Raw genomic sequence first — 125,267 nt, 5'->3', positions numbered from 1 at the left:
CTGTAAGTAACACGTGGGGGGCTGGCTAAAGAAAGTGCTTTCCAATAGCCTGGTGCTTTAAGGAAGGGAAGGATGTTCCTAGCTTTCTGAGTTACAGTTCTAAGGATCAAGGAGAAAAAATACTAGTGAGTGAGTACTGACCCGGTGAGGAAAGGAGAAAACTGTCCCACTGGCTTCCCCTTGATGAGCTTCAGCTCAGAGGCAAGAAGCTAACTAAGCCCTTCTTCAATTCCCCTGAACTTGGTGGAGCCTGTCCCAGGCCACCCTGTGTCAGTGTGTTAACTAGTCCTGGTGGTGTGAAATGGCCTGTCCCAGGCTGCTAGTGACACTAACACACAGAACTGTTTTAGCGTAACTAACTTACGTGACTGAAGTTATTAAAACAGCTGTAGGATAAATACAACTTGTGACTCTAGTAAGACTTGCATCTTCCTGCTGATTGATGGCTGTTAAGAACAATCATTAGTACACGACGCAGCAACATTGAAGAAATCACAAAATAAGACTCCGCAGAAGAGCGAGTGGTGAGCCTTAGCAGTACCCAAAACTGTCCTTGATCTTTCATTTCTTAGGATTCTGTTTGAAAATAATCAGTGTCCTAGGTAAGCTTGTATAACATCTGTTCATGTTTTACTTCAAATACTTAAAACATTGCTGTGCTCTTACTTCTAATTATTTTGGAAGACCCTGAGGGTATGCAGCGCTGCCCTTGGTGCTTTAATTAAACACATCATGCTGTATGTGTGCTGTATTGCTTCTTGCCTACTTTAACAGAGTCTATTCTCATCCCATATGAGATCCTCTTGCCTTGTAGAACAATTACAGGAGCTATGAGGTGTTAGTAGCCCACTCTTCTTTCCTCTCTACCAGACTACAGAAGACAACATTTTCTTGGCAGTCATTAATTCTACCTAAAAGGCCGGCTTACAAGTGTCTTAAAGTCAGCATCTGGAAAAACTAAGCACACAGACATCTTACAAATACCACAAACTTGAACCATGGGGCCAAATTCAGCCTTCATGGAATTATTATGCGATATCTGTGTTTTCCCTACATCGCTTGAGTAAATTCCCTTATATGGAGATGTCTTCAGAGATGCACACGATGCCAAAATGCTCAGAGAATTACATAGGTCCAGACCTAAAATACTGCAGTAGAAAAAAGAAAAGAAATATAAACCCAGACTTTTCTTGAAAGGGGGTGGTGGTGGAAATCCCTGATTTAGGAAGGGGTTTTAAGCATCAGTTCTGGAAGCTGTAAGACTGGGAGTCCTAGTCTTATTTTGGGAAAGACTCCCGTTTGTGTTTAATTTTTAAGGACATAAGTGTTGCTCACATTCATGATATAATAAATTGCTGAAGTGGAAGACTTATCTACATGTTTGTATTTGTAGAGATTAATCTTTATTTAAAATAAAACTATTTTCAGAATATTAAAATATCTCAATGCTTGCTTCTTAATCCGCCACTTTTTAATTGATTCTAACATGTCTTCTGTCTTCTCTCCTCTTATGAAAACAGAGGGGGGTTTTGTTATCTGGTGGTGATACCCTTTGATAAACAAACTTAAGGCAGACTTTTGTGCTTTTTAAAAATTTTTATTTGAGATTCTTGACCTTCCCTTAAAATGTGATATTTGCATTCTTATCAGTGTGGCCATAGCTAGAGGATAGTGCCAAAGTATGTTCCTGGATAGAGCTAATATAAAAGACTAAAAACATAACTTTTAAGCAATCTGACTAGCGTCAGGGGTCCTGTGTCATCGTGTCCCCCTCCGCTGTCCCCCTGACGAGCTTGCTGCTAATGTTGGTTTTTAACTTGCTAAAACCAGTACACAAGCAGAAAGCAACAAAGGACTTCAGATTGCTTGCTGTGCAATCAAAATGCCTGACATATTTCACAATTTTCTTCCTCAAGCATCATAACAGCAAGTAAGTTTGTTGGCTTGCAGCAGGTATGTCAGGGAGTCACTTCTCCTCCCTGTTTGGTAGGCTTCACTGCTCCCTCAGGAGGACCTAAACCACTTGCAGACAGTCTGTGTCACCAGCATGCACGTATTCAAGTGTTTGATTCCATTTGTCAACAAGCTAAATATTAACAGCCATCAGTTTTATTTCACAGTGATGTTTACCTACAAGAACAATATAGCAAAACACACCAAGCAAAACACATGCCTGCAGGGACAGTGTGCATTACCAGAACTGCTCCTTGTGACAGAGATGAGACTTGTGTGTTCTGCTTCATCAATCATAACTCAGTTTTCATATCTCTACTTAAGGCAGACTTTGGTTGGCAAATAACTTGGTGCTGTATCTTCATGCTCCTGTTAAGGAGAACACTATACCCCTTAAAAATGGTGGCTTTTTCCTCCTTAATTATTTTGTTTCTGATGTCTCTTCTTAAAACTTCCCATCAGTTGCACTGTTGGTCCTGAAGCTCACGGGGCCGGTTCCTTGGCAGCCCTGGACGTCAGACGGCCGAGGCCTGGACCAGCATACACCTGAATTTGTCCTGTCAGCGGCAGGGAGCAGAGGACACGTGTACGCACACCTACTGCCGACAGACAAGCTGTATTTAACTGTAATACTGCAGTGACAGAGAGGAATATCAAGTGTCCCTGGCGCTATGCGGTGATGTCGGTGTCAGCCTGGGCCAGTGCTGCTGTGGGTGCCCAAGCAGCACTCAGAGCGCAGTGAGAAGGGGCTGCTGGCCAAACACCCTAATTAGCTGTTTGATGTTTGATTAGCTAATTGATGTTAAGTACATGTCCCATTCTCCTTAAACTCTGAGCAGACGCAAAACCGAATGATGTAACCAGTTAATTCCAAGGCAGAATGACTTTGAAGCCTGAAACTTTCCTTATTTTCTGTTAAGCTTCGTGAGTCAGTTTTCCGCTCTATTTTGGAGGGGATGGCCCTACTGGGGAATTAGAGATATTTTGCGCTTCCATAATTCTTGGATTTTATCTACCATTTTAACTTTGTATATTTACATATAAATACACCTTTTCACATATATATTTTGGAGAGGCAATTTCTGGCTCTCCAGGATGTGGACAGAGGCAATTACATTTACCATTTGGCTGATGCCTCCTCAGCATGATCTGAGATTGGTTTGAACACTTTATCTCCCTCCATGAATCCCAAAACTTGATTTTTATGCCACTTGAGCATATTCCTCATGCTTCTGTTTGAGCGCAACTCTTAACAGGGTCTGGACAAATTCACATATTTCAAGGAATGGTGTCTTCAACTCATTTTTCTCTACATCCTCCATTGTGTTCCTCAGTACCAACTTCAGAAGATAATTGATTTGAAATACTATGTGGTAACTTTTAATGGAAGTTCATGTTGCATTATTCAAACTTATTTATTCGGGTACCCTACGCAAAATATTTAAAATGTCTTGGCCTATGAGTAGGTGAGTTTTCTGGTGGTTAAAATCTCCACAAACATTTACTGAAACAAGACTATGCTTGAGGGATGGCGATGTTTTAAAAGGCTGGTTAATTATCCAGTAATACTCTTGTTTTAATAGTCAAAACCTGAATATAGAAAAAAAGCAACAGAAACCTCCTTGCTGCCTAATTCCGTGACTTCTTCCAATTTTGATTATCTAGGCAGTATTTGCTACAGGAGACTAATTTCTCATCAGAAATATTTCCCACCTCTGACACAGTATTCTTACAAGCTTGAGAAAATGTGTTGTTTTCTGCCTTTTTGTTAACTTTAGTTCATCATCCTTTTTTGAACCTCCAGGGTCAAGCTTTACTTAGAAGTTAAGGTATTCATAATTTCAAGAGCAAAACAATACACAGCAAGTGACATTTCGAGTGCTTTACAGGGTTATTTGGGCCTGAAACGGTGCAAAGGAGAAAAGGCTGCTGAGTGCGGCACATGATGAGTGAGTGGCTGAGCCACGGTGGCGTTTAGCCAGAGGCGGGCGGCCGCGGCTGGAGACTCCGTTAGCACAGCAGTGAGGATCCCGAATCTGTTTGGATAAGAGAGGTTTCAAATAATCTGTGTCACTGTTAATGCACTTCAGCCCATGTCAGAGGATGTGATTCAGACTCGGGGGGAGAGAAGGGACTCAGGAATAGCTGACGCTCAGATAACTGAAACTGCACCAGAATACAGAATCCTGAGGTTTATAGCCACTTTATCCCAGATCATTAATCTTGTCCATTTTATGCTTGTATTGCATCCCACAAAACTTCAGAATTTCCAAAAGATGTTGAGTGTGGGGTTTGGTTTTGGTGGTTTTTTTTTGCTTTTTGTGTGTGTGTGTGTGTGCGCGCGCGCGCTGTAGAAAAGGTTCCCTCCCCCCCTTCTTTTTTCTCCAAAACTGAAACAAAGATTTAATATCTAAAGTAGTTATTTGCTTAGTCTTAATGCAAGCATTACCTATTGTTTAAAACTCAGTGATATTAAAATGATGTATTTTGTGTGTGCTGGGTGTGCTTACTCAGTAGTAAATGAGGTACTGGGGACAGTACTGTTCTGTACCTGCAGTTCTCACAGGTATTTTGTCTGTTGACCGATCTCCTAAAGGGGGCTGTGTGCCATGGAGCAAGGGCTGCGTGCAAGTAGAATCTCCTGGTAATATTTGCGTGTAAACACGAAAGAAGACTCTAGTTATGGAAGTTAAAAACTGCAAGTAAACAGAGAACTTTATTTTGTATCTGCATTGTATAATAAACTTTCTTCAGAGGAGAAGCTTGGCAAATGAGAATGATATTCTAGAAATATTAATTACATTGCAGTCAGCACAGTTTAGCATTACAGACCAGTAGTAAATTCAGTCTTCACAGTATAAACCCTTAATTGCATTGTCTCATATATTCTGAAACTTCCATAAACGTGAAAGAACTGAGGGGGAAGGGGACACAGCAGCAGCAATACTTACTTTCTTCTCAGAACTACCTTTTCAATCTTTCCTAAAGCAGTACTTTACACAGAAGCAGGTATCTCTGTATTTCCTCAGCCTTCCTATTCTATCTTCATTCTTGTTATTCAATGAGAAAGTTAGAAGAGGATTTTCAGGATTTATCTCTAGTCTGGAGTTAGGTTAAAAATATGCTTAGAATTGTAACTGTGCTCTGAGATTGCTACCTTTGCTTGTCAGTGGCCAACTTCTGTCTGTATGTGACAGAAGAGCAGAGATCCCTATAGCAATAATTTTTGAGGGTGTTTATTTTGTATCTAACTACACTGCAACATCTGACTTAGTGTACCCTTTGGCAGCCATATTATTTTTTAAGGAACTATTCCAAATATTAATGTAGAGCTGTTAAGATGTCACTTAAGTGCTTCTTTACAAATTCTGCAGCATTACTTTTAATATTCTGCTTTTCAGCGTGGATATAAAAAGAACATTAACTGCGATTCCCAGCTGTCGTGCTTGCTTTTCTACAAATGGTTGCCTGCAAAAACAGGCCCTGCTTAGTGCTGCTGAATAATAATTTCAGGGTTTCATCTTGGCACTGAATGTTGGGGAGATATCCTTTAAGCCACTGAATTGGAGGTTAGGACATTCATTTCACTGTCAGCTGACATCCCAAGCTGGATCATAAATGAAAAGCAGCAGAGTTCAATTGCACTGTATAACAATAAAGCAGGAAACACTAATTGCCAAGCTACTGGCAGCCGAAAGTAGAATTTACAGTAATGCTAACGGAGCAGATCTGACTGTTGATATAACAGTACAAATATCCACTCTTTCTCAAACCAAATAGCAGGGGTTTGATTTTAAGAACTTACTGTGCACCAATGCCTAGAAGAGGCAGCATTTTGCGCAGCTTTACTGCTTGGTTTAAAATACTTCTTAAATCTCAATAGCAAAAAAAAAAAAAATACTGTAAGTTTGTAATATGGACCCTTTTAAAAATTATCTGCTGCATAGTGCAAGGACTTAATCTATGAATATGCTTTCTCTCTCTTTCTGAAATTCAGGCTGAATCTCTTTGAGCACCTGTCTAAACCCAGTACTGTCTGGACGGTCATCTCATTGCAAAGTCACAAATACCTGAAAAAAGCCCTCCAAACTCTGCATGAAACATTCTGTGTGGAACAGTGACAACAATCTGGTAATACTGGACTAGTGTCTGTGCTATCATTAATGAAGCATTGATTCACAATAGACTCGTCTACTATGCCCAATATTTTAACTGATAGAGTGCTATAACTTGTTTGAAACATGAAACATTCCTTGCAGAGACCCTCTCACTTTCCCCATCTTTGTCTGTTAACTACTGCTATCGCCCCTAGTCTCTCTATGGTCAGAGAATAACAAACACGTCAAATATCTTGTTTAGCTTTGCTCCTCAGGTATGAGCAAAGATAACAAAAAGTGTGTGTAAACCTGATGTTATCAGTAAACAAATGCATCTTTTTATAGATACATGCATGGTTAAAGACTATCGCTGGCACAGCTAAATGTGAAATAGCTTATTTCTGTTGCATGCATATTTCTGTCTGACCCATTAACTGGATTATAAGAAATGTTACATTTTTGGGAGGCAAGGAGGTAAAAAAGATGCAAGAAATACCAAAGGTGAAATTTTACACGGTACAGAACAGTCACCTGAGTTTCAACAAGTATGTCAACACAGACTGATCTTGTATCATAAGTCACTTTCTGTTCCTTCTCCATCACCACCGCAGCATGAAACAGCAGATGAAAAACGCTGTCCAGAGCTCTTACAGTGAAAGCTACTGGTTTGCCTACATTCTCATGCAAAATCCTGTTTGTTATGAAGCTGCTTTCTGCAAGGTGACCTTTGCCTCAAAGTACTTCCTATTGATTCCAACAGTGCTGATCATGAGACCGTCATCATGTTACAGGGAAGTACAGTGGATTAAAAACAAGTTAAATCCAAGTTTCAGAAAGATCTAGTTTCAAAGTGTGCTGCCAGCAACAGAAGGGCTTGATGCTCACTTCCCTAGGTCCTCACCCTCCTCCTGGGACACCCAGGGGTTTATTGGTTACCTGGTCTCAGCACGGGCCAGCAGAAGAGCAGGAATATCTGAGTATGACTGAGAGCCAGGGAACTGGTCCCAGTACCCCACACGCACCTCACCGCCACCAGCAGCCGCAGTTCCCCACCTCCCGTCACTGTCAGATCTAGTACAAGAACACAACTCTGTTTGCTTTAGATGGACATGTCCTTGAAAGCTCACCTCTTCTGTTGTAGAATTTCTGAACTGTGTTTTTCTGTCCCGTAATACAGACACCACCCTCTCAGTGCATTACTCCACTGACAATTAAATAAGCTTCAGTTAAATGACCTCTGTGTGTTCATCACATGTAACCTGTCCTTCATTCACATAGCATTACTAGTGAACGGAAGGCTCTTTTTTATGAAATGATAATTAAAAGCTAATGTCCTAGGGAATGGTTGTCTTAAATGCTGCATTCAACAACCAGCTCATAATTACTTTCACGAACTAATTTCCTGAGGTCAGTCTGAAAATGTAGATTAAGGGTTGTACAATCTATTCCTAGTGCTGGTAAGTCTGTGATACATTCCCCAGTGATCAAAGCTCTTATGTACACCGTGGTTGTTGATGTCCCTTGCTTGACTGGAAGAGAAGGCTCTACTGTGTCCAGACTAATAGTGAACATACTACAGGGAGAATATGAACATGATCTGCTCTGATCTATACAAGGTTGAGGGGGTATCACAGTCTGTTATAGAAAATGTTTATTAAAATAATTTTATTGCTTTTCCCCGCTCTACTATCTTAAAGTAGCCAATGTTAGATAAAAATGTAAATTTCTGATTTGCACAGTAAGTTTTAAATCAAAGAAAAAAATAACTTTTTAAAGCTTCAGCATCTAAGACATGCATGACCTAGCAGTAGCCCATGTCAGGCTTTTACCAAACATGCCACCTGTGTTCTTCCCCAGTGCCTCCAGCCGGGAGAGCAGCCGTTCCTTTAAAGAAGAAATAAAAGCAGTGTGAGATGAGCAGCTTGTGTTCTGCTGCGCTGCTCTGCCTCCAAAGCCCACCACGCTGACTTGGTTTCAGGAGCGATGAGCAGAGGGGAAGGCAACACAAACACGAATTTAAGGGAAATACAAGTACTGTGTGCACAATGTGTTTGAGTACCTGTGAAGACATCTAGCAAGGATCTGTTAAAACCCTTCATGTCCATCACGAAGCCTTAGCAGACGCAGGCCTTAGAGAGAAATGGTGACAGCAAGCCTTTTGCACTGCTTGCCTAGGACTGAACTGTGGGGCAAAAATGTGTTTAATTGGATTGTGCCACTTGGCACTGAACCAAGCAAAGGCTTTTGGGCAAGTGCCGCTGCCTACCTGTCTCTGAGCTACCCTTCCACACACACAGCCGCGTTTTCTCCCGTTCCACGAACACAGGCTGCTCCTTGGGTGCGATTTGTGATAGCACATTAGCTAAGGCAGGCTGATCAGCTTGTTTTGGGGGTAAGAAATGGATGGAAAAGATGTTCTTACAGTGTCTGTTAATGCTCTGTGGCCCCTTGCACAGATATTAGAGGATCATTTTGCTTTGCGAACATGATTTGCATTTCTCTAAAATGGCGCATGTACTACTTTGTATACAGCAATCTTTTGTTTCACAGCATTAAGTGTTATCTCTTATGACAGGGCATTCTTGCATGAAAAACAGGTGTCTGAAGAATTGTGTGACTGCAACTTCTGAAGTTACTTTTGAAACTTTGAGTACTGTCCCCAGAAATCCTTAACGGCTTGCAAAAATGTTACAGAACAGCTTAACTTTATTGCAATGGTCACTGCAGAGTTGTAAGAAATTTGGCTGAAAGTAGATCTGTCTGTTTAGCTTTCAGATCAGTCTGTTTAGCTGTCCTCTGGCATAACTTGGAAATAATGTTCTAAGCTGGTTTTGTCAAGAGTCAGCCTTCGTCTCATATTGTTATTTTATTACAGTCCAACTGGTGGTACTCTTTTATCTTCCCTTCCTTTTCTAGAATAAAATTAACCCATTTTTTAATGTACATGCAATATAAACTCTCCATTAGAAGACAAGCAGGTCGAAAGATAAGCATCTCTGAATACCTAATATTTGTCAATTAATGCATATCTGGATAAATGAATCTGATAACTAAACTAATTTAGAATTTGACTTCCAGGCTAGGACTTGGGGAAGGAATTTTTGGATGCCTTCTGTTCTCCTTTGAATTTTTACCAATTCTGCTGATGATATTTCCATAAAGTCATACTTGTTTTCTTTAGGAATATCTTTCTTCCCTATTTTACTTTAAATCTGTAAGATACTATGTTTTCCTCTTTCGGAAATAGAGAAAAAAGAGGTAATACATTTCACTCCAAACGTCCCTCATATAAATAACATAAATGTGTTTGCCTCAATGTTAATATTTAAGGGAAAGAATCTAAACACTAGGAATCCAGTCAGCGACCTTTAAGTCTTTGGACAGACCCTGGGAGCGCTGTTTTCTGTTCCATGCTGGGAGCAGGAAGAATGCAGTTTTCCCCTAGAACAATGGCAGTTTGGTTGTACCCACCTACTATAAACAAAAGATAAGAGCTACTCAATAACAAAAATGCTAGTTTACTTCAGCTCCACTGTGCTTTTGGAGAGAACTAGCAGTTACTTGAGATAATCTTTTCAAGGAAAAGTCAATCCAGTCGATAACAAGACTTCCTTTAACAGAATTCAAGCCAGGAACTCTTCTATGTGTTCTATCCCCTATGGTTGTCATGCAGTGTTTTGCTGAAGGCTTTGGTGAGAGTTAGGCTATGATCTTTCCACTTCTGAGATCTCCTGAGTAGCTCTAGCTGCTTCAACTTTACAGACTTCTGAGTCATTTCTAACCCAAGTCTTCACTTACTAAGACTTAATTATAAACTGATGAAAAATGTAAGTGGCCTTAACTCAACTTGGCACTTGAGCCAACAACCAGCAAGGAAATAAGCAACAAATACAAGGAAATGGGTACCATCCCACTCTCTCATTGCCAATTATTCAGTTTAAAAACTATTTTATATCTGTTATTTTAATCTATGTTTACCAGGTTGACCAATAAGTGTAAAGAACATGCTGCTGAGGGAACACAGGCAGAGATTCTCTCAGTGTTGCTCCCAAAAAGGCTGGCAGTGAAGTAAAGCAGAAAAAGTCTTCCCAAGCCCTTGAAAATGAGATTCCTCCACATCAGCTGGCCTGCACCAGTTCAGTTTTTCAGAGCAGCCTCTTGTAAAGAAATCTACCATTACCATCAGAGCATTTACACGGGAGGTTACAAGTCTGAACAGGCAAATTATTTCATTTAGCAGTAGTCACTGCCATGCAGGTGACAGGTGGAAGAAAATTCCTGGAACTCCCCAGCATTCAAGGGCAGACTCATAACGTTTATGAACCCATAGTTTGAAAGCAGACCAAAAACCAAAATCCCGCCCTGGGCTTGGCTCTAGTGAAGGAACAGAGATGCCGCACCGAGGTGTAAATCTAGAGAAGGATGCGGATGGGCCACGTTCTGCTTTTGTCTAAACAGAAGCAGCGCGTGAACCCGGCGCTGCCTGAGCCTTGGCTGCGTTTGGGGAGGAGGCAGAGGAGTCTGCCTGGCTGCCAGGCAGCGGCTGCACAGGCGCGGGATGTGGCGCATGAATGGGAGCATTCATTGCCTTCCTCTTCTCATGCTTCGCTAAGCCTGGGGGCGTTGATCCTGCACTGCTGTCCCTTACCCGGGACACAGGAAGAAGCTGCCTTAGTCCTCACTTCCCTCTGCTCCAGTTCCCTGAAAAAACAGAAGGCAAGATTCACAGCAAGATTCAGCGCAGAGAGCACTAATCTAAAACAAACTGCCATTAGCCATAATAAAGTCCAGTGTATCTCCAATTTACCAAACTATCTGCAACTGTGCAGAAAGTCCTGATAAGACAATCCGAACTCCAGTTTACGGAAAAAAAGCCCTTGCGCACATCAGATTTACTTCAGCCAGGTCATTTTCAAGGACCTGACTACGTACTGCAGAGAGAGTCCTTCCCACATAGTCTTACCCTATTAACTGCTCTAATGTCAGACATAATCTAGGTTAAAAACCACAAAAACTCTCTGTTCTGAACTTATATGTGACCACATCAAGGGACTCTACTTACACTAAGGATTACTAAGCCTGTTGAACAGGTTATAACGTCTGGCTTCCCCACAGGCCCTCACAGTGCCATGACAGTAATTTTCTGCGTAATGTTTTCTGATGATTTCTAAAGATTTTCTGCATAAAGCAGACTATTCCTCTAGACTCTTGTTTCCTAACAGCGGGAATCACCATTTCTGTTCAGCTAAATTCCACCCCCTCATTCCCTACCACAATAATTGCTGCAACGTTTTGACAGGCGAGGTCGAGGACAAGGCTTCGGAGCGAGTCTCCTCCTGCGGCAGCGCGAGGAGCTGCTGTTGGCACCACCGAGCCCGGCTCTGCAGAGTGCTGCTGCTTCTCTCTGAGCTTTCTTCTTTGTATATGTTCCTGTAGCCAGACACACAGCTCTGTGTGTGTACAGATGACAGAAGTGTTTATGTTGCTTTAGAGGTGGAACAGCGTGTAGAATTACGTTTTGCCAGATGAATGTGAAATGCTAAAGCAGACTCTCACACACTTAGCTTCAACAAAATACCTTTTAAAAGTTGTTCCACTGTACAGAATACCATTTTCCATGATAAAATCTTCAGTGTATATTGTACTGCTGAAAGCAAGGTGCTTAAAATGAGAAAACAGCATATACTGAAAGTCAAATTCACTGTATCAGGAAAAGAGAGAGGAATTCTGTTCCTTCCCCTACTAGTGATAGTAAACCTTTTTTTTTTTTCTTTTCTTTTTTATATTTTAGGGCCTGAACCAGTTCAATTTTCCCAAGTGACAGTTTGTTCTCCATGATGAAAACCTGCTAAGGATTTTTGCACATAAGCTTTGAAGGAAGTAGTTCTTAAATCTGTAAGTACTGTGCCTGTAGCGTGACACTTGTCACCTTTTTATTTATCTTAAGAAGTGAGCAACAATTTTCAAAAGGTGCACTACAGATTATAAGGACAGCTTTGACAAGCCCAGAGGAAAAATGATACTGGTTAAATGCTTTGGGGGTTTTGGAAGACTGTAGAGTACAAACTGTCATGAAGCCAACTTAATATAACAGCTTCCTTTATACTATAAGGATTCACAAGGGACCTCACTGCTAGCATACAGGAAATAAAGTCTGTTGTGCTAGAACAAGACTTTGTTTCTTACAATTTAGAAAACTACACAAAGTTTCCTTACAGGAAATGTTACATTCATTCAAATTCCCATATTTATTTGTAGACAAAAATTGCCATTCACATAGCAGGAAAGCTAGATCAAAACAGAGACAGCATAGACTTAAGGCCATTATGGGGTATTGGTGAACAGATTTACATTATGGCAATAAACATCACTACACAAAAATGTACTTAAATATAGAGCTATCTTTATTATTGTCTCCTTTTCCAGTGCCAGCCTAATTTCTTGACAGGAAACCTTGAAAAGAAATTGCTACATGAACGCACTTCTTCAGTGAGGAGCTTGCAGAGTTCATTTTAGGTAAAGCTTGTCTTCTGTTGTTACACGATTCGACCAAGATATACTGACTTTGGATATTTTTCCTTTAGACCAGGCCACTGAACGATGAAATAATCTGAAAAGTAGTAAAGAATCTTTCCAGACAGGGATAAGGTTTCCACGCGGCAGATGCTCTCTACATACACAATGATTGCTCTCTTTATTCCTAGAAGCCCAAGAAGAAGAGCAGATATACAGACAGGAACACATGTTCCTGGTCCATTGCACAGTATCTAAAAGAGATGAAACATTTTACAAAAGTAAAACATGAGTTTTTTTATACGGTAAATAATTTAAAGTGTATATATTCACATAACATTACGATTACAAAAAAATTACTTCCAAAGCTATTTTAAAAAACAGAAGAGGCAGCTGAATATGGAGAAAAAGGAGGAGGAATGCAGCAAACAAAATACATAATTTCAAAGTAGCTGCCAAAAAAGATCATCTTTCTTTACATGTCAAGGAGGAGGAGAAGAGCTCTGAGATGGCAGTTAATTTCTACGAAGGATGCAGAATTCCTTGACTCATGGGTAACTAAAACAGCTTCCAACCTCAGTGACAGCTTTGTGTTGTATTGATCATGAGATTCGTGCACAGATTAAGGCATAATCTGGTGAAAGAAGTTTAATTAGGATTACTAAACCTGGGATACAGTTATAAACCTCTTGTATAAACCTCTTGAGCTCTGGCTTAAGCCAGCAAAACACTTAAGAGTTCAGCAAAAATGTGCTGATGAATTAGAACCTTCATCAGAATTCACCAGCTGACATGCATGACTGTTTTTTTCTTATTTTTTTTTTCTTTTTTTCTTTTAATAAACACTAGTACACAGAAACAAGCATACAAAAAGAAGGTGCTTTGGTAAATACATGTCATGTCCTTGTAGCAGTGGATCTTAAATTCACTTACAAACGAAAACAGTAAAATAAAGTGGTCTTTCAATTTTAGACATTGGTAAACTGAAAAAGAGATTGCTTAAAAGGTTAAAACCAGGGTATATTAGACACTGCGTGGGTATCAAAATGGATTTCAGGCAAGGAATTTCTTACTAAATTTAACTACTACCATGTAATCAGCACTTTTCTGCACAGCTGGGGTTTACATGGAAATAAAGAGTTCTTTTATAAAATTATGGCCGTATATCCTATAAACTCACTTTTTTTTTTTTTTTCCCCAATTTCACCAGCTTGTGAAAGATACTGCATTGGTGGTGGAAAAAAGAATACCAGAGTTTCTGTTTCAGGGGTGTAGCAATCATTCCTGAACGCTTCCCTCCCTGCTTTGTGGCAAGATCCCACCAATAAACTGGCTCAGAGCACTTTGCCTCAGCTAAGATCAGCAGCAGCTTTGGCGCTGCTGAGTTCCAGACTCTCTCCCCTCTCCTTTCCTTTGCCTTTAAGATGGCCCCAAAAATCTAGCTCGGGGATGTGGTGACCATAATGCAGTGTTTTCTTATGAGAATCAAGAGAAAGTAACACTGTATGCAAAATTATTCTGATCTTATTGGAACTATTTATTTAATCAAGACTTGCTGACATTTTCTGAAAGTCCTTTACAAGCAACATGCTGTATACTGGTTTAATGTCGAGATTTTAGGATATCAACAGCCACAAGTACTTGGAGAAGAAAACTGCAGCAGTGTAATTCTTTTGTATTAGCAAATAAATAGCTAAGAAGCAAGGAAGCTGAACACATCAACTTGGCATACTCGATTTTTGAAATTAGAGTAATATACTACGGTTTAAAACCACCTGCTGAACCTGATTTCAGGTAAATCCATGCTGGGACTTTAAAACCTACTCTACAATCTGCTGAGAATGAAGATATGCTTTTTATACATCTGGCTTGGCAAGCAAGGAGACAAACCAACCACACACGTTGCCTTGTAGCATTTCAAAGCAACTTTTCCACACCTGTGAACTAAACCATGCATTTTGCCCTATTTCTTGACAAGTTTGATTAATTTGCAATGATGTTGATTGTGCTACTGCTACATGGCAACAGATGCACCAACTGCAGAGGGCACCGAGGTTTTATACAGGCATTGAGAAGCAGCATTTGAACTGAATGGGTTTTATGTTTGCTTTTTGATATCTAGATTAAGGCATGTTCAGGTATGTCTATTTGTAATAACATTTGTTACTGTAGTGTAAGCATAGGCATAAGAAACAAGTGTTCCAGAGTCTAATACTTAAAAATACCAATTGCAAATATGATTTTGATCTGGTAGACATCCTAACATTCTCCTCAGCCCAGAAGCTGAGACTTGTATAACAGGTTTTATAAAAATGCTGAATTATTACAATAATGGTCTTTACCAAGCCACCATGCCATACACTTCATCCTACTTCCCCCCCCTTATTAAACGTGGCTAGTAGCCCACTCTTTTTGGTATTTGGTATTCTTGTGTCTAGATGCACACACAAAGGTAAATGCTAAAATGAAGTCCAAACTAATTGTAGGTACAAAAGTTCATGTAAAGAAATAATACTAAATGGATCTATTTGTGAATCCATACATAGCTCAAAAGGCCACACTGACTTGCTGTTATTACTTTACTGAGGTGCAAAAGAGAAAAGCAAAAATCAAAATTAAAATAAGAAAAAAATACCCTTACAATACCCAGGTTTTGATGATATGCTCAATTTATAGCTTCTATTGACTGTTTATAATTTGTAAGCTCCTTCTCAGATGCCCTTTGATTCATGGAAAAGTACTTCCATGTCGGAAAAAAGATGACGAAAATTATGGACTAGGCATCTCTAAAAATACACGACCTGATCATAACTCCTACATCTTCTGTTCCTTCCCCTTCCACACATACCCATTCAAACCAGACAAAGCACATGTGGCTCTACAGGATCTCTGTATGCAAAATGCCCCTAAAATACTCTGACTGTAGATGTTTCTATTTTGAAATGCTCAGGTTTAGCAACTGTCTCAGGAAAGAGACTCTGGTATAAACCCGCTGAAGCCAACAGACAAATAGATGCCTATCGGAATTTGGGGTCATGATCTGTAAGTCACAACTATTAATCAACCTTTCTGATCATTAAAAATTAACCTTGGGTTAACTTTCAGTGCGTGTCTAGAGACATGTCGTACCCAGAACTGGTGCAGTTGTTCACATGTTGGAGTGGCAATTCCCCTCCAAAAATCTGGTCTGACCAGTCCTGCTTACTCCCTCTCACACCATGAGCAGGAAGGGAGACCAGTGGTCCTGCTGCTTGGAATCCAACATCATACACTCATCAAGGGATACAGGGGAAACTTCTGACAAAACTAATATGCACATTCTAAAGAAGAGGAACCGTTGTGGAATCTATAAGCTTGAAATGCTGCTGTTCAGCTCCTGCCAGTATATGAACTTGTTGATGGTGGAAAGGAAGTGAATCATCTAAACCCTTCCCTAAACATGTGAAAGAAGATGAGCTGTCCTACTAGTGAATTTCAAAACACTGGCCAGAAGTAAATTCTGGAGAATGATTGATGTCTTCTACCTTGAAAAGATCAAGGCTTTTGTTTCTCCCCTCCAGCAGAATATAAATATCTCTCAGGGAATCCAGTGCAATCACTAGTAAGCTGTGGAGAAGCAGGCATCTATTGGGCAAGAAAGGACCAGGGCCTCTACAAGGTCAACTGGCTATTCAGGGTTAAGTGTTTCCCAATATCTATTTACTTTAGCTACAAGGCTGCCTGTGAAATATTTGTGCTGCATAAGATATGTCTCTGAAGATCTCTAGTTTATTTGGTTCAGCCTTCCTCGGTGGGGCAGCAGAAAGGGGGAAAGAAGCGGTCAAAGACCATTTTTGTGTCGCCCTTGTGAACTCTTGAGCTGCAACTGCCCAAGGACTTTCTCAGTCACTGGACTATCCAACTTTGCTGCCAACAAGCTGTCAGGGGTCGTTCCAGAAGCTGGTGCTTCAGGTCTCTTTACACCATTTACATTCACGTCTAATGCAAACAAATGTCCAGTTAAGTGTTAAATTGCCTCACTGGCTGCCTGGCTTCACAGCTAGGCCTTATAAACCAAATCCAAAATACTAAAATCCTTTACCAATTAAATGTAACCAGACTTTTAAACAGTACAAGAAACTAATCAATCTGTATATTAACGGAGGTGCAAAAGTAAATTATCAGAATACAACATTTATACTTAGCAACTCTCTCTATAAATCCAATTTCACATTAGTCACTTTCATATAAAATGGAATAGTTCTTGACTTTCTGTTTCATGTATTTTCTATGGCTGCTGGAAGAAAACAAGCTAAGCCAGCAGTCTGGCACACTGGGAACACTGGCACATGGCATCACAGCTGATAAAAGCTGCTTTGGAGTGGTGAATGCAGCACTGTAGCAGAATGACATTTACCAGCTAAAACACTGAAAACACAGTTCAGAGCTTCACTGGGATTAAATGTCAGGCCACTGGTTAAAACAGAAATGAGTAAAGCAGAAAACTCGCAGTTTTCCATATAAATATGTAAACATACATTTGCTGTACATCTTTAATGAGCACAGGTATTTGAGTACTTCTTATGCTCCCAAACTACAACAAAGAGAGGACAATGTAAATCCCTCTAAACTTAGTAGAAAGTGGAAAACTAAGGTGAGATTTGCTTTGCATAAGAAACTGTCAACACCAGCTGTTCTCCTTAACAACTTCCACAGAGATTGGCCTTTGCCACCTGGACAAGAGCAGAAAACCACCTGGGTTCCTGGGGCTGGGCAGGTTTGTGGTGTGGGGGTGTTGGCTGCTGCTGTGGGGTGAAGAGCATGTGTGGATGGCCAACTGTGCTGCTCACCAGCTGCCCCCCAAGAGTGTGTTTAGGACATTGCCGTGATCTCCTCAGTCCTGGTCCCTTCCCCACAATGCTGAACAACTGGAAGTAAGAATAAGGGAACGAATGATGGTGATAGAGAACTACTAGAAGAGGCAAAGGTTAGTAGAGTGATACAAAACTAACCTAAGCTGGGTTTAATTGCATGACCTTTGTTTATCTGTGGGAGTAAGCAGTCATACTTTTAACAATGTAGGGGAAAAAAATAGGTATTTTCTGCTTCTCCAGAACAAGTGTGGGCCTAAAAGCAGTAATTAAAAAAATAATTCTGTTTGTGTTTTTGCTGGACTGCTAAAACTTGGCTTTTGTTGAAAAATACTTCATTTCAATGGCTATTTAACATGTACAAACAAAAAATAATTGTTCAGTGTATTAAGATATGAAAACCCAGAAAATATCTTTGTGGTGTGTCAGAAAATAGCTGTTCCTGATATTTTAAGGAAGACAAGGGAAAGAGGCCAAAAAAAAAAAAAGTAAGCATGGAAGAGAGGAAGTGGAAAACCAGTTTGAATTACAGTTGAAAAGAAGTGAGCACAGAAGAAAAGGGGGTTTTATAACATGATTATACTACCATACTCTCAGAGAAAAGATTTAGGAAAAAAAAACTTGTCTGCTTGCAAATAAGGCTTTATTTAAAACCAAACCCAAATTCCTTAATTCCTCTATCAAGAAAAAGGAGGAATATAAACCAATCTCAATCACCTTTGACAAGAAACTTGGACCATCTACTGATCTGACAAAACTCCTCAGCCAAAAATATTTTCAGCAGAAAGCTCCTCCGTTTGGACCAAGTTTGACAAGTTTTCACCTTGCCAGGTGAAGTGAATTCTGGCTTGGGAATGAGTTTCCAAAGGTCAGCAAGGAAATACATGGGTTAGAGAAAGCAGTTAGAGGGACTGTAATCTGGGCATTGTATATTTTTATTTCTATCGCATGTTTTCAGTTGATGACAGACACCCAGATGTTGTGTTGTTGGTAGATAGACTTACATAACAACAACAACAGCAAAAAAGCACCATAGCAAGTTACAATACATGGAAACCTTACAAAAATCACCTTTTATGAAATTCTAGAAACAACAGCAGACAAAAATAATAAACCTTTCACAAAGGTACCAGAAGTAACAATAAACACAATCCAATGACACAGAAATACAGAAAACTAACAGGGGCAGAAGACTCTGTCCTGACACAAAGAAAGCCTCCCTCATGAAACCACAAATCTGACCATAGAATAACCCAGACGATCTTTCAGAAACAAGGGAAATGGAGCAGAGAATGAATTCAGTGCCAGGGAAACTGAACAGTCACATTTAGTGAAAGCTGAGTAGAAGTCCTTGGACACTGAAAGGAAAAGTAAAAGAAAAACCACAACAACACGCTCATTTTAATGTCAGGGCTAGTTCTAGAGTCTTGCACTCATCAGGCAGGAGTTAGGGGCTTCACATTGCAGTATTTTATTGCCTTGTATGATTTCAGGGTGTAATAACAAATAGATTTGGTGTTGTGTTTTTTGTTTTGCTGAGGTTGTTTGCTTCTGTGGCCCAAGAAGAAAGAATCTGCAACGAATTCATTTGTATACTGCTATATAAATCACAGCATTTAATGAGCTCATCAGCACTTGCCTGTTTTTAGTATTATCTTACTGCTATGAAAACTTCACACCAGTGCCCTGCAAGGTGACCATTTTTCTCCTTCACCTACAGAAGCACTGAGCGCTGCCTGCAGGGGCAGCTGTAACCTGGAGTCTGGGTCTCAGCTGTTCCCACTTGCTGCCCTGGGACCCAGCTCAGGTCCCTGCCCAGCGTCTCCTCAACAGCCCCTGCACTTGTGGGACCAGATCTGTGGAGATGCTCTAATTGTAAAATTAAACTAAAGCACTGGTGAACCAGTATCACCCATTTTAATTGTAAATACATTTATCTTATGAGATCATGGCCAAGGTGCAAGCCTGGAGAGTCAAGAAACCAGGGTTGTACCCACAGCTCTGTTGTGGACTCAACATGGGATTTGGTGTACAGTGTTTTCTTTCTCTCATACCAGTATTTTTTACTTTATCAACAGGAACACAAAAATTTACTCCTCACAGAGGATGCATTTAGATTCCTGTATATCCTTCTCAGTGAAGATCTCCAGGTAAGAAGAGTATTGTTTTTTATTAGCATGCATTCTGATTCAGTAGCATACTCAGAGAATAAGATAAAATGTATGTGCTATTTTCTTTTGAATATAACTACTTTTAAATATATTCACACATAAAAGGTCATATCCATTATGAACCAACTTCTGCTCGTAGCTTTGATCACAATTTAAGCCTGGATGGCAAACAGAAAAATTGTTACTGCTTTCACAAATGAGTAACTCTCAAAGGTTTCAAGAGAAACTTTGTCTCCATGGAGGTAATGCAGTTATGATAGAAACAAGATCCCTTCTAGGGAATATAAATCTATTTGCTAATAAGAAAAACAAGAGAAATCTGAGAATTTAGAAGATAAATACTTAAGTGTGTGGAAGGGAGTGTCCTTGTTAAAGCTTTTGCTAGTCTAGCTCTTTAACATGTCTGAAAATCCAGGTTTTCAACCTCAAGGAAAACTAGCTTAGAATTTTTAATATTTTTTTAAGGTTGAAAAAAAAGCTTATTACTGCTATTGGCAGAGAGAAAGAAGAATTTCAGGTTCTGTTTAAACAATATAAAGGTCATTACCTAGTGGTTTATTCATTTTGAATTGTGAAGATCTTATCCTTATTTTATTCACTTTTCTCCGCAACTTGAAAATAAAACCAGCTAAAACTTCATACCCTGATTTTTGTTTGAACTTACCTGCGGCATGCAGGCTAGGACAAAAAATCTAGATGCATAGTCTGATGTAAATTGGGTAATTAAAGTAGAATCGAATTATACAGGGGTATACTTTAATTTTCTACTGTCTAAATCACTTGAATCATCCGGGCGCAAATGTAGTTATAGTGTTCAATAGCAACAGCTTGTGCTCAGGCTGGTCAGTGCCTATAGCTTGTGGCATTGCCCGCAAAACACTTTTAGTTCACTTCTGTGCATCCTGTTGGTTTGGTTCTTGTTATTTTTATACAATACACACAGTAGGTGAGGTGCTCTTCAAAACGAGCAGACACATGTGTGGTCCTACAGGCAGATTACCTACTAGGAGAAAGAAGATCAGTGAATGCCAGAATGGGATGAGGGAAGTGGAAGAGCAAGGACTTAAATTAGCACACTGTGCAGTTGTGTTTCTAGTGTGCACTACTTTTTTTTTTTCCTGAGTATTTTCAGCATAGAATGAAATATATTGGGAAGGATCACCAACTCATTTGTTTCCCCAGCTCTCACTTTATAGAAGGTTGGGGAGAGGGAGACAAAAATCCTGCCTAGTGGATTTTTCTATGGGAGAAAAGGAGAGGTTCCACAACAGCACCAGGAACTTGATTTAACAACAGGATTTAGTTGGAACAGCACAAGGCATTGTCACTTCTGCCTTCTAAGCACTTAGTGGCCTGACCCAGAGTTAGCAGCTGAGTGCCCTCAGGGGCAAGAGACAGCGGAAGGGGGCCAGCAGATGTGATTTGGATCAGCATCCCCACGCAAAGTAGCGAGAGAAGCTCTAGTTTCTGGATCTCAGCAGACCTCAGGAGTTGGGCTCTGCATGTGGCTATTTGACACTGTAAAGATGCAAATAGCTCGGGTCTGTTTCTGGGTATGCCTAGGGGCTCAGCTCATGAAAAGGAAGATGACTGGGTCATTAAGAGCCTCAGAAGTTAGGCAACAACTTAGTGAGGAAGGTTTGAGAATCTAGATTTTGATGTATAAAGAAACATGCAAGTTTGACTTGTTTTTTGATGAAGCTAACCTTAGGCACCCTTCTTAACTGCCCCTATATTTCAGGTGAAATGTGGCAGGTCTGTCACTGGGATTAAAAGGTCTTTGGAGCGGTAGTTTCTATCTGTGTGCATGATGCTTCTGCAGGCATGTGGAAGCAGAATGGGACATGTGAGCTTGGCATCCTCCCCACTCTAGCTGCCAAATGTAAAATGAGAAACATAGAACCAATTACTTGAAAATAATAATAAATGACAGGTGAGAAAGTGGTACTAATACTCAAGTCTGTTGGAATGTTAGTGTTGGTCATAAAAAAATTAACACCCAGACTAGTGGGACCAACCCAACATCATGATCTCCACCAGCAATTTGGGTCAAGAGATAGTGGCACCAGTGAGTCTTGTGAGAAACTGTCAGAGATGGATAGAAGATTGGTTAGAAAAGAACAATACTACCGCTGCAGATGCAGGCTGGAGAATAAACTCCCTGCCTATATTACCATGGAGTGGGTCTGTGGTTTATTGCTGCTGCTAAGTTAGTAGGAAGCAGAGGAAATTTGACTCCATGTGGGTGAAAAAGTTGGCCATGAAACAATTTAGTTAAAAGCTTTTGCCAAGTAAATGAAATGGTGGGTAACGAACTACATTTGTAGCTACAAACACTAGGTACTAGTTGTCTTTCAGCAAGCTGTTATCGTTTTAAGGGTCACCTTGTTTGAGCCTGAGCCTGAGCCTGACTAAAGTCTCTTGGTCAGAGTACCATGAGAAATACCATCTAACCTTTTAAAGTCTATTTAAAAACAAGGGCTTATCTCCTGATATCAAAAGTATTGTTTGTTATAGTAGCCTGCTTCTACTCAAAAGGAAATAAGAAATTGCAAATCTCAGCGTCTTTCATTAGTCAAGCATTAATTTAAATAGAACAAGAAAGCAGTATTTTAGGTAAGCTAAAACGGGTATTCTGTATATATAAACATACTTGAGGCTACTGCCTAATCACTGCAATTGGTATAGCAAGAATCTGCATCAAATACCTGCCTGAAATGTCTTTACAATGCAAAACCTAGAGGTATTACAATCCGTATCTGTGTACCAGTGGCCTGGTTCAGCAGTCAGATTTAGTGACACTGTCTACTTGAAACCATGCTTTATAGTGTATATGGAAGTGTGATCAGGGTGTTCATTAGGTTCATAGTGAACCTGATAGCTGAGGAGCTAAGACTGATCCATCTTTAGCCTAAACTCTGTTTAAATCTAAGATCTCAGTTCATGTTTATTGCTGTTTTTATCCTCCCCCTGAAATGCAGTGTCTATAGGCATGTCTAACAGGCAGTCACAGAAAGAAAAGAGCTACAACCTGGCAGTAAACTAACTGATCTGAATAGCTTTAGACATTTATCTGTGCTCAGCAAAGGGTAATTCTCCATTGTGGCTGCAGGGCAGCTGTACACAGCACACAAGGTAGAGGAGGGGTGAATAAGTTTTGTCTTCATTAACACTGTTAGACACATTTGGATGGCTTAACTTGCTTTCTTTTTAGACTATACAATTTGTATCGCTGACAGTCTTAATCTGCTGTTCGTACTCTTGTCTGTTTTGATCCCAGAAGAACAACAGTAGATCAGACATACTGTAAAATCAGTCTGGTCCAAAAGAATTATAAATAGTGGGGAAAGATTCAGTGTACAAAAGAACGCACCAGAGAGACTTAATACTGTATTATACAAAGTTCACTTGTTACGAAGTAAATAGAGGAAAAATGCCACCACCCAGATTTTGTAGTTTTCCACAAAGTTCTAATCAGAACCGTGACATAAGGGACAATAACTCATTATTCATCATAGTAATTTATTAAAGTGCTGTGAACTGAAGACATTTTGAGCAGGGCACAAAGAACGGAAAATCTTAGATAAATGAAATAATGATCTCCTTTCATACAGCTTACTGTGTGAAAACTTCTGTAACAACTCCAGAAGCTCATTGTAGCGAATTTACCCAGTCAGGGGACCAGGTCTGTGTGATGGGATGTGCAGCCATTAAAGAACTGGTAGACTGCTAGAAGCAAAATCAGCTGTGTAGCTTTTGGACTTCTAGAAATAAGTTTAAAAAGGAAACACCCATTCAGCTGACAACTGGTGGGAGGGAGATGGGAGAGCTTGTTGTACTTGCTGTGCAAATGTAAACTTCTTACTACACACTTCCCATGGGTAGGAGGCCCTAATGTGGAAGGACGGCCTTCTTTGCCTGATTTAACCCAGGCTTTTCCAAACAGCAGTGATCCGAAAAGATCTGTTTGTCTCCGGCTCACTGAGGCAGTATAGGAACTGCTGAGAAGTGGCCCCAGAAAAGCAAAAAAAGTCTGGCCCTAAGGGTTCAGGATGCACAATCCACTAATGAACGGAGCTTTTCTCACAGTGTTTCTGTGCAATTCTAGGTGAAATTTTATTAAAGGAAAGTAAATCACTGACCCAATTACATAGTGCATCTATGGCTGAAAACAAGGACTGGATGCAATTTATGTACAACTTTCTGCTGTGTGGTGGACACATGTTCTTAGTTTTCAGTTTGAATTTCAGGTATGCCAGAATAACCAGAATAACAACAATCCAGCCAAAGGGCTGGATCACCTGGAGACCTCATGTCAGGGTTGGCGAATCAGTCCAGAGACCACAAGGACAATAGTTCTGTAAGCAGCAAGAGAACCAACGACTGGTTTCCTCTGAACTTACTGACTCAAGCATATTACAGGAAGGCTGTAACATCAGTTTATTCCTTTTTGGACATCAAATAATCTGTGTAAGATCCTGTAATTTTTTCTGTCTTTGGGAAAAATCTCTGTGTAGCTTGTCTGGTTTTCTGTAACTGTCCAAGTAGGATTTGCATCTTTCCCAAGATGGTAGATCTTCTAACATCTTATTCTGGTCTTTGATTTCTTCTCAGTCATTCTCTCAATGAGGGCAATAAAAGTCCTCCTTCTCTGACCTGTTGCCTGTTTTCATGGTAGGAATTGGCAGCCTTTGAGTCTATGACTGCCTATTAAATCTGGCTCCAGCTGATGAATGGTTTTAAAAGCTTTTCTGAGGAAAGGAAGGTGTAGGCTGAGTGTGCTGGCACAAGCCTTGCTTTCCTGGAATTTTAGGCCTCTACATAGGAAGCCTATCTAAGGTTGACATGTTGTAAAATCTGTCCAGCCTGCAAAACACTCTGATACCTACAGTTCTGTAATTCTTGGCTATAGGAACAGAAGCCGATCATCACTTTTGACATCTTAATTTTGTTACTTGGTTTAATACCTCTAAAGGGACTTAACTGTGCAGAGCACAGATGTTCATAAGTCAGAAATGGGCCTCTTGGAGATGATCTCAAACTGAACAACTAAGCTAACTTTTACATTTCTTAGACTCTCTGGAGGCCCATTTCAAGTGTGGGTCAAGTCCTGCAAGACAGCAAAGATCTCTTGGAAGCTGTTCAGTTCTTTCTAAACTCAGTATCTTTAAGAAGGGTTAGATGGAACTGCTTTCTCATGCAAAGTAAACTAAGAAGCTTTGCCAGAAGATCAGTGTCAGATACAAAGGAGACACAGTGCTCATGTAAATAAGCACATATGAAGTAACTCCTGTGCAGCCAGGGTTGCTCTTTCCCCTTTACAGCTATTTTGGCTCCACAGATAGGCTAGTTATGCCAGCCTAAGCCTATCTGCTCCAAATCTTGCCTTTGTGAGCCTAATGGTTCAGGCTCCCTTTGCAGTACTTCTCTTGCCCTGCGTTCCTTGGAAAGTGCAAAATTTCTGCTTTTCTCTAGCTTTTGGGTGTCTGGAGAAGATTTCAGTCATTCCTTCAAAGGCACACACATTTCTGACAAGCCTAAAAGGAAGTGTAAGGATTTGGGACTCACTCAAATGTACAGATGATTTAGAAGCAACTCAAAGTTGTCTCTCCCTCCTGCAGTTAAACAAAAACAGTTGCCTAGACTGAAAATGTACAGTACCATGAGCTCTACTGTTTAAAAATATGAAGCTCTCAGCATGATGTAATACAGTGCTTGTTTCTAAATTCGGGTGTTGATTGTCATGCCAAAAGTTATAGATGAGTCCTGTAAATTTGTCCCGCCCTTTCTAGTTCTTTAAACTACTAAGCATTGCAATTTACCACAAATATTTTCTTCTAAAGGCAATTAAATATTACCAGTTATTCCACATACCACATAGAATCTTTTCACCGGCAATGTGAGGCATTTTAATCCCCACATCACTCTTGTTTGATAAATGCTTTGAAATATTTACAGCTCTCTGACTTCTTATATTTTACAGAATTCTTAAACTAAGATGTGTGTAGAAGTAGTAGCATGCAAGCAGCTTTCAAGCGGTGTACGATTTGGCACAAGGCCGGAGATGCTCCTGCCAGCAGCAATACCAGCTGCTGTGGTGGTTGATGATGGTACCTGGCAAAATAGTATTTGGGAACACCCTCCCCTCCAGCCCTTTTCTAATCATGGATAAGGACTCTTTAGATAGCATTTTGAGGCAGTTGCTCCCTTAAATGCTACAAAGGGCTTAAAGGCCTTGCTAAAATGTATTCTTAATTTTACAAGGACAAATGTTTTTCAAAAGCATTAGGCTTTCTACAGCTTATCACAGCATATCAACTCCAACACCGTTTCTAATAATTCTACATGTAAATCCCACTGTCACTTTAAATGCCTCTTGTAAACAGAGAAACCATGGAATTAGATTAGTAACTTCCTGCTCTTCTGTGATGTCCTGTTGACGCTTTGGGTAATAAGCTACACAGTGAGATTTTTCCAGTCAATTTCTTTTGCAATAGTAAGTTTAAAAAAGTATATATATTAAATAAAACCAGTGATGTAGCAAAGTGATTCCTAAATATTTGTTACTCACCTCTGCTGTAAGATGTCCACTTCAAGTAAACATCTCTCTACTATTTCCCCTGCAAATAAAGTCACTGTATGCCATCTTCTACTCCCTCCTAGTACTAGTTTTCAGAATGGGCTTAAAAAAAACCCCAAACTAACTACAAAAAGCTGCTTCTGTTGTTCTACACACTAAACTGTTCTGAAAACTCCAGCAAGCAAGTAGCATTTGATCTGATAGGAACTGACCAGTACTGTTGAAGCCAATGAGATCAAATTATTCACAGCAGCTTCTCTAAACATTCAAACCACCACAAATATTTACAAGCCTCTTTAGAATTAGCTGTAGAGTTCACAGTGAGAGCTAAAAAAAGGCTGCTTACATCTGCAGTGGGTGTATATATGCTGCTACTAAATTATGAAAAATATCTTGTAACTGTAGAAGTTTTTACAGGTTTCATTAAAATATTTAAAAACACATAAAATATTAATTTGAAATTCTGCTAAAATAATACTAAAAAAAAACCCCCAACTCTCAGGTCTGGATAACTGATTCCTTAAGGTGCCAGTAGCTCTAGCTAAAAGCCAGCTTGAACCAAAATTTCTTTTAAAGAATTGGGAGTCCAGTGTACTATTTTTTGAGTCTAGCATTAACACAAAATTTTATTGATCTAATTATTTTATTTCTCTAATATGACAACCCTGAATACTTCTGGCTTGATTAAGTGTGTGAATTTTTAAATAAATGTTGTAATTAGCATGAGAGTGCAGTTTTGTGAAAAGCTTGAAAAAGGTACTGAAGTACAAGGAGTTGCCACTTCAGCAGTGATATTTTTTTGTCATCAGGTAATTAACGTCAGTCAACCAAATACTAAATAAATATGCATGTAGCTGAAAAGTCCATGTAAGCACAAGAACTGAATCTTTATATATTTCTGCTGGTCTGAACCTGCCCATTCCAGACTGGTCATACCATTTCAGGAGCAAGACCAGCCCAAAGGATAACCAGGTTTTCAGGCACAGTTTGTGCTGTTGCAATCCTGAAGAGATATTATCAAGAACGAGCAACCTCGTTTGTGCCAGCATGAACTAGGGAGTGACACTCTCTGATGTTACCTTAAAACTCTGAGAGGGAAAACTGGTATTTGCTACGCTAATTCACCAGTAGTACAACCTGTTCTCTCTTTCTTGGTGTATTGCTGCTGTATGTCTTTCAGCTCTAATTTTACATTCAAAAGTGCTTTTCCTGTGAACTGTAAATCTAAGCATACGTATGAGATACAGTCTGCAATTTCTTGATATTCCAAATGCTTTTATTGTGCAGATTAGCAAGTTCTTAGTAATTCAGAGTTTACCTACCAAATCTGGTTTCAGTTTGTAGGTCAAAGGAAGGGAGTAAAGCATAGAGTACAGGGTTGTTACCACTGAGGAGCTCCAAGATTGTCTAACCTCGCGGCTTCTGGGAATCCGATCAAGGGTGAACTGGAAGAGAGCACGATAAACTGAGTTGTTATTTTTCCAAGACTGCTGTTGCTCTTTCTATAGATCTGTCTGTGCCAAGTTTTTTTTAAATCTAGTTTGGAAATGTTTGGGTATGAAACCTTCTCTTAGATGCCTTATCCAGTGTTGCGCTTAGCGCTCCTGGCAAAAAGGTGAAATGAAATACTAGAACTATCTATTTTTTAATCTCTTCTAATATTACTTTAAAACATTCCTGAGCTCATAAACAATTGAGCTAGAACAGCTTCACCAGCAGTATGTTAACGCAGTGCCCCATCTCGTGGTCAGTGAGAGACAAGTCTAGGGCTGATCAGACACAATCCAAGCAGCGACTCTCTTCTGCCTCTTGCCTGTTTAAATTCTTTGTGGATTTTCACCGCAGAAAACATAACAACTTCTCAGTCAAAGTCCAGTGAGTACTATTAAAAAATGTAACAGCACATATCACTGCCCTTTAAATGAGTACTTAATGATTATTCAAAAGATATGGAAGATGAATATTCAAAATATTTGCATAATGAAACAGGAAAGAACATCATATCATTAAATAAAAAATAAGTTTAAGAACTAATTTTCTTTCTTCTTTTCCTAGGAAAAAGTAGAGATTTACTGTGTGTAAAAGGTATCAAATTAATAAAACTCAGATGTTTTCTGCTTGTCTTGGAACACTAAAAACAGTTAACAGTATTTAGGCTTCCTGCATTCTTCGCAGATGGTTTTTACCTTGATGCAGAGGAATTGCACCTAAGAACTATTGCTGCAGCAGAAGGCAATCCCAATGCCAATAAATCTTTTGACTGCTGAAATGAAAACCAAAGATAGTAGCTGCAGTGCACTGTTCATTGATGTTGACATGTTGTTTAGATCTGGACAATGGTCACTGTCTTGCTTCATATGGGACACCAGATCACTGTTACTCTGACATAAATCATATTGGGAGTGAGAGACTCTAAATATTATTATAAATACTGAAAACTGCCCAGTTACTCCAAATATAGCATTGCTAATTGTCATAGCTTAGCCTTGGTGCTTTGCAACCAGAAAAGATTATGTTGCCGATAGCTGTACAGTAAATACCAACTACAAATCGGTCTTGAATAGCAATAACTGGGGCTTTAATGTATAAGGCGGAAAGAATTTAAAACAAAACAAAACAGCCTGCGTGTAAATGCAGAATATCAAGTTAATTTTCTTGACTGAAATGATCCTGTTTCTCTGTGATAAGGTTCTTCAATTGTGGTGATGCTGGCAGGTGTTAACAGATGTTATGAACTGGTTGTTTTGTTTTATTTGCAGGTGTTGAAACTCTGATTGCATCAGTCTGATAACAGAATATGGAAAAGTAAGCATGCCCCCTGCTTCCCATTTAACAGGATTCTTGTTATCACTACCTCTCTCTTTCTTGAAGCTTTGGAAAAAAATCAGGTAGTAAAAAGAGATTCTGTAAGTGGAGTTTAGACCTGGAAGAGAACGGGTGATAAAAAGAAATTCCGTAACTGGAGCTCAGACCCTTGTGTAGTATTTGGTCCTGCAAGAAATATGTGTATGATAAGGTAGTTTTAGGCAGATTGGGTTTCAGTGGAAGTATTCAGGATGTTCCCTTCACTGGAAGAACAGTGTTAAACAACACTTGCCAAAAAAAGTATGTGATTTTTCTCCATCACAAAAAAGCTGGTTTCAGCGAAACTTGTCAGGGACCCCAATCAGTATCAAAGTGGAAACAAACTTACAGAATTCAAGCAAAGATCAAACTGATTTCTTTCTATGCTCTTAAAAAAACATGCTTGAAACTTTGCACATCATTCTTTATGTGATGTGTTAGGACTTTAGCCCATGTATCAATCGATCCTTAAATATTAAGCTGAGAAAGAAAACCAGATTTGTTTGTTTGTTTAAAAGTCACTGCCAGGTGCTTCTGCTATCCCAGCCTCTCATCTGATGTAGTACTGTCAGTGTTCCAGACAAAGGCACCTATTGCATCTTTTGCTGGAAAACTGCCTAGTATGTCTGATACTACAAACAATTTGGTCTCCTATCTTCTATGGTGTCATATTTTTGCATTTATTTTTCCTTACATCTTTGATGGAGTCTTTTTTGTTACTTGAAGACAAATGTTCCAAACTGGCAATTCTATAATAGTTGACTGGGTATTGCAATTTCAAAATGAGTGATGTAGTCCTTTACCTGGTCAATATTGTTTTCCAAGTATGCAAGGAAAAGTCGATGGAAAATTGCCACTGCTGTGAATTATTATAATATGCTCAACTGAATATACTGCAATGCTGGCAAAGAAACTGGGTTTACGTAGTTACTTTTCCTGCTGAGGAACAAGATTTCCTAGCATGGTGTCTCTCATGAGACATAAAGTGGAAAAGAACATGTGGTCAGATGAGCATTATATAAATGTTAACTAATCTGATTGTTCATCTCGGACATGACAAATGGGCACATAAGAGCTGGTGAGGAAGTCATATTCTTCAGTCAACAAATCTACGCTGTGTTTCTGCTGCTCGAGTGGGTCAGCAGGAGCTGCAGCAGGTTCTCCATGCTGAGCGCAGAAGGTTCCCAGAGCAACAGCTCTTGGGGCATCCACGTATTACAGAACAGTTGTGGTTACCAGCTGGGGGCAACAGAGAACAAAGAGGAAACTGGTAGCAGGACCAGAGGCTTTTCATAGGAGGCATTTTGGATGTTTGGTTTTTTTTCAGGAGACATTTAGTGGGTAGATGTGCAGCATTTTGCTTCTCATGAGCAAGATGCTCATTCTGGCTTCCTTTTCTTCTCCCTGAATACTTGTAGCTTTTAGAACTGGGCTACACCACAGATCAAAAAGAGAAATTGATTATATTTGTGGGTTTTTTACATTGGAATCTGTTAAATGTGTACACTGATTTTTCTGTTATGTTAGTATTGTAATCTGTCTCCTGTCCAATCCTTAGTTCTGGAAAAATTTACTTTTCACTTTCATTTATTCAAAGCTGCAAGAAGCTACTAACACATGATTTATAAATGCTTGATGATCTCCAGCATCCCCAGTGCCAAACACACACTAGTTGAAAGCACACTCTGAAAGTTTGCAAATATGTCATAGGCGTGTGACCTTTACTTTCCAAAATGTATCTTCCATTTTCACTCTAAATATTTCTGTTCAGTGGAAAAAGAATGGCCAAAGGAAAATAAGCATGTGTTATCCAGACACCAAACTCAGATGCAGCCAAAAATGTTCCTCTGGCTTTCGATGTTGAAGGAAAATATAGCTACATGATCTGTTAGTAGTTGGAGAGGGTACAAAAGCGAAGCTGTTTAGCAAAACAAGGTGAACTAATGGAAAATGCATAATCCTTTAATACTCAAAATGTGTATTTTTAAGAAATTAAATAATTTAGGGTTGGACAATTTTCAGGTAAGTGTGTATGACTGTGTACATGACTACCATACAAGATTTCTCTGAACAGGAAATACCTTCAGACACTTTACTAAACTTTCAGAATTGGTGCACAATGAGAGAAGTCACTGACATGCTCAATTTTAAACTAAATCATCTCCACTTGATTGAGCAGCTTGTGGTAAACAAGGAACCTTTGTCTTCCAAGGTGAAAGTGGGGTAAACAAACTTAAAAATATCATTCCTGAGTGAGCCTGTTGCTGACCTGAGCAGCAGCTGCTTTACATTAGAAGGGGTTATTCTGAAAATCATTGGTACTGAGTCCTACAATCTTTTGTCCCAGTAGCGCAGCTGAAGACAACAGAAATATCAGAAGTGCACCATATTAAATCAATACCATGTAAATAACTGCATGCTGTACTGCTTGCTCAGAAAAGCCTATTTTTTTGCAGTCCGAACATTCATTTCCATTGCACTGATTCAAATTTCTAAATAAAAATATACTGTCTGCTAATTTCACTGGACATGAGATCACACTTCAAGTACCCTGAGTCACACTGCTGTCTGTTAATCATATAGCAAACTAGGTCAAAGTAAGCAAAAATTTGATTAAAAATATCAACAAGATTTTCTTCCATGATTTTAGGAGTTCAGCATTTGCTCAGGTCATCAACCAGAAAACTATCTGACGTTAAGAGGTACTGCATACTTTTAAAACGTGTAACTAATGCTCGATTTTAAAATCAAACCAAAACACAGTCTAGAAACACACAAAAATAATACAATTTCAATTAAGGTTTTCTTAGAGAAAACATTTTAATAACTTTTTTCAAAAATATACATGTCACTGAGGGAAATACCAGACTGAAAATATAATTATAAAATCCCTACCATATTTCTGCTCCAGTATTTTTATATCTACAAATAACACTTCTACGGTTAGCTGGTATACATAATTAAGAGAGATTTATTTTGTGCATACTTCTGTTGAGCAAGAAGCTCAGGCTGCTTTCACTATAATTATGTTTTCTCATTGCTTCAAATGGATTAATGTGTTAACAAGAGGTAAAGGCCATTTTAAGAGAAAGTAAGGAAGGTGGTAGTGAAAACTAGTATCAAGAATGGCATTTGCTTGTTTTTGGTATATCTGCTTCACATTTTCAGTGTCTTTCTAGTACAGCATTAATCAATAGTTTTTATCTAGTTCACTTTTAAAAATGTAAAAACCAGTATGTACAAAATGCCACCTTCAGCTGAACTTCAGTGCAAGTGATTTTCAATACCTAGAAAATCCAAAGCACTTACTGATCTTAAAAACATCTTTTTAAAGAATCACTTCCAAATTGCCTTGAATTAGAGTGTTAAGATGACTTTATCTTACAAGAGCACATTTAACAAGTTACCTGGGAATTGGAGAATGTTTCAGCCCTTTTTTGTTCAAAAGAACGTATTTTAGCTTCACTCATTTCATCTGAGTCTGCAAGAATATAATGCCTAGGAGAGTATGACTCTGACAAACAGCTTAGTAATCTCAGGATTTCTGTTGTGTGCCCACCTGTAAAAACAAAATAAACTGCAGTTGGTTACATGAAACATGTTGTAACTTACAATTTCTTCAGCTGAATCAGTCACTTTTGCTTTTAAAACTTACTAGCACTACTATTATTAGTGACACTCTTCTGAGAGTAGAGGATTCAATTAAAGGATTGTTAAGACTGTTTAAGTATTAAGTAATGACATGAAGACAATTCAGCTCCCACTGAGGCTATATTGCTGGAAGCTTTTCAGTTAAATGGGACTGAACCAGAATCACACAGAAGTACGACATTTGTGTTCAACGTCCTGTACACGATGCAAACACAACTGAGCAAAGGGTTATATGGTAGTGCATACTCCAAAGCTGCCCCGGGGTGCGATGCAGCTGGGAGCTGTGCCGTGGCACCGCGCTCTGACCCTGCCCTGCACTCTGTCCTGTGCCAGCCCAGTTCGTGATATGGGCATCGAGCTGGCACCAATTCCACTCCACAGCTAAGCCAGCGTAAAGGCCAGGTGCTTATGGAATCAACAGCGCAGCTCCAGCCAAGCATGTTAACTGCTGCCCTTGAATGGGTGTTGCAACCTCTTAAGTGCAAGGTCACCTTGTTCCAGGAGCTAATCTGGCACTGAACTGGAGAGTAGGGGAGGGTGTACTTTTTGTGGTTTTGGGTAGCAGGGTTAATATTTTTTTGTCAGTTGAGTTTCCTGAACCAGAGTTACAGGAATACCTGTAACAGTGGATGAAGAGAGAGGGAAGATAGTATGTGTGGGTAGAGCCGGCTCACCTTTTACCTGTTGGGCTAGATCAGCTTAACATCAAACTCTACCTGTAAGTATGTGCATAAATGTTTCCTGGATGTGTTACTTTTCACTCTGCTGGAAGCAGCAAACCAAACCAGTAAAGCAAAAGTATTTCTGCTACGCCCTGCAGCGCAGGGCCATTATCCTCGTAAGAGACCTTTGCTCCACAAGTCAGACGCTCTTGGCTGGCGAACACCTGCCGAGCAGCGGGTGCTGTGCTGCTGCACCAGGCATGAGAATTTGACGCCTTTCCGCAGAATTTCATGCGGTATTTTTCAAACATTTTTGGAAGGATTGCCTCATGAGCAATCTTGTTGAATCTTTCACAAATTTTAATGCAATCATCTGAGTATTCACAGAAGAGCAGGATATTCCTACTTCCAAGAAGCCTCAAAGAATAAGCTTGAACATCACATCAATCCTAACTGACTTAGGAATTATTTCACTCGGAATGCTTCTGTATAGTGATGGTATTTTTTAGTATGTACAAACTAGATTCCATAGGACTGAAAGAAAACAAGCATATTTCCAGTCCTACTGGAAGTAAAGATGACCTGAAAAATTGTAAAACCACCAGTCAAACTCAGATTGCTGAAAGACCTGGGATTATTACTCAATTAGTCAGTGTGCAAAAACCACAGGGGTACTGAGGTGATGAAATCAAAGTTTTGCCTGGATTTGGCAACTACAAATTTTCAAGTTAGCCTCATTTTGGGGGGAAATGAATTGCCCTGCAACTTCAGCGAGGTCACAAGGAGTAGCAGATGTGTGTGTGTCCCCTTTGCGTGTGGTGACACACGTGGACAACAGAGCTGCCTCTGACAGACCCACATGAGACCCTGGGGAGTAAACAAAAGAGATGTGGTTTGGGTACAATTCTTACAAAATGCCACGTTTGTGGGGGTTGTACCGATCTTTGGAAAACCTTGCCCTGAATCGCCATCCACCATTTTCTGTCAGAAGACGAAACAGCTGCACAGGTCTGTCCTGCATCAGTTTTAGTCAATACATTCATTAATGAAACCCATGTGCCGCCTGAAGGTTCAAAAACCGAACTGTCAAACATACATACAGATGAGAAATAAAGATGAACCTTAACAATTATTCAAATTAAAACTAAAACACCCCAAGACAGGTGGCGGCCTCGAGGGCGCCCGACCCGCACGGGTGGTGCCCGGACGCAGCGGTGTCGGACTCCCGGGCAGCGGCTCCCGACGCACGGCCGCGGGCGGGCGGGCCGCCCCTCACCCGCTGCTGCGGAACCGCCAGCGCGACTACAACTCCCGGCATGCACCAGAACACGCTGGCGAGCGCCGCCTGCGCCCTCGCTCCGCGCTGCATGCCGGGACCCGTAGTTCCTGGAGCCCTGCGCTGACGCTCTGCGGAGCCATCCGCTCCCGCTGGCGGCAACCCATACTCACCGGAGCCGGCCACCACCAGGAGCCTGAGGGGAGGTGTCCGCAGGCCGCGGGGCCTCCTCGCCAGCAGCGCCAATGGGACGAGCAGCAAGAGGAGGAGGAGGAGGGCGAGAGGTAGTAGGGGCTCCATGGCGCGGCCGGGGCCGTCCCGCCGCTCTGCGCGGAAGCACCTTCCGGCGTACGGCAGCCGGTGGGGCTCAAGTCTTCCCGCGTCTCCGGCCGCTGCTGTAACGCCGCTGCACAAGGGCTGTGGTGGCGCCGGGATAGCGGCCCGCGGTGCAGCAGGCTGGAGTGGGCCAGCCCGGTGGGACAGGCAGCGGCCGCTGAGGGGCCGGCGGCGGCCCGGGACTGGGCTGGGGGATGCTGTCACCTGGTCTCGCCGCCCGAACGGGGCTGAGCGGTTGCCCTCGGGCGTGTGGTGCGTGTTCGTGGTAATAAAGTGTGAGACGCTTCCCGAGTGTGGCAATGGCAGGTCTGTGCTGCGGGGCGTGTGTGACGAGAGCTGCCCCTTGTCCGCGGGAACAGCAGAAACCGGCTGCACCGCCTCAGCTGCTGCCCGGCGAGCCCGGGGATTCCGGAGCGTTCCCGTGGGGAGCGGGGCCAGGAGGGGAACGGGCCGGTGCGGACAGTGGTGCTGCGGGGCCTGGCCCCGTGTCCCTGTGCTGCACGGGCTGGAGCGAGATCTGACCGCTCTGAAACCGAGAGACACACTGGAGCAGTCCTGGGGCTCCCCGGGTGCGTACAGATTCCTGCAGGAACCCGCAAGCTCACGCAGGCATGAGCGCTAGCCAGGTATGCTTGTGTACATGGAATTATTATTTTACATAGCCGACAATAATGCATAAAATGAAGCATATTAATAAGTTTGCGGCCTCTCAGAACTCTTGTTTTCATTCGTTTTAATACTTTAGGTTTTTATTTCAGCGAGAAGTGTGGAGCACCAGATCAGCACTCTTTTCACCTCTGTCAGCATCTGGTCTTTGTTGGGGAGATTGTGATGATTCAGCCACGGGACTAATCTCAGATGAGATGTGTGTTTGCTGGAAAGAGAATGATACCACATTTTATGATCAGGAAAGAGTACCTTTTGTTTGTTGTTGTCCTTAAATTATGTGCCGGGGGCAAGGCCTATGAGTCTTGGCCTATGAGTCAGGATCAATGAATTCTAGAACTTTTTGGAGTGACTTGTCAAGCATATGAAACACAACAGCAGTGCACTTATACCTCAAGTGCACAAACACAATAGATGTAACACATTGTGGTTCTGTGTCTGTCTGCCGTGGTTTCTCTGGCTGTTCTTCTTCCTTTTGCTTATTCTGAACAAGTTGGACTTTTTGTATCCCTGCCAGCCTTGGAAGCTGAATGTTTCTTTCTCATTTTTAACAAAAACTTGTGCCAGGCATGGATTAAAGTGATTATTGCATAATTTACAAGTAAAAGATATACTTTTTAGCTACCCTTTGCGATCTTAGGATCTGAAGTAAAATGAATCTTGTTGATTTGTGTCTCAGTTCTAAAGATTATGTTTTGGGTTTCTTTGCATCAGTGCAACATGTAATTTTGCAGTTGTTTTAAGAAGAGACTATTAAAAAGAATTACCATGGTAAGGTCTTCCACCCAAATGAGTAACCTCACAAAAAAAAATCCTCACTGCTTAATCATTGTTGACATTCGGAAACAACAAGGTTTACATTCATAGTTCTGTTGACGATGCATGAATTTCAAAAATTCATTCTTCTTTCAACTTAATTAGCTACCTAAACCTAATAATTAGGGACAATAGAGATGAAAATCTCTAAATTACAGAAGAAAGAGGAAGAACGCACCATGGTCCTTTTTCAAAAAATAAACTATGTTAAAACAAGACAGTAAGTTCTATAGGCTATTTAAATACTAATTTTGTCTTTGGTGATCTTTCTCCCATTTCACCTTCTTCAGTGAAAATAATACCATTGATGTAGAATGTATCCCAGATTGCCACAGGGGGTGTAGCTAGCAATCTGTTTATTTTAAGGAATTTTTCTCAAGGCTTTTTTATACCATTCCTTTGCCTTTTTTTTGTTTTTTTTTTTTTTGTTTTTTTTTTTAACCCACTGTAAGAAGTGGTAAAGAACCACTTTTTTATTGGGGATTTTATTCAGAGAAACAATCCTGGAGTCAGTAGCTGAGAGTGATGTAAAAAACTTCAATGTATTTTCTGCTTTTCATGCTATTTCTTCAGTATGTACATACTTCCCCTTCTTGTACCCAATTCTTCTGTAAGGCTATTTGGTGAAATTAATGAGAAACTGACCTAAAGCCAGCAAAGTTGGAAGGGTAGGGATTTTTTTTTTTGCTAGGCAGGTTGTTTGAAAACAAGAGGAAAAAATAAGAGCGATGCATACAGAGAAATACCTGTTCTTTGGACTAGGAAGCTGAGGATCTGACAGTTCTTTGGAAGCAAAGCAAAGATTCTGCCTTTCAAGGAGTCTAAAAAGCTAAACAGTGAGTTTCCCTCAAAGTCCTATAACAAATGCTTTCTTACTCATCAGGAATTCTGCTTGAATAAGAAATATAGCTTTCTAGTAGTTTCCACGGCACATTGCAAGGCTTGAGGGAAGAGTCGGAGTTTGGTGAGGCTGTTAAAATAACTATTTAAAGGCTGAAACAACAGCTTGCAACCTAGTTGCTATAAAGTTTCGCAGATTTTTTTCCCTTTGTGAAAATTGAGTAGAGCCCGTGAAGATCCCATTTGCAGTATAACACTGCTGATTATGTCTTTTCTCGGTAGGACATGGGCGTATTTGTGGTTTTTCATCAGGTAACTCCCTGTTCTGGACCAGGGTGACTTCAGTCCAAGAACTGCAAGAGTCATGGAACAAGCAGGTTGCTGTCATTCAGCTGCCTTGCATGCTTGGTGATTGATTCCCATCTGCCGAGTGCCTTGAGAATATTCTGAGCACTAGACATGCATGTGAAAGTTAATATGAAAAATCAGTAACTCTCCCAAAGTATAGTGCATCGTGGTCACATTAGCTAAATAAGACAAAGCAGGTGAAGTATAGGACTTCTGCTGGGAAGGCAATGGCTAGTGCTGTTCTCCAGTTTATAAAATTAATAATACTGCCAAGTAAATGTGTAATGTGTTTGAGGAAGAAGCAGTGTACTTGCCCTGAAAAGTCACTTACCAGAAAGTGATGCAGATGCTGTAATTACAAAGGCTGCCTCTGGTACCTCTGCTACTGATGCAGAAAGTCGGCTTTGAATTTCTGTACTGAAGGAAAATAATCCATACTCATTCTAAATAATTAACCACTGTTGTCCAAAAGAAAACTCTGAAACTCTTGAATAGGAAAAAATGGGTTTGTAAGATGGTATAGTACTTTTTCCATTTATTGCTTGTGAGACAATGTTCCAAAGAAAAGCCTGCTGCTATCCTTTCTATGTACGAATAGTCTCTGTGAAAGCTTACTAGTAAATCTGGTGCATGTCTCCTTTGAAAGTTACACTGGTGAGGACTAAATTGCATTGAGGAAAGCTTGCTGTCTTTGTAGTTTCGGTTTATTTTGACTCCAATAGGAAAGGCTGCAATTGGAATATAAACAAAAGTTTTGTTTTGTTTTTTTTTCCCTGTAGTAAAATGTAGGCAGCTTGGGCTGTCAGATGATCATTTGCTTCCTGACATTCCACTTTTAAGTGACCTAACTTTAACTGTTAGAGGGTCTTTCCATGGAGCTGCCATACACCTTATATTCATGACTTCTTAACTGGCATTTCAAAATTTGTTTTTTTCTTCTAATTATTAATTCTAAATGTAGACTGATGAATGGGAGTGATTGTACTGTTGTTTTCTTAACAGAGGTCATTTTGCCTTGGTTTGGTGTAGAGTGCAGCTCCACAAACAGTTGCATCAGCACAACTGGGGTAAACTAGCAAATTAGTAGGAGGCACTCAGTGAGGGAGAGGGCAGGAACCTCTTAGGCTTTGCTACTGTAAAAGTCATAATGTGGAACCATTTATGTTAAACCTCAGTCATGTATTGAATGTAACTAAGTACTCTTCTTCTTTTCTGCAAGATAATTTCATAAGAGGTATGATCTGAAAAACAAGACATACTGTATAACTAAACTTGGTTTTCTGCAGAAAACAAATAGTTATTTTTATGTGCTTCCAGTGGTCTTAGAAACATCAAGTGCAGTGATACTACGTTATTTGATTAGAGAAAACCTGAAGACTTCTGACTGGGTTTCTAATGGTTCTTCCTTAAGGTTAGAAATACAAGCTGCCTCTGGAAGACTCTAGAACAGTAACATCATCATAAATGTAAAAAGTTCTGCTGTTGGGAAAGAATGGGATTTTTTAATTAAATCAGTGCACTAGACCATTTGGGACACGATGAAGCAGGCAGCTGATAAATGTGTAAGCTACTGGCTGATCTCACTTGATGGCAGAATTAGGATGTTATCAGAGCCAGTCTGTGGCAAAATTTGTCCCTTTTAGCAGTAGTTACTTTCAATTACTTTGGACTAAGTGCAGTTTTACTTTCTTGCGAGTCATTACAATTATAGGAATGCAATCTTAGAAGTCCTGATTTGTATCTGTAATCAATACATCTGTAATATTTATGTTAACATATTACAGTTAGTGCAGTGCTTCCTGCTATAGCGGTGCTTCTTGTATATATTTAAGATAGCTTGTTTGTTTAGATACAAAGATACAAGATTTGCAAACACTTAAATGCTGCTTGTCCTAAACAGCCAAAAAGCTGGAACCAAATCCCTAAATAATGAGATTCATTATCTGTCAAAATGGGATTATTTCTCCAATTCACGTTTTCCATTCGTTGCGCTTGAGTTTCCAGCGGCGTGCTGTGGTGTCCCACTCTGCCATCACTCACAGAGCAAAGCGGGTGTGAGTTTACACCAACTCAGTAACTAAGGTATCCTTCCCTCCCACTACTTCAAGGTTTCGCTCTTTTTGGCAGTGGCGAGTTCTTTGTGTGTTGTTTTTGGAAGTGGGGGAGGAGGGAGTAGGTTGTTTTTAGAAATTTGTCTAAATACCACATAGGAACTTAGAATCAAAGTAGTAATTTGTGGGGAGAATGTTTTTGTGCAGCAGGCATGAGCCACGCTGCCAGGAGCTGTTTCTCTGACCCACTGCGCGGGACGGTGGCTGGAGAGCCGGAGCCTGTAGCTTTGGTGACACAAGGTCTGGCAGCCATCTGGGCACATTACGAGTGTGACTTTATGAAGCAAGAATGTTTGTAGTAGACAGCACCAAAATGGCATGTTGCACCTTGCTCTAATTACTGGGTAGCTTGTTTAGGGAGCAGTTGCTGTAACATAATGTAAACTAATATTCTTTTGTCTATTAAAAGAGCCAGAAGAAAGAGACTGTTGTTTCACATCCTAAAAGTACAGAGTCCTGGAGGTCACTGGGTGCCTTGGGCCACAACCTGTAAAAATAAGGCCTTTTTTAAAAACACTTCTAAAAATAGATTTGAAGTCTGGTATTACCTTCCTGGAAATATATCTCCAAATCTGTTTATAATGTAAAATGAAATTTGCAGGGTGCTTGGCAGTTAGCATGTGGGGTGCTCTGTGTATTCACTGCTGCTTTAGACTGGGGTTTTCCTGAGCTTTCTGTGGGTCTGTAAGGAGGATGAGGAGCAATGTACATTTGTTTAGCCTTTCCTGCATTCCTGCTGTCAGAAAACTGGCCACTGGTTGTGCAGGGAGAGAGCCTGGTCTCATCTGTCAGCTTGTGTCAGAGCAGACCTCTCCCTCTCCCCAGCTGAAAACAGGTAGCCGGGGGTTGCTGCCATTGCAGGTCTTCTTGATTTCAGTCCCCAGCCCTCAGCATTCTTAGAGGGACCCTCACCCTCCCACGCTCTCTCCATCCTCTCCTGATGAGCATACAAAATGCATCAGAACTGATACCCTCCACTGTATAGACAGGTTCCTGAGCTTAAAGGATGGTTTTCTGAGCTGTTTAGGTTTCTAAAGGTCTAGCATTGAATTAATGACATGCTGGAGTTGGAAAGAACTGGCCATATTTAAAAATATGATGTGTTCTGGTTTTGCTCTACATGGTCTTTCCTTTTCCTCCTGTCTTTATGCAGTTGTATTTAAAAATATGTCATTTATTGACTGTTGTTTTGGGGATGCTGCCAGGTATCGCTGTAGGTTTGGGGATTTGTCCAAATCCTATTAAAGTCAATTGAATGTAATGGCTCTAGTAGCTCTTAATGGAGATACATTGAATTCTTTGTAGAGTTTGCAAGGGCTGGCCAAGTTATCTCAGCATTTTAATTTCTGTACATTTGTGTATAATTCTTGCAAGACAAAATATTAAAATTTTGAAATCTGAAATTCCTTCTATTGCTTCTGTTTAGTTAAAAATATGTAAGATGTCAAGCACAGTAAACTATGTTAACAAAAAGCTGTCACAGAAGTCCAGCTATAGCAAATATAACTCACCTTCTGCACTACATTTTAACAGTTTTTAACTATGTGATAACATAAAACTGTTTCATCATCAACAGGTAATGTGTAACACTGTTTCTTCTATGCTTGACAGTACAAGAACAGAATGCCCTTGCCTATATTACAGATTAAATGGATGTTAGGAAATTATATGCCATTTGCATTAGTAATTGTGAATTTAATGCGTCGTTAAAGTGTCAAAAGAGTTGGTTGGTTCCTGTTGTGGATTAAACACTGATAACAAGACAATTGCTTAGAGTTAAGTTATTATATTAATTATTTAGCTGACTGATAGTTAATGTATTAGTGAAAAAAAAAAAAGCTATGCATATGGAAACACTCGTGAGTTTCCATGGTGGCTTCTGATTTACTAATGCTGACCAAAGAAAAAGAAATAATAGAAATAATTTCCGAATAGGGAATCTTATGAGGGATTTAATATTCTTTTTAGAACACTTTGAAGACAAACTATGTTGTCTTTTTAAATGTACATTTGTGTTTGAAGACTGGTACAATTGTAAATACAAGCAATTCAGAAGTAGATAATAGTCAAGCCAAGAGCTTGCATAAGCCTCAATGTTATTAAAAAAATCTAATTGAGAAACTGTTTGTAAGGTAAACTGCAACTACCTTTATACACACAAAGGAAAAAAGGCTGTTCAAAGTGAAATAGGAGTTACTGCCTTGGACTTGTTACCTTCACCTTTTGTTGTGTATTTTTGTGGTTAAGAATCAGATCACGAGAAACCTTGATTCTTGTAACTTCCACAGTGGTGATGGGGCAGATGAAGTATCATGTTCTCCTCCAAATTATTTTTTTTATTGTTACAACATGCAGGAATTCCTTGAGACAGGCACTATGCAAAAGTCAGGCAAAAAGGACTACCTCCGTTTCAAGGAGATTTAATGAAATATGTTGGTTTTTTTAAGCAAGATTAATTAGATAGGGCACAGAGCATGACCTGCTCCAGCATGTGGCTTCATGTGGTTTTTCCCTAAGATAACCTGATGTCTAAGAGTTTGTTCAGTGCCCAGGTGGCCTGTATACATGTGCATCAAATTTGCTGGATTCTGAACATCACGGGCTTGCTGCACGATGTGTCTGGCACCTCCGGTGGGTCAGAGATGTCGGTGCAATGCTCAGTGTATGCACATGGCATACGGTGTGTCCAGAACACACACATGGCACTGGACTGGAACGTCTTGCTCTGCCTATGGGCAGATGCTGCTGCCCAAGACACCTGGGATCTGAAAGTTCCCACTTTCAGTGTGGAGATGCCTGTTTCCCCTGGGACATAATTTCCACACAGAAAAAGAGGACATCGCAGAGGAACGCCGGGGTGTAATACTCATTATTCAGCAAATCAAATGAACAGGTGCTGAAATGTTGGCTCTTTAAGCAGTCCCAGGCGAATTATTACAGCAAACTGTGTATGTGTACAACAAAATAAGAGTAAATGTGCAGCACTGGAACAAAATCCCAACAAACCAAGATGAGGTAATTAGTGTATATTACAATGCAATTTTCCTGCAACTTATTCAGTTACACAATGTATTCGGTGCAATTCACGAAGAGACTTTTCAAAGCTGTTTATAATGTTTGCATGATACATTTTTATGGTGAAACCCTTCCACCTTAGCATTTTTTCATATCTGTCACATGTAGAATTAGGATTGTTTTTGTAATTTTCTTTATTTTTAATGATCTTTGGGTTTTAGATTTTTTTTTTTCTAATATTTGTAGATACTTGAGTACGTCAATCAGACTGAGTGTTGCTCATCAGCACAAAACGTATATGGTGTTGAGTAATGTCATTGGAACGGGAAACCTAAAAAAATTCCTCACTTGAGCTGAAAGGCAAACTTTAATTCTGTGGTTTAGCAGTGATGTATTTAAATGTACTGTTTCTTCTCTTTTTGTATCTTTCTTACCAGGACTGCTGTCTTAGATCCTAGGTTTGGAAGTTACAGTACAGAGCATCATCTCCTTCATATGACTAGAATTGCACAGAGGCACAGAAATCTGCCTGTATGAAATAACATACAGATCAAGGCTTCAGAAAGGGGGAAAATTGCTAGGCCTGCTGATATCAATGGAAACTAGGAATTAAACTCTAAATAAGAAGCTAGAATAGTGTCAATACATAATTTGCAAATAACTATAATATTAACAAGTAGTCCTGCTAGAAGCAGGGTCCTTGCTAGAAGACATTACTAACAATAAAATAAAAATGAATAGTATATTGTGGAGCTCCTAAACTGACAAAATTAGGACATAAAGTCTGTTTCCTTTTGAAATGATATATTACACCATGTTAATATCTATCCCAAAATATTAAGTTAAAAAAACATAATACTTAAGAGATATCAATTTAAAGATCGTGTTGTTATCTGAAAAATGCATGATTATTACAAGCATTATTGAGTATTCTATTGAGAACTGCTTGAAAAACAATTCTTTTTTTGTCTTATTCAAGTTTTTTTAAAATGAATTTCAACTGCGTTTAGACATACATAACGTGAGTGTGCACCAGGTTTCATTGTTTCCTTCTGCTGCCAAGTAATTTTCCTTTCTTGTTTCCTCAAGGCTTTCACTGATCAACAGAGGATGGAAAAAGCACTAAAAATGATAGACAAATTTTTGCAAAATCTTAAAAATTGACAGACACTCAGAGGAAACTATATTGTCTGAAGAAACTACTTAACCTTTTCAGGTGAATATATCTGCCATTAAATTATCTTAATAAACCATTCTTTGCACACTGTGGTGCGTGCCGCAAGAGACATAGTTAAATGCCGTGCAGCTGCTACAGCATGCGCCAAAGTTTAGACAGATCTAAGCGAGGCTTAGAGCTATCTTTAGCATACAGATGAGTGATACTATCCCAAGCATGTGCTCTGCCTTTTTACCTGATGTGCTGCTCCTGAAAATCTGATGCTTTCATGTGAAACAAAATACCTAGTATCAATAAGCACTGTTTTCTTCTCTACTTGAATTATGCTGATTTTAATTAACAGTCTGAATATTTTAAAAAGCATTGCTGTCTGCCCCTTCACATGTTGAATTGTTGGGAAATTATTTGTTTGTTTTTAGCACCGCTTGGCACCAATTTCATGCTTTTCAATTGTATGCCATTACAAAGTACATCTTCTTTCATTTTCTGCTATTCTGAGATCATCAAATTCTAGTCACTACCCCACTCTACAGTGCTCTTGTTGCTAAGAGCCTCGACTCGCACAAGGCAAAAGGAAATATGTGCATGTGAAGAAAAGAATCTGGTATTATTTCAGGCTTCTTCCTGCTGTTTCTGGTGTGCTCCAGCTTGGAGATTAGGGAACAGAGAAGTCACGTTAATCTCGGAGCTCTCTGGTTTAAGCCTTTGGGAATGGAACGCTTTCTAGAGCCTGAGTTTGCTGATCCTGAAGATGCACCCAGGTGCAGCTTGTCTGCTAAAGAGCCAAGGACACATTTAACAAAGCTGCAGTACTGCCTCCATTATAGTCCTTTGTGTGGCCACACTGGAGGACAGAAAATGCATGGAGGAATGAGATGTGGACAATGAAGGAAACCAGGGGAAAATGACTGTGGGGAGAAAGAAAATAAAGTGACAGGAAAGGAAAAGGTGATAAGAAAATAGAGGATAACATGGCTGGGGTGGGGAGAGGAAAGAGGAGACGGAATGACCTGGAAACCAGAAAACGGGATGGCATTCCTGTGAGTTCTGGGGATCATATTCAGCATGTCTGTCTTAATGCGGTTTGATGTTTTGTCATAATGCTGACATAGTGTGTCGGTGTAGTGGTTTGTAATGCAGCATAACTCACAGTGTGCTGTTTTACAGGTCCTCAGTAACTTCTGGATGGCCACAATCAGGACAATAATACCAATAAAGAGGGTAATGCGGCAAGTGAGGTGTAACTAGATGAAAGAGACAGTGTGTGATGAGAGAGAAATGGAGAAGACAAGACAGAAAAACTGAAAGAAAACTGAAGAAGGGAGGCCGAGATACAGGAGGAGGTTAGTGACCAGGCAGCTTTCCAGAAACAAGCCTTTGCTCCATTGCTGAGTATCACGTACTACTGGCAGAAATGCTTTTTTGCATGGGGGGTGAGGTGCTCGGAAAGCTAAACTAACCTATCTAAGATGAAAAAGGGAGGGTGTGTTTAAAGGAAGTAAAATAAAGTGCGGGGAAATGTAGGTATCGTTTAGTACACTGCTACCTAAAAATGTGCCAGGATATGTTAGTGACCTATGCTGGAAAGGTAAGACTCACTTTCTGTAATGCTCAGTAAGTACAACACAATATGCATCAATGCACAAAACGTGTCTGCTGTTTGGAAAATGAAGATAACACACAGATTCAGTCTGTTTTTTCTACGCAATTTTTTTTTGCGGAGGGAGGATTTTTATAAATGGAATATTTTTTCTTTCTTTTTTTCGATTGACCATTTTTCCTGCTATTTTTCAGCTTTTTTTAAGCTAGAAATGAATCCAGACCCTTTCTTTTCAGTGTCCTCTTTTCAGTCTTGGGCTTTCTGAATTGAACAGTGCACTATTAGCTGCATACAGTTACTGCAATTGGACTCCATGGGTGGCCCGAGCAATTTTCAGACAATGGAGCTGGTTCTTTTCTCACTCACACCAGTGTAACTCGTTGGTTTCAGTGGAGTTACTCTTGATTCACAGTGTTGTGAAAGGAGAATTGTGCTTGTTCTTTCATATGGTCTTTCATCTCTGTGATGTTTTTGCTTACATGTATAATTGATTTTCTGGGAATATCTCCTTCTTCAGACAGGTAAACCTAGGAACTTCCAAAGATGGAAAGAAATCTAAGCATTTTTTAGGTCACTGAGTTCAATTCACTGCTGCTAGAACACTATGTTATATAATTTCTTTCATAAACCAATCAGGCTTTAGACATTCATTAAGACTATTCTTATTACAATTGGTAAATTCAGAGAGAAAGATTAGTTATGTCCTGTGTAAGTTCAAAACCACAACTGAAATAATTTTCAAGTGCTCCAGAAGTGTTTTCCTTTTTCACATATGCCTCACTTTTCAATACAGCAACCATGATAAAGGCTTTGTTCTTGGCAGAGGCAGTCTCTGTTCTGAGAAAGCACAGTTCTGAAATTACAGGCGTACTTAGGAAAGGGTATCATGTAGTTTTCTATTCATGGTCACATCACTCTCATGGATTTTAGTGGGAGCTACAAGCAGTCGTCCGACAACAGATTTTTACCATACCTGAAGTGTCACGCTGGAAGTCAGTTACAAAAGGAGAAGGGTACAGAGCAGATGTGTATAACTTGGCTGAGGATGGACTTACTGGAAATGCTCAAAGTAATTGTGTGGTAACTTCATGCAACACTTTGTAGGAGTGGTAGAGTACTCTGTTTTTTTGGGGGGAATTGCTTTGCACATGCAATACAGGCTTAGTGTATTTGCTCTGAGGATCTTTTTGGGATTGGTGGACATGGGGCATCCAAGGCTGCTGCATATATGCAGTAACATCCAATCTGGTGAGATTATTAGATACCAACAGTCTCAGTTATACTGGCTGTTCTCAAAATCTTTTGGAGAACATTTATGGTTGGAAAAGAGGACAGGCAACCAATCTAAGGCAACCTGGACTTATGGTAGCTGTATCTAACCATGTCTACAGGTCTCCCTTCTACTACAATGCCTTCATACCCCCATAGCCAGTTCTCTTTTATCTGCAAATTCTCTTTATCAAAAAGCTGAGGGAGATCCTGCTGTATGCTCACATGGAGAGCAGTTGCCAGCCAGGAATCCTCAGTGCATCACTATTCTCAGCTTTCCAGTCAGCAGCGCTCAACCCAGCACATGTTGTTGGGGTGTTGAAAGATGGTATTGCCTCTGGTCAGGATGTGCTGCATGCTGATTGTGGGCCAAGGTGAGAGCAGTGAGGCAGGTCAAACTAGTTTTTTCACCCACGCAGCACCCTGGGCCGAGGGAATTGTTTGGTAGGCTGTGCTACATAGGCCTGATACAGGAGGTCTGGGGAGAGTCTGGTTTGACTTCTAGACCCTTCCTAACCTGTAAGTGCATAATGGTGATGGGTTATTTTGAGGCTTAGAGCTCTATTAGGTGGTCTCTGGCAGAGCTCTCCAGTTTAAGACATTACCACTCTCTACTCTCTGCTTTATCTTGCTGCTAGGTATTGCCACACTCGTGTGGTGGAGACTCCAGGTCACAGGTTGATGTATTAAAAAACTACCTACTCTCATTGTTGTGCTCTAGTAGACTGATCATGACCTCAGGCAGCTGGGAGAAATAACATCATAAAACAAGGCAGCTAAATCTGCCACAGCTTGTTGTTCAGAGCCTTTGGTTCTTAACCATGCCTGGAAAGTCCTTGTCTGTGCCTGCAGGCCCTAGGCCAGCCACTCCTGCCTTCACGGCCACTGCAGGTCATCTGTCACCCCAGAAGTCCACTGCTTGTTCATATGGAAGACTGTTGCTATAGCTGTTACAACTTAAGAGGGCAAGGAGAATGTATAAAGGAACTGCAAAGTCAGTGATATTGGATTAAGCAAAAGGTGAGAGCTGTTCACTGGAAGGTCAATTACCGAAGAAAAAAATTCTCTTATAACTTTTCTAGTTTATGTCATCTTGAAAGTGGTTTATGATCCCACCGTGCAGTTCTTAGGTTTTAGTGGATGTTCTGTTTCACTAAAAAACTGTAGACATAATAGAAAATAGGTTGAAAGCTTCCTTATATTAGAAATAAAATATGAGAGTAAAAGATGAGTTTTTTATACCAATTTCGCTAAGCAGTTGTGTTGGTATGATATTGCTGTCTTCATTTGTCCATCTGTTTCTGGAATGGAAGGAGACTGGAAGCAGGAATGGAATCTCCTCTGTCGCTTAGCTGAGAATGCCTTCTGGAATTTTGTTAACAAGGTTCAGTTTAAAAGCTGATCAACCATAAGACACGAGTCCATAGGAAGTCAAACTTCTGTAGTTCCAATGTTTACACAAACACTTATCTGCCAGTTCATTTATGTTCAGCAATGGTTTAAGCTGAGATGGCTTGAAAGAGCTGCAGATGCTGGCATTGTGCCCACCCACCTCCCACAGGTTACCATTTCCACAGCGAGGATGGGGCAGCGCCTCATTAATCAGTGCCCAAGTTTCTGTGTTTCACAGATCGACGTACTGAGGCAAGCCAGCAGCAGTTTCTGTTCATGCTTAAGCCACAGCATTCCTGCCGTGCGAGGCATCTTGCAAGAGGGATTAGCGTACATAGTTGGGGTAGATGATTTCTTTGACAGATGCAGCTTAATCTAGTGTGAGATATGTGAATACCTTCAATATTATGTTGTTGGAGAGAGGAGAATTTTAAAATTTCTGATCTGAAAGATCAGGAATCCTTAATGGGAACAGAGAGTTGAGGTGGTTTAGGATGTGTAAAATAGAAGCATGCCAAGAGGAAAGAGTCCTGCTTTCTAGTTGGCAAACAGACACCATCATAATACTCAATTTTGTCAACATATTTTTGCTTCTCTTTGATTTTTAAATACAACAGTTCAAAAATGTAAAATGGAAAAGTAATTTGACAAACCCCACAGCATTTATTTTCAAAAAATTGCAAGTATCAGCATTACCTGCTGTCTGTATGGTGGCTGTATTACTGATGACCCTGTGTGGTATGGTGCCATCAGGGAGTGCGTAAATGGATTCCTAGCGTGCCAACAGTCACATCAGCATTTTCCCGTTATGTATTTCAGACAATGGGGGCTACATAAATAAAAGGCAAAGTGACCAAAATGCTGTCAGAAGGTGTGATGCTAGAGCTAACAGGAATTTTTCCTCCCCCAACACATAAGCTGTTCTCAGACACGTGCATTTAGCAGGATTTGGGGACCCACGGGCCATCGCGGCACACACGCACCGGCTTTGGCAGCTCGCAGGCTCCGCGGCCCGGGGCAGCAGCTGCGGTGCCGGGGCGGCCGGCGGGACGTTTCCCGGCCGCGGACTCGCTCCCGCCGCGCTGTCCGCATAGCCGGGCGCTGCGTTGCGCTGTGACAGCGCAGCGTTTCGAACCGCGCTAACCGTGAGTTTAAGGGCCGTCCCGGGTTATTTACTCAGTGTAGCCAACGCCGCTCCTGCGCGACTGTTTGGCCAGCAGCGCGGCACCCACAGCCAGCCCGCCGGCTCCCAGCCCGTGCCTGCCCGGCCGAGGAGCTGCTGTGGGCTGGGGGCGGTGGCTGGTAGCGTGGGGCGGGCGGGGCCGTGCAGGCCGCCCTCCCCTCCCAGGCGGCGAGTCGAGCTCGGCGGCAGGTGGCGGCGGCGGCTCGGCCCCTTTAAGGCTACGCCTGCCGTAACCCGATCGCTGCAGTCGGAGCCCCCGCCGCCACCAGCGGAGCATCCTGCGCCTGGGAAGGGCTGTCCCGTCCCCGTTGCTGCGAGGAAGCATGGCGGAGGCGCGGCGTCGGTAGCCCCGCACCCAGGTGCGGAGGGCAGGGAGGGAGGCGGCCGCGGACCCGGCGGGGTGTGGAGGTGCCGGCGCTGGCTGGGCGGGGGCGGTGCAGCCGCTTTCCCCCACCCCGTGGGGCTGCGCGGAGGGGCTCTCTCCTTCCCTCCCTCCGCCAGCGACGGGCCGTCCCCTGCGCGGCACCGCCCCCGGGCGCCCCGGGGGCCGCGGCGCTCGCCGCTCCGACAGCGCCAAGTACGCCGGTTAGCTGCCTTCTCCCGCAGCGGCAGCGGGTGGCCCTTGTCCGAGCCAGCGCGGCGAGCGTGTGCGGCGGCTGCTAGCCCGCTTGCTTGCCCGCTTGCTTGCCTGCTTGCTTGCCTGCTTGCTTGCCTGCTTGCTTGCCTGCTTGCCAGCCTGCCTGCCAGCCAGCCGTCCGGGGCTGCCGCCGCGGACGGGCACGGTGGAGCGGCGGGCGCCTCGGCCGACGGGGAGCGCTAGGTAATGCCCGTGGCGGGGGGAGCGCCCGGCAGCTGCTCGTCAGCGCTGCGCTGCTTCGGGAGCTTGCCTGTTGGGGTCCCTGCGCGCCCCTCCGCTCGGTGCCGCCTCCGAATGCGGGGGTTTTTCCCCTCCCCGTTGCTTTCGGACTGCAAACTTCCTGCAGCTTTGAGGGCATCGATGGTGTAGGTAAAGGATATAGAAGCGCACGGCTCTCCCTGTTTAACCTGTCATTATAAAAAGCGTGCCTAATCTGCCAGTTGTTTTGGAGTTTTAAGAGCAGACAGCAAAGTGGAGTTCGGGGTATCAGTAGCCTTACCTAGAAAGGGAATGGCTTAAGCTGTGACTAGCTTCAATTTTGTTGTGTGTTTCCTTAATGCTGCTTACTGAGCTAAGTAGGATACATCTAATCAGAGCAATAGAAACTACTATTCAGAACGAACATTACAACAAAACTCAAGCACTGCAGATGTTTTATTCTTAGGCTTGTTATAAAATGAGCAAACAGTCAGTAGTCCCACCCTGCTCTTTGCAAATCAATGTGGCAAGTTTTACAGTTGGATTTGGCTTTCAGTTTTGAACAGCTCAGAAAAGCACAGGGCTGAGTAGGATGTCCTGGTATCACTAGCAGCTTTAAGGTGTAATCTTGTTTGGAAATTGATCCCATTTATCTTGAAATCCAGCCTTGAAGAAAGTAGGAGCTGTGGGCTTCATGCATTTCTCTCTACCTCCTTACTATGTCTTCTGGCTGTACAGTTGTATTTCTTGTTTTTATTATGTGAAAAATTGATGTGGAAACAGTAAAATGAGGAGAACATAAATGCTAGATGCCATTGATTCTGCTCTTTTATCTTCTTTCAGTTACGTGTGGACTTGTTTCTATCGGATATTCATAATGCTTTCATATTGGAGGTGAATGAATGTTGAGTCTTAATATTGTTGGGTTTTTTTCTTCTAAATTTCAAGTAGAAACAGAATTGCAAGAAAACCACAGCATATTAATAGCAGATGGAAAGAGTGTGTTTTCAGCTCTTATCTAGTATGATTGAAAAGCTATGTTATTAGATTTTTTTCAGAATTACTGGGGCAATTTGGTACTGTGCTGGCCATATGTAATGAATACCTTGCTGGAAGTTGTTAGTTTACTGTGTTTGATACTTAGTTACTTAAAGACCACATTGAAAAACTGCAGGAGTAAATGTCTGGTCATTTGTAATTACTGTCTTACTGAATGGTTAAGACAGTAATTTTGGATAATTCAGGAAATTCACTGCTATAAAACTAATAGTGAAGAACCAACCTGGATATAATACTTTTTTCCCAAATTGCAAAGTAGTTACACTATACCTCCCTCCCCACCCAGCCTGCCACTAACTCAAAAAACGTATCAGCTGACTGAATGGTAATCAATGACTATGCAGTTTGGGGGATAAAGTGTCTGCTCATATATAATCCATGAAGTTCTGTATCTAGATCAGACTTTGCTGGACAGCTATAAGAAGATACTGGGGCAGAAAAAACATAGTGTAGTTGAAGCTGCCTTTGACTTAGTAACTGGCCATTACCTTAAGGGCAAAGAAATTGTATGTAATCAGAAGCTAATTATGTTTCTTTTAAGTGATAAGCTTTGGTTCAACAACTTGAGTGATTTTTTTTTTTTTTTGAATAAAAAAAGATTGGGAAACAACAGCTAATTTTCATATTAAACAGGATATAGTCGAAAACAACTTGGAGATACGAGAAAATGTTTATAGTTGAACTGTTCTTCTATCTCACATGAGCCAGTGTGTTTACATCTGGCCCTTGATTTGAATTCAAATACAGCAGCCTTAATTTGCTTAAGTAAAACATTAAATTATTTCTGGACTTAGTACTTAATGTACTTAAACAGCATCTTGATAAGCACATTTGAGATCACTTTCTGAAATCAGTCTTGCAGAGCCCTTATGAATATCTGTGAGACCAACCACAGAGGCTGAGTGGCTGATTTCTTCTCTGCTGCCATCATAACTCTCTTGCTCGCTGGAATCACAGTTCTGTACTTGCTGCTAAAACTGTGGAGACGTAGAGGTACATAATACTTCTGAAAGTTGGATCGCGCACTTTCCACACAACTGATTTTCCTTAAAACAAGTTCCCTGTACCAGCTCCTTAGAAGTGAGATTAGCTCTTCTGATTCATTTCTTGCAAGGACTGGTTGGGAGGTTTTTTGTTTAATTCCATAATTTCCTGTGCTATGGACACCTGTCACACACCGAAACATTACTTACCTCATAAAATCTTCTGGTGCTAAGGAAACAAAACAAAGCATGGATTTCTTTTGTCCAAGAGATTATGTCGGTGTCTTTGAAACTCAGAGGTACTACTTACAGTCATTGCAGGTGAATAAAATTGGTAGCATCATGAGAATTGCTAAGTTTTAGTCAAAAGGATGAAGTAGGTATGATTGATGGTCAATGATTTTGCTAATTTTTCTGAAGAGAATTGTCTTCAACATGCATTTTGACTTCCTTCATGCACTTTAGGAATTAAATCAACTGATTTTTTTCCTTGTGTCACCGAAGAGAGGACTTGCTTTCTACAAATGAGATGATGTAATAGCAAGGTTTTGGCCCCAGGAGCAGGATCTGGGATGGGCACCATACAGCACTCAGCAGTGGGTTTAAACTCTAAGGTTTAAAATTTAGTTACTTGTTTTATTCCTTCAAATGGAAACATTTTAGAATATAGGCCTTAACACCCATTGTCTCTAGTACTTCAAACTGTGTAAAAAGTGCATAAAATTTGATTAATATTTTGTTTCTTGGCCAGTAGAAGCAAATGGAGAAGTATGTGGAGAATAGTGTAAAAAGTACTTGAGAGAATACTGAATACTCACGATAGTATTTGAAATGGAAAGTTTTAATAGATTAGCATTAAAAAGTATGCAAGACTACTATGCTGCTGAACTAGAACAGGTCATCAGATAAAAAACTGGAATGAACCAGACTTTTTTGCAATGCACTGCAATGTGTGCACATCAAAATTTTAGTTTGGAGTAAAAACGCACTTATGAACTGAATCTCCTGACCACCATCACTTCCTGCCCTTGGCTTTGTGTTGCGTAGCTGTCCCAGAGCGTGCGAGCTGGATTCTTTTGGGGTTAAACTAAGCAGGAAGATCGGCCTGAAGAACACATCAAAAACCACCTAACAGTGTGGAGTCCCTCGGACAGCATTAAAGCTGGTCTGAAGTAAACACTTGAAATCCATTTGATATGGATGCAAGTTGCACTCTGCAAATCTGCTCTTATTTATTCTGCTTCTACATCTGTAGCTTTTACTGTGGGTACTAGTCAGAGAAAGTTTTCAATTTGGGGGGGCGGGAAGGAAGTTTGAAATTGTTGAACCTTCTGCTTCTTAATCTTTGAAGGCAAAAGTATTTTTTTTTCCTGATCTGTATGTAATACAGATTGGTTGAAGTTCTAAGTTTAAATGCAAAACATGGTTTAATGTTCTCACTATTTACACCACCAGGTGAGAATATTGTGCTTAATTTTTTGAAAAGTTTTTACTGGTGGACTTTTCTTTCTGTGTTTTTTGTTCATTTGTTTTCCTTCTCTGGAGTTCAAGTTGCTTTCTGTCTGCAATGCAGATACAATTTCAAAAATCTAAAGCACAATCCCTCATTCTGTAGTGCATGTGAACTAAAGATGGATATAAATGTATTATGTAATTGTACTGTGTTTTGTTGACCATTAGGTTGTTGTAGTAACATCAAATTATACTAGCCCCTAAGTTTTCATTTTATTTATAGGTATTTTCTTCACTAAAACTAAAATAAGTAACAGAAGTTACTTAAATGGCTATTAAAATATTTAAATATTTTAGATGAAGCTATATATTTTTTTCCTTTTCTGTTCAGCTTATTACAAATTGACTTTTTATGAGTTTGTAGCCTTTGCCAGTATTGGAGTATAAAGCACTTCACAACACTGTCATTCTGTCTTGCAAAGTACTGGTGACTCAGGAGAAATGACTGAAGCATTTAGAGACTGACGTTTATGTTTGAAATCATTTAGTTATTTATTTAGGCCATATGAAATAGCTAAACATCAAGCATCTGAAAAGTGCATTAGCTCTGATGATAGGAAGCTTTTCAGTGTGCTCTGAAATTGTGCAAAGTTTAGACTTCTACGTGAAGAAGAAAAAAGCTCCAATATGCCGTCTTGTACGCTATCACCACGAGAAGCCCGCAGCTGTGAATTAAGTGCAGGCTGAGAACTGCTGGGTCTGTCAAGTGTGCAAACATAAAGCTGCAGTGAGGCTATTGCTTCCTGAGGCTGACCTGGAAAACTCTCTGCTATGCCTATCTGATTTTATTGTTGCTTTTAAAAATCCTGTCAGCAGCAGTCAGTCTGGTGAGAATGAGATGAGTTTTAACTTTGGAGCTTCTTGGGGCAGGAGTGGAGGCTTCAGAGCTGGTGGTGGCACTGCTCAGTGAGCGTCCCTGCCCTTTCTCTGTAAATAAAATATATGCGACTTTAGGCAATGAAAATGTATCATATGCAAATGTTAATTAAAAAAATAATCAGAAAACAACAGCAACAAAACACACACACTAAATCCACCAAAATGCAACTTTTACATATAACAGTTTTGGGATACTTTTATACTATTAAGGCTTACATGAACAGGGGGAAACTTCCAGTGAATAATATATCTGTTGGTGAGTTAACCATCAAAACCACTTTCTGTAGCTACTTAAAGTAGTTAAATGGAGAATGGACTGAAATTTCATTCTGCTTTTCTTCACAGGCTGAAGAACAATGGCTACCTTCAGCAACCTGACTATTGGCATTGCTCTTGCCAGTTTTACTGTATTTCAGCTCCTGTTCCATGTTTTGAGCTCTTGGGTGTCAACACGAGTAACACCTGGTTTTAACAATCTCAGTCAAAAAAGGAAGATCGAATGGAATTCAAGGTAGAGTTTTCAAAACAACCTGCAGATAATGACCTATCTGACATTGGCAACATCTGGAGCACCTGTGTGTATATATAAAACTGCAGAAAACGTTATTAGTTAAACATCTGTGAAGACTAGAGGGATGGCTCTAGGCACTTGAAAGATTGAGTGTAAAATGCTCAGGCCCCTTCTCGAGCACACAGCGTTACAAACACTTGTACACTGAATGCTTTGTTAGACAGTGATGCCCAAGTGAAAGTCAGGAAAAAAAAAAAACAGTGACTGGTGAGAGGTAATAAGCTGAAGTGGATTTATATTAAATGGTTTCTCTATGATGCTTCTAGTAAAGAGAAGAGGTACAAAATTCACTTCCACCAAACATACATGAAAATCAAAAGTATTGTAATTTATTCCATGAGCTAAATGCTTGTGTATCTCTGGTCATGCTTTTGGGTGCAAAGCAAGTTGCTCTCTGTTCTCGCGATACTACTGCACGTATATACGTTGTGATTTTCCAAGAAATTTGATAAATCTTTGGTGTAGTATTGGAGTGAGGCAGGATTAGAAAGGTTACATCTGTGTGTTGATGGGGAAGGAGACTACAAGAAGAGGAAGGAAAGCTATGACAGACACAGGGTACATATTCAGGAAGGAGTTGTGGAAACTCAGTCTAAAATCCATCCTCACTCCCTTTGTGTTTCTGCAGCTCCGCCACTGGGACGGATCCACCTGCATTGCACTTGTCTCCTCAGACAGAGCGCTGTTAGAAACTTGTTCTACCCTGAGAATCTTTCCTGGGCGCTTTCCTCTCTTTTAAGCCATAAAGGAAGTATAGGGTAGTAATTGCAAATGGGATGACCACTGAGGTTTTATTTGCAATATACTACTTCAAAAGGGTATAATGTAGTACACGAGCTTCTCTGGTTGAGATTAATTTATACAGTATAACTGCATGCTTGAGTAGCCTATTACAACTTTAAAATATTTTTCAGATGTTTCTTGAACTTGAAGCTCAAAAATGTGTACTGTATGGCTGTCATGGCATTCAAAATGCATTAGTCGTATCACTGTTCCTCCTCAGTGCCGTTTAAAGGCAATATCGGGTGGATGCTTTTAAAGTTGTTTCCATTGTTCTAGGCAGCATTAGCAACTCAAATAGTCTTGCCATTCGGTTTGGCAAACGTCCACATACAGTGTTCTTAAAGGCACCATCTTAATTTCAGTGCCACCTTTAAATAATTACCTATCTGCTGGAACAACTTTGTAGGATGCCAGTTCATGATATCAGTGCATCTTAGGTTTACCTCTGTGTTACAATCGATAATAGAGGCAGTCAGGGAAAGTAGACCAAACTGTTACCATGCTGGAGCTGAACTTTTGTCTTTAAGCCACATCAAGTGACCCTTGGATTGCATAACAGGCTTTCTGAGAACTTATCCCATGCCTGCTAAGTTGTAGTACTTTGCATAATAACACATGAATTGTTTCACACATTGGATGTGTGCTGAAAATATGCTGCTCTGTAATCTCTTGGCTACTTTCTAGTAAGTTGTTTAACTCTCGATACAGCTCCACAGGCTCTGTCCTTTTTACTTCTTTCCACGTGTTTCCTTGGGGTTGATAGCAGGATGTAGATGTTGGCTCACAGGTGAGTCATGGTCCAGTGCTACATCCAACTCTGGAGTTATAAGGCGTGAAACACAAAGCGTGTTCATCAGCAGCTTGTTGATGTTATACCTGAGGAGGGCATGAAGTGTCGGACAGGCTAACCGTGCTTGCGTTTCTACAAAGGATTGACTCCGCTAATCAAACACAGTGTTTTGTCAAACTGCCTCATCACTCTAATGTTTCACCAGAATGTAGAGACACCCCAATATATTATATATTCAGAGAATGTAGATTGACGTATATGTACTCTGCAGGCAACTGTGCAGGTAGAAAAAGTTACTATCTCCCAGTAAAATGTGTTGTGTTAACTTAAATGATTTAAAAGTAGATGGTTGTTATTTTGCCCTATATTGAATAGTGTTGGGAGTGCTCACACAAATGGTTCTGTTGGCAGTCCTGAAGGAAACTGGCACAGAGGATGGTTGTGCATTTTTATCAGCTCAGCTGGGTCTGGAATTGGGCATCTGCCTGAAATGAGCTGCAGCATTGAAAAATATATTGTTACAGTTTGGAGAGTTTTGTAACCAGGCATTTGAGCTGCAGCTCTGGACTACGTTTTTCATACTGTCAATTTGTTAATTCTGACCTTCCAAGAATTAGGAGGCAATAAACTAATTGCTTCTGGAATCTTAAGTACGCAGACTCAAATTGAGTTAAAAACTATACTTCGACGCAGATGTAGTTTAACTCTAATTTGTTGTGCATAAATTCCTGTCACCTCTTTTATAATATGTTTGTACTGCTGTTAAGCAGTTGTGAAAATATATATGTATTCAATAATAAAGGGACAAGTATGCAATTTAGTGCAACTTTTCTTTGCAGTTTAATGAGGAGTTAAAAGATGCAAGCTTTGACAGTAATTTCAAGGATGTGTGCAGAGCCTCATAGCTTGACCTAGATTCCCTGTTAAAATGAAGTGCTGCACTATTTCCCTTCTTCTGTCCTCTCTCCTATGGAGAAACTTCAAAGTCCAGAGTTAGGGAGGAGGAAATCTGCTTTTTTTGTTTTTCCTTTTTTCTCTCTTTTTTTTTTTCCTTTTCCTCTTTCCCCCTTCAAGTGCTGTGCTCGTGTACAGCTTGTATTCTAAGGACTAAGGTCTGGATAAACAGCTACTCCTGGGACAAACTGCAACTGTAAACTAATGAGCTGTATTTTAGGACAAATTTTACTTCTTTGTGTTATCCTCTCCTAAAGTTTGAAAATCCCAGGTATTTTTCAACATTAGTATTATATACCAGACTTTGTTTAAAAAGGAAAGCAAAGTTCCTAGCTCTCTTTTAATTCTGTGTTGCCAGAGTAGATATTTTAATTAAGCTATTAATTATAATTAATTAATCATTAATTAAAATTCTGATAACTAAATTTTATTCTTTTGTTTAAAAACAAGGCAAAAAAACCCACCAACCTGTGCTATAATGGTTAGTAAATGTTCTCATCAGTCTTCCTACATTTGACTTTTCATATTATGTTAATCTCCATTCCTTTTTTTTTTGAACACTATTGAAAAAACTGCTGGAAATATCATGGTGACACTCTTTAAACAAATTGTAAATGAAAAGTTAGAGAATCTTCTAATTCCAATAGACAATAATAAAAACTCTGGCAAGAGGCTGGGGATTATAACCTACGCTTTCTTTGCAGTGGCTTCCACAGGAAATAAGGTGTTTTGTTAAAATCTTGCATGGTAGAGTTTAGACTCCTGAGAGTGACTAATGCACATTTAAAATATTAATACTTTCCAAATACATGCATTCAACACGTATAAAGACAAGACTAATAACAAACAGCATCCGTACATTTGTGTGCATATCATTAATGCTGTGAGTGCAAAGGTGTTTCCAATCACACAGCATCTAAGTTAGAGTTCTCATCTTTCAAACCTGTATCCCTGATTCATTAGAGCTATTTTGGCACCTAGTATTTTTTCTTCCTAGTCCCACTTGGGAAGTGGAAAAGCAGAGAGTAGCTATACAGAATGAGATGCAGATTATAGTGGTGTTAAACCCATGGCTAGAGGAACAAGGTTACATGTTTTGGACCTGTGCCCATTGCATTGTTCTACCTTCCAAGAATACATGTGGACTCAAAAGGGCAGGACTGACCCTGACTGTGCTGGCAGAAACCCTGCGGGGCCTCTGTCAATAGGTAATTCTCTTTAAGGGCTTGTTAGCATTCAGAGTTTATCTACAGTGTGCATGCAGCCTGTATGCTTGAGACTGGTGTCTTGGGCAAAAAAAGTGTAGGGTACCCAAGTATGGGCAAGGCAACTCTGATTGCTGTGACTTTATACAGGACAAGAGGAGCATAAAGTAAAGCAAAGCTGCAAGCTGGTAGTTCATATGAACCTGTGGCTTTTATACCTCAGATACTTGGCTACAACCTTTTGTTATGAAAATTTTCTCTTTGAAAACCAGAATCTACATGAAATGTGCTAGAAATTCTTTCTGAAAAAGTCATTGATAGGATTCTTCATTTAATACCCCTCTTTTCAAAACCTGAACTTGGCAGATATATTGTGGGTCATCTATTAATTTGGTGCCTGAAAGAACGGAGAAACCTCTTGCTGCAGGACTCCTGGGCCAATCTGAATATGAAATGTATACAGATTTTCCAGCAAATGGGACAATACAGTAAATATTTGTTAGAGAACTGGATGTCATGTTGTCTTTGAGGATTCGTTAGTATATAGGACAACTGGGGGAAAACATAGATCTCAATTACTTTAAGACCCTATTTAACATCCCCACCACCCTGCCCCAAATCTAATAAACAGATTCCTTCTTTTTGACTGTTTTTTCCCATCTGTCATTGTATAAGTGGTTGGATGTAGCATAAAGAAGAGATTATTGTCTTCCACAGAGGTATCTGGGTGCAGTTGAAAATGGCTTTGGAAACATCCTGCCTTAAGCACAGTATATGAAGTTGTGAATGGCATTACCTCCTTGTGACTGTGATCTCTTTTTCAGGACAGTGTCCACATTCCATGCCTTGGTGGTTGGTGGATTTTGCCTGTATATTTTGTTGTATGATGATGCTGTTAATGCTGACCACCTCTGGTAAGGCATGTTACGTATATTTTATATTTACACAATAAAACCACATAATTGAGAAGGAAGAAAAATAATCATGCAGTGTATTAGTTACTGGAATAATTTCCCTTAAAATATGCAGTTGTGATATGTTCATTTTAATGTATGTACTATTTGATAATTCCAAATTATTTTGTCAGTATTAATGTCATAGTACATTGTGTCTCTGTGAAGTGGAATAGATAAAATATAAGCAATTGATTTGAAATAGCATATTAATTTACTAAGGCATAGAACCAAGAATGTAACTGAAAGTCTGTGTGACTGAAACTATGCTCTTTACTGTAATAATTTTAATGTGAAATTGAAATGCTGTTACAGGTCTGGAAAGTATGTGTGTGAGAAAAAGCTGGAAAAACCTATTATGTGTATAAAATATAGATGTCTAAATTGATAAATTAAGATGTTTATATTTCTACCTCCCGTAAAGGTTCTATCAATCTTTGTTTTAAAAAAAGTATGAAAATCTCAAGTACTGTCTTCCATGTAATAAATGGACTTCTAATATTTTCTCTAGCTAACAAAATATTCTGTATTAGTCTTGTGTTTTCTTTATTTCTAGTTACATTGTTTCACACTTTTTTGAGGGAGCAGGAACAAGATGGCTTTGTTTCAGTTGAATTAATTACAGATCGCTACTGGTGTTTTGAATTGTCACTCATCATCCTCTGGAACCCTTTCCCTGTAGAAAGAAGCGCACATATTTTTCCTGAAGACTAAATATTTTAAGTTTCATTTCGTGTTTCTGTCATAGACTGTTTTTAGCCTTGTCAAAGGACCACACTGAGTCAGATTAAACTCACATAAATTTAACATCTGATGCTTGTTCTGCTCTTTTGATATCGTAAATTAATGACAGTGATGTGTGAACTAGACTGGATTGGGTGCTTGAAGTGCTCTGCCACTGACTTATGTGGCTTTAATGAATGTGACACTAATTCATAACACAAATTTAGGTATCAATGGCCTCTTCTGTATATAGTGATATATGATTAAATAGTTGGCTGTTTTGGATTTTTTTTCATTGCATTCTGGTATCTTTAAAGAGTCCAAGTATCTTAAATGAATAGCTTATGAGATCTGTTAACCATGTTGAAAAGCAGCATGTTGTTACAACTCTCAGTGTGTGTTGTGGTAAGCTGTATCAGATAGAAGCTTTTATCCTGCTTTGAATAGACCTTGTTCTAAACAGTACAAAAGAAGTCTTGAATGGCAGGAATAAAAACCTCTTGGTGATAAGTAAATTGTGTTTTCACATTTACCAAATTTTCCTGGTATAATTCCAGAAAAAAAAAAATAAATTAAGCAGAAGTCAAATGACTTTTTGTTCTTAAGTTTGAGAAAAGTTATTTTAGATATTTCTGAATACTATATTGAAAACTTAATCTAGCTTATGGAGCCTTAGCATCCTAGATGATGTAAAAACATTGAATCTTAAAAGAATTCCCCCTTTGGGGGAATTTTTTTCTGCATTTTCTATTCTTGCTTCTAAATAGTTTCTTCTTTTTAGATATCTTCCCAATGATTGCTGTCAGTGGTTTTACATTTGGTTCTACATTTGGTAGAGCAAAGAAAACTTTATATTTAAAAATCAACTGGGAGTATATCTAATCTGTGTGCTTTAAATCAAATCTTCAGGTTCTTTTGATGGCGGTATTGCTGTAAATTGTTTCTTGGTCAAAATTATCTTAATGGTTTTTCAGGAATTTGTCAATTAGACGTGCACAGAACACTCTAGATGTGGAAATCAGTGTTTTTAGTTACTAAACCAGTAATTTTAAAATGTGTGAAGTATCATTTCACGCATCTAAAACAGTTTCAATGATTAGAATTCATGTTCATGCAAGTGACTAAGTGCAAAGGAAAACCAAACATAATATTGCCTATGGCTTTACAAGTACTTGTATGCAGCCTGCAAGTAAAATACAACCAGTGAAGCCAGGATTGTTGGGTAGTTTCCTTAGAATTTGCAGCTGTACATTTTCTTCTAAGGCTGACCTTTTACATTACAATGTTCAGGCTAGCATTAGTCTGTGCATTCCCCCACTGTCATATTGGTTTGCAGTACACAGTAACTAAAGCCTTAGCTGACCATGTAGAGCTTTAACCATTTTTTCCAGACTTTTTTGTGACTGTACATTAAATCTTAAGTTGCTTATTATTTTTACATTGCTTCGTAGCTGTATCCACATAGTCTTGGTTTTAGTTGAATAAGGCTGAATAGTTAAAAAATGCCAGATGGACTGTTGCAAGGCCTGGAAATCTCATGTCCTTTTGAAATGCAGGCATCAGCTATGGGACTTGGTCACTGATGAGGGATGCAGGAGCCGTTCTGCAGGAGCCTTGTATGAAAGATACAAGAAACATTCATGAATCTAGTTTCAGTAGTTTGTAAGTGAATGTAAAGAAGATGTAAACAGTTGAATTAAGTTGTAACTTTGCAGAAGAGCAGAGTTTTTCATATGACTGTCCACAGTCATTACACTTTTTGAAGTCTGACATTTGATTAGCATTTTGTGTGACTCTGTATCTGCAAAGAAGTTTGATGAAAGTCAGTCATGTCAACTTTTGTTTGTTATATCTGCCTGTGCATGCTCATGTGTAATTCATTCGCCACACACATCTCCTTAGCAATCAGAACCAAAGGAACCGATTTTGTATACTCAGTCCTTTGCATCTTCTCTGGAGAAGAATGTGAAGGTTCTCGAGTGCAGGCTCAATCTTGGTGATCATGTGCTGGAGTATGTTGGAAACACTTACAGGTGTGGTTATGATGTTGCTGCAGCTGGGAGCTCAAAGGAAAGGGCTGCTCAAGTGGTGAGAACACATCTGTCTGTGTGCTGTGTCTACCTGTGACTTTCAGAAGAACTACACCTAAAGAAGCACTCAGCCCACAACATACATAGCTGAGGAAGCCAGGTTTTGAAGCCATGGAAAAGTTTTGCTGCTTCAAGTTGTAGTAAAGAGAGCCCTTGTTGCTGATCTTAAGAGATGGAGTGAGCTCTAGGCTCTCCTAGTGATGTTTTTCCTCACCTAATGGCAGAATTCTGTTTTTGTGAGTCCTTCTATTTTCCTGTAAGCTACCCTCTCACTCAGGGAAGCAGTTAGGTTTAGATGCTAAGAAAGCCTTAAAAATTAGTGAACAGATTGTAATAATACAGGAAATCTTTTCTGCTGTTTTGTTCAAATAGGATTAAAAAAGAACAGCTAAGTAATAGCATTTTACTGCTTTCTAGCTCAGTTAGACTTTGTATTGGAGGTGGCTGTAAGCACAGTTGCATTCCTTTTTTCTCAAGAGGTTTACAACAAAGATTACTTTCACAGCTCGTCTTGAGCCATCCACATTTTATAAATCTGTAGACCTATTGCTTGCAGCTCAGTTCATACTTACACAAAACATACCTACATTAGATGCACAACTTAGTTTAAAAAAAAAAAAAAAGTAATGATCTTTATGCTGAGGAAAAGAGATTTCCTTACCAAACTTTTCGAAGTAGAAATGCACAGAGGACAGTGGAGGAAAGAACTTGCTGTAATGTGGATGCTTCCCTTTTTTGTGCTGTATTCACAAGTTTGAGTTTGTTGAACATGCTAGAGGAGCTGAAGTGGTGTCTGCTACTAAGAGCTTTGCCTGCTGAACATTTGACACCGAAAGGGAAGGGACAGAAGGCATGAAACAACTCTGAAAGCATTTCTCCTCAAACGCTCCTTGGCTTCAAAGAACAGGCAAATAATTTCTTTGTCTCCTTCTACTCCATTTATCCCCAGAAGCATCCATCCTCTTACGAACAGGAAAAACTCTTCTGTTTCCAGAGGAGGCAGCTCAGGGTACTTAGTGGGTTTCAGTTCTAGTCTCTAGCAAAGCTCTTGGAGCAGCCTCGACCCCAAGGCAGGGGCTGATCCCGATCAGGGTAGTTAGTAATGTCCTATATATGGTTAGACAAAGAATCAGGATCTTAAGCAATCTCGTAACGCCTTACTCATAGGCCAAGAATAAGGTGACCATATGGACATTATGTGTTTGATAACTGTATGTCCTTTGCAAATTACCTTGTTATAAAGGCTATAACTGTGTCTTTTTGGTGTGTTTACAGGGGTGACCCTTCAATTGTGAAACTGAATATTGCTATTACCACAGGCTACCTCATTTCTGGTAATTATGCAACGTGTATATAACACAACCTGTATATTTACATCGAGTTGCTATGCCTATGTATTTATACAATGCTTGGAGATGTGATATGTACATACAATACAGTTTCTACTGTGGCTTTTAAAATTGCTAATGGAGTTGTGGGTTGTGGTGAAATCAGAGGATCTTGCCAGTGGATATGAAAGATGGAATGATACCTCCCCAAGCACTGGGGAAATGCCTCTCTGTGGCTTTGTGATGGTTTGATACACAACCACCAACTCCAGCTCAGTTTCTCCTTCAGCTGGTTGAGAAGGTGCTAAAGCAGTACCATTCGCTCCCTTCAGGGTGTCTATAACCCATAGCTCTTTTATATGTTTCTTCTTGTGACCTAAGAATCTTGGCAGAGGAATTTTAGTAAACCTCAATACAAACTGAGGGAAATGACGACTTAGGATCCTGCCCATCCACCTTTTAGTGTCACTTTAAGACAAAAATTAGTGATGTATAAAACATGGAAATTTTTAAGTGTTTTCTTGGTATGGCATTTACCACTGCATATGTTTTTTGTTCTTAATTATTTATTAACTGAAGTTGGCATGGGAAACTTGCTATTATAGAAAAATGTTTTTGGAGCTTTTTTTTATGGTGTGTGGGGATAATACTGATTTATCAAAGCAAAAACTTGTTGTGACTTGGACTATTTTCAGGGAAAACTTCTCATGTTAGGATGATCAGAGACTGGGCTGTGGACCTGACTGTCTCTCAAAGTAGATTTCTCACCCCAGTGGAACTGACAATCTGGTGATGAGCACACTCAGTTAAACTGTGGGTTAGTTTAAGTATCTGTTTTTTTCCATAAGAACTTCAGCACCCATGTTGAAATGCATTAGTATCTTTTTTTGGATAATTATGCATTAGACTTTCATTATGAATTAATGAATGCCGTTGAACAGGGACGTGAACCTGGGCACTTGTTCTCTCTCATATCCTTATATAGTTAATGTTTAATTAATAGGAAGTGGAGTGGCTCTGTCAGGTGAGATAAGAGTCCTGCCTGAGGACAGCTAATGTAAAAGAGATCAAGGCACTGGAGACACAAAAGGCACAGGGGTACAAATCTTTGATTTGTAACTTTGTAACTGCTGGAATTAATATTCCAGTCCAAAGCACTCATTTGGAGAAAGTAGGGGCAGAAGTTGATTGTTCCAGTACAGAAAAGTATGTCTTCTGAAATCTCAGACCATCACAGGAGAAGAAGGAACTTTTCTGTCAGAGCTTTCCTTATAACTTTATCTCAGGTCCACTATGTTGTTTTGTAGTAATTGGAAAATTTTGATTAAATGAAGCAAACATGCTTCTCATTCCAAGTGCTGCTTGCAAAATATTTTTGGTAAATGGTTCCCTGTTTGCTAATATAACTACTTTTTGATTCAAAAGTTCCCCAGAATAGCAGAATAGATCCCTTCATTTATTGCATGTATTTGTATATTGGCTATGCCCACTGTAGCCCCTCCTCCTTTTTTTTGGTCACTTGTTTGAAATGTTTGGGTTCATAAACATGAAGTCTTGCTATGAGATTCAGAATCCACTTTTTCCTTCCAAAATATTTCAGCTAAAGGTATTGTCTCTGTACTTTCATTGATGTGGAAAGTGATAATTCACGGCAACTGTTGGAAGAATACAGTTGCTTGACGCTTCGACTAAAGTAAAGTCTTTAGCATAAAGATGCTCTCTTCAGAGGTAATTAATTCAGAGTGTTTCTACTGATGCCAAATATTGGCATTTATACCTCTAAAACTTAGAGAAACACTATTCTGAGGTCAATGGTAGTATAATAAATTGTTCTTTATCGTTATTTCTTTTCTCTCGTAGATTTGTTGCTTATTATTTACTACTGGAAGGCAATTGGTGACAAATTTTTTGTAATACATCACTTGGCAGCTCTGTATGCTTACTATTTTGTACTGGTGAGTGCTGTATTTTTCAGTAACATAAGAAGTAGATGGTATTAAAGACAATGCTTTTATAGATCTTACTTGCTTAATGCTTAAAAAAATTCTTCATTCGTTGGTGTATTAGCTTTGTGAAAGACATAATCGTCATTACTTTCTCAGTAGTTTTATCAGCCATTTGTGGTAAGTGCACACTTTTTCAATGTTACAGTCCTTCAACAAAGATGTGTAACTTATTTAACTGCTGGAATTAAAACCCTTCTCAGCCTTTGCTGTAGAGAGGCTTTGACAGAGAGGCTTTTCACGTGGTTATAGAAAAGTGTTTCAAATAAAACCACATCTGAATTTAGTTGGAAAATTGGAAGGAAATGGTTTCAAGTGGTTATATTCTGCTTGTGATCCGATTTGCAAGGCCTGTGATCCTTGATTTTGGTCAATGTACTACAGTCAGCTGGGTATATGTTGTTTTTTTCCCGGGGTGTGTTTCTTTCTTTTTCCTTTTCGTGTTGGATTTTGCTTTTGTTTTTTAATCTGTTGCGGCACAAACTGATCCTCTGAGACTTCTTGTTTAGGGTTACTTTGGTGGGGAAACAATGGATGATTAACTGTAAATATCTATAAATGTCTGTGGCATACATACATTGAAGGGAAAGGGAGAAGAGAAGGATACTGTTCTAGAATAAAGAATTAGTTGCTCACTGCTGCTGCTGGAATTTCTCAAAGATGCCCATGTGACTTGGTAGAAATCCCACTGACCTCCAGAATAATGCTCCTGAATTTCTTCTAAAAACCTCATTCAGTAAATAAAGAAATATTTTAAAATACAATTTACTTCATTTACCACACTTCTTTCCCTGCCTACTGTGTGAATCCCAGGCTTATGATGTTAAAAGTGTTGAGATGCCAGATTACTGTCAGATTTCTTGCATAATGGTTTAAAGGGAATGGAGTACACTGACAAATACTCTGTTTCAGGTTGAAGATAATCAGATCTACTAATATTATCACAGATTAAAGTGAATTAGAGTTGAATATTAGAGGAGTGAAAATAGTGCTACCAAGGCTAATTCCTGATGCAGAAATTTCATTAGTTGTTTCTGGAGTAAATGGAAAGAGTAGTGTTAGTGTAAACTTCTTTTAAATCCGTTATTATTTGGATGTGGCTCTGCCTGTGGATGTCTCTGTGTTACTCTCATTCTCTTATCTTCAGAGAAAGCTACTCATAAGTATCTCATTTCAAAACTTCCTCTTGGAGATAGGAGAGGATTTAGTTAAGGACACAGATTTTCCATTTGGCATAGCGTGAACTGACATGAAATGCCTGAAGTTTTGGGTGTTGGCGCATGTGGTGGGTCACAGAGGCACCATGACACATACTCCATAGGTTGTTCAGGACACCCACTGACAGTATTTAAAAAAAAAAATCTTCTGTGCTTTGTCACTGGGAGGAAAGCGCTTGGTTACAACATGTGCGGATGTCACTGTATGCGCAGGTATCAGACACGAGTGCGGAGGTGACGTGCTGCTCCTGCACTGTCCTGGGGGGACAGGAGGAAGGGCTTGATGTGCCCTTTCTGCTGCCAAATAAGAGCTGTGAATTCGTCTTCACTTTGGCAAATCATGTTCCTAAAACAATGCAGGGACATTTTTCTTTAGCTTACAGTGTTTCTTTTTGGGCTTGTTTAAACATTGAGAAATCCAAAATATTTACAGTTTTCTTAGACAGTAATAGTGTAATTGTAATTATAACTTATGACTACTTGTGCCAGTCTTCTCTAGCTAGCTTTCCATTGCAAATTAACTGTAAGTCTTTCAAAAATTTACTTAAAGTAAGAACTTACTGACTCAAGATACCTGAAGGACAATTGCAGCTTTTGTAGTAAACCTCATTTTAAAATTTTAAGGATGTTGGCCACAGCTGGCAAACTCTTGTCAGTTTTAATAAAGAAGTTGAGACATTGTATCATTCTATGTATATTTGAAGACTTTAATCAAGTTTTTATGTCTACATTGTTGATTTTGTGTGTGTCTGTTTTGTTTCGCTAACCAGAGCAAAGGTCTGTTGGCTTATTTTGGAAACTTCCGTCTGCTTGCAGAGTTCTCCACTCCTTTTGTCAATCAGCGGTAAGTAGTTAGGGAATTTTTTGATAACTCTTTTAAATTTTAATCTCTATTATTATTATTTCTGTTACTTCAGAAGTTGTTTTTGTTGTTGAATGCCTACTGGTAGGGGAAGGCAGTCGGTGCCGTGTCCCCGTGCCCTGGGGAGGGCGGCCTCTGTCCCTCCTCCTCTGCCACCATGGCCCAGCTGGAGACAGGGATGTGCCTCAGGAACAGTTCACCTGGAGAGAGGGGCTGTGGTGCAGGGCAGTGCTGCACTCCTCTCCTCTTCCTACACGGTTTTGCAATGGATCGGATCTTTCACTGTATCAGATGCGTATTCCTCACCCGTACTTTTTGGGGTGTATTTCTGCTTTACTGATCCTACGTGTGTGGCATCTGTTTTCTTTTCCAAGTGTCTGGTAGAGGAAGGATAAAATTTGTGAGGCAAATAGGGACTGTAATCCTGTGAACAGGGTATCTTGACTATTACCGATTCCTGCATTGTGACTGCAAACTCTAAAATATTTTATGAGACTGTAGCATTCCTCAGATCTCCAAGAATAAAAAAAGATTGTGCTGAGATCTCTTCTGAACATTAACTTGGTAAATTCAACTTACAGGAGGGCAAGGTGGGATAATGGAACTCTCCAGAGGTTGCTTTCAGTTGCCCAGGTAGAGCTGAGTAGAAGTTCATAGTCTAATATAGTTGGTGCTCCACGTGCCCAGAGAAACTGAGGAGCAATTTAACACTTCTTTAAATTTATTTTAGTAATACAGGGAAGAGGAGAGGAAAAAAAAAAGAAAAAAAGGTTGTATTATATTCTAGGTTTCTGTGTTGAAATTCATGTCCTAGTGAATGGCTGTTCTCCCAGCTGACTTCTGCCAAAACAGGATTTCACCCTATGTTTGGGAGGTACCTGTACTGATGCTTACCTTGCAGACTGTGGCATTGGGAAGTGTTGTGATACATCTGGCTATTAAAAGTAATATAAGTTATACTTTTAAAATGCCTATGGGGAGATCATGTGTCTTTGAATACCGAAATTTACTGCTTTCTCAGAAAAACGGAAATCACTGTAGGAGATAATAAAGGCCCTTGCACTATGGGATGTCATCTCATTAGTCCATGAATGTTTTGTTTTCATTAAATTTGAAGAGAACCAGACCCTTAAGACAGTAAGTAGTGGATAATGATAGTGACTTATGTTATGTTTCTTGTTTACATTCTTAGGATTACCAAAATGGCTATTATTATTAAAATATAAAATGTTATTCTAATCTTAGAACTGTAGTAGTTTCTTTGTATTTCCTGTCTGCGTCGTTAGGGATGTCTAATTGGAGGTTGTCTCCATGCTGAGCATTTTGTTAGTATCAGAATTTATGTAATTAATTGTGAATGGTGGTAGGTAAAATTGTAATTATTGACTTTTTTTTTGAGTTTGCTGGGAGAGAGGAGGTGTTAAGCAGATGTCCAGTTACCCATGTTGGCACATCAGAGCATATTTTAAAACCTTTTTTCATATTACTTTTGGAATCTGCATCAACAAAAGTACAGGCTCTGATTGTTATTCTGACTGAATACATCGGGTCTCTCTTTTCATGGTCTGGTAAGTGTTGCTGTGGTGAGGTATCCTGCTTCCGGGCTGGACCGCCACCTCCAGTGCCTGGATTTTAATTGTCTCAGTTGCACTCTTAACGAATTCCTGGAGTATTTCTGTTAGAGCCGGATGTCTGGAAAATCTTTTTAGTATATCTGTAATTACCTAGATTGTCATCTGTAGGTAATTAAACTAAAAATTACTTTAAAAAAACAGTTTTAGAACTGTTATTTTGTTAAATAGTTTTATCCTCATATGTTCTTGAAAAATAAACTGGTTATTCTTCTTCCCTTCTCCATCCCCCATCATAAATACAGTGACTTAAGTAACTTTCCTCTGGTCCTGTCTTTAACCTGCCATTGTTGCATAATTTTTTCCTTGCATTTATTCTGGTTTGCATGTGAATGGTAAAGTATTAGAAGAGTGTGTTGTTCCTTTTTCTAGGAGTTCAACCTGCAGGTTCTGTGTGCTGGGTGAAAGATAAGTTATGGCTGTCTACTAAGGAATTAATATCCAACACTTTTCATTTTTTTTAAAGACCAGTTAGGACTCAGTAGTAGTAGTGAGAGAGGGGAGTTTTAGATTTAACTTTTCCAATGCATAATGTACCTACCTGTGACACTATCCAGTGTTGTTAGCTATATCTCATTCTGAAGTTCTGGTTTCAGGCTGAACAGAAGCAGTCAGAAAATCCCAACTCTGAGACACTGGAAATTGGAGCTCTATCTAGATTATCACACCCAAATACAATGCTAGAATTACTTTCAGGGAAACAGACAGAATTTTAGCTGCCTGTTGGTGCAAAATATAGGAACAAGTAATAAGTTTGCATTTATCATTTTAGAAGAGAATTTGTATTGCATTGTATTGCACAACAGTCACTGAAATTCACACTGGTTGTCAACTGCTTTACAGTGCAAATCAAGATATTTTTACATGTTATTCTGCAGTGTACAGGATATCACACACCGCTTAAGTGGGGGGAAAATATGCAGCCCAGCAGGAGGATTTGCAACTAATTCAAAACACAGTGCAATAATTTACAAATGATAAGGGAAGATTTGCAACTAATAAATACAATTATTAATTAGAGGAAAAAATCCTTTTTTAAATGAGATGGCTTCAAGACTGTCTGGTATCTGTCAACGCTTCTTTTGCAGGTGGTTTTTTGAAGTACTGGGATATCCCAAATCTTCGAAGGCCAACATCATCAATGGTGTGCTGATGACAGTTGTGTTCTTCGTGGTGAGGATTGCCGTCATGCCTGTATATTACAGCCACGTAATTTCTTCATTTGGAACAGAAGCTTTCCAGAGATTAGGATTTGCAGCCCAGAGCGCCTGGATTATCTCAAGTTTTGTCCTGGATGTTATGAATGTGATGTGGATGGTCAAAATTGCAAAAGGATGCTACAAAGTCATTTGTCTTATTGGACGGGAGGAAGCCAAAACTCATAGAAATGGAAAATCTGACTAGAAATTGTATGCATAAGATGAAATTTCTGCTATGAAAATAATTAGGGTTCACTGAGGCAGTGCACATTTCTGCCATGGGATGCTCCTCTTAAGGAAACAAGGTATTACCTCTGTACTGACCTTCCTGTCCCCAGCCACACTGCCTGCACACCCAGGGCCACGCTTGGCGGATCCTGTCCCATGAGGAATAGAAGCAAAAGCTCCCACCATTGAGTTCCACGTGTCTGTTCTAAGCAGTTACAAGCTCCTGGAATTAGAAAGGAGCAGACTGGTTCCTTGCTTGTTGTCCACCAGTGTGTTCAAAGTGTTTCACTCAGGTTTCTCAGATTAATGTGTTTTATAAATCCAGTGAATACTGACATCACTCTTTTTCTAGAAAACAAACTCCCCGAACTCCTGATATGGTGCAATTTTCCTGGCACATTTCTATGTTTTCTTCTAGGAATAACAATCAAGATTTAATTCTTGACATCTTTTTAATTTTTTGCAAGAAAAGCTAAAAATTTAGTTTTGATTCTGTGAAGTCTTTTACTGCTTTTTGTTCTGCCTTATATGAATGCAAACCATTCGGGAAAATTTATGAAATAATTTTATCTAAAATGCTGTATTATAAGACTACATAATATCTTTTAAAATGTTAAAATACTCTGATTTTGATGGGCAGGGTTCACTTTTGCTGTGTTAGGTTATATGCAATAGTACATCTTCTAAATCGCCCAAGGAATTTTTTTCATAATATATTAATATTTTAATAGTATGGTAAATTATGTGTGGAAACAGCATCAGTGCTTTTTCCTTTGCTGCTACTACCTTTGAGAAGTGATAGTACTCTTCTCAGAGTATTTTTAACCATTAGCTATTTGGATGCAAAGTTTAATTGTAAAGAGAGATGTGTAACTTGCAGTAATACTTCTTTTTCTTTTATTGCAGAAGTAACACATTTAGTATCAAGTGTTGAGGATTTTTGTCACATTTTCCTTGTTAATCACATTGGAAATCTGAGGTGTTGGCTAAAAACCTTGTTGAATTAACTGTGCCAAACTTCTGTAAAGCTGCACGGTAATTTTGTAGAATGACAGTTCACTTCTGTAGGCACAACGTTCTATTTTTTTTTAAAAACCATATATTTGTCAAGAGATACTCTGTTCCTTATTCTACAAACTTAAACACTTGGAGGACATCAGAGAGGAATCTTATAATCTAGGAATAGTCTAGTATCTCTTTTTTTTTTTTATTTTATTTTTAAATGATTGTCCAGAGCTATATTTGTGTGTAGTTTGGTTTTGTTTTGCTTACTTTAAACCGTATCTGAATTGGGACTGATTGAATTCTGGGTTTGTTCTGTTTTGTTGACATTACTCATTATTTGTTATCCCTTCTGGTAAGGTGTGCTAACAGCATCCGTTTTCACTCAGTGCTTCCCTGCACGTCCCGGTTACTGTAGCAGACTGTTTAAGCAGTTTGTTTTTAAACAAAAAGATAAAATATTTACCGTGTGTAGGATAACTGGTTTTCCTGCAGCACAGTGGCTGACGCAGGCTGTCCCCTCTGCAGTGGGGCCATGGGTGCCCTGGTCCCAGGGTAAGGGACGCAGCCTTCCCGTCCCCCAGCACTCGAGGGTGTGTGACACCCCAGGGGAGGCTGAACTGCCCAATGACGGTGGTGGCCACGGTGACTTTAGTTCCCCAGATGAAATGACGCCAGGACTGTTGCTCGGGCCAACGATATGCACTCTTTGATAAGTCCAGTCCCACTGCGCACCTGGACGGGCTTGTTCCCAAACCATTTCCCAGTCCTGCTTCGTTAAGGGAGATATCAAGGATCATTAATACTTCTATTTTTTTTACTCTGTGTTTATTAATACTTCTCAGACCTGCAGACAAAGGTTCTGTTTATGCCTTGGGGAAGTCAGTGATTAATCTGTTGAGCTGTACGATTTGGGTGAGCGCAGTACCTTCCGTGGGTACCAGTAAATCCGTCACCTTGGAGAGCTGATCCGGCGACCTCTGTGCTGAAAGGAACAGACCCCTTTTTGTACTCATTTGCAGAACCTGGTCTCTTTTAAAATAGTGATTTCAGTGTATCTAATGCAAAATCTAGGCTACAGGTTCTATGTTTCTATCACCTTTATGGTTTAAAGGTGGATGCAAAATACTTTTTTCTTGTTCTTTTTAAGTCATTAGATCAGAGAATCATTTTGTAATAGCTTGTTCCTTTCTAAAATAAATTTTTAAATAGAGTAAATTCGAACATTTTGGAGAATGTGTTTGAAAGTAGAAATCTGTGTTTGTTATTTGAGAAGCAGGATGAAAAACATTGATAAGATGGATGATTTGAAGCAATTCTTAAGGTGATAACTCTTGTAAACTCTTTGAAATTCATCCCTTCCTAGCACTGATCTTGAACTTCCCCCCTCCCCCCCAGTGGGGAACATTAATTAAAATGATCCATTTCCTTCACTTCTGGACACACTTGTGTCTGATGGGGGGGGAGGGAAAACCTAAGTCAAGCTATAATAAAATTATGTTAAAACTAGGCTGAAAACAAACAAAAAAGCTCCTGCATAATACACTCTGGGCAACAATCCATAAAGGAAGAGTAGTGGGATAATTATTTTAAAACGTAATATTTTGGATTGCTGTACAAAATTAATGTAATGAAAACAATATTTTGCAATGCATTAGGTTTAAATTTTCTATTTTTTTAATGTATTGCAGTTATGTCCTGATGCATCTACTATGTGTCAGAAGAAAACTTTATAATGAAAAAAGTGACTAACACTTATGTATTCAGCAAGGACTGTAGTGAACAGTCTGCAAAGCTGTGATGTACTGAATACATTAATATAGGGCATTTTTTTACCTGCCATTACAAGCTTATAATACAGCAAATTAGATAGCTGTGGCACCCGTTTTTCAATTGCACTTTATTAATTTAAAAACTGTGGTGAAATAGTCATGAAATTTAAAGTTGCAACTTGTGTCTTTGCTTCTTTACGCAAGAAAGTAGAAGCATGATAAGCAGCATAATAACAAGTGCTACCTTTAGAATGTATTATTATCTTATTAGTGGCTTAAAACTTGTATTTTTAACCAATGCATTGTCTAGTGTAAAAGCAGACTCTTGGTATGTCACCAGGTGTCTTTGCCATGGACACATCGAATAGAAGGAGTTAATCCTGTAAAAAACATTCAGATATCTTGTTTTTCTTTTCTTTTACATTCTTTGGTAGCAGGCGATGTAAAATTAGCATGATGGTCCTGGGAAAGTCTATTTGTACTGCTAAGGCTGGATGTAGGAATGCAAGTTTCCCTTTTTTATGGCTCAACTTTTTCATCAAAAGATGAGTAAATATCACTTTCAGAAATACTACAGGGGAACGGTAGGTGAAGTTTTGCTTTTATAATTGATTTGTGGATACAATGCTTGCACAAAGGAAGCGTACTTCAAATACTCATTTTCTCGGGGAGTGTTCTAGTGGATTTCAATGAAGTCGAGAGCCTTACACTACAGAGATGCTTTATGGGTTGTCTGTGTGCATTCTTCAGTGGTAAGAATTACATCTCTGAAGCCTACTCTACCTCTATAAATATGTGCTATCTTGGGTGAGCTCCATAGTTTAATAACTTAATTGCTTAAAAAATAGAATCTGTCAAATAATGAAAAATATCCTATGCACAGGAAAATGAGGGGAGCTGACTTTATATATAAATTCTTACCAATTCTAAATTTTGTATTGAACTCTATTAGAAATTACATTAATTACAGTGTCTGGAAGATAGTGACTTCCATCTTAGAAGATTATGGGGGAAGATTACTCATATTGCAAAACTACCATTAACCTAGCGGTAAAAGCTTACACAAGTGAGCAAATGTGTTCTGGCAGGTTTAACGAGGAGAGGTGGAGTAGACAGAACACATGTGTAGAGACCCGGGTGTCTTCCTGCTGCTGTGGCTGGAACTACAGACTGATAATGTAGCAGAAAGCTTTAGGTACTTCTGTATCTCTGTTCACAGTGGAAAACAAAACTTTATTCTTTAACATTTTCAAGCTCTATAAAATGAGTTATCGGTTGTAGATTGCTGTATGTAGAAGACTTTTTCTCATGGACTTATGTGTGTTTTAAGTATATGTACCTACAAGCTTTCCGTAAAAGATAGTTTAATAGAGAAGTTTGTAAAATTGTTTTGTGATGCTTGTGCTGAGCCATTTGGAGGAAAATAAAGGGCTGCTTGACAATTACTCCAGCTTAGGATCTGGTGCAGTGTTAGCTGCTGGTGAAAGCCATCAATAAAGCAAATAGGAAGAGACTAGAATTTTCAGATGAAAAAATGCAAGTGTGGAAGACTTTGACAGCCCTCTTTCATATTTTAATAGCCGACTGTACAACATCATTATCTGGCTACAAGGAACTTCATGAGGAAGGATTTGTTCCTGGTGGAGTGTCTCTGCCTATGGAATACATTTGACAGCTAGAAGAAGAACAGTAGTTCATTGCTGAGATCCTGACAGCAGGCAAATGGAAAAAGGGATCAATATGTATGAACTTTAATGTTCATCCAAACCTGGGTAAAGTCTCTTTGTTGAGCAGATGAAGGCCTTAGGATTTTCTGAAAGCAACTTGAAAGTTCTTTTTATAGTAGTGAAAATGAAAGCTGTGCTGCTTGGGATGTTGAGAGATGTGGGATGAAGCATCGAATCACACTTTTAGGTAGTAACACTTGGTGAGGTTTCTTACCCATTACAAATCTCTACTAGCTACCTCCTTCGACATTCTTGCCCTATTTATAACCACCAAGCACTTTATAGCTCAGTAAAGATGGAAGGTAGCTACGAAGAATAAATTGTATTGTTTGGTATAAGAAATATTTTAGCAAAATTTCTTTTGTGATCAGTTTCATTGTGTGTTGTCCTGCACTGAGAGGGCATCTAATTATAACACTGTATTTCAATTTTTAATCTAGTTGTAAAGGAAATGTCTTTAAGAGAGTGAACTATGAAGAGTTCAACAGGGCTTGGTATCAACCATAAAATGATTCAGTGTGCTATTTATAACTTCCTACTTATTGAAAGTACAAAAGAAAATAAGATATTCTGTAGTGTATCTTTATTTTTAACCTATATGTGGGATGTCAAACATTGTACTTGTCTTGTGGACAGGCATGCTTTTATGAGCCTATAGATATTTAAGTATATGAGAATCTGCACCCAGGTGGAACATGTTGCATGTAAATTGTCTTCTAAGTTTTTAAATTTTGGTAAAGAATTTGCTAGGTTTGAAAGCAACACTTAAATATTAAATTCTAAGCTGTAATACAGAACCTAACATTTTTAATGCAATGCGGGATATATTGGTTTTTGTTTGTGACCGTATTCCAGTTTCACAAAAGAAATCCATCATATGAATAGGGGGAAAGGAGGAAAAGGGCTAATCATGAGTTCAGCTATATAATTTGCACACTTAATATGCACACGTTCAAATATCCTGGATTTGCTTCTAGCATGCATATACCGGTGTGTTCTTCAATATCTACAGAAACTTATATATGTAAAATAATTTAACACAAGCACAGTTAACCTGATATAAAACCAAATTACAAAAACTGTTAGGAACAAAGGAGTTACAAGTTAGGCATAAATAATGGAGCCTGTAATTCAAAAATGTTTACATAGTCTTCTGTATAAAAAGAAACTTGATAAATATGTCTAACTTATGTGCAGAGCAAGGACAAAAACTGTAGATTTGGCTAGACTGACTTCTGGAAAATCTTGACAATCTGGTTTGCAGTAAATACTAATATTGTCACAAAATGTCAGGATCACACTATTAAATTCAAGCAGTAATGTGGCCTGATGGTAGTAGCAATCCTTACCATGGCACAAAACTTTGAAATGCAATATAACAATTCTACAGATCAGTGATAAAAGTAATCAGTCATAATAAGGTGAATGGTTAAGTACTATGGGTTTAAATTTACTTTTTATTATAAAAACCTCTGAATTATTTGTTTGCATTTCAGTGATATTGTAAAGCATTTCTGTGTTTTGTTTGAACAGTTTAGGAGCTTGCATAAAATTATATTGGCTGATTTTTTTTTTCCCCCTTTGATATATGCAATAATGTCAATAAGCAATAAATTGCATGTTGTATGCAAAGTATTGGTACTTCATAATAAAGGAAAGGAACACAGTTTCTTATTTTGTGATTTTTTTTTTTTTTTTTTAATATGGTAAAAGCTTATGTACATCTAATGAATGCATAATGAAAGCACGATTTCCTTTGGGTTCAGTTTGAAAACAACTGGCTTATATAGTATGTTGACATTTTGTGCTCTGTCTTCACAAAATGGTGGGGAGGGAGTGCGAGTTCTGGGCAACGCTGCTGTTCGGGTGGCTGGACTTTTAAAGGGTGAAGTTCTATGTAGAACATCACTGGGGCCAGATATGTAACAAACTGTGTATGTTGTGTATTGAGGAAAGACTGGATAATACAATTATATTGCACTGTATTGTAATACCACATGCTTTGCGACATAAGCTGGACAGTTGTCTGAAGCCTATAGGGATAAAGAGCTACTGTTGTCAGCGTATTGTAAATGCCATGCACTACATAGTTCTTCACTAAATACTGAGATGGGCACTTAGGTTCATTAATATGGCAATTCCTCAATTCTATATGTGCAGCTATTGTATGTCCTGGAAGCACAAATTGTGTGGTAAAACTTGGGGGTTTCTCTGAGCATCCTCAGAGGAAGTTCCTGCTGGTTTATATCTTAACCATTGGCTTCCAAGCACAGGAATTGCTCATGTTTCTTTGAGTTTGCTTTTGTGTAGTCCAATGGTTAAATTACTAGAAGAAAACACAAAGCATTCCTGTGGTTTTTACTTTTTTCTTATCCTTTAAGGAGAGTTTAGTTCCATTTGTAAATTATATTCTTAGGGTGGTAATTTTACATTGTTAGGGTAGAAATCTCCTTACTAACTAGCTGATCTGTTTGGAAGTGACTCAGCCTGAGAATGCCTGGCAGTCTTATTTGGGGTCAGATGCTATGATATGTAGGTCAGATTTCTGACTGCTTGGGGAAGGACAATGGGGGCTGGGTGGGAGGCTTTTTGGTTGGCACTGGGCACCTTCTAACAGTGAATGGTGGGAAGGGGGGGCTGAACGTGGCTGGGAACAAGAGATGCCTTTTGTTGACCGTTCTTTACCTGACAGATTCAACAAGTCTTGCTTAAAGTGTGAGAAACACACTGTCCCTAGGATGTAGGGTATAGAAACTATTTCGTATATTCGCTTCTGTTCTGGTGCAAAGTTGCTCTTTTATATATATATATATTTTTTTTAATTACTCTGTGTTATTGCTGAAAACTTTGTTTTCTGCATTTGTATTGGTGTGATAATTCGCATTAGTTTTTTTTTGTTTGTTTTTAATTTAACCTTCACAGTGGATATCTGTCCTTTTTTAGATGGTGGACTACTCTTGTATTGTCTTACGTTGTTCTGATTTTTCTGGAGTTCACAGTGTAATACAGCTAAGGGTAGATTGTGTGTTCTGTTGAGATTGTGACCGTGGTGGTTTGTAATGCTTTACATTGAGGAAAAAATATTTGCTACTTGGCTTATCTTGTACAGGGTGAAAGCTCTTATCTCTGCAGTGACTAATAAGTAGTGCAGTTGTTGCTTGTGGTGAAGGTGGAAAGCAGGGAGACAGTACACTGACACCAATAACACAACACGCTCTGAGAGGGAGTGTAGAACCGATTCCCCATTTGAGAACATCAGAGGCAGAAAATGTTCTGCTTCAGAGTTATTCTGCCACTGGCTGGAAGCACTTGGAAGCAGAGATGTCAGCTGGTCTGCAGGAGGCTCTGATTATTAAACTGCATTGGCAGGTGCAGGAAGTGAGGACTAAAATGATCCTGTCTTGTTTAGTGCTGCTTGCACAGCTGTGTTGGGAATGCAGATGTGGAGATTTCAGCAAAGCCAAATATGCTGAAAACTGGGGCAGTGATAGAGGCAATCACAGTGTTTTCTAAGGCATATAGAGACTCAGTTACTGACGTAGTGCCGCTTCCCTAGCTCCAGACCTAATGTGCTGTGCTAATGATTTCTGCATGTAGAAAGGGTAGGCAACAATTTCCTCTCGCATAATGAAGACTATAAGAGGTCAAAAATGAGTGAAAGGGTGGATATTTGATATTGCATCATACTTGTATTTTTTTCATGTTCGCACTGAGTGGCAATATCCTTTCTAAGAAGAAAGATCGTATTTTCAGAGATGGCATATGACCATGTTCTTAAAAGCACCACTGAGAGGAATGTATAAAATAAGTGTTTTTTAAATTCAGGTAGTTATATAATTTGAAATACTATTATACTTAAAAGAATACTATTTGCAGTTGTAAGGGAGAGTGGTTTCACACACCACGTCATGATTTCAGACCAGTCGTGCGGCGATTGCCCGTGAGCCTCGGCATACTCGCTGCTCTTGCAAAATTTGGAAACAACTTTTTTTAAACGGGCCATAACTAAAACCGGCCGCGCTGCCTCCGGTCCCCGTTCGGGGATCGATACTCGTGTGCGGAGGCGGCGATCCCGCCGGCAGCCCCTTGGCCCCTGAACGCCGCCGCCTACAGGCAGCACCGCGCCCCGGCAGGGAGCAGCCGCCAGCGGGACGGGCCCTCCCGGGGCCCCGCCTTGCACTGGCTCCACAGCCCCCCGGCCCAGACGGGGCGGGCCCGAGGGGTCGGGGCTTCCGCAGCTTGTCCCCGCCCCTGCCGGCCCTGGGCGGGGCCCCGGCAGCGGGCGCATGCGCGGACTGGGCAGGTGGCGTTGCCTTCTCGCGAGGCGGGGCGCGTGTCGGGGGGCTGCGGCCGGGCCGGGAGCGGGACCACGCTGAGGTGAGGAGGCAGCGGCGGCTCCGCTTGGGGACGCGGCGGCGGGAGGCGGGTGCTGAGGAAGGGCGAACACCGCCGGGTCGGGCCAGGCCGGGCCGTCTGGGCATAGGAGGCGGGCTTGACCTTGCAGGCGGCAGCGGGGTCGATCACGGCCAACGGCGCTTCGCGAGGCGCTTCCCGCCCGAGGGTGGGCGGGTGTCGCCGCCCCGTGCGGGGCTGACGGGGCTGCGGCGGCATCGGGTGCGGGCAGAGCCCCCGGGGCCTCGTCCCGCCGTGGGTGGGTGCGAGGACGCGCAGGGGCGGCTGTAGGTGCGTGTGAGCTCGGGGAGCCCCGCAGCCCTTGGCCTGCGCCGGCTCCTTCGCTGTCAGCCCGCGTCGGCGCCGTAGATTGTTATTTAGGCTGGATATTTATTACTTAAACTGTTTTTAATTTAATTTTGTAGTTTGTCATGCAGTAACGTCTGTACTTGTATTCACCTTAATAAATAACCACTGTGGTTTGTATCACGGGTGTTTGCTTGTTTTTCTTTAGAGCCTTGAACTAAAAGGCCCAGCGTGTGGAAGCCATGGGTTTGTCCGCGTCCTCCCCAGCTGCTGCAGCTCAGCCGCCCAACGCACCCAAGCAACATCAGGCGGCATCTCCCCCTTCAAAATGTCCTATGCATCGGGAAAAACTGAGCGGTAATTGTTCTTGAAACTTAAGTGAAATAAACTCCTTATGTGGAAAACAGGTTAAAAAAATATTTGGGAAAAAAAGAGAGGAATAATTCTACAAATAAAAACTTGAGGTTTTTCTTCACTAAAAATATCTCTCAAGTAGCTTTTCATGAAAAGGAGTCAGTCGTTCAGTAGAACAGCATGCAGGCTGCTTTGTCTGTGGAGACAGCAGGTGCTTGTTGTAGAACCTGTGGGTTGCTCCCAATTGTCACATCTCACGGGGTTTCTGCAGGTCTGTTCCCATCTAGTGCTACACCTGCACAGGACCAGGACGCTGCAGGGGCCTCGATGCAAGTGGTAACTCTGAGTGGGTGGTTGTCATTAGACAACGCGCATCTGGAAAAGGGTAGCAGAAGAGTGGGATAACACAAGTGTCTGAAGAAGGACATCAGCTCTTGTGTTGACATGATCAACATGTGTTGGACTAACAGTGCTGTGGAAATCTTAGATACAAACCATTCAGTATAGTGGCCAGCATGGGGTGGGGAATGACCATTCAATGACTGTGTAGGAAGCTTAGCTCTTGCTATGGTACTGGGTCCTAAAATGCAAGAAAGAGTGCAGTTAAAACTGCTGCTAAGCTCAGAAGAAAAAGCGAAATACTAGTTTGTATTTACATGAGCAGTCAGTGAACTGTTTTCCATCTTCTGTCATGTTTTAGGAGTTTTCATTTTGTAACAAAATATATGTGATTTTTCCTGTGTTTCAGGTTGTCCAATGCACATGAAGACTCCTGATCATAGACCTAAAAACACAGATGATGTTCCTGCACATCAAAAAAGAGCGTATGAATTTGTAGCATGTCCAGTGAAGCCTGGTGCATCTCAGTTGAAAGATGACATAGATCCTAACAATATGGTAACTTTTGCTTATTTCAGATGTTTTCTTCAGTCTTATTTATTCTGAAATATCAGTACTATTCCCAAAATGTAAATAATGATACCATCTAAGCTGGAAACTCTGGCAAATGTTAAATTTTAAATTTTTAACACTGTTTTTTCTTATTTTATGTGCAAATATTTATATAAAACCAAGTTACATATTATTTAATATTCTCTTGAAACTTACATATTTTTGATAGAAGGTAGTTTGTCAGTTTGTAAATATCTTTTGCTGTCTGTTTCTATTTGTTAGTTGCTTGCATGGTTTTTATGCTACAGTAGCAGGTTTTAGGTTCTGTGTAATAGCTATATGGATAAGTTCTGATTCAGATCTCTCCAAGATTTCCTCCAATTTACAAAAAACGCTGCTTTTTTGAAAGTTAAGGTTTAGGCAAAGGGGTTCCTTTAGTCTTCAGATTACAAACGTGAAAAGAGTTTTACTGCAAAGGAGAGAGAATTTTGGCGAACTTAAATACAGGCGGAACCTCTTAATTTTTGTAGCAGCTGATTGATCATGCTTTGAGTTTTCTCCAACACTGTAACATTAAAAAAACATTCATACTCTAGTTTGTTGATTCTCCTTGTTTTCTAGATGCCTCCTCCTAATCAGCAGCCATCCCCAGATCAACCATTTCCATTGTCAACTGTTAGAGAAGAATCTTCCATTCCTAGAGCACATTCTGACAAGAAATGGGTCTACCCTTCAGAGCAAATGTTCTGGAATGCTATGCTTAGAAAAGGGTAAATACACTGGGAATTATCAGATGGAGTCTGTGAGCCTGAAATTCATTAAGTAATATAATTACTTATTATTCACCTGTTATTTAAGAGGTTGTGGACTGTAAGCGTATAAACAGCTTCATTTTAAAAGATGAGCTGGTCTCAAAGACCGTGTCTCCTCTAGTGATCAGCAAGATGGTAGGAATGTCGGGTAGCTGCCAGTAGCTGAAAATTTTCTTAAAAGTCAGTACATAGGCATAGACAAAACTTTGTGTGATTGGCAGCTTTCACACTCAAATCAGCTTCATGCTAATCCTACAAACTGATAGTAAAAGTTCTGTGATTGTGAGAACATGTAACTTGACTTCGCAAAATTGCTAAAAATGTGAAAATTGTTTGACAAGTATACGTTTTCAGTCGTCTTAAAAATTCAGGGTAGGCAAGATCTAACTGAATGAAAAATGTCTCCTGTGACCTAAGGAACCTTCTGTGCTGCTGTTTCCTAATTCTTTTGTAATTATTTGTTTGTCATTCTCAGATCAACTTTAAAGGCGATTACTATTAAAACAATAGTAATCCTTTTTTCTATGTATCAATATTGTTCTTAAGACAATATGTCATAGGCAGTCTATATTGGACACACAAGTTTTGATCCTGTAAACACTTAGATGTGCTCAGTATTGTGCCTGTTGAAAAGGAAGCACATGCATAGTGATAGTGCAGGGTCAGAGAGATGAAAGGTATTTCTAAGCATATCCAAAATGTATTGAATACAGGACTTCTGTGCATTAGGAATGCAGGTGGGATTTTTCCTAAGCAGTTTTACAAATATCATGGACATGCTGATGTTTGCACACTCTGGTAACTTTCTCAGCCAGCTAAGCTGTTAATTTAGCTAACTAAAATTTGTGGATCTCTGCAATGGTAACTTTCATAACTACACTTCAACACAGAAAATGAGGTGGTTCTCAAGATGCTAAAGCAGATGAGACAGAAGTTTCCGTACTTGCTTTGTGTCTTTGTGTAAAACCTTAAGTCTCTTGATCCAAAAGCCCATCAGATGAATTGAGGAAGGTGTAGTAATTATGCTGTAATGCTTGTAAACTGTTTTCAAGTTCTTAATTTTTAGATGGAGGTGGAAAGATGATGACATAACAAGTGAAGACATGACCAACATTATTAAGATTCACAACCAAAATAATGAGCAAGCTTGGAAGGAGATTTTGAAGTGGGAAGCTCTTCATGCTGTGTATGTACATATGAAATGAAAAGCAAATCCCTTGGTTTAACTCTTGCTCTTGTCACTCTTTTAAAGTAGAATGCCTCTTTAGTTTTCACAGAAATATTCTGATGCTGATATGTCTCAACAGTTACGGTTTTGTAGGAGCCTGGATTTTGATAAATATGGAGGAAGATTATCCAGAAGAGCTTAACTAGAACTAAATAATTAATATATTGATAAAACTGCTGAAAATTTTGGTAGTGTGTGTATAATGTGGATTTGGATAAATTACTGCTTACTGTATCTGTTTGGAAATGATTTAATTGAAAACTTTTTTGTTACGACAAAGATATGAGATGTAAACTTAGATTCAAAGTGATGGGTGTAAAACTGCCACTTTTTGTGTCAGTCTCTGTTCATAGAAGAAACTAGTTAAGCGTTGTGTATGTAGACGTTTTTATCTGGTATTCCATGGTCTTTGTCACACAGTAGTTTGGATTACAATTTTCTGTTCTTTAATCTACTAAATCTGCGGATTAGATGCACTGAGAACTGCTCTGTTGATAAGTTAGAACAATGGTGTGGAGCATACCAAAGGTACTTTATCATACCAGCATTATGCGCTGTCAGAAACTGGGGGACTTTTCAAACCTTTAAGAAGCTGGTTTAGATCACTTGTAATTGTTTTTTTTACTTTTGCTGCTTCTCCTTGTTTAGTTTTTCTGTTACTAAATTAAATTACCGTAGTGGTTTAAACACTTAAGACTGTTTTAAAAGGTAAAAATACTACTTTTTTTATTTGTGTGCTCAGGGAATGTCCGTGTGGACCATCACTGATGCGGTTTGGAGGCAAAGCAAAGGAGTATTCACCAAGAGCCAGAATACGTTCCTGGATGGGGTATGTGGGCAGGGAAGAAGGTCTTCCAGGAGGGGGGAGGGCAGGGGGACATGTCTGAAAACATGGTGTAGTATTAATTTTAATATGTTTAAGAACTGGAATTGCAAGTTACAATTACCAGAAGATAGAAGTACTACTGCGACGACTGTATCTGGATAAATAAATTTTCTTAAATAGGACTTCAACTCCTTCTGCCAGGTTCCTAATACCCATTAAAATATCTATGTGATCTATTACCTGTCTTTGCAGATATGAGCTTCCCTTTGACAGACATGACTGGATTGTTGACCGATGTGGAAAAGAAGTACGATATGTTATTGATTACTATGATGGTGGAGAAGTAGATAAGAACTACCAGTTCACTATCCTGGATGTTCGCCCTGCGTTTGACTCTCTCTCGGCTGTGTGGGACAGAATGAAGGTAGCTTGGTGGCGGTGGACCTCATAACTACTCCTGTGGTGTGTACTTGAAAAGTAAACCACTTTCCTCCTAGACTCTGGATAAGTGAATCCTAGGACTTGAAACAGAAGTTCACTGCAACTGTCACTATTTTCATCATCACCACTGTTCTTTGGGGGTGGGAAGGGAGGATGAGGAAACCTGTTGTTAGGTACATTGATGCTTTGTGGTGTTTTGAATGAAATAATGAAATTATAGTAGCAAAAACATGTATCTTAATTTTCTTAAGAGCTGGGAAATCTTTGTCACAAATTCTGCATAAGCTTGGCTTCTTTTCATTTCACGGCTCCAGTGCTACAGCAAATACATTAAGTTTCTGATTCTGACTGGAGTTTTGAGTATTACTTAAATAGTGAAAACCGGAGATTTCATAAACGGTTTCATGTAGTTACAGTATTTGGATACCTAGATGCTTAATAAAGGGTCAAAGATTTGGACTGTTTCAAACTGCATGGGTCTGTTTTCACATGGGCACTTCAGCTGTTCAAATACATGGTTCCTCAAAAAACTTTAGTCAAGTTTATTCTATTGAAGTATAGTGTAGTATGAGTGTTTTTAAAGGTTTGTTAATTTGAAAAGGAGAATACACTCATGCCTTAAGCTGCAATTTATCTTTGAACAGAAGAGCATCTGTTAGAAGCAGGAAACGAGTGTAAGTTACTTTTAAAACAAACTTTTTAAAAGGAGGTAAAATTGATATTTAGTGGCTATTTATTTATTTAAGAGGTTTGTTTTCTGATGTAAGAAAATGATATTCTTTTAGTATTTTCATGTCTTTAATGTGTATCTCATGTGATGCATTCAGGACAGAATTATTAAGCTGTATTTAAAGAACCTGTTATGCAGGACATCTGTATTTTGCCTTTTAGCTTCATGAACTGTACCATAGCTTCTTTTTTTTTATATAATACGGAATCGCACAAGGGTGTATGAGTACACAGTCATACACATTTCTATATAGTGATTACACTGAGGCATATTACAGATACATAACTTGGCTAAAAGGGTATCAAAAGTGCCAAGAAATAAGGTTGATTTAAGTGCTTTCTAAGGGTGATGCATGTTAATGCTGTGTGGTTTGAAGATTTGTTTCAAGTTTTCGCTTAATCAAGGGAAACGCCTGGGAATGGAAGGAATAAGAGAGTATCACATTCTAGCTCTCAAATGGGAGAAGCTTCCTATATGAAACTTCACAACCTTAACTGGGAACCAGATGTACACTCATTTTCTGAAACTGTTTATTGTTAACTGACACTGGAAGCTTTTTTTTTATCTTGAGGGTAAAACCCCTCAATCTTTCAGTCAAGTAACTTCCAGTTTAGAAAAAAAATATGCAGGGAAGCTTCCATACTTCAAGGTACTGATTTAGATGAATAGTTTCCACATCAGAGGCAACTGTCCTGTGTGGTAGGAATAAATATTGCCCAGAAGTCCAGAATCCTAAGAGAAAACCAGGCTCTTACCCCTCTCCACTTTCTTATTCCTTTGTCATCTTTTTACTGATTCACCTATATGTGTGTGTATATATATATATATATAAAGGAAAATAGGGGTTTTTTTTAAAAAAAAAAAGAAAAAAACAACTCTGAGTAGGCAATGTATGTATGAGATATGAGAAATGTGTGAGCTCGTATGAAGTGTATCGATAATGAAAGAGCTTCTCCTCTGTTCTAACAGCAAAGACTGAGACTTACTGCTTTTTGGGGTGGTGTTTGGTTGGTTGGTTGATGTATACGTTTGTTAACTTCATATACAAAGAATTCTGTATTTTTCGTGGCTAAATATGGAAAAATGTATTGAGTGCTTCGGATGCTGCAAAAGAAGGACTTTGTTGATTTTTGGAAGTGTGATGTTGAGTGCATTATGGAAATTGTAATTTCTGCTAATTCTGGTGAAAAGTGTCACATGCCACTTCATGTGTTTATCGTCTTCTGTTATGTTCCATCTCACATAGATTCAAAATTGTTCTTTTCTGTGCTATTAATTTAATGTACTACTTTGTCATCAAGCAAAAAGGAGAGTAAAATAAATATATGTTTCTTAACTTTGGTATTTGATGATCATATTTTTAGCTCTAAAAATTACTAAGATGAGCTCTTGCATGTGTCATATGATATTATAGTCTGTTACAACTAATCGCATCTTTGAATATATACTACTCATCTACTTAGGTGAATACAGAACCAAAAATCAAGGACTGAAATCAAGTGTTTGCCAAACCAGCATCTCTGTGAATAAAAGCATATGATAGCAAATACATTCATCCTGAGTCTGGCTAACTTCTGAAGAGAGGAATGCAAGGATTTATTATTATTTTTTTAAATACTCCTGGAGTGTAAATTAAAATAATTCATTTTTACAAGCAGTAAGACTTAAGGAAGTAAACATGGAATTTTGTCTTTCATGTTTGGGTTACTTTCTGCATGATGTGTTGGCAGTTCACTGTTTCTCTGAAGATGGATGCCAGTGATTAGAATTTTAGTGTAAACTTGAAAAACACTGATTTAAATTGATTTTTTTTTTTTTTAATCTTCTGAAAGGATGTTTTAACTGTAAAACTATTGTTTAGGCTAGATTAAAGATAATGTGTGTGTATATGCATAAATAAATACACTTATATCCTTTCTTTTTAAGTATAGAGAAGTGTGGAAAATTCATGAAGCTCCAAGAAGCACACTGATCAGGCCCTGCAGGGAATTCTGCAGCAGCATCAGGTTCCCAGTCAGGCTGAAACAGAAGTTGGGAGCCCAGCATCTCAAACCAGGTTAACCTTGGGCACGTGCAAAGGGGAAAACATGGGCACTGCCCCTAAAGCACGGCTACTTTTTAGATCAGTTGTGTGCTTAGGTATCTAAAGTTCACCTGTGTTCTGCTTTACTGTGTTGAAGCCCAGCTTGACCTATTCTGTTTGACTCCTGCAGATAAAGAAGTTGTGAGAGTTCTCCTGGTCTGTCTGCAGCTGAAGATGGGTTCTTCAGGGATACAGCAGTGCTCAGAAACTGCAATCTCAGTGACTAATTGATGGAAAAGGACTCTGGCATTATGGTCCAACAGCAATCAGGTCTCGGGCCCTATGTGTGTGGTCCAGAACGGTACTGATCTGCACTGCCTGGAGCAGGAGACCGTTCTGCACTCAAATACCTGGTTTTGGCCTCCTGCTGTGAGATTGCTTCAGGCCGCCAGTGACCAGCCTACAGCTGGGGTGCCGAACACAGGATGCTGTGCCCACAACACCCTCCGTGCTGAGTGGCATTGGCTCAGCTCTGTTCTCCCGCAGTATGTCCTGCTGGTGTCTGCCCAATATGGGCATCCTGTAATCCACAGGTTTGGGATGCTAGGAGTTCCCACCTGGGCTGAGTCATCTGGTGATGTTTTGCTCTTGGTAGCACACATTTTGGAAAGTTGAGGCTATAGCTCTTCTGTCACCTTTTTCAAAAATATATGGGGTTTTTTTATTTCCTTTTTTTTTTTTTTCCTTCTCCCCTAGAAACAACTGTGGTCCTCCCTTTCAATAGTAGGCCAATGGTTCTGTCTCCAATCTCTTTAAGAATTTTTCAGCTAAACCCTAGAATTTCTGTGTTACTTTGTCATAGAAGACCGAGATTGTATTGCTGGTAAGAAGGTATTTGTGTCCGTTGTTGATTATTGCTATTTTTTACTGCCAAAACAAGGTGTTCTGTATTACCATTTTAAACTATGATGTGAAAGAGGTATGCTAGTTTAGTGTTAAATGGGACAACAGTGCTAATATTTACGTAAAATATTTACTATCAGGACTTCCATGTGTTCTGTAACTAATTATGTGAAATCTAAAATATGATGATGAATATTGTTCTTCCTCCAAAAGGCTTGAGAGTGGCAAAGGATCTCTTAACGCTCTAAAAACTATCATAAACAGCGTGTCATCTTACGCACTCCCATTTTGTTCAACTCTTGTGTCAAAGTGTGGGAAAATAACAGCAAATGTGCCAAAGTTCAGAATATGAAGGCACAGATACTAAAGCTGCTGTAGCTCAGCAGCTAAAAATGAAGGGAACTGCTAAACTAAGGAGCACAGCCTAATTTTTGGACTCTTACTGATGTTGTATTTTTTTAATAGAGAGTAGAAATGCCCATTTAAAAAATGCAACTCCTTTACTTATTGGAGAGATCTGTCCTCAACACTCACTAAATTAAATTACACCTTAATCCTTTGTCTTCCTTTGCTTACACCTGAAGGAAAATCCATGTAGTAAGGTTCCACAAGCAGAGGTACTTGATGTGGAAGATGAACTTACTTGGAGGATAGAATATGCTACTCTTAATGCTTGCTGTGCTTATGCCTTTGGAATCACACATACATCTTTACATATCTGCTTTTTTGAAAATAAACAGCGTTGCTAGTTTTCAACAATTTTTTGGTAGGCAACTTCATGCATTTTTATTCTCACTGGAAGAAAATGTGTTCTATGTATTACGCTGTCTTACTTTGTGCAAGGTAAATTGCAGGCAAAGATCTATAAGCAGTGAATCAAGTAAGCATTGATTCTCTTGGCAATGTTAGTAATAGTAGGAATCTAGGGTCATACTGGATATGTAATTTTGTGGAAAGCATCCTTCTTAGTTTTATTAGATGGATTCATCACTCCTATGTGCATCTACTTCAAGGAAAAATGGCTTACCAAACTCCTAGAGAAAGAATGTTAAATTCTTTTATGAATGTGACAGTTGTGTCTATTTGGTCTTACTACTTTTACATCAAATTGTATAAGAACTTGTGGCCAGAGTACTAGTCTGGACTCCAAACCTAAATGTGTGGCCTTGAGCATGTGTGAAACGATGCTTTATTTGCCACTGGAATCGGTGGAAACAGTCCCACTGATTCCAATGGCGGTTTCTCACAAGATAGTTCTGCGTATTTGCAGCATGGCTACATATCTTTGGAGCCTGAATGAATCCAGTTTTCAAAGGATAATGTAAATTTATTGGAAATATTTGGATTGTTACTCGGGCGCATTAAAAATATAAAAGAATAGATAGTCTTTAATGGGGTATTTTTGCCATAATATGTTGAAGATGTATGTGATGGTTACTATTTTATAAGAGAGGCCATGGTCCAAACTGAACATCCACAAAAGAAACTAAGTAATGATTTTTGTTTTCCAGTGCCAATTTTCTGGTAACTACAGAAAGTTTTAGCTATTTTTTTAACATGCTGCTGCTCTTGCCTCTAGCTTCTGAAGGCTGTGACCCCATAAACCTCCTGTCTGTAGAGATAGCTAATGCTTTAATTGATCATTAGCAGACTTTCAAAATGAGTTTCCATCTGCCAAAAGGGAGTTGACTTAGAGCAGTATGATGCATGGAGGATAAATGCAAGTGTCTTTAAAAAGCAATGCTAGACCACAAATCCTCAAAAAACTTGATCCTAAAATACTGAAAATGAAAAGTAATAGAAAAGATTTTTCCTCTGATTTTTTTTTTCTCAAATTAGAGAAGGCTTATATATATGTATGTGTGTGTATATAAAAATGAGAATTTATTAGTTCATTTTCAGAAGCCAAAGAGCAAAACTTCATTGAAATCTTGAATAGAACAAACCACGCAAATTTCAGCAACTTTAATTTGCAGCATGTTTGGTGGTTTGGGTTTTTTTTGGTGTGTGTGTGTGTGGGTGGGTCTTTTTGTTTCTTTGTTTTTTGTTTGTTTGTTTGGGTTTTTTTGTTAAATGAATTTATTCTAACTTTAAAAAACATGTGCTTTGGAGAAAAAATAAGAACTTTTCTACTACCTGTACTTGAGAATACTGAGCAAAACATCTCCATGTTTTATCACAATTTTTCACAATTACAGGGGTTGCTACTCCTCCTATTTTCTTTAAGCTTCTGCCTTTCAGCTTAGTTGGAGTGATTTTTACAGGTTTTCATGTTGCTTTCTCTTGACCATTGTTGTATGAGCCACTTTTGGGAAAACTACCATTGCCATGATGCAGATGTTAGTAACAGAAATGATGTCTTCTTTCTAAGGTGTCTGAAAAATCAGTGCTATTTAACTCAGTTAAGAAGCGTTGTGGCTGGTAGGAATCCCGTTCTGGCTGCAGCAGAGGTTATGGGTTCCTTGTTAGTGTTTGTCTTGTGACCCCAAAATGGGCAACCGTAGTGGTTTTTGGACTGTTTGGAGAGGTCCTTCAGTGCCTTCTCGAGCACATGCTTTTAGGACCGCTCACAGTTGCGGTAGCTGGGTCAGCAGCTGGTGTGGAAATGACTGTTGAAGAGGTAGATGGATTTTCCAAATCGTCACTTTTTTTCCAAATGTCTGTCTACTCCTCCTCTCTCATTCTCCTCTCAGGTCAGAGGAAAACAGGTTTAAATGTATAGTTTTATATATTCACTAGTGGTTTTCGACGCAACACCTAATTGATTTGGGCCATAATTACAGTCGATGGAAAGCAAAGGATACTACTTTTTCAGATAACACTGGGAAGATTAATCTTACCTAGGTATGAAAGGTTGCATTCTGTTTGCCTTGTCAGGCAAAGTGGAAAATGTTGGTATTGTCAGTGGCATATCGATTTATGACACGATGCTGAGGCTGCTTTAATATAGGCTGGCTCTAAAAAGCAAGATTTTTTTTGAACTTCATTTGCCACATGTTGATGGGAAAGCATCCATTTAGAGAAATGAACATGGCTAATGTCATTCTATCAAACACTGCAATGTTTGAAGAAATCATTAAAAAAAGGAATGAAAATAAGATCTTCCAATTTAATAATAATGGAATATGAAGGCCAGATTGTAACTGTAGAAGTTCATTTCAAATTTAAATATTTAGCATTTTCACTAGTCTGTGAATACAAGAAAATTTATTACATTAAGATGGAATTTAGATCTTTTGACGTGAAGCTGATATTTTCATAGTGTGAAAAATATCAAGCTGACATTATACTGTCTCATTTGATGACTTCCAAATGTCAGAGTGCAGTAACTTATTCACAGGGACCTCAATGTCTTGTGATAGTGTCAATTTAAAAGACATTTACATCGAGTTTTTTATTTAAACATGTAAAATGGAATATGCAAAGTGGATGAGGAGAAGGGGGGAAAGACCAGGGGCAAGAAAGTTCCTAACAATAGAAGGAGGCCCTTCCAAGCCCAGTTCCCAGCGCAGCCCCTGGCAGCCGGGGCCGCCCCCCCGCCCCGGTGCCGCAGGCAGCTCCGTCTGCCGCCCCGCACCTTGAGTCCTCCTGTTCCTTCTCATTTCGGCAGAATTTAGGGAACTGAAAATAGCATGATGGACTTTTCTGAAGAAGGAAACCACCCAACCCTTGCTGTTAACAGTGATTTTGTAATAATGGAAGATATTGACTGTTTCTTTTGAGTGGTGCTAGCTGGGAGTCAGTACCACCGTCAGCTGCAGGAGACTTCAGTGGGATGCTGTTCACGGGATTATGAACCCCAAGTAGTTGCACACAAGCCATGTAGATTTATATTCTATTTAAACTTCCCCCTACCCGTGTGTGCGGCGGCGCTCCAGCTGATTGTCTCCCCCTGCGGACGACCAGACGGTATTTCTGTGGGTCCGGTAGGGCCGAGCCCGCCCGACACCCGAGACACCGCCGTGCCGGTACTGGGCGGGCATTTCGTTCGGCGCCGAGGGAGCGAGGCTCTCGCCACCGCCTCTGGTGTCGCCGGTTACCGCTCGCTGCTTCGGAGCCTGCCGGGCTGCTCGTCAGCCCGCCTGCCCGAGCCGAGCGGCAGCGCCGGGCGGGCCGCCGCGGGGCGGGAGCGGCACCGGCCGCGGTGGCGGCGAGATCCCCCGCCGCCGGCAGGGGGCGCCGCCGCCATCCGGGCGCTCTCACTGCGCCGCGGCCATGTCGGAGCTGGCGCTGGAGGAGCTGTCGGCTCTGGCCGCCATCTACTGCGAGCCGGACGCCTGCGAGGTGCTGGCGGTCTCAGGTGAAGGCGGCCGCGCTGCTGTGCCCAGAGCCGCGGGTCGCTCCGCTCGGCCGGGTCTCGCTGCGCTGCCCTCGCGGCACCCAGCTCGGCCGGAGCTCGTCCCGCTGCCCGGCCCGGGCGGCCCGGCCCGGCGCTCTGGGGCTGCTGCGGGGGCTCTGCCCGGCGGCAGCGCCGCGGTAGTCGCTGGCTGTTAGCGGCCGCGCCGCAGATGGGTGCTGCCTGCCCGCCCTGCTGCGTGTGTGTGCTGCCGGCCTCTGCAGGGGACAGGTGCCAGCGGGTTCCACTCGTTCCTAACTAGCGATCGCCTTAATTCCGGCAGATTGCGGCGCGTGGGTAATTAACAGTGGGTGATGAACAGCACTGGGAACGGGCTGGCTGCTGTTCTGGTGAATTAGCAGTTGCAGCTCACGCGTGTAACAAGATCAGGTACTTGTCCTGTAATGTTTAAGAGGAGTGCAGCTGTGGCTGTGCATAAGAAGCCTGGAGTCATCTCTGGGGATAAGGCAATAACCTGGGCCTTATGACATGCTGAGTGGTCTCTGGTTTCAGCAATATGCATGTGGCTGTAGGTGTTACAGGGTACTAAGGCTCATCTTCTGTGTTTGCTGTAGGTAGGAAGGTGAGATGATGTGTGGTACTTGCTCCCGGGAGCACAGTAACTGTGGACACCTTTACTCCACGTTTTCTGCGTCACCCATGGTGGCCACACTGGTCAGAACACGAGAGATTACTTTTATCAGACTGTGCTGTCACAGTGCTGCGAAGATGCCCCTTCAGCAAGGGAGAATAAATCTCGGTAGTTCCAGTGTACAACAGCAGTCACTGTCAGGCTTAAAGAAAGCCTCAGGTGGGGTATGAGAGGGGTCCGTGTCTGTGCAGATCCAGAGCATAAGGACATTTTGCTTAGTGCCTACTACAGGTGTGACAACTATCCTCGACATTTATTGGAGATACGTACGTACACACATATATGCATATATCCAATATCACTGGCCATTCCTGGTGTCCGGGGGCCATTGCAGTGTGCTGCCCAGTTCCTGGCAATTCCAGCATGCAGCTTCCCACTGGGTGGACGGCGGGAAAATCCTGGAGAACGCCGTTAAAAGTGGATTGGTGGCCTGCCATCAGGCTTGGTCTGTGTTTGTATTCAGACCGAAAAAACTGGGATCGATAAAGAAACACTTTTTTTACTGTGAGAGTGACAGAGCACTGGGACACGTTGCCCAGAGAGGTTGTGGAGTCTCCATCCTGGGAGATACTCAAAAGCTGTGGGCAGCCTGCTGTAGGTGGTCCTGTTTGAACAGGGAGTTGGACAGGACCTCCAGAGGTCCCTGCCAACCTCAGCCATCCTGTGAAAATAAGTTTTCGCTGCTTTGGTATGAACTTACATGTGGCTGCTTTTCAGTGACTCGCTTTAACTAAAAAGTTACTAAGAAATTAATTGAATAAACCTCAAACTTTTATTTGAAAATACATGTTGAAATAGATTTGTGCAGAACACCAAGTGGTTACATGAAAAGAGGACTTTGTGTATAGACAGCCTCAAAGAGATGAAGACAATAGCGTCTGCATGGAGCACAGGTAACTGGGGTGACCTAAAAGCAGAGTTGTTTTGTGTCTAGATCTGCGTGACACACCTCTTGCTCCAGTGTAGGCAGGTGGTTCTGCCATTTCATTTTTTGGATTGGTATTTAGAGGTGTATTTTAAAAATATGATGGATAAAATGTTTTGGCTGAGTTTTATTTTCTTAAAGTCAAAAAGTTCAGCAATGTTATTTCAGGCATAGTTTGCAAATACAGTTTCCAGGCTTAGCAGATACTTATTTTTAAAAAATGTGAACATATCTGAACATTGCATATACAGGTTCTATTCCTCCAAACCTGTTAGAGAAATATACACACATACTTCCCTGTGCTTCGTATACAGAAAAATGATTTAGTGTTTATAAGTTATCAGGATGTAAAGGGCTTAGAAACCTTCCTGGAATGTAAAGTGAGGTGCTGTGAGTGCACAACAGCAACAGGCTGTTATATTGATGTTATGTGACCTGGCAGGGCCTTTAGCCAGACCGAGTTCATGAAATGTTAGGATCATACGTAACTGGTTGATTTCCATTGCTTTCTGCTGGAATTGAACAGATTATTTACAACAACGTTTGTTGGTAGTTTTCTTACTTTGTGAATCTATGTCTTTTACTTTGGAGCTACAGAATCCTTTATTTTGTATACAGTTAACTTCATTAGTTTATGTTTGCTTTATCTCTTCAAAGCGTATAAATTGTCATTGACAAACAGTGCACAGAAGTAACTTTCAGTAAGACTGTTATGTGAGGCTGTCTCTAATACATTAAGAGTAATTTGTGTGTAGATCCGCAGGATCAAAAAGGAGGCCACTGTGGATTTATGGTTTTGAGAAACATAAGAAAATGCTTTTTGCAGATCTCTTGGTATGCTGAAAACTTTGGCTTTCGAGAATTTAACAATGCAGGATGTAAAATATGTTTTTATCAAAACCAATGTGTTGATTAATTTAAATAATTGCAGCATATATTTTTTACCTTACATACCTATTTACAAAGATTAGTGTTACAGATAGAAATCCATAATTTACTTGTTAATCTTTTCTGCTCTGGTTCGCATGCCAAGCTTGCTATAAAAATATATATTCTAAGCTTGTAAGTTAGTAGATGCCATTTTCTGAATTTAAAAATAGTCTGCATGTGTTGCATAAAATGCCTTTGGGCAGGGGAGGAGGGAGTTATCTGTCTGGTTGACATGGAACATAAGAAAAATCTGAAGTACGCTAGAGCTAAATATGCTGATAAGTATGCAGCTATGGGGGAAAACGAGTTAAAATGTATTGAGTTTAGTCTTATTTGCACATTAAATGCCAACAGAACGGTCATACCCAACTTTTTATTTCAGACATAATCACCATTTTGCTGTGGAGACAGCTCAGCCCTTCTAGTGTGTGCAAACAAAGGAAATATTTCGGTAGAGCCCCGTCACGCACAGCGACGGTGCTTCGCTCTTTGTTCTGCCAGCGGCTGCAGCGCTGGTGCAGAGAATGGACGCTGGAGTGTTTAAATAAACTTTAGATACCGTAGCCCCACAAACATTTTGAACTGGCCCTCCTTTTTAAAAGTAAGTCTGAGGCAGATGTAAATGAGCACGGCTGGGCTTTTTGCGATGGCTCAGGGTGATGCACCTTGGGGTGCGAGGCTGCGCCGCTGCCTGTGGATTAGTTCATCATCACAGCGAAAGGTGTGAGATTGTCGCAGGCTTAAGAGTCTGATGGCTGCAGCAGGAGGCCCTTGCCGAAGGGGCCAGGTTGGCTGGTCTGTTTATCCCTCAGTTAGTTCCGAGTTGGTGAGATCTATTGTGACAAGCTAGTGAAAAAATCCTAGGAGGATTATCAGAAAGGTAACATGTTTCTCTGTCACTGTAATTAGGCTGGCAATAGAGTAGTATTCAGCTCGTTTATAGGCTGTGTATTTTAAAGTTTCTCGGCAACACAGCTGAAAATAAAGTGATTCATGGGTGGGAATACAATAATGTGGGTCCCGTTTTGCCCCGTGCAGGTCGCTTTCACCTGGCGCGTACCTGGCAAGGGGCAGCTGGAAGGAGACGGGTGGGCAGGGGCTGCTGTGTGCATGTGTGGGGACCCTCATCGTGGCCAGGAGGTGCTGGGTGCCCCACGAGGTGCACTGCAGGCTTTTCTTCTTGCCTGTGGTTATGTGTACTGAGCCTGGTGTAGTGGCAGAGGAGTTGGTGCCCAGTAAGAAATGATTGTCAGGGCAGCAGAAGACAGAGTTTGGAATGGGAAGGCTTCAGGTCCTCCTGCATAGCTGCTGCCCATGAATGAGAGTGCTGCCAGATGGGATAAACTTGCCTTAAAAATAGCCTGGAACCTTTCATAGGGTCTTAGAAGACTGGAGACCAACTCCTGTTGACAGGGAATGAGGCTTTGCCATGTAGTGCCTGTAGAGATGGGCATGATTTGGTGTAAGTTCATTTAATTAGGTGGATTTGCATCCACTACTTTCGGCACTGGATTTGATTCTCTTGAGGTAGCAACGGGTTGTAGGTGTTTGGAAACTTCTTTATAATAATGCTCGTGTTTGATTATTGAGTCTGGAGGGTTTGCTTATATTATTTTGCTACTACCCTAACCTAGAGTTCTTTGTATGACCCAGGAGGGAGGTTTGGAAACAAGCCTTTGACTAAGCTCTCTGAAGTGCTTCTGTCTGTCCAAGTCACTTTTAGGTTCTTTCACTTATTTACTAGGGTTCAAATATAAAATCACAGAGAGCACTGAGACTGGTTAGCGGCATCAGCAGTACTAATCAAACATAATTCAATGGACTGTCATTTAAATGAAAGTAAGATAAGGTAGGGGGAGAAGAAGGCGAGTCACTTCAAAGGAGCTCCTCTGAAATCCGGTTCTCCTCAAATCTGCCTTTCAAATCTGGCTTCTCTTGCCCTCATAGAATGAATCAACCTGACATTTTAGCATTTTTTTTAAAAGAAAAAGGGGTGAAGTGTTTAGAATGCATCAAAGGGGTGAAACAGAGAACATCTGAGGAAGATCATCTTTATCTGATACCCTCTTTCTTCATGGCAGAGGAGCAAAAGTAGGTTAGGTCTTTGTCCCCGCTTTTTACTTCATGAAGTTTTATATTGTTTTTCTGTGAAACGTTTTAGTCAAGAAGGTTTTATTGCAGAAACTACTGTACATAAGTTTCATACTCAGCATCTTTGATTGTGTGATTCATCAGGAGGATGTGGTCTTTTGCCCTTCCTGGTTCATACTGTATATATTTTTTTCCCTCTGAAAATAATTCTATTCTGAAATAGACCAACAAAAGGTTTTGAGTTGATATGCAGATATATACACATACATTTTTATAAGTATATGCATACATATGTAATACATATGTAATATCTAGGGAGAGATGTACAGCAGAGATGTTTTCATTATGTCAATCCAAATGTTGTAAATGTAGAGAAGTTGGCAGAAAAGAATTAAGCATATTTTCTCGGAAAGTTGTAGGGGACAACGAATCTGGCTTTTTTATTTCCAAGTCTCTCTTTACTGTGGAACTGCTTTTGAATGGTTGTCCTAAAAAATGCTCCGTACTACTCTGTTTGCCTTGCACTGGTATTAATGTTAAAGTCTTAGGGATTTCTCTAGGAGCAAAGTCAGGGCAGTGCTGAGTCCATCCAGAAAAGTCTCCATTTTCAGTTGTCCTTGCTGCTACTATTGAGCTGTAGAAGCCGACTTATGTGTTTCTGAGAGAGACAATTCTTTATTACTGGCTTGTCTAGACTTTGAAAGAGCCAAAAGGTGTGAATGCTTTTTAGAATGTGTTAATAACTTTCCTTCCAGTATGATATGGGTGTTTCATTTCAGGATTCCCTGCAAGAATAGCTTGAGCCATTGGTTGCAACCCGTTCCCCCCTGAAGTGCCCCCCCTCCCTGCCACATCCCTTATTTTGTTTAGAGTGGCAGTCATTTGAGTTGAATTGTTAAAGAAAATTACTTAATAATATATATATAGTTCAACTTCAAGCAAACTATTAATGGTTTTTTGTTTGTTTTTTTTTATACTTTCCAGAGACACATGGAATCACATTTAGAATTCAAATCAGCGTGAAAGGACTGCTGGATACAGATGTAATTTTAAAGCTGTTATTTCATTTACCAGTCAATTATCCATCAATTCTACCAGATATTTCTGTTAACTCAGACCAGCTTACAAGGGCCCAGTGTATGGACGTGAAAGATAAATTACTTGAACAAGCAAAGAAACATCTTTCTGAACCCATGGTACACGATCTGATCCTTTGGATACAGCAGCATCTTAAATATGTCATTAAGCAATCAGCAACAGTTTGCAGTGAAAAAACTACTTTGTCAAGTGGAACAAGTACAGAGGATGGTATCTGGATGATCCTTTTGCATTTAGATCACATGAGAGCAAAGGCAAAATATGTCAAAACTGTGGAAAGATGGGCTTCAGATCTAAGGCTGACTGGAAGACTGATGTTCATGGGCAAGATAATATTGATTCTTCTTCAGGGTGACAGAAGCAACATTAAGGTGCTGGAACAATGAATGTTGACTAGTTCTATCGATTTACCACTGAAACCTATGTGTCTGAATATTTTGTGTGTGTTTTTCTAAGATGAACAATTTTGGAAACAGATTGATCATTAGAAGAGTAGAAAGCCCAACAACTTTATTCTGTGTTTAAGGAAAAGAAGATATTCTATGAGGAAGAAACCAGTGATACTTGCAGACCTGCGGCCTATATCTGTTTGCTTCCCACTGTAATTATACTCCTGTCTTCCCTATGTTTCCTGACTGTAATATGCCTAGGTTCAGTCTCCTGTATTTCCCACATGTCCCAGAAAACTTCTGATGAGAAATTAATAACAGACATTTTTCTAGCTCATTACTGACTGTCTCTTTGCTTGACTTAGACCATGTGGTGCTCCCAGCACACACTTGGGCTTTGAACTTGTAGTTTGTACTTACGAACTCCCACTGCATTAGGCAGGTTTTTGTGGTGATACTGGAGGAGAATGTTTTGGCTTTTCAAACTCATGTTCTCTAGATCACTTAAGACTGCGCTTAGCTTCAAGCTGGTGAATAGAAGCAGTCGTGCACTTTTTGGGATGGGCACTTTCAAAGTTTAATTGCTATATTCTGAAAAAATCTGTATGTTTCATGTAGATTTTTGCATTTTACTAAACGTCAAATATACTAGATGACATTTAATAACTTGTTCTTTTTTGTCATTTAGGAGTACATGATTCTTCAGAAAACTTCTAAGGTGGATGTGGACTCAAGCGGAAAGAAATGCAAAGAGAAAATGATGAGTGTACTGTGTGAGACACAAGTACAGTCACGGCACAGAAGGTATAATTTAGTACTGTTGTGGATAGAAAAGTAATAGAATCGATAATTACATTCTGACAAATCTAGGCATATTCATGAGTTTCCCTTTTACAATGTAGGTTTCAGACGTTTGAAGTCAAAGAATATTCAACACTGGCTGAGCTACAAAAGGAATTTGAAACTGCAGGACTTACAGCTCTTTTCTCTGAGTTTGTGCCTCCTCTCTTAAAATGATATTAAAAGAAAACACTGGACTCTTTGACCCAAGCAGTAGCTGATTACAGATGCTGAGGGAAGATAAAAGGACTCATTTGGCAAACAATGTTAAAGCTTTTTTGTAAAAAATGCCAGAAGTAGCAATCCTTTTGCAAGAAGGAGAAGGTAATTCGTATGTTAAGAATTGATAAGTTTTTGAAAAAAATTAGAAGTGTCTTTTTGAATGTTAGTTTTCATTCTAAAATGTGTAAAAACAGTCAAGTGGAGAATTTAAATTGATTAAAAAGCTAAGGTAAAGCCAATTGTAATCTTGTCTTTGATAGTTTATGGATTCCTTTTTGCACTTTATCTGGTTTTACTGTCTGTACATCTTTAGATACCTTGATTCAATTAAACTGTCAGAGCAGTATATACAGACTTCAGGCTTCCGTCTCTCAAGACTTCTGTCAAGTCTTCTGTCATTTTAGAAGCTGCTAAGTGATAACTCCCTATTAAAATTTCCCTATCTTTAGCTTTTTTTGTTTTTTATTGGTCAGTGGCCTTGGACAGCTTCTATATATATATATATTTAATCACTAGTATGTGTTTTGCTTTGATATGATGTTTCAAATTATAGACATCATTTTTACAAATTAGGTTGTGGAAGTTCTGTTTGCCTAGGGAGAATTGGATACTTATTTCTTGTGATTATTAACGTGCTTTGTTTTCTAATTTACCTGATACCATTCTTTACCAAGACTAGATAAATTGTCCAGTAGTAAAAAAATTGGAACTAATGAGTTTCTCAGTAACTAGAAGTGCTATTTCAATTGGTTTTAGCATGTAACTAAACGTATGCTTTACTGCTTTCTAAAACTCACTCCTGGAAGCCAAATGTCTCAAGTATTCTTTGTTAACTGAATAAATTTGATCAATTCAATGCAAAGGAATTTATCTCCATTGTAGTGGGGGAAGACTGGTACAATTTGGTTGGTTCCCATAGTGTAGTTTGGCAAATCATTATGTAAGACATTTTGATTTCCAGTTTCATACTCAGACTGTGAGATCATATCTCTATACAAGAAAAGCAACTAAAGCAAACTATTCAGATTTTTAGGTTTTACTGTTTGAGATATCAAATACATAAACGGTTGTAGACTATTTGAGAGTTTCTTAAATTTTTTCCTAATATGGAGTGTCTCAAATACATATGTTGCATGTTATTTTATGCACTGAGGCTTACTTAATGAGACAGGAGTAAAAGCTCTTCTTAATGAGTCTTTCGTGTGTAGCACATGTAGTACTTCAGACACAGTTGAAAACAGACTGGGTTAAACAGGTTTTACAAATCTGTTCTATATTATTTTGAAGTGGATTCCTGAGAGGAAGTCTAATTTTCTGTCGTTATAAGTGTACATGGAGATGAATTTTTGCTTTTATAAAGAAGAATAAAACAAGTGTCTTTAAAACATTAAAATAACATGTATTTTAAATTATAGGTTTCAGAATTGAACTATTTTCAGTTAAAATATCTATGCTGAAAAACTGTATTAGTGGAGTATAAAGTCTTGAAAAGATACAGAGGCTCTTTCCTTGTATTTCGTGGTAGATAGGACAAATATAAAAAGTAAGAAAAGGCCAATGCATGTACAGCATAAGAAAAAGTAATCAGTATCTCTACAAATCTAAATGTTGCAAGGTTTTGCCAGATGGATTTTATGTTCTCAGCCAGATCCTTACTTTAAAATGTGCCACTTTTCTGGAAGGAGAATAGTCAGCACAGCCTATATCGCAATCTTGGCCATTGAAGTCTGGTCGGGGCCTTATCCACCTTGCACATCATTCCATTGTATATGCTCTCGGCTGATTTTGGGAAGTGGGTTGAATAGTGTACCTCATCATGTGATCTCAAATTGCCCATGACCGCAAAAATAGTTGAGGCATACAGTTATTGTGATCATCTTTCTTGCAAGATTAGATACAGGCCCTCCAACCGTTTCTTCCCTATTTGGACACCTACTGTAATTATCTGCATAAGAAAAGCCATTTGTAGGATCAGCGGTTGCCAGTTGCACTTGGATATAAACTCATATATTTTCTTGAATATTATTGCCTGATGCCTTCTTGGTTAATTATTTGGTTAGAGCGAGCATTCTGCAACAGACAATTAAAAGAGTAACAGAAGTTAAGGAGCAAATGACAATTGGGTAAGTTGCAGCTCTCTTCTGATCTGTGCTCATCTTCCTGCCAAACGAAGTTATGGTAAGCAGCTTGGTGGTTTCTATATTTCAAGAGTTGTAAAAGGCAGTTTATACAATGGATTTTTATCATAGTTGAATTTGTTACTGACTTACATTGGACAAATCAACAAAACCAGTGTAGGAAAGAACTGCAGTTTTTTGCTTGGTTTGATGTGCTTCAGAAGAATTACAAATCTGATCAGCTTGATACTATTCAGACAGCAGAGAACATGAAAACTGATGTCAGTCTGATTCTGTCAAAGCAAATGCTTTTTCCTACCCATCAATCAGTCACTTATTTTGAAGGGTAGGAGGATATCTTGTGTTCAGACAAGTAAACAATATTTTTAAAGGTTGTTCTTTTGGAAGGATGTTGCAGCTGTCTGTTAACTGATGGTTTGTTTGCATTTACTGTAAAAGGAGATGGGCAAGCCTCTGAGCCCCTGGGGCACAAAAGTCATTGAAATGCATGTTCCACCCTCCAAGGGAGCTGAAGCAGACACAGAAGAGCAAAACGCAGGGAAACTAAGTCAAAACTCCTGAGAATTGTTAAAGAATGTGTATCACTGTCTAAAAAGTTATTGAAGTGTGTGTAGCTGTCAGAATCGGACAATTCAGTTGCAAGGAAAAATAAATCCACAAAGAAAAAAAGTGATTTAACAAATAAACTAGCTTTCTTGTGGATATTATATTGTAAGTAGTTATTAGAACAGTAGGATTAGTAAAGCATCATTTCCTGTGGACCTTTTTGTTGCTAAACAGTTGTGCACATGAAGCCTTTCTTTGGGAAGTGACATTTATGATGGTGCTCTGCCAGGTGGGTCCCCCAGTGCCTGATATTGATGGTGCTGTCTGCATAAATCATTCAATTATCAGTAGTCTCTTTGTTCTCTCCTACCTGTTTTCATCAAAGTCATAGAAACTTGATTTCTTTCAGGCTGTTAACCTCTGATTTTAATTGAAATGAGTTGAATTCAAAAGTTCTAGGAGAATTTTGGAGTATAAACATTTGTGCTTCTGCATGGACAGCACAGCTACAAAACTGTTGCTCCCTTTGAAAACCATGGTAAAATGAAAGCTGTTGCAATAGGCCTGACTACTTGAAGAATCAAGTGTTTAGGACAAAGATAGATACATAGAAATAGGAACAAAACCCCAAACCCAAGGTCAGCCCTATTTCACAGCTGTTTTTGCATGAATGCATGACACCCAGAGCATCCGTTCTAATCCAGAAGAGACGTGCTCGGTCCTCGGAAGGCTGTGCAGAACTGCCGTTGCGTGGATGCCGTGGGTAGGCATCCACCAGTCTCCGGAAGAGATGGCACCAGCTGCATCAGGCAGGTTTGTTGGCAAGTGGCACATGTTTACTTTTTCTGCTCCTTTTGTCTGATTCCTGACTGCTGTATGTCTGCATTGCTGTGGTATGAGGAGAAGGATGGTCTGGTCACCTGAGGAGCTCTTCTCTCTCATTACCCTTTGTGTGGCAAGTATAAACTGAAGTAACCAAAGGGGCAACATGAGATCCAGATAATTTTTACTATTACACGTAACATTGTGTCTTGCTGCATATGTATGCTACTACTACAGCAGAGTAGTGTTGTCTGCAGAAATGAGGACACTGGAGTAGTAACAGATTAAATTACTCCGTTCTGCAAGAAATCAATCTTTTCTACAGTTTCGTTTTTTAGAATCGTTACTCACCGGCATCGTGACCGAGGTCTGTTGGTAAAACAATCTCTGTCTTGGCAGAGGGAGGAGCAGGAATAGAACTCCGTTTTTGTAGTAATCTTTCAAGGCATTATTTATAGCATTAATAGGCACTGTTTGTATTTAAAGGTTTTAATTATAATCTCTTGGAAATAAACCTTTATGAGCAGCACATACAGTGAAGTAGCCTACCATTCAGGAGATGAGCCTGGCCTTAGTGCAAGTAATGCAAAGTTCCACAGGAGGGAAATAGTTTTATCAGGGAACATCATCAGTATTGGGAATTCACCAGCTTTTTAAAATTATTCAGTCTCATTAAGATAGTTCTTGTACACCTGCCCCATTTGGTATTTGCTGTTACAGGGACAATGAGACACTGTAAGAACTCATGTATGGAAATCCTTGACATAATAAATTAAAAAAAATTGAAAGTCGATGTGATTGTTTTGTGAATAAGGCTAAGTTTTGTGGGGTTTGTAGTTCTGTCTCTCTGTCCTATAATAAGACTATTTGTCTCTTATTTCTTTGTGAATAACCAACAAAAATGCTGAGATTAATATAAATTATATGCAGAAGTACTGTAATGAGCCTAAAGAAACTTCATAGGGGAAAAATATTTTGATTACATGGTTTCTTTTAAAAATAGTTTAATAAACCCTACATGTGCATGATTTAAAACCTGGTGTACCTTGATTTGTTCAGCTTTATCTGTGAAAAATACAAACATAATCATATTATAGTTCCTTTGAAATAAGAAGATGAAATGTTGCTCACACTGTATTTCTGCCAGAGTTTGAGACTAAAATTGCTTATATTATGAAATAGTGCAATCGCTGGAATCAACTTGCATATATCTCATAACAGTATTAAACATGATCATCCTGTCTCTTTGTGCATAACACATGCAACACTGGCAGCACTCTATTCTGGTTTTATATTTTATATGTATACTTAATTTTATGTTATTTTATGCATGAGTTGTGATTGCTTATAGGCTTAATTATAGACATAAATAGAATTTGAAATATAAATATGCTAATAGCATTTCACAGTTATTGTTCTGTTTTATTTTCATATACTGGCTTTTAGATCAATATTAGTTTGTGTTTTCTAACCTCACAGTATTAACCTGTAGTGGAGAGAACTCTTCGGAGTAACAGAAAATTTTGCCTAAAAGACACGTATTTTAAGGAATTTTTTGGACTCTAAAAATAAATCCCTTAATATTTTCAGTTAATGATGGATTTGGGTGCTTCAATTTTATGCTAATAAGGTAATAATCATTACACTTTTTAGTTTTCATTGTGTTTCTCAATGTAATACAAGTAAGCTGTTCGTATCCTGCATTAGAACATAGCTGATCATTGAATTGGGGTCAAAATTTTATTAGTGTTTCCCACTGTAAATGTCTATGATTCAATGTATGTATGCATTGCTATCATAACCTGGATGCGAGGGCTCATTTTAGGATGAAACTTAATACAAAAGATCTCTGCATGAGAACAATAACTCTTCTTTGTGCCTCTTTTCCTATTGTCACCTTTTACATTCCTGCAAATAAGAAATGATGACTGATTTATATGGCAAGTAGTCAAATGATCACTGTTTGCTGGAGCTGAACTGAACAGTTCAACTCGCTGTGTTCCGGGAGCTGCTGGGAGCTGCTGGTTGGAGGTGGGTGCTCTCTAGCCTTTTGTGGGACCAGTTTTGGCAACATCTAACTGCTCTGCTGAATAACTGAGCTGATATTATTTGAACTTCATGTAGAGGAGTGAGCTAATTTCACCTGTGCAGAAGATGAAGGGTCAGCTGCTGCTTGATCTGAGCTTCGCGTCGGGAGAGCAGCCTGGGGCTCCTCTTGTGTTAGTGACACGGGGCCTCGTAACCCAAGGTTCACACCTGTGCTCGTCACCGAGAACACTGCAGAGCAGAGTCGCTGCCACCATTTTGAGACTGAAGGTGCGAAAATCAGTGTTCCTTTACTGTTCTTGGGCTGCACTTACAAACACATCAACACAAAATGGCTTTGTTGGTCTCTGATTGATCACTGATGCTGTAGTAGTATAGAGGCAGGGTATGTTTTTATTGGAGTTGATGCTATGAGTACCTTTCAGTCAAGATAATATCAAAAGCAGTTCTTTTTTGAAGTAAAATAATGGAGTTACTTGAGAACACTGTCCATATGAGATGCTAAACAGAAGCTGAGCTGTGTGGATAGAACTATGCCAGAGGCTGATTTTTATTTGGTAGAAGTGGAAGTGTTAGAAAGGAACAGACAGCAATAAAACCACTGGTGATGTGGCTCGCAGAGAAGCCAAAAGAAAGGGTTTTTTTTGATTGATTACTCTCTAGAAAGAGCTTTGGGAATAGATCAAAGAAATTGCTACTGCATCCAAGCTTCGAGTAGAAATGCCTGAAATAAATACGCTGCTTCATTGTAATTTCCTCTTTTCAGCAGAAATGGTGTGTAGAGCTGAGAACAAGTAATGGAAGTTTTCCCAGGTATAGAGATGACTAACCTCACCACAAGAGCTGCAGGCTTTCTGCAAGGGAATTAGGGCAATTCTTAGAAATTCTTCTCAAATGACCCAGGGATGACAGAGGGCTTTGTTAGGGCAACAACCTCCAAAAGTCTTGTGAAACTGCGAAATCAGCCTGCAGTACCTCTGGGTGGCTGGAACATCGATGGAAGAGGTGACCAGCAGGTACCAGGTGCAGATTATCTGCAAAATATGGGTGTCCTAGAAAGCAAAAGCAAGGACTAAGAGGGCTGACAAAACACTTTCAGAAAAAAAAAAAAGAGGAAAAAGTCTGTTTAGGTGTGGAATCAGAGAACACAGGTAAGTGTTTTATTTTTATGAGACTTTCTGCATTGATGTTGTGGAGACCTAGTGTGGAAATTTTAGATGGTCCTTGCTCAAACAGTGCATCTTGGGACGTTTATGTATTTCAGTTCCACATTAATTACGAAGGTCATTTTGGATGATAATGGCAGTCAAGTGGCATTAAGAGATGTAAGTGCTGCAAACGCATTCTGGGTCAAGGATTTGCTATTGACATTAAGAGCCACTCTTTAAGTGTGGGTTAGACAAGGCACATCTAATAAGAGCAGAAATGAGAGGGAAAGAAAATACTCCACAGGAATGGCTTCAGGAGTTCCACAGAATCATGCTTCTGAGGTACTGGTGTTGACAAAGGAGAACTTCAGTGTTACCTTTGCATTGACAAAGAGCCAAATGCTACAAACTCAGTTGGGCATCCTCAGAGTTTCTGGGCTGGACAGTGCTTGGACAGTGCATGGGGCCTGGCAAAGAGTGCGTGTCTTCCCTGTCAGCCATGCTCCGCATGTCTGCTTTTTATTAGTTATATTTTACAGCAGCTGCAGAGAGGGAGCTGAAGGCTGCTTGCTATGAATCGTTATTTACTTCCTACAATGCTAATTATTAGAAGATGCTACAGGTTTTCTTCAGACTAATTTTGAAGAATCGAGAACACTTTTTAAAAGAGGGAAAGAAACAGTGATAAAACCTCAGGAGAAGCTGTTCATTTACATATTGCTGCTCAGAAAACAATTATCCTAAGAAGGAGGGCAATCATAAAGCAGAACAGAAATGAAACATGTCCCCAAACCAGTTCGGAGTTGCCACCTTTCTGAGCTCCTGTAGAAGCTGATGTTAGTGCTCAGCAGAGAACAGGTCCCTCTACGGTGGAGCCTGTTGCTGACGCTGAAGAGCTCCTTGTGGGGGAAATGGGACAGCTGAAGGCAAAGCCTGGGAGTACAGGTAGCATGCCGACCGCTTTTAAGGCTTCAGCTTTTAGACAGCTGTGGAAGCTGAGCTCCCACAGGGACCCTGATACTGGCCAGAAACGTTTATTTAACCGATCAAATCTATTGGAACAGGTAACTAAATTGAAAGCTTGTGATCAGTTCCAAAGGAAGAGGGTCATTGTAGGAGGTGGAGCTGTTGGGTACTGGGGAGCACTGGTTTTGAAAGCTGGAATATTCTTGGTGGCTGGAACAATGAAAAGCTGATCACTGGGGTTTTTTGCATTGCAGTTGCATATTAGTAATAGCTATGTAAAAAATGGAAATAATTGATTATTAATAATGGAATTTATGGATTTTTTTCTATAAGTTCATTGCTAAGTTGAAACAAATGAGTTGTGGATAATTGTTTAGCAGCAAAATAAAGTTTTTCTGCCTTCAGGTATACAGTGAGATTGAAAGTCCAAAAAGAAATTTTAGTTGTTAGGTTTCCTATGGATCTGAAGTAGGAATGGATTACAGCTCACTGAAAACTTCTTATTGACAGCAAATCATTAAAAGAGGAGCAACGGATGTTATAAAATTTCAGCTGCTGTGGAACAAACTATCAGAGAAAAAGATGTGAGTGCATGTAATTCCTGTTACTCAGTGTTTTGCAGGGACTCTTAGGAGTAGCAGCAGGGGGGTCTAAGATGTTTCTGGGTAGAGATAAGGATTTTTTTTTTCTTTTTCCTGAGCCAGCAGCAAGAGATTCTATTTATGCCATTTTCCAATAGCAGAAAGAAATGGGATGCACTTCTGGAAGCATACCATGAAGAGGTAACAGAACTTTTAACAAATCTGTAGGTCTCATTCAAACACAAACAAAACCCAAAACACGTTCACATGGAAATATCAAAGTCTTTCTGAATATTTCTGGTTCTTTATCCTGAACATAAGATTTTTTTACTTGTGTAACAGACTTATTTTTGTAGTGGCCAGTAGCAGGCAGGAGAGGAAGAAGGGCCTGGGAAAAGATTACTTTCATGGCAAAACATAGCTTGTGGCAACCTGAAGTGGCAGCTCTTAAGTTAAGTTGTGCACGAATGTATTTGAGAGACTACTGTCTGCACAGGTAAGAGGTGGTTTTTTGTTTTGTTTTGTTTTCCTATTAAAGCCAGAGGGGATGTTGGAACATGCTAAAACCTTTGAACAAGAACTAGTATGTGAACAAATAACCTGCAATAAACCTCAGGTTGTCACTCAAGGTCAAATATTGTGTGAGTTGTTACAAAAGATAGTAATTTCCCTTCAGATACAAAGTAGAAAGGGTGGACTTTGCAATGACCTGTAGAAAACAGCCTCTGCAGGAATAGGAAGCTTTGTCAGTTCTGGAAAATTGTTGTGCGGTGTGGTAAAAACCAGAAATGTGTGGTGGTTAGCAGATGGCTCTTTGGTCCATTTTGTTTCACAACCCCTTTTATACTGAACCTAGAGAGGAGAGCAATTAAAAGGGCTTGTGTAGTGATTGCATTATGATGGCAGCATCCTAAGTTTTCAGTGGGTAGCTGTCATTTCCCCGGGAAACCGTAGCTGGCTGTGTTAAAGCCACAGCTGCCGATGGAGGATGCTCGTGGTTGAGGCAGCCTGGGTGTCGCTTCAGGTGCCGCATTTTCCAGCGCTGAGCTGAAGAGCAGAGCAGAGGTTTGCCTGTTCCAGGCGTGGGTCTGTGCCCAAAGCTCTGAGTGATCTTCCTTGCTTTCTCTTGCACTCTGTGTGAGCACAGCCACTGTCTGAAGGAGCAGCAACCAGTGTGACCACAGCCGGGCTGGCCCCTGCACTGGGGCTGGAAGAAATGGGGACACCTGACTGTCACCACACATATGTTATATGCCACATTATCTCATTAACTGTCCAAGTTGGTACACAGGTTGTTTTTATATATGAGCAATTCTAGCCCTGACATTAGGCACCATCTTGCCCTCATGAGGATGGGAAGACCTTAATTCCAGAGCTCTGTGTTACACCATATGTTTTTATCTTGAAATATCTTCCCATCTGTAAAGTGCAAGAAAATGACCAAATAGTGAAAGTCAGCTGCACAGGAAAATACCAACAGTATGGGATACAGACTGTCAATCTGTGAAAATCCATCCACTGTCACTTATATAAATGGAAAAATAATTGTTTGTTCCTCTTCAGAAATGTAGTTTATGCAGTCTATATAAAGGCAAATTATTTAGTGCAGTGCAAGGAACATTCTTTTTTTTTTTTTTTTCCCTATCTGAAACCAATTTAGTATTAACTGATGAAACTATTAGAAGATACTGAACCCAATATGAATTTCTTTGGTGGAATACATGGTGTGGAGGAGTGGCTTATCTCACAAAAAGCCTGCCTCCATTTTGGAGGTAATGGCATTTTTATTTTTTTGCTTTCTGAATAATAGAGGAAGAGAGGGATAGATCCGCTAGAATACTCTCCTTATCGTTTTTCCAGCCTATGCTCTCATGGAGAGGAGTAGCTGAGAGTTGAAAGGGGAAAAATCCTGACTATTGTGCTTTCCCTGAGATAAGGAATATTTTAGAATCCCTTGTCTCATACATGAAACCTGGTAAAAGGGAGTTATATTAACATATGGAAGAGTTTTTAGGAAAAACATATCTTAGCCTCAGGAGCCTGCTTTTGACTCTTGGCTCATCTGGGTGTTTTATATGTCTTTGAAAACGAATGCTAAAAGGGGGACTATGAGCCACATGGGCTGAGATTGCTGCAGTGACCTGAAGATGTGAAAGCACAATTGAAAAGGTCTATTTTAAATGTTTAAGGAATTAATAATTGCTGAAAAGTGCAGATCTCCAGAAGAACAAGCTTCTTATATGCCGCATTACAGACAGATCCGGCACTCATGGGAGGCATTTGTGACAACAGTCTTTCAGTGGGTGACATTTATGTAGATGATAAAGAGACAAGACCTCTTTATGTAAAATTTACAATGAGCTTTCTAATGTCATCAGTTTTTTTAGGCTTAAAAATTTCCTTCTCTCATAAAATTAACCCCTTGTGTTTAGTGACCAGTGTTGGGAGGTTGCAGAGGACAGCCCAGCAGGTGGGTGCACCAGGAGCCTGGGGGCTGGGGACCTATGGGGGACCTGGGGCCGGACACTGCTGTCCCTGGGCATGTGGCAGCCAAAGGGATGTTTGCGATGGCTGCTGCTGTTAGACTGAGCTTGACAAGAGAGATGGAGGGGAAAATGTATTGTCAGCCTTGTTTTTTCTGAACTTGTATGTGGCAGTTGGGAAAGAGCTTTTGCATCCCTTTTTGGTGATATAGGGCCAGTAAATAATCACAAAGTAGAGAAGAAATAGAATTAAAATACTGAATGAGGGAGAAGGGAAAAGACATTGGACTAAAAACCAGTGTTAAAAGCAGTTCGATGGGACAGAGCAGAGTGTGCCAGGCAGGGCACAATGTGTGGAGGCAGAAAGTGCGGATGGAGCCCCGTGGCTGCGGCCAGGCTCTGTGGGGTGCCGGGGGTGTCACACCTGCCTCCTACCTCCCCTGGGGGGAGCAACCCCCACTGGCTGGCCAGCTGCCCAAGAGGTAGCCAGTCCTGGTGGCCACAGGGTGCCCAGGGGTTCAGTGGCACGCTGCCCCTCCAGCTCCCTGCCCTGTGCCGGGGGGAGAAGCAGCAGACAAGGGTCACTGCTGTTCCAGCCCTGCTCCTTGTGTTTCCAACTAGAGTCATCTTCTGCACAGGCGCTTCCCCTGCTGCTGTTCAGCTGTGCACATCCTGACACCTTCCCATGGTCTCTTCCCTGAACAATGTTATCTTGCCTGAACTTGCCATTTGGTCTCCCAGCCTTTGTAAACCCCTGGTGTAGCCACTGGCTACTTGGACTCCTTGTTGGAGCAGGTGGCTCTACATGATGGAGATCAAGAGCAAACAATATGTATTGACTTAATTAAATTGGAAATTTCCACTTGTGGTGAGAACCCTAGTGAGAGTTTGTGGTATTATTCACCCATAATACTTTCAGGTTTACTATGTAGGAACCGATAATAACTCTTAGTAGAAGACCATAAACATTTTGTCTCTTGAAAGCAGGAAGATTCTCCAGTCCCTCAAAACCTTTCAATAAACTTAACCTAGCAATAACTAGAAGTGTCCAGTCTGAATTCATTTTAGCAAGAGAAACTCTATATGCTAGAGGTTTTTTGGGTGATAAAGGACAAAGGTTTGGATTCAGCCATCACCTTACATTCTTACCTTTAAAAAGGAGTATTTTGGTGTAGGACAGGGAATAAACATAAATGCGTATACAGTCCTAAAATTACATTCAGCCCTTTGAAGGCAACTGCAAGGCTGATGTGGCCCCTGGTGAAAATGAGTTTGACACCCCAGGTTTAGGATATTGTAAAGTGGTACCTATGAAAGGTTTTTAAGGACAAATCCTGACACGCTGTCTCTATAGGATGCATGCTTTTGTCCAACCTTTCTGTATGGAGAAGAGGATATGTACAGGGAGGCTACAGTTTGCTGAGCAAAGCTGTGGAACAACAACTTTGTGCACGGGTTTGAGAAATCCACAGAGGTGAGTGGATGGCTCCGGGCAAGCGGTGGCCCCACGGGGTCTCTGGCCACATGCTTCAGCTGGCTGTGGTCTCTCTGGACCCCCTTTATCCTGTTTAATACAGCAGCAGTAGGTACAAGAGAAGCTTTACAGGGAGGACATATATTCCCCCTGCTCTCCCAAAACATTGCCTTCTTGCTGAGCCTGCTGCATCCCTGATTTAATCCAGAATAAGCTGTGTTTTGCTAAGCAGTGCACTAACCCATTCAGATACTCTTAGATCTGGCAGGCTGCAGTGCATCAGAGTATTTTGATAAGCATCATGTCTCCTTGGAAACTACTACTTAGCAGTAACTTGACGCTACATTTGGAGTGTTATGATTAATTTAAGCCTTGCTTCTGCAAAGACACATGGTATGGGCCTCTTTCGACAGAAGTGGGGAGTCTTGTTGAGCTTATCAGAACAGCTCGTGTGTTGGAAAGTGTCCCTGTGGGGTTTAGGAGTTCTCCTCTGAATCTCTTCAGGCTCTGCTTTAAGCTCATTTGTTATAAATCTCACTTGTTATCATTAGGTATATTTTTAGGAGTCTGTTGTCTAATCTGATATTTTAAAAACATTTCTAGAAAGTCTACCTCTACAGTTATGAATAAATATAAAGCTCCTTCTGAGGCCATTAAATAGTATTTTAATTAGGCTGGCGAAATTGCTTTTGGCTTGTCTTTAAAGTCTTTAGTATCTTATTTCTATTAACAAAATGGTAATCAACATTAAATTCTGAAATGTAACCAAAGTAGGTCATATTTTTATTAACTGGAGATAGATAATGAGTGTGCCCTATATAAAGATTTGGATTAAATCTTCTGAGATGCTGAGGATAGTGTTTTAATTAAGGTAATCCTTATTTGCATCTAACAAACACTATTGCTGCTTAGAAATTTAAGACCTTAGTGATGCATATTAGTGCATTACCGCAACAAATCTAATAGAGATTTAATACTTGTATTTGAAGTAGCAATCTGTCATAAATTAAGAGCATTTGCATAATAAATTTCAACCATGCTATTCTTCGCAGGTTTTTATATAATTAAGGAACACATTCAACATTGAAATGTTGTAATTTTATAGTGCTAGGAAGGTGTACTTTGTTGTTACTGTCAAACTAGTCCTTGTTTTCACCTGCTTGTAATATAAAGAAGTCCAGCTATTGCAGCAGTGTTACATATGTGTGCTAAGTTTCTTCCTAACCCTCTCAGGTATTTCAGGGCACTTGGCACAAAGAATGGGACTGTGTATACCATCTCACGGAACTCTAAAGTGACGTTTACAAATAACGCTCTAACATCTTGATAGAAGAGTTACTAACTTGCATCGTAAGATGTTACGAGTCCAGTGTTTGAAGCAGAGATTTGGTCTGGGATACTGGCAAAAGGACTGTGCTTGATACCATATATTATAGTCTATCAGTATAGATGTGTATGCAAAGGCAGTACTCAGCTGGTTTCAGTGAGAATTAACTTAGAGATGTAATTCATTTTAATGTTTTACATAACACAAACAGAGGCTTTTACATTAAATGCATTCCAAGCAAGCTTTGTGAAGATCTTATCATTCCTTTGATTTCTAGGTTGCATTACCTAGTTTTTGAGCTTTACTACTGTACTAATCTGTGGGAGTAAAACTGCAAAGTGAAGCAGACAGACACCTTGTGCACCACTTTGCTCTTGGTGTGCACTGGGACACCAGGGTTAGCTGGAGTTTGAGTTCTTGTAGGATCCTTCACCGAGTTAGGAGAAATGCTCATTTTTTAACTCAGCAAAAGCTCAGCCTGAGAAACACCATTCAGGGAGCACGGGGATTCTGTCTGCCTCTGCACTCGCTCCCTGAAAGCAGCTGATGGGATGTTTGTGGACTGAGTACAGGGAACGGGTAATGTCTGCAGAGGGGCTCTTCCCTAGTGCACATCCTTTTGGCTTTTACTTGTACTGGCTTCTCCTGAGGAGACCATCTGTCACTTAGAAGAGGTAATGTACAGGGACTTTCTGGCTGAGCTTGCTGAGCCTCTGCAAAGCCCCACTCCCCACAGGCAGGGAGGGAAAGACATGACAGCAAATCTGCTGTGTTCTTCCATTAAGAGTTTTCTCTATGCTGGTAACATTTTTGTGGCAGATCTTCTTTCCATTTCACACAGTGGGATGCACAGAGCAGAGTCCAAGCAGCTTTGGGTGTGATTTCTTGAGTTCCTATTTGGGTAGAGATTTCCCTACCTCTTCTCATTCTGCTTTTCCCCATGGTGGGGAAAATTGTACTCATATTCAAACTTTAATTTCTGTCTGCATAATTTCACCCTGCTGCTCTATTGGGAATCATGCTGCACAAATCGTGTCCCTTGTATGTTTATGACCATCAGAAACTATATCTTTCTTGCTCACAAACAAAAAGCAAATCAATGGGAAGATCATAAAGATTATCTTTATTAGCTTCCTCCCAGCATAATCCACAAGCATAAAACAATGTTTTCCTATAAATTAATATAAAATAATGGTCTTTTTAGGACTTTCATTTTATATACAGTCAAGTAATATTAAATGTTTTATTTATGTCAAAGTTGCTGTGTATGACATATTCTTGCTATCTGTAGATGACAACTATTATATAGTAACAGATGAATCTCTCTTTAGGAATGGACAACTTTGCTATCCCGTCTTAGTTTGATATTCTGTTCTGTGGTTTAGTAAAGAATATAAAGGGAAACCTGGCAAAAGAAAACTATATACCCTGTTTCCCCCCAAATAAGACCTACCCCAAAAATGAGCTTTGGCATGGTTTTTCAGAATTTTTTGAGGATGCTCGAAATATAAGCCCTATTTACAGTTCATTAAAAAATCAACTTAAATAGTGTCCAGGCAGCTATCCATGTAAAAAAGTAAGCATCTTTTGGAGCAAAAATTAATATAAGACCTTGTCCTATTTTTGGGGAAACAGGGTAGCACAAGGGACCAGTCTTGTTGAGGCTCGTCACTAAATTTTAGCGCTCCCTATTTGTTATAAATATTATCATTTGAATTGGTAATTGATAGATAAAGTTTACACTCATTTATACTATTTACTTTTAGCATCATTGGTTGGCAATTTACAATCTTTCCTATGTTTGTTATACTTGGAATGTTGGTTGCAGTGATTCTGCCTCTCTCCTCTCTTCATTTTAACATTTCCTTGGACTGATGCTGAAAATTACATGTTAGTTTTTCTTCCATCAGAAACCTGTGTCACAAAAGTAGAAAGACCTCAGCTATTGAGATCAAAGGTTGCTAAACTTTGCTGGATACCATGGCACAAAGTTCAGCTGTGATGAATGGTGCTAGGGCTTGAAATAAGAGTAGCAAGTGTAAGAGCATGAGTCACTGCACTGGGTCTTCGTGTCTGCAGAATATTTGTGTGAACTGCTAGCTGAAAGTGTTGACAATTTTCCATTAGTAATGAATTACAGTAGTAATTTCATTAATTTCTTCACCTCAGTCAGGATATGTGAGTGTAAGTTGCTTAACCAAGCATCAGAGGAGCCATTGCAGTTAACCTTTAGTCCTTTGCTGTGTAACCAGGACCAGTTAAGAAGTAAATTAGCGTAACTTCCCTTTAAAAAAATTACTTTAGATAAGCAGTGGACATAATTTTTTGCCTGTTTTTAATTTAATAGCAGGTTTATGGTTTTATGCAAAACCATTCACATTACATCTGACCCTCTGGGAGCTGGATTTTTTCGTCTGTGTAATTTGGTGTCTTTAATAATCTGCTGTCTGTTAAATCCAGCACAGGGTTGATTAATGAATTGTGATGAACCAATGCATTAATTTACAGGTTTGGTCTAATACCCTAAAAGGCTACATCAGTGCTTCCAGTTATTAATGCTAATAAACTTGAGAGAAAAAGCAATGTGGGGAGGGAGAGGGGTAAAGGGAAGGTAATATGTGACAAGTCTTTATTCAAGCACTTATGTCTGCAGCTACTTTTCTTACAAGAAGACTGCAAAAACTCTTGACAACACACAACATCAAATCAAGAACAGCTCTGTAGTGTTTAAAATTATTGTAAAATTTCTGAAACTGTGTTCCATAGTCAAAGCCTTTTTCAGTGCTGAAAGACCTTCTTCAATATAGCTTTTCATACTGTATTTTTAAATACTGCATAACATACCTTTGAAGTCCTTTGCTGTTAAATCTGTGGATGAAACACAATCCTGAATATGAATTTCTCTGAAAAGTCACTCCAGAACCCTGGTAGATGATAGGTAGGTGTGTGTATAGGGAGGTATAAACGTGAGAACGGTGGATATTTCACATTGACAAAATTTGCTATGATGAGCAAATAATTTCTAAGATGATATTGAGGCTTTTGAGATGATTTTGAAGACTTCAAATATTAATCTACAAGCAAAATTTCAAAATCTAATGTTATTTATTTTTTTAAAAAAAACCTTTGAATGTCTATTGCATGTAATGATTCAGAAGAGTAGAGTGTGTTCTGTTAAGTCTCAAAAGAGCTGGTACATTGAGGAAAGGAAATAGTTATTGTGTTTTTTTTTTTTTTAGTTGAGAAAGTAGGGTTTGGGAATGGTATGGTAATATGGTGTGAAGATTTTACGTCACTGTAAAAAAGTATGAAATTTCATCTTTGATGCTGAGCCTTTAGATCTTGAAAACATCTTAAAACAGCATAGAATTTCAAAGAAGGGGCTGTGTGTTGTCTCTTCTTGGGTATTAGCTCACAATACTAGAGCTCAGACTTCTTCAAATTACAATTCCAGCCTTGCCTTGTTCTGATAAATATAGTCTAAGAATTATTATTTTAGACATTGATGTATCCATCTTTCTGTCTATTAAAAGATAGCATGACGTTTAAAGCCCATTTTAGCAATCATGCCTCAGGCATTTTCTTTCTAGTGGGACACAGGAATGTTCACTTGTCCTTGAGATAAATGACACTGGTATAGAGTTGGCATCTCCAAATCTTGCTTCAGCATCTGTGGCACCAAAGCATTGCTGGAAACCTTGGAATAAGACAGGGAAATTAGCACTATTTAGGCTAAGCAAAATAATTTCCTCCTATTTGTGTTGATTCTTTCACTTTCTTACTGTTTGGGAGAGAATAATCTCTGCTACATCTCAGCTGTTTTAATAGGATTCAGAACACATGATCACATTAGATACTGTACCTGAGGCAATCTGTGTTTAGACTGGTGATAATTACATGCAAAAGTCATTCAACAATGAGGCAATTAATGCTGATGAACTTTAATAAAGTCAGCTGTCAGCAGTAGATATTGCTGGCAAGTTTCCTAATCCTATATTTATAATGCTTTGACATTCCCTTATGTTCTATTCTTTTCTATAATGCATTTCTGTTTAATGGGTTAGAAAAACCTAAAGAAGTTTACTATCAGAAAATATCGCCAGCAACATATTTATATATGACACAAATACGAACGAAGAGTCAGAAGTCAGCCTACTTATCAGATTTACTCCAGTGACTAGTGTTTACCAAAGAAGATGATAGACCGAACACAGCAAATCCTCTTCTCTCTGCAGAGGAGAGGGAAGGCGTTAGATCAGGAATGCAGGGCTTACACTTCCCCTCATTGTTGTTTAACAAGCATTAAATTATGCTTTATGTCAGATGTAGGTGGGTCATTGTTATGTGGTGTCAGTGTAAATTAGAAGATCAAGCTAGTTAGTGTCTGGGATTTGCAAAATTCTGGAATCTGGGTACTTTGCTGCAGAGACATTCTGCTGTGATTTTCTTAGTTATCCTAATTGGTTTTATGGCCAGATTAATTTTCTTGTTGGAAAATTCCGTTATAAAGGTATTATTCTTTAGAACAGAAAGCAGACAGTGACTCTCGAGCTTTTTTGCCTTTCCACAGGCAACTATGAAGTTGCAAGGGGTGGGCTGATGGGAGGAATAAAGTGTCCTCTCTGTTAAACTTCACTGAGTGTTACAAAGGCAATGCAGAGCTATGCACCTTTTCCCATGGATCAGTTGCTGTGACACGGTGGGGTCCAGGAGCCCCTGCTCTGACACAAGGGAGATGGAAAACATTGAAGAAATGAGTACAGGGTACAGATGTGATAGCTAACAGAAGAGTACGTATCCTTCTGTGAAATGATATATAAAGTGTAAATGTGGGAATAGTTTTAGAATGGCAGAAATAACATTCATCTCTTTGCTAATCCAGTATAATACATATAAATAATGTGTCATTGTAGAGCAGCTATGTGTTCAGGGCAAGAACTTCCTCTGGATCTCCTGGAAGAGCTGTGCTGGCAGGAGCACTGAAAACCATTGGTTTGGGGAGAGATTCCTTTTGTCAGCAGCTTTCTCTTTTCCTTTAGGAATGCAAGGGGAAATGCCAGGGTGGTTTTTTTGGTGGTTTTTTTTTTTGTTGGTTTTTTGTGTGTGTGTGTATTTTCTCATTAAATACAAAGGCATTATCTATAAGGCCAGAAATGGCCAGGAGTATCCCTGTAGGTGTATGTGCTCTCCTTCTTTTCCCTGTTGGCCATGATTAGAGCCTGGGTGCATGGGTGGTCTAAGCCAACGTGACTCTTCTCACGCTCTTGTTTTACCTGCCTGTAGCAAAAGCAGCATTGGCAGTCCTGCAGGGTGGTGAGCAGCTCCTAAATACAGGTTCAGTAGCTGAAACTACATAGTATTTTCTATTTTAGCTGTTATGATATGTTAATCACTAAAAAACATGCACAGCCAAGAAAAATCTGATTATGATAGTGGAAAGTGTGTTGTGGTGAGTGTTCAAGTTACAAATGATGGGTCACGTGTACAAGCCCTTTGTTTTCAGTTAGAAAAACTCCAGTATTTGGGATGCGGTTAAGTTTCTAGGGTGAGGTTGGATGTGAATCACAGCTGGATTTTGGCTTTTGGCTTCAACATCTACTAATCTTTTTCCAGCAGCTGACACAAAGATCATATTGAACTAGATAAACTGTACAAAGTTCCTGCTGTTTTAACCTGAAATTGTATGATAGAAAGGTTGAGAGTTGGAAATGAAAAATGTAATGGAAAATATTCCTCATGAAGTGTTGGAGGCAACCTGCAGCAGAGACCCAGCAGGAGACAGGTGAGAGTCAGGAGAGGCTCACCTGGGTCTCTCTGACCATGAAATAAGTCTCTTTTGGCCTCTCTGCTTTGGCTGTTTTTGTCCTTCAGAAGCAGAAAGGTGGGGGAGAGGGGAAGCTGAAATAGGGGCCCAGGAACAGTGTGGAGATGGGGCCCTTGACACAGGGAGACAGAAATGTGAAGGCAATGGAGACTCAGGGGAAAGGCCATGATGGAGAAAGAAGTTAATGCTGTGAAATGAAAACGAGGGGTCACCGATTGCCCCCTCTGTGCTGAAGCAGGTGACAGCAACATGGTGTGGCTTTTATTTGTTAGTTAAATCTGTAAAGTATTTAAACATCTGTTACACTGTGTAACAACTCCTTAAATTGCTTAGGCACTTATGGTATAAGGTAATGCTGCATTCTGTGTAAACAGGCTTCTCTGAAGTCAAATGTAGGACATTCTTGTGGTTTTTCTACTTTTCCACTCTTTCCTGGGAGATTATTTTTTTTCTGTAAGATCAGTGGCTTGTTGTTTATTTTGCCTATCGAGCAGGTTCATACACTGACATTCCTTTGTATGTTACATCAATATGAGAGAAAAAGCTTTTAAAAAGTAGAGTGACAAGCATCCAAATTAGGATGGCCTGGATGGGTGGATATATTGTTCAAAAATTCAGTGGTGGACACCCTAATGCTTAAGCTCTTAAATGTCTAGGTTTCAGATTTTCTGTGGACACTCTAGACCAGGATCTTTTTGCCCACTGCAGTCTTTTTAGACTATATTTAACCACTTACATTTGTTTTGGTTGGCTAATTTAGCTGCTTTTACTCAGAAGCGCCCAGTCCTGCTCAGTTCTCCTAATGCTGGAATGATCTTGGAGAGATTTGTAACTTCAAATGGGCATCTTAAAGGTGAGTCTCTTTTTATTTATTTCTTTATTTATTTCTTTATTTTTTTTTTAAAAAAAAGATTGATTTGTGATTTAGGCGGATGTACTTCACCTCACATTTCCAGCTGATACAGCAACTCCTGCAGTCAGGTCCTGCAGCTCAGCGGCAGCACATGGGCTGCTTGTCCTGTCTGAGCACTTACAGACAGCATCCAGCTCTGTCTGTGAAAAGGGAGGCAGGATTAGGAGAGGAGATGGTGTGTAGTGGTTTGGTTTGTCCTCATGAGAAGGTTATTGCAAGATAGGTAGGTCCACAGGGTCACTGTGAAGTGTCCTGAGCTGCCCACCCTGCTCACGCAGCCACCTGGCGCTGAGCAGCAACTGCCCTGCTTTGTGCTCGGTGTGTCCAGACCTCTGTGATTTGGTGATTACAAGGACATAGGATATATTTTGTAGAGGCACCACATGCAGGAGCCTGGTGACCCCCAGACTGGGGTTTAGCATGTCTCTGTACAGCAGCCTGGTGCCTGTGAGGGCTCTGTCCCACAGGGCTCTTGTGAGGCCTTTTGATGTCAGATAAGTAGCAATTATTAATCATTAGTTAGGGCTGAGTTTATTCACACTGTTTGCTTTCCTCACATTCATTCCTCTCTCTCTTGTTCAAATAAAGTGACATTTAGTAGAAACTTACAAAGGAGCTTTTTATCCCCCCTTTCAGTGGTTTATTTGATTTCAATGATCTCTCTAAATCATAATCAAACTGATTTTTGTAACCAGAAACTGTCTGATCTTACCACTTTCATTTTCCTGTATACTGGAAGAACAGTTCAGGCTTGAAGAGCTCAGCAGTCTTTGTTAAGACTAAATTTAGGCCCAGGCCATGGAGCAGCTTGAGCTTTGCTGCTGGTGTGCTGGGGGAGTGGGGCAGCCCCGGGGGTCCAGCAGCAGCTCTGCCCCGGCGGGGCAGGGACCAACTTCCATTGACGTTTTGCCTGCCTCCCCGGGCACCTTGGCACTTTGGGGCTCCTCCTGGTGTCTTCGTTAAACGAGAGGTTCATTGTCTAAAATTGCGTTCCATATTAGACCCAAAGTATCATAGATGCCCTTTAAAACACAGTATGGGGCACGATTTGAGGAAGTTTCTAATAGGATTCCCCCTTAATGTCCAGCAGCTTGTCTGTTCAACCTTCTTTCTAAAGACAGCGACGGTTTAATGAGACGAATCAACATTTTAGAACATTGCCCTTCCCCGCCACCCCCCCGCCCCTGAATTCCAGGAAGAGAAAAATTTGGGAAGAGCACCAGGAGAAGCCGACGGGTTCTGTGCTCCAGCAGCCTGTGCGGGGCCGGAGCGGGGCTGCGCTGGGTGCCCATGGCTGTGGCGCAGACCCCCGCGGGGGCCGGCGCCGGCGGGGCTGCCCGGCCCGGGGAACGGGGATCTCGGCTCCGCGCCTCCCGGCTCCGCTAGGGGCTGCTCGTGGACCGCGGCGGCCACCGGGTCCCGCCGGGGCTCCCGCTGCCGTCCCCCCGGCCCTTCCCCCGCCGGCCCCTCGGCTCCCCCCAGCAACGGGAATGCGGGTTTTAATTAATTCCCCACGCCGCTCGGGATAAGTTTTCTTTTGCTCTGAGACGCTAATACGGTGATTTAAACTTTAGGTCCAAACTGTCTGGTTTATTGGAAAGGCTGGGCTGTCATTCAGCCTTAGCGATAATCTGAGGGTAACGTGTTTACAGGGGATAACTAACGTGTCTCCCTTTCTTAAAGCCGTATCAGTGAGATGTTTATCTTGACTATATACTAAAGACAGCGTTGTGGTACCTGATTATTCCCTTTCCCATGTTCTGCGATTGTTGGCTTCTTTCTGCTTATTTCCTGTATAATAATGACTTGAAAATGTTTTTCTTTGACAATGAAATTCTTCTAAAATGCCCTAAAAATGCCAGCATTGTAAAGGCTGGTCCATGACAAAGACCAACATTAGTGGTAGACTTTGATTCATTGCAGAAACGTGTAACATAATATGGCATTGAGTGATGCCATTTTTGTTCTCGTAAGGCTGACATCCCACTCGTAATAGTTAATGAGCTAACACCAGAGATACAGTAGACTGGAATAAGCAAAAGGCAAGGCCATACAGATTTCAGTGGCATTTATAAAGAAAATCTGGTGTCAAGCAAGAACTCCATTTCATGTTATATGAAAGCAAAGTCACAGTAGTTACAATGTTTTGAGAAAATGTTTCACCTACATAATTGGTGTCATTGCAGGTTTATTCTGTTTCTGTTTCTTTTCTTTTTCTGTTTCTCCTCAAGTCTTTTTTTTTTAAGCCCTCCAAACTTCTGCAATAACTGTGGGAGGAAGATCACACTGAGAGCACACTTTCAGGGTTTTAGGCAAAAGGATTTTCTTTGTCCTGGTTTTGTTTTAGTTCTGAGTAGGCTTCAGGAGGTTTGTTAATAACCGTGCTGAAAGCATGTTTGTAACTGTGTAATAATTGTGTGCTCTGTTGTCAAAAACCTTAACAAACCTTTAAGTGAGTCTAATTAAAGCAGCCTTTGATAATGGCAATAATAAAGGATTACTTTAATTTACACTGTAATGAAAGGCTTGTGCCATTAAACATTTCATGAAATAGTGGAACTACTTTTCCAGAGTAGATAGAAATTGCATGCTGTGCTTTTATGATCTTGCTGAAGTCCAAGTGATCCTCTTGCACGCCATCAGCAAGAACTCCAGAAATGAGGTGGTTCCTCCCTCTTTGTAGTCCAGTCACCCCGTTCTGTGCTTCCAGCGTGTGTTTCTTCTGTAAACCTTGCACATAAGCCCCAAAAGCCAACTATTTTAATGCAGATCAAGCCTGATGGGTTTTGTGGTGTCTGAACACCAAACTTTGGGCTGGAAACATTATAGGGTTTTTTTTGTTTGTTTGTTTTTTGGTTAGTTTGTTTGGTTTTTTCCCTTGGAGTTTCTTTTGCTATACTTTGTTTCTTAGCATCTTGTCCATTAAGCCAGGATGGTTCCAGAGACATGAAGTGACAGCTTCTTTTTCGGACCATGATTCTAGATACTGACAGGATTGCCCTTCTGAAGTAAACAGGTTGGCAGCCTATGAAGAACGGTATGGTATGATAGACATGTCAGCAGGACATACGGCTTTACACGGCAGGTTAATCACCAGAGAGCCTCATGTCACTTCTCCACATTTCTGCTGCAGGTTCTGGTTTCATTTTTATAGTTTGCTGAATTTTGTATTTATTTTCATGGAACACTGGATGAAACCTGAGTTTTACCTTTTTGAGAACGGAACCTGGAAAAGAAAAGCAAGCAACATACCCCATGTTATTTCCTAAGGTAAATTAGAGTTTTGAAGTTAAGTTATATTTCATTTTCTAAACTTCCAGTGTTCTGGTGAATGAGCATATGAAGTGGCTGAAATATGACTAATTCACACACCGTAATACTATTTAAAAGATAAGCTGTTAGAAGGACTGAAACCATATACATTTAAATATTGAGAAACAAGATTAAGATGAGAATCATCAGCCTTAGAGTGGAATATAAAATGCTGCTGCTGCTGCAGCTGGGACTCATGCTGATTCTGTGTATTGTAAAGAAAACACCATAATAACAATAATAAAAAAAAGGATAAGCAACTAAACTGTGGATTCCAGGTTCAGTTTTCAGTTCTACCTGACTCTTCGTAACTTTACAATGAAAGATTCAGAAATTGAAGCCAATTACCATAATATGTGGTGGTTTGGTGGGAGCATGTTCTACATCAGACAGTTAAAAGGTTTTATTGCTATTAGGAGCTTGTTAATGCCCTTGATAATGTCTCTAGTTGCTTTGTAATGTCTCTTGTTGAAGTATAGAATTCTTTTATCTTCTTATTACATTATGCAGAAACTTGAATTGAAACGATATTTGCAGGAACATTTAAAGTAGTGCATCAATCAGTTTCAAAGAAGAGAAAATGTTCTCAGAATAGCTTATAAAAGGATAACTGTCAGTTTTATTTTGGATGAACAAAGAAACCGACGTAAAAAGCACTTTATTGTAAAAGCACACTGTGCAATTCAATAAATATTCCATATAAATATAAAGGAAAAGAAAGTTCATAATTATCTGATGACTTGAATGTAATTTAAGTAATACTTCCAGAATATAGCAAGCAGCGAAGCACCTTCTTTCCTGTGTATTGCTACCCTCAGATCAGGTCCTCGGTAGGAGACAGCTTAAATCATCTTGTTAATGATTTGAATGGATAAAGTATGGTTATAATTTAACATTATCTTCCAGAAATGTAAAGCTCCTCACAAACCACCTCAGTGCATTAGAAAAATAGCAGCAGCACCTTCCCTCACTCTCCTTGTGTGTGGTTTTTTTTCTTTTTTTTTCCCTTCTTTTTCCTTCCCCAAACATGATTTCTTGTTATTTGTTTTCCCTCTAGCATTTCTTACCTGCTTTAGCACAAGGTTATTTGAGTATTTATACATTTGGATTATAAACCTTCTATATGACTCAGGTATAAAACACTTGCACATGGTGTTATTATCCAGGAAAACAGTTGCAAATAGTATGCTCCCTGAACCAGTAGTAGCTTGATAGACCACACAAAATATGGCATGTTGCAAATTCCATCTTGCAGCCTATAAACCAGAAGCAGCGCTCCCTGCTTCTTTATTTTCTAAAAAAATAAAAAAAAAAAAAAAAAAAAAAGAAAAGGAAATGCTGAAGACTGCACATAGAGTTGTAAGAGCTCACACAGGAAACGCTTCCCAGAGAAATTTGGGTGTGTTTTGCCCTTTGGATCTGTTGTCTTTTCAGAATCGAGTGTTCACCCCTTGACCAGAAGATTTCTAGTTTATTCTTTGTTTATTTCTGGAGAGTTTACAAAGGCAAATAATTAATTGACTGTCAATGCACTGCTTATTTTATTTTGGTGACTAAATTCTGTGCACAAAGGATTTCTAACTTTTTTTTTTTTTTTGGTGTGTGTGTAATTCTAAAAGGGTATACTGAGTATACCTGCGTC

General features: G+C 40.0%; 4 protein-coding genes across 11 annotated transcripts; 3 read left to right on the top strand and 1 right to left on the bottom strand.

Moving 5' to 3' along the window:
* Positions 1 to 12,433: 12,433 nt before the first annotated feature.
* ALG14 (ALG14 UDP-N-acetylglucosaminyltransferase subunit) lies at positions 12,434 to 35,019 on the bottom strand. Its single transcript, XM_065842064.2, has 4 exons — positions 34,771 to 35,019; positions 32,416 to 32,567; positions 27,487 to 27,609; positions 12,434 to 12,817 (listed from the first exon to the last, which is right to left on the bottom strand). Exons 1-4 carry the CDS (start codon positions 34,895 to 34,897, stop codon positions 12,587 to 12,589), a joined length of 633 nt encoding a protein of 210 aa, XP_065698136.1. The 5' UTR covers positions 34,898 to 35,019; the 3' UTR covers positions 12,434 to 12,586.
* TLCD4 (TLC domain containing 4) lies at positions 34,712 to 77,322 on the top strand. Of its 8 annotated transcripts, none has more exons than XM_065842059.2 (9): positions 34,712 to 34,881; positions 43,819 to 43,945; positions 45,074 to 45,249; positions 54,964 to 55,129; positions 59,746 to 59,835; positions 63,963 to 64,021; positions 65,876 to 65,970; positions 68,006 to 68,079; positions 70,817 to 77,322. In XM_065842059.2, exons 4-9 carry the CDS (start codon positions 54,975 to 54,977, stop codon positions 71,130 to 71,132), a joined length of 789 nt encoding a protein of 262 aa, XP_065698131.1. In that variant the 5' UTR covers positions 34,712 to 34,881; positions 43,819 to 43,945; positions 45,074 to 45,249; positions 54,964 to 54,974; the 3' UTR covers positions 71,133 to 77,322. The 8 variants fall into 8 exon arrangements, with proteins under 8 accessions (XP_065698131.1, XP_071666504.1, XP_071666501.1 ...); XM_065842058.2 differs by lacking the exon at positions 34,712 to 34,881 and adding an exon at positions 35,029 to 35,559; XM_071810400.1 differs by lacking the exons at positions 34,712 to 34,881; positions 45,074 to 45,249 and adding an exon at positions 35,028 to 35,559.
* Positions 77,323 to 79,909: 2,587 nt separating this feature from the next.
* On the top strand, positions 79,910 to 86,972 carry HCCS (holocytochrome c synthase). Its single transcript, XM_065842378.2, has 7 exons — positions 79,910 to 80,033; positions 80,563 to 80,711; positions 81,457 to 81,605; positions 82,221 to 82,369; positions 83,478 to 83,597; positions 84,382 to 84,468; positions 84,718 to 86,972. The coding sequence occupies exons 2-7, from the start codon at positions 80,597 to 80,599 to the stop codon at positions 84,914 to 84,916; spliced, it is 819 nt and encodes a 272-aa protein (XP_065698450.2). The 5' UTR covers positions 79,910 to 80,033; positions 80,563 to 80,596; the 3' UTR covers positions 84,917 to 86,972.
* A 5,760-nt stretch (positions 86,973 to 92,732) lies between these two features.
* RWDD3 (RWD domain containing 3) lies at positions 92,733 to 101,454 on the top strand. Its single transcript, XM_065842401.2, has 4 exons — positions 92,733 to 92,862; positions 98,481 to 98,965; positions 99,672 to 99,787; positions 99,886 to 101,454. The coding sequence occupies exons 1-4, from the start codon at positions 92,778 to 92,780 to the stop codon at positions 99,998 to 100,000; spliced, it is 801 nt and encodes a 266-aa protein (XP_065698473.1). The 5' UTR covers positions 92,733 to 92,777; the 3' UTR covers positions 100,001 to 101,454.
* Positions 101,455 to 125,267: the final 23,813 nt, after the last annotated feature.

This window comes from Patagioenas fasciata, chromosome 6 (assembly GCF_037038585.1).
Source record: "Patagioenas fasciata isolate bPatFas1 chromosome 6, bPatFas1.hap1, whole genome shotgun sequence".
NCBI lineage: Eukaryota > Metazoa > Chordata > Aves > Columbiformes > Columbidae > Patagioenas > Patagioenas fasciata.
The sequence above is the reverse complement of the archived record's forward strand: the minus strand, read 5'-3'. Positions and strand labels throughout refer to the sequence as shown.

What these genes read in the sequence shown, in the direction of transcription:
- ALG14 (XM_065842064.2), bottom strand. Translation starts at nt 34,897, where the DNA reads ATGGAGCCCCTACTACCTCTCGCCCTCCTCCTCCTCCTCTTGCTGCTC. An exon ending in CCTGGTGGTGGCCGGCTCCG is followed by an intron (nt 32,568 to 34,770) that starts GTGAGTATGGGT and finishes TTGTTTTTACAG; the next exon opens with GTGGGCACACAACAGAAATC. An exon ending in ACAAACTGAAACCAGATTTG is followed by an intron (nt 12,818 to 27,486) that starts GTAGGTAAACTC and finishes CATCTCTTTTAG; the next exon opens with ATACTGTGCAATGGACCAGG.
- RWDD3 (XM_065842401.2), top strand. Translation starts at nt 92,778, where the DNA reads ATGTCGGAGCTGGCGCTGGAGGAGCTGTCGGCTCTGGCCGCCATCTAC. An exon ending in GTGACAGAAGCAACATTAAG is followed by an intron (nt 98,966 to 99,671) that starts GTGCTGGAACAA and finishes TTTGTCATTTAG; the next exon opens with GAGTACATGATTCTTCAGAA. An exon ending in GTACAGTCACGGCACAGAAG is followed by an intron (nt 99,788 to 99,885) that starts GTATAATTTAGT and finishes TTTACAATGTAG; the next exon opens with GTTTCAGACGTTTGAAGTCA.
- HCCS (XM_065842378.2), top strand. Translation starts at nt 80,597, where the DNA reads ATGGGTTTGTCCGCGTCCTCCCCAGCTGCTGCAGCTCAGCCGCCCAAC. An exon ending in GCATCGGGAAAAACTGAGCG is followed by an intron (nt 80,712 to 81,456) that starts GTAATTGTTCTT and finishes CCTGTGTTTCAG; the next exon opens with GTTGTCCAATGCACATGAAG. An exon ending in ACATAGATCCTAACAATATG is followed by an intron (nt 81,606 to 82,220) that starts GTAACTTTTGCT and finishes CTTGTTTTCTAG; the next exon opens with ATGCCTCCTCCTAATCAGCA.
- TLCD4 (XM_071810403.1), top strand. Translation starts at nt 54,975, where the DNA reads ATGGCTACCTTCAGCAACCTGACTATTGGCATTGCTCTTGCCAGTTTT. An exon ending in AAGATCGAATGGAATTCAAG is followed by an intron (nt 55,130 to 59,745) that starts GTAGAGTTTTCA and finishes TCTCTTTTTCAG; the next exon opens with GACAGTGTCCACATTCCATG. An exon ending in ATGCTTACTATTTTGTACTG is followed by an intron (nt 65,971 to 68,005) that starts GTGAGTGCTGTA and finishes TTCGCTAACCAG; the next exon opens with AGCAAAGGTCTGTTGGCTTA.